Source organism: Nuphar pumila, chromosome 2, assembly GCF_984573655.1.
Source record: "Nuphar pumila chromosome 2, dmNupPumi1.hap1.1, whole genome shotgun sequence".
Lineage (NCBI taxonomy): Eukaryota > Viridiplantae > Streptophyta > Magnoliopsida > Nymphaeales > Nymphaeaceae > Nuphar > Nuphar pumila.
Window position 1 is genome coordinate 136,140,769 of NC_143250.1, and position 109,911 is coordinate 136,250,679.

General features: G+C 38.3%; 3 protein-coding genes across 3 annotated transcripts; 1 reads left to right on the forward strand and 2 right to left on the reverse strand.

The window, feature by feature from the left end:
- Window positions 1-6,244: 6,244 nt before the first annotated feature.
- Window positions 6,245-12,068, reverse strand: LOC149847226 (casparian strip membrane protein 1-like). Its single transcript, XM_089998347.1, has 3 exons — window positions 11,800-12,068; window positions 10,024-10,150; window positions 6,245-6,556 (listed from the first exon to the last, which is right to left on the reverse strand). Exons 1-3 carry the CDS (start codon window positions 12,066-12,068, stop codon window positions 6,335-6,337), a joined length of 618 nt encoding a protein of 205 aa, XP_089854473.1. The 3' UTR covers window positions 6,245-6,334.
- A 1,659-nt stretch (window positions 12,069-13,727) lies between these two features.
- On the forward strand, window positions 13,728-43,733 carry LOC149847227 (secoisolariciresinol dehydrogenase-like). Its single transcript, XM_089996875.1, has 2 exons — window positions 13,728-13,852; window positions 42,831-43,733. The coding sequence occupies exons 1-2, from the start codon at window positions 13,818-13,820 to the stop codon at window positions 43,621-43,623; spliced, it is 828 nt and encodes a 275-aa protein (XP_089853001.1). The 5' UTR covers window positions 13,728-13,817; the 3' UTR covers window positions 43,624-43,733.
- Window positions 43,734-57,159: 13,426 nt separating this feature from the next.
- LOC149847228 (mRNA-decapping enzyme-like protein) lies at window positions 57,160-103,163 on the reverse strand. The gene is made up of 8 exons (XM_089996877.1): window positions 102,895-103,163; window positions 102,766-102,806; window positions 102,239-102,288; window positions 70,693-70,837; window positions 63,682-63,735; window positions 61,114-61,237; window positions 58,670-59,122; window positions 57,160-57,443 (listed from the first exon to the last, which is right to left on the reverse strand). Exons 1-8 carry the CDS (start codon window positions 103,051-103,053, stop codon window positions 57,387-57,389), a joined length of 1,083 nt encoding a protein of 360 aa, XP_089853003.1. The 5' UTR covers window positions 103,054-103,163; the 3' UTR covers window positions 57,160-57,386.
- Window positions 103,164-109,911: the final 6,748 nt, after the last annotated feature.

The window sequence follows — 109,911 nt, forward strand, 5'->3', positions numbered from 1 at the left end:
CAAACGAATTCCAAATGCTGTCAAATTCAGTATGGAGAATCTACCTATTCTGATAAATAGCCTAGAATGCTAAAACTCACGAAATGACATGATTTAGATGCTAAAATTTAAAGAAAATCCTAAAAAGGGCGAATTTCGCCTACGGACCCGAACCAAATGCAACACTTAATGCAGTAATATGAGAATTCCACCATAGAAACATCTGAGATTTTGCAGACTGCTAAATAACATGAAAATAAACAATTTTGTCTTTTACAACTCTGGAATTTGAACTACGGTGAGTTCAGAAATAGGGATTTGTTTTTGACGGATGTAAAATCACTCTGTTCTGATATAAAATTGCATAAAAAATAGCATTCGACCATGGAAATTTCTGATATTTAACAGAGAAACTAATGACACACACAGGAACAACTTTCATGTTTATGATTTTGGCATTTGATCAACCAAAACAGAGATAAAAATATGACTTTTCATGCCTAAATCAACAGAGCAGATAAATATCATAAAACAGAAGACTGACAAGAAAAATACGAAACTGATAGTAAAACTGTTCTAAAAATCATAAGCTTTCATATGAAAACAGAGGACATCTCGAACATGACATTAATTTTTTACAGATTTGGATTTGGAGCAATAGCCAAAGAGAACCCATCGCCTTAAGTCAATCCAAAATTTCAGAGACCCAAATAAGGCTCTGACTCGTGTCCCGAACTCTTGGATTTTTGTCAGACATCAAAAAAACTCTTAAAACTCTGAGAAAATCATATTAAATACTAGACATCATCCCAAGTTCAGGACATATTTTGGATCGAAAATCGGATCTCATATGAAAGAGATCTCGATTTTACAAATCGAAAGTACATTTTCAAAATGTATCTCGGGTAACAGAACCCGACCTACCATTTCGAACATTTACTGCAGTAAATAAATTCAAATCATTCCAAATTTTTGGCAGATTTTTAGGGACACCTAGAAACGCGTACTGTGATTGTTTTGACATTTTTAAAGAAAAATAAATGCATATAATGACAAGTGGACTGACTGACAAAAACAGGAAATTACAGAAACGAAGCAGAATTGAAACAAAGGCTAAAAAAAATCTAATTAATTCCTAAAATATACTAAATCAACGAAATTAAATATGAACTAAATCTAATTAATGCATGAATGTTAAAATCATCAAGAAAGCATAATTTTACTTTTAATATATGTTGTTTTATGAGAATAGCTCGATCCATCATTCGGATGAGCTCTTTCTTCAAAATGAAAGGGCAAATCAAGACAAAGGCATTATTTCGATAAAACCAATTAGAATAGAGGTGCACCTTGTATTCTTTTGCAGCTTTGGAACTCCTAAAATGAACGGCTACCAACGGCTTCTTTCGTCCTTCGACCCGGGCTTCCGAAGGTTCACAAAAATCGATCCACGTGCCTAGATCGAGTTGGAATTGATGCGAGCAAGCTTGGTACTTCGATGCACCCTCTCAATTAAGCCCAAAGGAGGCGTGAATTCAGAACATCAAAATCGTGTAGTAGGCACTCAGAGTGAAAATGCTAAATCCAAAAGGAGCTCCCCTCGGCTGGGCGTGGGGCCTTGTATTTATAGAAATTTTTTAAAAATTTTGAAATCCAAAGAGGCTTAATCTGAGCCCTCCATGTGGCTCCATCTCAGGGCATGCCATTTTGATTTTTGAGAAAATAAAAATGAGAATTTTGTGGGTGAGACACCTCAGCAGGGGATTTTTTTGAAAATTTTCAAAATGTAGCTTGATTTTCTCTGCAGGAGTCTCCCAAATGGCGCCACCTCAGAGGGTGCTACCTGGGGTTTGAAATTCAAAGTTTGCTTTTTGCAGGGAGCCCTCATGTGGCGCCACCTCATGGTGGGCTACTTTTATTTTAAATAAAATAAAAATAAAAAATGAAGCCAAGTGGGACCTCTGAAATGACGCCACCTCAAAAGGTGTTTGAGATTTGAATTTAGAAGCAATAGGAGCATGCCATGTGGCTCCACATCAGAGTGGCTCTTGACACGTGTCAGAAGAACAGAGCAGTGGGCTCAGAAGGTGCCACCTCAGAGGAGTTTGAGTTCTACTTTTTCTGATGAAAGGAGATCTGAACATGTGGCAGTCCAGGATGGTTTCATACCTGACAAGTGTCAGCTTGCTAGAGGAGGTTATTCAGATGGCGCCACCTCAGAGAAGAAATTTGAAATGCAAATGAGGTTGGCTCTAAAGGAATGGAGGGTGGACATGTGGCGCCTCCTCTGGGAGATCCTGCAGTGACATGTGGCAAGAGGGAGGAAAAGGAGGGAAAGGGACACATGGCACCATCTCAAAAAATGAATTTAGGGAGGAGACTTTAGGATTTGCACCACCTCAGCCTAGAGTTTGAATATTTGAATTGTTGTTTTTTCTGAAGAAGGCCAGGAAACGACATCTGTCATTTGCTTTTTCTGAGAAGAGCAGAGAATGACATGTGTCATTTGCTTTTTCTGAGAAAAGCAGAGAATGACATGTATCCTCTACTTTTTCTGAAGGAAGCTAGAAATGTCATGTGTCACTTGCTTTTATGAGAAAGACAGAAGGTGACATGTGTCAGTCTGCTTTTCCTAAGGAAAGGAGAGAGTGACATGTGTCACTTGCACGAGGCATAATTCAAATGGTGCCACCTCAGGAGAGATAAGCTTTACTTTTTCTGAACAGGACAATACATGACACTTGGTGTCTCATGGTGACTTGGGAATGACACATGGCACAAGGGGAAGATGGTGGACATGTGGCGCCATCTTAAAGAGGCCTCACACTGACACTTGGCAAAGAGATGGAAAGATATATAAAATGACATGTGGCGCCACCCCTAGGTGAACCCCACACTGACACATGGCAGAGCAATGGAAGGAGAGAGAAAAAGGTCCAGTGGCGCCAATCCAGGGACAAGGCTCCTATATTTTTGGGTTTTTCAAAATTCAGGTTTTTCAAAAGAAAAGCCTATGTGACACCACCTCAATGTGGGTCCCACATTGAGGTGGTGTGAAATAAGGACAAGACAGTAAATCCTTTTTTTGGAATTTTCATAAAATCTAGACTAATTGGCAAAACAGAAATTTTGAAAAGAGTTGGCCCCTGTAGGGCGATTTTGTAAAAGGAAGATATTTGAAATTGTCAAAAAGGAAAAATCTGAGATAAGGTGGCTGAAATCCATATTGAAAACTATCCAGATCGTTTTCCTGAGAAAATATTTTGAAATTCAGAGTCCTGGGGGTAAAATGGGAAGAATTGATAATTTTGAAGATCCAGGGTTTTGAAATTGATTTTAAAAAGAGTTGAAATTCTAATATGGATTGAAAAATTTGAAATCGAGAGTTCTGGATCTCGAAATGACATGTTGTGCAGTGCAGTGATATGAAATGCTTATACAATGCCATGCAAAGACATGTTTCCTGAAATGCCCTTCTGAAGTAGGATTTTAAAATTTTGCAGTTTGAAGATGTTTCTGAACGTAAATATAGAAATTTTGAGGCTCAGAAATGAAATTTTAAACTTCCTACAAGGTTCAATCTCAGAAAATGACCATTTTGCCCTTCGACTGGTTGGTAGAGATGTGAGGAAGGTGAATGAAAATTTGGGGTGTTTACACATACCCCTAACACGAACCCGACCCCTTTAATAAACTGGTTAGGCGGGTCAACCCGTTTATTAAACGAGTTCGTTTTTTGCCAAACCCAAATCCGCCTAAGAGGCGGTCGTGTCAGGTTTTGCCACCCCTACTCTCCATCAGGCTTTGGGCCCCACAACTGACAGGCATGTCCCCCATGATGGAGGGTGATCAGGTGTTTAATGCACAATTATCTGTGCAATCATTCACATGCTAATGTGGACACACGGTGGGCAAGGCCTTCTAATGAATGAAAAGCATTGGTTGCCGTCAATGTAATTTTTCCCCAATGGGGCCTTCGCTTGTCTGGCAGGAGCAGTTAGTGCACGCCACTTTGGGAGGTTGCAAGTTAGAATCCCAATGGCATATGGTTGTATAACTGGTAAGGGTCCGCCTAACCCCAGTTTTCTCTGTAAAAAAAAAAAATTGTTTTCACAATTAAAGCGACAAGTCGTGTGAATGTAGCTTGTTATTAACGCCACTCAAGAAGGTTGGACGTGATGGATATCATTCATCTAAAAAATAAACGACACCCATCAAACAATTCAAAAGGCTCATTGTGAACCGTCCACTTTTAGGTGCAGTGCAGGTCTCTTCCATGTGCAAGAAGTATGTTGTCATCCATGATGTTTGAAACTGTGGCATTCACCACCATCTTTGCTGTAGGCGGTAACCTATGTTAGAAAAACACGGGCAGATAAGTGCACTTAATTTGTAAACGTGATACTGATTCAGCAAAATTTTGAAAACTATGAGACATATATATATATATATATATATATATATATATATATAATGATGCCTTATGAGGCACACACTTGTTTGTATAGATCTAGCCACCCAATGGTGAATTTAACCATAAATATGTGTTTAACATAGTTTATTGTATATGTTACAAGGTTTTATCATGTTTAATACTCCATAAGATTCAATTTTTAGAATGGTGAAAAATCAATGGCTTAAAATTCATGAAAATAAGGGTGGTTATGTTTAATACTCCATAAGATTCAATTTTTAGAATGGTGAAAAATCAATGGCTTACAATTCATGAAAATAAGGGTGGTTTAAAAATGCTATATAACATCCTATTTTAGCCAACTTTAACACATGAAAATAGTAAATAGAAAATGATGAATATTGTCCAGAGGTTAGATTTATGTAAATCAAGTATATATACGACGGTTTTGTACCATAATACCATACAGTGGTACACACTCTTGTTTGCATGGATCTAGCCACCAAATGATAAATAGAATGACACCAATGTATTTATCATGGTTTATTTACTATGTTAGAAGGTTTTGTCATATCTAATGCACAATAAGATTCTATTTTGAGAAGGTCAAAGTCAATAGCTCACAATTCATGAAAATATGTTTTTTTATAAAATGACATTACAGATGCATTCAACATGGCCTATTTGCTAGAAAGCGATACTTGGATTATGTTTTTAGATGAAAAATGTAAATCTTTCTAGCATAAATATTTATAAAAATTATAAACCATCAATTTTCAAACCTTATAAAAACCTACCCACATGTTGGAATTAGATGATTCAAGAGTGCTTTCCTATAAAATTAAGCAAGTAGAACACGTGTATGGTCAGATTTAAGAAAAACATGAAAAAATCCTTCATAGGCCCCGTAAGTTGGCAGTAGACATGGATTAGAGTAGGCAGCTAGCACTCTCTCTCTCTCTATATATATGCATTGATTTTTTGGTGTAATATGCATCATTGATTTTTTTTGTTCAGATAAAAATACATCCAAACATGAAAATGCTTAAACTAATACATGTTTTCTACTAAATAAAACATAGTGATTACATTTATGCATTTAGATTAAGTAAAAAGTACATGTAAATATAATTTTTTAAGGGGTCTGGGATGGTTTGTGAAATAATGGTCTGAAACCTACACATTACTCTCTCTCTCTCTCTTTATATATATATATATATATATATATATATATATATATATATATATATATATATATATATATATATATATATATATATATATATATATATATACAAAGAGAGAGAGAGAGAGAAAGAGAGAGAGAGAGAGACTATAACCATCAACATTACAAAAAAAGTTCAACCAACATTGAGCTCTCTAGAAACACAGAAAAGCCCCAGACATGCCTAGGAGCCCAGAAAACAAAAATAAAAAACAAAAGATACAGTAAACTGACAAGATTCAGCCTGGATCAGGGGTGGGCTCAAATTGCGCTGAAGATCTGGGAGGCTAATGCGCAGAATGACGTATACGTCTGCCAAAATACAGTTTACTAATTTATTGCAAACTGTCGAAACTTGCCGAAAAATAGCATTGTTGAGGTTCGAGAGAGAGACAAAGAGAGAGAGAGCTTTCAAAGTTGGTTTAGTTAGTTTGAGCCTAATATGACACCAGTTAGGAGGACTAACCATCACTGTGTGTTATTGAATAAACATAGGAGCAGAGTAAGCAACAATGACATCAAATATAGGAACACAAATTGCCATTATTTTTTTAGTGCTGTCATTCAACTTTGCATATCAATATATTTAACATGAGAATGTCTGTTTGTAAACCAGGCTTCAATAACAGAGATAAGAAGACTCTCCAATAGTGGACATGGACGCACAAACTTGTAGAAAAAGCACCAAAGACGTCTAACATGAATGGAGGACAAACTCAATGATTATTGAGAGCTACGTCTGACAACAGAACCAAGAAGATGAAGATGACCACAGCAATGAAGGCAGCAACAGTGGCGCCGCTAACGCGTTGGCAGAAGTCGTCAAACTGTTGACAGATGGCGAGCCAGTTAGCACTCGAGTTCCCATTGTGAGCCAAGTATACAATAGATGCAGAAGCAGAAGCAGAAGCAGCAGCAGTTGTTAGAGCAACCATTATCTGCACAGGAGTCCCATCTTCATCCTCTTTAACATAAGCTCACAATCTCAGTTTGTGTTCATTCATTGAGAACAGTTGTGGTCATACTTTATATAACCAATCGTTGGTTATATTCAATCTCCACCGCACATCTCACTTGCAAACCGCGAGATATGTGAGGGTGGGATCCAGGCACACCTGCATCAAGTGAGATACGCCGTGGTGATGGAATATAGCGGTATACAATACCACGGTAAATTTCATGCACTAACATAACAAATCTGATGTTGTCATTGGAACACCTCCGGTTAGGTGTGCCTTTACCCAGCCCATGGTAAGCACAAATCTCATGATACGACATATGATGGGGATATTAATCATCCTAATGTTGATCCCATCCATCTAACCAATGGCTAAGATTAATCCATATTCTCATTCAAATGTGGACTAATCCTAGTCGTCCAGATGCATCAGTTGGACGGCTAGGACCAACATAGATTCTCTGGCTATCATATATCAGAGGATAGGATCTTTTCGAGTATGAGCTTCATGTGAACTGGTAACAGCGGCGTGGTTTGCTACCTTTAAAAAAAGGGGTGTGCTTTTGAAAGGCCGATCATGTTGGAAGAGCTAGGATCAAGTGCCATCACATGGCACACGTTGAAGTGTGCCACTACACCTGATGCCCTCTAGCTTTGGCTGACAGTCTGTCAGTTGTGGGGGCGCAAAAGTAGATGGAGGGCAGCCAGGTGCAGATGCACATTCAAAGTGTGCAATGTGGAGTTTTTAAAATTTTAATCAATAAATTAAAAACTATTTTTTGATATTTTAACATCGAAAACACATTTTTACTGAAAACCATTGAACATATTAAAATAATGATCATCCTTTGTCATTATCTGAGCATGTCTGCTCGTGTCATTGGGGACACACACACACAAAATGGCGTGTCTATGTGCCATAGTTTGGAAAATAGTGGTGTACTTTGATAACTTCTTATCGTGTTAAATACGAAGCAGGTTATATGTTCCCCCACCGAACAGGGCCGGTAGCTCCATCTCATGTTCGGGGGTTCCCAAAGAGCACCACGTATTTAAGCCTCTGCATCTCGTATCCCCATGTTTGTCAGCATTAATTAGAATTAGAGTTTGATGCGATTGCAAAGACTTAAGTACCCTCTCCTTCATTGGTGCTAAAAAAAATATTGATTCTAGAAAAAGAGTGATTGTACAGACTTAAGTGCCCCAAAGATGATTATTTAAGACCCAGTCTCTGCACTGCAGGATTATCCGAGAAAGAAATCTCTCCTGGAGGAGGCCATGAACATCAACCCTCTCACTCTCTCTCTCTCTTCTCTTTCTGCTTCTGTGCACATCCAGCAGAAGATCCTACATTGCTCCATCAAGCACCGACTGATCTGCACATTGACTGTTGTGGAGCCTGATTTAGAGTTTTTACCCTTACAGGAGGAGGGTTTGGGGGCTCCTCCCAGTGTGGGTAGCATCATTCAACTGAATGAGTTGTAGATCCTGATTCAGAGTTTTTACCCTTACAGGAGAGGTGTCTGGGGGCTCCTCCTAGCGTAGGTAGCATCATTCAACTTGAAGAGTTGTGGAGTCTGATTCAGAGTTTTTACCTTTACAGAAGGGGGGTCTGAGGGCTCCTCCCAGCGTATGTAGCATCATTCAACTTGATGAGTTGTGGAGCTTGATTTAGAGTTTTTGCCCTTATAGGAGGAGGGTTTGGGGGCTCCTCCCAGCGTGGATAGCATCGTTCAACTTGATTCGTTGTGGAGACTGATTCAGAGTTTTTGCCCTTATAGAAGGGGGGTTTGGTGGCTCCTCCCAGCGGGGGTAACATCGTTCAACTTGATGAGTTGTGGAGCCTGATTTAGAGTTTTTGCCCTTACAGGAGGGGGGTCCGGGGGCTCCCCCCCGGCACGGGTTCCGGGTGTCGTGGTCAAAAAATGCATAGGGTGTCGTGGTGAGAAAGACATATGTTTGTTCTAAGCAAGGTTGGAAGAAATCAATGGAAAATCCAACAAGGAGCATGCCAGAATCAAGATGTGGATGTCAAGCGAGAATGGTGTTGTGCAACTCAAATAACACAGAATAATAGAGGTCTGGTTTTTAGTTAAAATAGGGAACTAAATGACAATAGAAATCGCTGAAAATTTATAGGAATAAACTAGACTCAATAACAAAGACACCATTTTTTACAGATTTGGAATATGACCTTCGGTTAGGGAGATATGGCCCTGACAAGTTTGTCCTAATTCGGGTAGCGATTTACAATGATTTGCTTACTGAATAACACTACAAATCGCTATAGTGATTTGTGGAAGACACTACAAATCGCTATAGTGAGATCCAACAACACTATAAATCGTTGTGGGGCTCGTTGGAAACCTAAAAACACTATAAATCGCTATAGTGATTTGTACAAGAACTACAAATCACTGTTGAAAAGCCGGATAACACTATAAATCGTTGTAGGGCTCGTTGGAGATCCAAAAATACTACAAATCGCTGTAGGAAAGCCCGATAATACTACAAATCGTTGTTGGGGATCTGCGCCGGGGGGGGGGGGGGAGCCCCCAGACCCTCCTCCTATAAGGGCAAAAACTCTAAATCAGGCTTCACAACTCATCAAGTTGAATGATGTTACCCACGCTGGGAAGAGCCCCCAAACCCCCTCCTGTAAAGGCAAAAACTATGAATAAGGCTCCACAACTCATCAAGTTGAACGATGCTACAGTCAATGTGCAGGTCAGTCGGTGTTTGATAGAGCAATATAGGATCGTCTGTTGGATGTGCACAGAAGTAGAGAGAAAAGGGAGAGAGAGTGAGAGGGTTGATGTTCATGGCCTTCTTCAGGGGAACTCTTTGTCTTCCTTGATTTCTTCTCTAGAGAGAAAGGGGAGAGAGAGTGAGAGGGTTGATGTTCATGGCCTTCTTCAGGGGAACTCTTTGTCTTCCTTGATTTCTTCTCTAGAGAGAAAGGGGGTTTTACAGTGTTTTACGGAGAAGGAAGAATAAGAAGATGATGATGAAAAGTTCAAACAGACATTTTTGATGGCTTAGGTTTGTTTCGTAGGATGACCATCGGATCGCCGGCTCACCATCAGATCGCCGGCTCACCATCGTTTCGTCGGATCACCATCGGCGAAACGATTAAGGTTCGTTTCGCTATGTAGACTTTGAAGAGTCAACATCATGACCGATTTTCTGGATGGAGGACCTGTTTGTCCTTTTTTGAATTGTTTATTTTTTTTGAATAAAGGGCATTTTTGTCATTTTCTCAAACCATCGTTTTATGAGAAGAATAGCAAGAAAGGGTACTTAAGTCTTTGCAACTACACCAGACTCCAATGCTAAGTGATGTCAACATACACAGGAATACGAGCCTCATGTGCTTGTATACGTGGTGCTCATTCAGACCCCCGAACACAGACGTGGGATTCAGTGAATCATCGGGGGAGAACATACACCACCCTCAAATATGAGGAGCATGAGCCTTGGGGCAGCTGCATGGGGACGAACCATACCGACAATTGAGAAGGGGAGGGACAAAACGATGTACCCACATACTATGCCGTTTGCAACCACAAAAAACCTGCCATATGATACAACCACCGAATGATACCGCTCGAGTCTCAACATGCACAATCAATTTTGAAATGACCAATTTGCTCTTATTATGGGTTTGGACTCACTGGGTCGGACATCTGACCCATCAGGGTGCACTTGAACCAGGGATGTTAAGGAATCGGGTTTTATCCGATATCTGACCAAATTCAATTCCATTTAGTTGTGTTTGGTAAGCCAAAGCCATATTTGATTACAATCGGATGTGGATATGGTTTTGATTTTTCTGCTATCCAATCTAACAAATATCCAAATTTGATGGATATTTGAATCCATTTACATGTAAAAAGTGGATCTGGTATGAGCTTTTCATCATCCAAATCCAAATTGGAATCAACATCTGATTAGTTGCATATGGTATTCGACACATCCGATCCAAATCCAAACCATTTACATCTCTAACTTGAACGGGCTAAATGTCGCATACTCTAGGTTCGGGCTCAGGTTATGCTGGGTCAAGAAAATGGTGACCGAAAATTGTCGCACATAACTTTAAAAATATTTAAAATATTTTTATTAAAAAAATCATACAAAATACTCGGGTCAGGTTGGATGTCTGATTAAAAATCATAGTTCAGAGTCCACCTGCATATTATTTGGGTCGACCCAATTTTTGGCTCGCGTCTTTACGCTCATACCTGATAAAATGGGTCCAGGTCGGGCCGAATAGCTGACACGGAACAGACTCATTGACAGCCTTAGTTAGATCAGGTCCAATCATCAGATTCCCTAACCTTAATCCAGCTCTAGATCCAACTGGCATGAGCTGGATCAAAATCACACGGTTCAGTTTTGTCTCCAGGTCAGATTCCCAAAAGTAATCCAGTTAATTTCAAACCTAACCTGATCCAGACTTGCATTTCCCTGAGAACAGTCAAATTGTTTCGGTACTAGAGATGCAAATGGGCTCTAAAGGATCAAACCGGATCCTGGTTCAAGTGGGGTTGGGATCTTTAATTGGGCTCATGCAGTAAGCTCATTAGACCCACCAGGTAGGCTCTTTCTCAGACACTGATTTCAAATTCAGGCATACGTCCGACCCATTGGCAGCCTCAATAGGTACCAACTTGGTCCCACCCCCTTGAATAGGTCTCAATTGGGTGGTCTTGGATTCAACTTTAGACCACTATAACTTGGTGTTTAATAATAATAATAATAATAATAATAACAACAACAACAACAATAATAATAAAGAAAATATGACATGGAACTTTACTCAACTTGAGACAAGTAGGAGTCCTATGATGGTTTGAATTAGCCAGAGTTGCAGCGAATCCAAACCTACTTGGCTCAACTTCAGTCATAGGAATCCTGTTCAAGGCTCGATTGACTTAGCCCAACTTAGCCAAAACTCGACTCACTTCAGATATAGGAGCCCGGTTCTGGACTTGCTTGACTTAGCCAAAACTTTACTCGACTTCATAAATAGGAATCCTCCGGACCCATTTGACTTAGCCAAACTTTAGACAAAGATGCCGAGTCCATGCAAATTTGACTCAACTTCAGACACACAGGCGCCCTTGTGCTGGACTTGTTTGGCTTAGCCAAGGTTGTGGCAAGCCCATGCAAATTAGACTCGACTTGAATTCACATGCAAGCTAAGGCAGAGAGGCTCACGTGAAAGTTGGAAAATCATCGTAACTCGCTTCAAATTGGAAGAACTGGGTGAAGAAAGGTAGGGTCTGGTCAGTGGTTCCCATGGTGATGGCTGCCGCAAGAGCGGCAGCAAGCGCAAACAAACGAACAATGAAGTCGACTGCAGCGATCCCCCGGCTCACTCCTCTTGCGATACCCCTTGCCCCGACCGCAGCTCCAAGTCTTCCTTTCTCTACTGCGCTGGTCTCGGTGACCTCTATTGAGCTGGATGGGCCTTCACCATTCTTCATCTTGACTATGTTGGTTGGGCTTGACACAGTCAAAATGATGCAGCTGGAGTTCTTAGGAGTAGTCTCAAAGAAGATAACCTGAGTTCAATTCCAGACCTCAATGACTACAGTCATTGTTTGGTCTTAAATAAAGCATATAGTCTGAGATTAAAGATAATAAACTAATGGAGTTGTTAATTCCATAATGAAATGTTAGGTCAAGTGCAAGGCTAAGGATTAGGCAAAAGGAGGAGTTGTTGTCAACTTCTCCACCTTTCTAAGTTGTAAGGTCCCCACCCCTACTTTCCACAATTTTGGCAACCATGTTATTACAAGACCAATAAAGCCATATTACGTTTTTTTCTTTAAATATTAACATGAAGAAACCACCGTTATGGTTTGGACCTAGGGATGGGAGTGGACTGGGGCGGGGGTGGGGGAGAAGGTCTCCACCCCGCTCTGTCTCCAAATCCGGACCTCCATCCCCGCACGGGTTTGAATTTTAACCCCCATCCCCGTTTTATGTCCTCCATCCCGGTCCAAATAGGGCGAGGCGGGGCGGGGCCCCGTTTTCCCCCATCCATTACCATAGAAGAATTGGGGACGGGGAGGGGCAGGGCAAGGCGAGGATCGGAGCGGGAGAAAGCGTAAGTTCATCCCCGCCTCCCGCCCCGCATGGGTTTTGACTTTAACCCTCATCTCGGCCTCCATCCCCCTTTCATATCCTTAATCCCTGTTCCAAATGGGGCGAGGAGGGGCAGGGCCCAGTTTCCCCGATCCACTGCCATCCCTATCCTTGTGGGCAAACATCAGTGGATATATGGTATTAATTAAATAAACCTTTATTAAATTTCATCTTCGGGTGCCAAACAGAGCGTAGGTTGCTGATTTCAACCTCATGGCAAAGAACCCCTCATGGGTGAATTAATTATTTTTAAACAATAAAAATGCCTTTCTTCCTTTTTCTTTTTCTACGATTAAAAAGTCAATCATGTTAATAAGGGTAAAATAAACTTAGTTTAGTCGTGGCCTAACTTGGCTAGAGCCTTTTTAACTCTTTTGTAAAAACTTTTTACATATTTGAAATCGATAAATGGAAAATTTTTATTTTAAATCGATAAATTTTTAGTTTTCAAATAATATTCTTTTTTCTCTTTTTTTTTTTGCATACTTTATAATGGTGATCTTTAATATGGTTTACGAATTACAAGTGGGGATTCTAGTTCATGCATATCTTTACTTAAAAAAAAAAAAGCCATTCAAATCTTTATTTCCAAAAACCAAAAGGCCGTTTAAATAGGGAAATGAAAACCTAATCCAAATGAAACAGTTGGTTGGATTTCCAGCCCATACATTTTTGAAACTTTAGCCTATGCATATCTTTATCTCAAACATGTTAATTATATTTCTTTTGTTATCTCTTATATTTTTTATTTTTAATAGTTATGTATTTTTATTTATTAGAAAAATAATTTAAAAATATATAATATAAGCCAAGTCCTCCCCCCCAAACGTTTTTTGCGAGTGTCGGCTATGATCTCCCCAAAAATAACTTTATTTGGGGGCCCCTCAAAATCCGCAAACGAAAAAGTCATTGGCTCACCGCAAGACACGTGAACAGTTTTGATTTCCTGTTTGATAAGGGTGTTGTCCCCAATTGTAATCAACTTTAACACCATTATAAAACCCCATTCATATCATGAGAGATGCAGAGAAATCAGCTGTTTGGCAATAGAAGGAGAGCATTTCTCTCTCAGGCGCTTGACAAAGATGAGCACCTCACCTCTTGCTATTGTTGCCCAAAGGTATGATGGTTCGTAGATTTTTTCTTCCAGTTACTCTTTTTTGTTTTCTTTTTAGTTAACAGAAATTTTCGGTTGGTTACTCGTGGCTCTTTATGTTGATGAAGTAACAATATGCGATTTGATAGTGATGTTCAGAAATCGTTTTTCTTTTTGAATCAGGGATTTCCAAAGTCATTTTGGTTGTTTGGCATAAGGAGACTAGGTGAATAAAAAATAGGTTCATGGAATTTGTCGGCACCAATTTAATGAATTCCCTTGCTCTATGTTACTTCAGAAAGACGAAACAAATTATCAATTCGTTTTCCACTGAAATTTTTTTATTCAAGTCAAAACTCCAGCCAATTGTTTTTCAAGTCTTTTTCTTCGTGCCTATTTCTTTTTCATTTTTTTATATTGAGTTGAAATGTAATAAGTTCCAAGTTTTTTTTTAGAATAAAAGTTGAGAATATATATCTAAAAGGTTTTTTAAGAAGGTTTGTTCATTAGGTATCAAGCCTTGAACGTTTTTTTTACTGTGAAAAGATAATTTTAAGCCATGAAATTTTAGTAAATTGTAGTCAGGGACGGAGCCACAAATCCAAGTTAGGCTGAACACACACACATATATATATATATATATATATATATATATATATATATATATATATATATATATATATATATAGAGAGAGAGAGAGAGAGAGAGAGAGAGAGAGAGAGAGCAACATTACCAAAATACATCCAACCGAATATTGGATGAGAGAGGAACATAAGAGTAAGACAGCCACCATCTAGATGGTCACTGTACACAGTTCAGAGTACAAGTAGATCCAAACCCCCGTCTCTACTATGTAATTTAAGAGTCAGATACACATCAAACATAACCCGCTGACGTAGCCTTCCAAAATTGAATTTGATGCCCCTGAAAAAGATATTGTTTCTTTCAGTCCATATCACCCACCATGCTGAAAACAACCATACCCGCCACAATAATCTCTCTTTTTTTTGTTTCGTAAACTCATGGGACCAAACAAGAGGTCCCGAATAACAGAACTCGAACGCGTTTGAACCGGCGGTGCACCCCAAGTTTGAAAGAATAGATCTAAAACTACCGAGCAAAACCAAAATAGGTGAGTCGTGTCCTCTACCGCCTTCTCGCAAAGAACACACATGCTTGGAAACTGAAGCCCCTGTTTCCTGACATTAATCTGGGTTTGAACACGATTCAGAGCCACTAACCACGCCAACGCATTTGCCCTTGGAGCGGGCCCCTTACCCCATATACAATCAATGGAAAACCAATCCATCCCGGATGACAACAAGAAATAGTAAACTTGCTTAATGGAGAACCTATCTCCACTCGCCATGGCCCAGTGAAGCCACGAGCGGCCATGGCCAGGCCTAAGACCCCTGTCACTGAAGGAGCGAAGTGTTTTCCGCCACTCCAACCAGAGGGACGAATGACACACTGAACTGGGCGTCAAAAGAAGGGAGTCAGGTAAACTACCATATTTCCCCCTAACAAACGTAGCCCAAGAAGATAGAGATGTGGAAGCGACCCAAGCCCACTTCAAGACTAAAATGATGTTCCTCTTTCTCAGAGTCAGAATCTCCAAGCCGCCTCGCTGCTTCGGGAGAACGATCTACTGCCAAGAAACAAGCGGGTACTTTTTGTGAGACGCATTCCCAGACCAAAGAAAGTGTGAAAGCAAACGGTTAATCGTTCGTTCTACTGTCGTCGGTATAATGGACATGCTCATACGAAAATCTGGTAATCTGGCCAAAACATGGCGAATGAGCGTCAATCGTCCTGCAAAAGATAAATATCGGGCCTTCCAAGACTGCAATCTCCCTTGCACCCGCTCTATAGTAAACGTCCAAGATGAAGTTCTCGACGGCTTCAGTGAGTGCAATGATAGACCCAAGAAATTAACAGGAAGGTCGGATATCGGGCAGTTGAAGATCCTTGCAGCAGCCGATTGGAGGAGAAGGTCAGCATTGAGTAAGACCAGAGCGCACTTACTCTTGTTCAGGCGAAGGCCAGACATTGCAGCGAATATTTTAATAATAAAACACAACTTAGACATTTGATTAACATTCGCATGACCAAATATTAAATTATCATCTGCATATTAAATTGTGTGACCAACAAAACCAGGAATGCCCAACGAATTCAAAAAGTCTGTTTGTTCTGCCCTTTTCATGAGAATAGGTAAACCCTCTGCCGCGATATTAAAAAGGATGGGGGCTAGGGGACAACCCTGTCGCACGCCTCTAGCTAACTTGAATTTTCCCCCTCTCATTCCGTTGATGCACACCGACGACACTGATTTTGTGACCAGCTCCTTAACCCATGCAATAAACCGGTTGCCGAACCCCATATTTGTTAGAGATTCAAACAAAAAATCCCATGCCAGACTATCATAAGCCTTGTGAAAATCCAATTTTAACAAGAAGTATGGTGCTCCAGTCTACTGTAAAGAGTGAAGAAGCTCAGTTGCACAAATAAATGACCCTTGCACACTTCGACATGGAATAAAAGCCCCCTGATTCGGAGAGACAAGTTGATCAATGACAACGCGCAACCGGTTAGCCAACACCTTAGATATAATGCGATACAGAGCGCCCATCACCGAAATCGGCTTGAAGTTGGATATGTCTAACACCCCTTGCCTTTTAGGAATCAAAGAAATGACTGCCACATGGTATGGTTTAGGTAGCCTGGCATTACGATAAAATTCATCAAACAACTGGAGCAGGTCAGCTTTAACAATTGACCAAAAAGCTTTGAAGAAGTCTACGTGAAAACCATCAAGGCCTGGGGCCTTCCATCCTGAGAGGCTGCTAATAGCATATGAAATCTCAGCTTCGGTGAATCTAGCCTGCAGAGGAACAACTTGGTTTGCCGCCAATCGCTTATAACCCATATCGCCGATGACCCCCCCAATGCCTACGTTAGTCGAATACAACCTTGAGAAATCAGAAGTAATAGCTGGCAGGCAATTATGCTGATCAAACTGGCATCCATCGATCTCGATCGAGAGGAACCGGTTCTTTCTGTACTTATTTGATGCATTCATATGAAAAAATAGTGTATTATCATAGCCATTTGCCAACCACGTAACTCTGGCCCTCAATTTCCATCTAAGCTCATCTCGCGCTCTCCATTCTGCAACGAGGGCAGAGAGGGCAACGATACGCTCCTGCAATTGAAGCACTTGACCCTCCGGCACACCAACAAGATCGACCTGACGTTGGGCCAAGGAGGAGAGCTCAGCTTCCCACTGACCGATGAACCTAAACTTGTTCAGGTTGTTAACGCTGAGTCATTTCTTAATACGATGCCGAAGACGAAGAAGCTTTGCATGGATGCGAATGGCCACCCAAGATCCTGAAACCGGTTGAGCCCACGATTGACCAACCAACTGCTGAAAGTCTGGCACACGAACCCACCATTCCTCAAAGGAGAACCTGCGACATGCTTTAAAGTCTGCGCCCTAAGAAACAATTAGTTGTCCATGATCGGACATGGTCCGCGACATCAGGCAAGCAGTGACATCCGGAACTGCGTGAAATAGATCTGGCGAGAGAAATACACGATCTAGTATCCGTAAGCAAGGGCGAGACCTCATATTTGACCACGAGAATTGCTCCCCCACATGAGGTATCGAGTACAGCTGGTTCCGCTGAACAAACTCCTAAAACCCCCTAATAGAGGAGTTGAGAAGAACAGGTAGACTAGAGTCCTGCATAGACAATAGGCAATTGAAATCTCCTCCCAAGCACTGAAGAGCTCCAAAGGTAACCAAAACTCGGTCCAAGTCAGCCCAGAAAGTTGGTCGCGAGGATGACACAACATGACCATACACAAAGGTGAAGACGACATCTTGTAGCGACGACAACAAGTTTGCACAAAGAGAGATGGAATAAAGACCAATATCCACTATTGTCGCCTTAAGAGAAGCTTTCCAAAGAACCAAGATGCCTCCAGCAAACCCAACGGCCGGTTTAAAAGCATATGCTGCACCTCTCGATAAGTAAGACGCCACTGATAACAAAATATTTTCCATTTTGGTTTCACAAATTGCGACGATGTCCGGACTTTCATATCTAATCCAGTTAGCTAAAAACAATCGCTTACGAGAGCAATTCATGCCCCTAATATTCCAAATACACATCTTCATGATAAGAAATCAGGGAGCACCCTAGTGCGCCTTTGCCTAACTGAGCGTCACACTGAGCTTGATCCATCTTCTTGAAAATGGGCTTGCGAACGGGCCAATGATTTCACTCTACGAAGGCTATTTGCAACCCTGTCCGCCGATTGTACTCGAGGAACAATCTGCTGCTGGATCGAAGAAAGCTGCTCGGGTGAAATCTGCACTCCTAATGCCCGCGCAGCCTCGGCGAAGGACATACCCCAAATGACGAACCTGTCCTCGACCCCCTGTGCCCCACAATCCGAACATAACAAATCTGGGCAAGGTTGTGGATGCACAGGTTGCGAGCAAGAGACCTCTGAGACCCCCTGAACAGGTGCTCCGAGATTCTCCACGGGACAACCCCCGTCTTGATCGGGTAGGCAGTCTGTCAATCACAGAAATTGAGTTTGTTGCGACATGCAAGGAGAAATCGAGACCACGCAGGTAAAACCAAAAAAACACATCGGGGCAGACCCCATGCAAACTAGGATGCTTTTATGGGGTAGGAATCTCGACAAGATACGACGGGTAGAATCAGTAGAATAAAAGATTCCACGATCATCAAAAAAAGAATAAGCCCCGGATCTATCATGGTGGATAGATGCATCACACCTCTCGGAAGCAAGATTGTGCTGGCGACTCAATAATCAAAGAGGCAAACCAGATGAACGTACGTTAGATGTACGAACAGAGCCCAAAAATTTCTCCATGCAAGTTGACCCACACTCCATCCTGAGAACAGTCGTACTTATTAACTCTTTAGGGCGAATGTGATAGCTAGCCGACTGATAAGGACGCTTCTCGATGGTTGCTTCGAGATACAAACGAAAGAACTGTGGTGAACGATCGGCCTTGCGGAACGAACATACGGCATCAGATATCTTCAACGGTACCCAGAGCGATCCAATCTTAACCGCCGAAAATGGAGAGGTGCCTGCCTCCAAAGCACACACTTGCGCCACATCACAGAAAAATACACCAGGTTTACAAGGAGCAGGAACCCATTGCCTGGCCTGTGGTGAAGTTTTCGGCATACGAGACTCATCGGCTAGACAAACAATACGTCAAATTCTCGAACTATCCGAGCCACACCTATGACAAAAAACTCTGGAACGAAAATTGCGATTGGAACACACATTACACCACCAGTCCCCCGGTTTTGCCCGACCCACATCGGCCCGTCGCCTAAGGTTACATCAAGATGGTTGCCACGTCGGCCTAACCAACTTCCACCCCTCTAATACATCCGTGTTAGAGCACCGCCGAAAAAAAGGAGCACTGAGCGACCCCTGAATCCCATTGTCTTCAAGAGCTTCTCTGCGAAGGGACTTAACAAACCCCCGAACGTCAGCTAAATCAAGCGTTCGTTGACGCACGCGCAGACCAGGAACCCAGCTAAGGATGTGAAGAATCCCTGAGACAACCTGAAAGGGACCCTAACGGGAGCCCTCCACTTACGGAGCGACACAACCAAGGCCCAAGCATTAATCCCATTTGCCAACTCTCGGAGAGCCTCTCTGTTGCGAGAAACTGAACGACTACACGAGATACTCCAAAAACGATCGTGCCCCCATGACTTGTCTCTTATCCTCAGCAAAGAGAGAGAGAGAGAGAGACTTACTGTCTCCTTCAACGAGACCTTTGCAGGGAAGGCCAATCTGAAGGCTGGAGACGTGATACTGCTCCTCCAAGACTGGAACGAGGAGTTCAGAAAGGCTGCTTGGGCTATCTTTGATCTCAGCGACAATCCGTTGAGGTTGGGGAGTGCAGACTATGCAGAACGCGAGAGGGGCTCTGCTGGCTGAGCTCTGTCACGGTGAGTAGGGGTTGTCGCAGATGTCTACCGTTGGGGGCCAACGTTGGAGATGGTGGTTTGGGAGTGGCCGACGACTAGAGATGGATGGTGGTCAATGATGGCTAAATATGAATGCTGACGTTGGTGGCCGCTAGGGGCCGACGTAGGTCGATGAGGCTATAGATGGACGCTGACGGCAGTGGCCGCCGATGGCTGCCTGATGGCCGAGAAAGAGAGATAGGGGTTTGGGAGTGTTGAGGGACAAGGAGAAACAACTGATGGGGTTGAGGGTTTGGGAGTATTGACAGAAGATCAAGAGCCGCAGATGGCTGCCGCTAGGGCCGACGTTGGTCGAAAGAGGCTATAGATGGGCGCTGACGGTGGTGGCCGCAGAAGGCTGCCTGATGGCCAACGATGGAAACAAGGGTTTGGGATGGACTGTTGAGAGAAGCCAAGACACCACAGATGGCAAACCTCATATGGCCGACGATGGCTCAACGGCTAGATTTTTCCGAGGGAGAGAGCGTTGGTGAGAGACGTCGGTCGGAGAGAGAGGCAGGTCACGGAGGATGCCGGTCGGAGAGAGGAGCAGGTCACGGAAAATGTCGGCGGAGGAGAGGCAGGAAACTTAGGAGCGATGTCCGGCCGTTAGATGGGCGAAGGTTTGAGAACGCAGAGGGCAGAGGCAAAGAGGAGGCTTCCAGAGCTATGGAGCTCAGATCAGAGATAGAGATAGAGAGAGAGTGCTGATGGGAGGGGAAGGTCGACGACAACAATGGGGTGCGACAGTGGCAGTTGTTGCGATTGTGGGAAAAAAGAGGGGGTTACAGTGGCCGACGGTGAGGCTCGGGTAGAGGCTCTTGCAATCAGGTAGGAGGTGGTTGTTGAAGGCCAAGGAGGGTTCAAGCGACTGGCATGACAGAAGGCATTAGAGAAATGGTCAGACCAAATGATGTCGCTCTCCTCGAGCTTGAGGGCAGAGGAGTCAGGGTCGGGTTGCTTCAATCCGAGAGAGAGAGAGAGAGAGAGAGAGAGAGAGAGAGAGAGAGAGTAGGGATGGAAGGGCACAACATCCGGGCAAGGGTGAGCACTACACACCCTTAACCAAACCCCCTTATTGGGGACTTTCAGGTCAGTATGTAGCTCCACCCCACTGATTGTGGGCCATTGATTTTGTATGCTTTTAAGAAAACTGCTTACATATCAAAATCGCATGATCTAAAACTCAATTTCTACTAAATTGACCTTTTAGATCACATCCATATGGTCTGATCTAAAAATCAATGAAAAGAAGGTGATTTCTGCTCAATAGTTTTATACATTCATTAGCACCAAATATTAACCCATTATAATAAAATTACCAGTAATTATATTGAAAATTTTGAAATAACACATTAGAAGATTGAAATAGGCAACTCAAGCAACTAGGGATGGCAATTAACTGGACTTTATCTGATATTCGACCTAATTTGATTCCTTTAATTTGTATTTGTTAAGTCAAAACCATATCCCATTGTAATTGGTGTTAGTCACACAAAGAATCAGGCTGATGAAATAGCAACCGATTCTCTATCTAGCAAAGTTATCCAGAAAGATAGACTTATCATACCTCAACAAGGAAGTGGGACAAAGCCAACCAATGAACAATATAGTTGCACTAGAAATCTGGAAGATCAAATTACTGTTTCCATCATTTCCTCAATGTAATGCTATTTTATAGGAGATAGCCTGGCTGGTTGATAACGTGTATCTCTATTTTCTATATATTTGTTTAATGGAACCTCTCTCATGTGTGTGTGAGAGAGAAAAGTCTCTGTCGGAGATGTAGGTGTTAAAAACACTGAACCACGTTAAATTCTGGTTGTCCGTTGTTTTTATGGTATCAAAGCTCATCCGATTAAAGCTGCGTCTTCAGCCATTTCCAGTGTATAGCATGGCGTTCAATGTTGAGAGCTCCAACATTATCAGTAACTCCACAGGTACAACATATTCTTCTTCTCTGTTGCAATATCCCAATAATCTTCAACAACTTCTTTCTGTGAAATTAACCACATAAAACTACATGATATGGGAGTCACAGTTTACTCCCATACTGATTTCCTTTGACTTAATGGGATTCATCGATGGATCCAAATCAACACCTCCTATGTTAAAGTAAGGAACCACTGAGATCAGTGAAACCTTGTCTAAAGAAACACACTCAAGTCATTGGGCTAAAATCCTCTGCCCATGTTTGGAATGCTTTAAAGTAGACCTATGCTGCTCATTCCAGATATCGAATCATGCAATTAAAATGTCAATTGCAAGATCTAAAAAAGAAGTAGAGCCAAAGCCATTGCTCATCAATTCGCTATTGCATCTAAACCGATTGATGAGGATGACCTAATACTTTATATCCTCAGAGGGTTACCAAACTAATATCATGATTTTTGCATCAATATTGAAACCCAGAAAGAACCCATTTCTTTACCTGAGTTGCACAGCCTCTTATGCAAGAGGTCAATCTAAAGGAACGTAATGATCCGGTTGATGAATCACTTATGCCGGTTGTGTAACGCTCCAAAATTTTTAACCTTAATTATAGTTCAAATATTAAGATTTTGAGACCAATTTTTTTTTATAAGTATAAGTAAATCAGATCTTATAATGCAGAAACGATTTTTAAAAACAGTTAAGACTTTGGGCGCAGTTACACTAAAGATAACAATCAAATCAAAATGTATGAAATATACACATTTCAAACCACATATAATATAAGACTGAAATATGAAGAGTTTTAATTTCATTTCAAATCAGAGTATGAAAACAATACTTCAGTCTCTACATGATCAAGTACTTAAAACGAAAAGACCATGAATACCAAGATTGCAAGGTAAGAGTGGACTATTGATGATGCAACTCGACTTGCAAGGTAAGAGTGGACTATTGAGGATGCAACTCGACCAGCCCTTTGCTCCAACTACCCATCATATTTTACCTGCATTACCTGTCCTCTATAAAACGGGGCCCGACTCGCTAAATTCTGGTAAAACAACCAAAACTCAAACTTAAAGAAAACATATCAAGCATTTAAAGGTAAATATATATTATTCATCCATCGTCAAGTGATAGACAAGGGAACAACGACCTATGACTCACGTAATAAAGCATTTAAAAGCATTTCATTACTTAATATTCTATTCAGCAATAACTCACGTAATAAAGCATAATCTATATGCATTCAAGTCATACAGGTTATCGCATAAATAAATAAATAAATAAATATATATATATCTAAGACATTCAGATCATTGCATCATTTTCATATGCATTCATAATTCTTATAAACAATAAGTCAAATCACATTTGACCATTCCAACATGAAACACATGCACATACCTTATAAGTAATTTAGTTAGATATTCATGATACACATCAATCATGATACATAGGTGTGCTATATTTACTCAGACAATCATAATGCAATCATTTGCAATGAAACTATGTAGGCGTGATGTATCATTCACCTAATAAGTCAAAACTAGTCATTTGTAGGCATGATGTGACATTCACTTATACGCTAACATAATCGTCATAATCATAACCTCACATTAATATCTAAAATCAATAAGAATCTGAGTTTAATATATAATTATGCTATAATAGAAAAGCCAAATCTATAGATTCATAACTAGCTATCTCAATCAACTCAGAAGATCATCACAATTCATCATAACATTTCATTTATTCATAATAAAGATTTACAAAATCCACTTGGTATGAGAAATGTACAACTTCACAAGGAGTTACTGCCCTAGACGGATGGTCTGCCTGGTCTTGGACAATGCACTTCCTTACAGGAATATACTGTCTTCATGGGCTACCCGCTCTTGGACAATGCACTTCCTCGTAGAGACTTACCGCTCTAGCCGGATTACCTGATCTGGTCATGCACACCCTCACAGAGAATCCTTTGAGAACAGTTCTTTAACGGGTACCACATCCAGTGAAAACTATTATGATACATGAATCAATACAATTGACCACTTTCAGGGTCGATAGCCATAAACACGGGTATAAGCATGTATACAATCAAAGCATCACATCATACATCACTTCAAATGGCATTAAAATTATAAAATCACATATTTAACTAATAAGGCTTCATGAACCAAAGTTCATTATTAAACTTAAACATTTATCGTATGCATTCATAATTTCATTTCACGTGGCATTTAAATCATATCATATATAAGCATATTGTCCTATGCATCATATCATCGCCATAAAGAACATTGCACTTTATAAATTGAACCTTGAAGCATTCGTAAACAAAATATGAGTTTTATGCATGAATACGTGAACACACACATTTCATAATATGAAGCAACTAAACCTCAACATACATAACTCCTACGTAGTGCGAGATTTGTACACACGATAAAAGTCATATGCATTTTTTACCACATGAATCTATATATCACTTTAGATATAATTGTGAAAGGGTTGGTCAAAATCTCATTGGCCATCCTACCGTACATCATACGTATATATTTCTCAAGCAAACATGACATACAAGTTCAAAATAATTTATAACATTCGCATGCATTCTTCTATACAAGAATAAATGAGTCCATCATATGGCAAGACAATATATATAACATTCACAGTATGCATCAAACACGACTTATACATATTCATAGTAGCTATATGTGCACCATGTATCAAATTTATACAAATGCACAAAGCAATATAGTATGCGCAAACCAAAGTATGATGACACACATTGCATATATATTATACATTTATAAGTGCACGGGTATTCAAACCCACACATAGGTGTACCTGCAACAAACACACTCTATATTCCACTAACTACAATCATGACAAGCATGATCTCCGAATTACAATCACAAGAGTCCTAAATATCCATAACTAAGTAAAGTGTGTGAGCATAACTTATATTCGCAATTCATTTAAATATTCAGTACAACGACACCATGCTTACACAATTAGTGCCTAAACATGCTCTCTACAAGTTCAGTTAAGGTATCTTACCTTAATCATGTGAAGAACAATGATTCGAAACTCAAAAAACTGAGTTTCGAAGTCCGCAAAGATCACTACCCAAGCAATACAATGAACCCTTCGTGTGCGATAGCAAATGCAAAAAACTCAAAAAATGCCAAGTATAACAAGATTAGCCAAAAATGACAAATTACCCTATAAATTATTACCAAGAGCCAAATAATACACAAATACACTCTAACAATTTACAAACTCCATCAAAATATATTGAAATATAATATATATATATATATATATAAATAGTGATTTATAGCCCAAAATAGTTCTATAAATGCAAATTATATCCTAATTGGCTTGAATGAACAAATGAATATGTAATAAATAAATAAATGAAATTCAAAAGCTAGAAACACATTTCTAATTTGGAGATAACAAAAAGAGTTCTTTATTTATTAATAATCCTTAAAAATTACGGGTTTTACATCCTACCCCCGTTAAAAGAAATTCCATCATCGAAATTTATACAATCATTTAAACATGTGGGAGTATTCATTAGGTCATTGACCCTTCTTACCCAAATCATCTGGTGAAGAAAAGATCACAAAATAAATATGAGTCTTAGGCATATTTTTAAATTAGCATCAACAACATTTCAAACATCACAAATCATATAAGTCTTTCACATTTAATATTGACACCTTTCATATATGTGCATCTACAAGATTTAGAAACGAATACCTTACTCGCGACGGTCGTCTTACTCGCATCTCGTGACCACTGTTACCAAACTGCTCTGATACCATTTGTAACGCCCCAAAAATTTTAACCTTAATTATAGTTCAAATATTAAAATTTTGAAACCATTTTTTTTTATAAGTATAAGTAAATCAGATCTTATAATGCAGAAACAATTTTTAAAAACGGTTAAGACTTTGGGCACAGTTACATTAAAGATAACAATCAAATCAAAATATATGGGATATACACATTTCAAACCACGTACAATATAAGACTGAAATATAAAGAGTTTTAATTTTATTTCAAATCAGAGTATGAAAACAATACTTCAGTCTCTACATGATCAAGTACTTAAAACGAAAAGATCATGAATACCAAGATTGCAAGGTAAGAGTGAACCCTTGATGATGCAGCTCGACCAGCCCTTTGCTCCAACTACTCTTCATACTTTACTTGCATTACCTATCCTCCATAAAACGGGGTCAGACTCGTTAAAGTCTGGTAAAGCAACCAAAACTCAAACTTAAAGAAAACATATCAAGCATTTAAAGGTAAATATATATTATTCATCCATCGTCAAGTGATAGACAAGGGAACGTCCTATGAGTAATTCATTTCAAAAATTCGAACATAAAACATTTCATCACTTAATATTCTACTCAACAATAACTCACGTAATAAAGCATAATCTATATGCATTCAAGTCATACAAGTCATCGCATAAATAAATAAATATATATATATATATACATATATATATAAGACATTCAGATCATTGCATCATTTTCATGTGCATTCATAATTCTTATAAACAATAAGTCAAATCACATTTGACCATTCCAACGTGAAACACATGCACATAACTTATAAGTAATTTAGTTAGATATTCATGATACACATCAATCATGATACATAAGTATGATATATTTACTCAGACAATCATAATGCAGTCATTTGCAATGAAACTATGTAGGCGTGATGTATCATTCACCTAATAAGTCAAAACTAATCATTTATAGGCATGATGTGTCATTCACCTATACGCTAACATAATCATTATAATCATAACCTCACATCAATATCTAAAATCAATAAAAATCTGATTATCATATCTGAGTTCAATATATAATCATGATATAATAGAAAAGCCAAATTTATAGATTCATAACGGGCTATCTCAATCAACTCAAAAGATCATCACAATTCATCATAACATTTCATTTATTCATAATAAAAATTTACAAAATCCATGCTGGATCACTTGGTCTGGGAAATATACAACCTCACAAGGAGTTGACGCCCTAGACAGATGGTCTGCCTGGTCTTCGACAATGCACTTCCTCACAGGAATATACCATCTTTACAGGCTACCCGCTCTTGGACAATACACTTTCTCACAGAGACTTGCCGCTTTAACTGGATTACCTGATCTAGTCATGCACACCCTCACAGAGAATCCTTTGGGAACAGTTCCTCAACAAGTACCATATAGAGTGAAAACTATTATGATACATGCATCAATACAATTGACCACTCTTAGGGTCGATAGCCATAAACACGAGCATAAGCATGTATACAATCAAAGCATCACATCATACATCACTTCATATGGCATTGAAATTATAAAATCACACATTTAACCAATAAGGCTTCATGAACCAAAGTTCACTATTGAACTTAAACATTTATTGCATGCATTCATAATTTCATTTCACATGGCATTTAAATCATATCATATATAAGCATATTATCTTACGCATTATATCATCGCCATAAAGAACATTGCACTTTATAAATTGAACATCGAAGCATGTGTAAACAAAATATGAGTTCTATGTATGCATACGTGAACACACACATTTCATAATATGAAGCAACTAAACCTCAACATACATAACTCCTACGTAGTGCGAGATTTGTACAAACGATAAAAGTCATATGCATTTTTTACCACATGAATCTATATATCACTTTAGATATAATTGTGAAAGGGTTGGTCAAAATCTCATTGGCCATCCTACCGTACATCATACGTATATATTTCTCAAGCAAACATGACATACAAGTTCAAAATAATTTATAACATTCGCATGCATTCTTCTATACAAGAATAAATGAGTCCATCATATGGCAAGACAATATATATAACATTCACAGTATGCATCAAACACGACTTATACATATTCATAGTAGCTATATGTGCACCATGTATCAAATTTATACAAATGCACAAAACAATATAATATGCGCAAACCAAAGTATGATGACACACATTGCATATATATTATACATTTATAAGTGCACGGGCATTCAAACCCACACATAGGTGTACCTGCAACAAACACACTCCATATTCTGCTAACTACAATCATGATGAGCATGATCTCCGAATTACAATCACAAGAGTCTTAGATATCCATAATTAAGTGAAGTGTGTGAGCATAACTTATATTTGCAATTCATTTAAATATGCAGTGCAACGGCACCATGCTTACATAATTAGTGCCTAAACATGCTCTCTACTAGTTCAGTTAAGGTATCTTACCTTAATAATGCAAATAATATTGAATCGAAACTCAAAAAAATTGAGGAGTTTCGAAGTCCGCAAAGATCACTACCCAAGCAATACAATGAATCCTTCGTGTGCGATCGCAAATGCCAAAAACTCAAAAAATATCAATTATAACAAGATTAGACAAAAAATAGCAAATTACTCTATAAATCATTATCAAGAGCCAAATAACACACAAATATACTTCAATAATTTACAAACTCCATCAAAAATATATTTAAATATTTATATATATATATATATAATGATTTATAGCCCAAAATAGTTCTATAAATGCAAATTATACCCTGATTGGCTTGAATGAACAAATGAATATGTAATAAATAAACAAATAAATGAAATTCAAAAGCTAGAAACATATTTCTAATTTGGAGATAAAAAATGAGTTCTTTATTTATTAATAATCCTTAAAAATTATGGGTTTTACAAGATGCCAACATGATGATCAAATCAAATTCTGGTCAAAATCAAAATCAAAATTATAGCAAAGGTCGAGGATGAACTAATTACCAAGGCAGAAATAGGAATTACCAAGGTAAAGAGAAACCAACATGTCAAATATGCGAGAAGGTAGGCCATATTGTTAAACATTTTTGGTCTTATACCAACCTGTTGAAAGAAAAAGGTCATGGTCCAAAGGTTTTTAACGTTGCTTCAGAAAGGACACAAGCTCAGAAGTATGAAGATGACAATTGGTACCCTGACTCGGGGGCCACGCATCATGTCACCAATGATCTAAATAATCTATCCATACATGTCGAATATCAAGGAAATAATGAATTGAAGGTTGGAGATGGATCATGTTTGCATATCTCTAACATTGGCTCCTCTAGAGTTAATAAAAAAATTGTCTTGAATGATGTTTTGCATGTTCCCACTATTACTCGCAATTTGTTGTCAGTTCAGAGATTTGCTAGAGATAATGGTGTGGTCTTTGAATTTCACCTGAATGTTTGTTATTTTAATGTTCAAGGAACGGGGATCACTCTTTGGGAAGGATCCAACATTGAAAGACTTTACAAACTTGATTTGATAAGGCAAAGAAAAGAAAGCTACAATGCTCAAAAAGACTTCGTGGATCATTGGCACAAGAGACTTGGCCATCCCGCTCTTACAATAGTTAAACATGTTCTTGATTCAATAAGTTTATCTTATGATCTTGTTTTCTCAGATTCCTTATGTGAAGCATGTCAAAAAGCAAAAAGTCATAGATTACCGTTTCAAAACTGACAACGTCAAGTTGAAGTTCCTCTTGAAATAGTTTATTCAGACGTTTGGGGACCAACCCCAATTATTAGTTCTAATGGTTTCAGATATTACATTATATATATGGATGCCTTTTCAAAGTATGTTTGGTTATATCTGTTCAAAAATAAATCAGACGTTCTTCAAGTCTTCCAGGCTTTTAAATCCTTTGCTGAAAATATTACAGGGCACAAATTAGACAAGAATTTCAAGCTTTAAAACCATATCTTGTGGAAAATGGGTTTGGGCATAGAATTTCATGTCCACACACTCCCGAACAAAGTGGGATGGCCGAGAGGCGTCATAGACACATTGTGGAAACAAGTTTGACTCTCATGGCTGAAGCAAATCTACCAAAAAAATTCTGGTCTTATGCTTTTTCTACTGTAGTATACTTGATAAATAAAATGCCTACCAAACAACTTGGCTTTGCTTCTTCAATAGAAAAGTTGTATAAAGAGGTACTTGATTATAACTTGTTAAAGGTTTTTGGATGTACCTTTACCCTTATTTGAGAGCCTATACAAAGCATAAATTGGACCTCAGATCTGAAAAATGTGTTTTTCTTGGCTATGCTCCTCAACATAGAGGATACTATTGCATGAGCTTAAAAGATGAAAAAGTTTTTAATTCTCGACATGTTAATTTTGATCAGACAAATTTTCCCTTTAAAACACAAATGAGAAAAGAGTTGTATTCAAAAGAGACTGGTCCCTACAAGGAGCTTGTGTTTGACAATCCCAACACCATCTTACATTTTCCCTGTCATGCTAATCCAAATAGTGATGTCAATACCCAAACCGAGTTCGTACCCAATAATGGTTCTCCAACCTATAACTATGATGAACTAGATTTGTCTTCCTTACCTAATCATGAAACCGAATTGGATCAAGAATTTGGACAAGATCCAGTTGAGAACCAGCCCAAACATTCCTCACATTCTCACCCTATGATTACTCGATCACAAGTAGGAGTGATAAAGCCAAATCCCAAATTCAATGACTTTCAGGTATACTTTTGTAGCAAACATCCTTTCCCAAAGGCTCTTGCATCCATTCTTCTTGAAGATGTAGAACCAATAAACTATAGAGAATCCCTTCAACATCAACAGCGGAAAGAAGCCATGAAGTCAGAATATCAAGCTCTTATTCAAAACCAAACATGGAAACTTGTTCATATTCAGTCAGCAAAACATGTTGTAGGTTGCAAATGGGTGTTCAAAATTAAGCGAAAGTCTGATGGAACATTAGAAAGATTCAAAGATCGCCTCGTCGCCAAAGGATATAGTCAAAGAGAAGGTATCGATTATACAGAGACCTTTAGCCTTGTTGTAAAACCGACAACCATCCATACAGTGCTATCCATTGCTCTAATGTAAAATTGAAAAATCCATCAGCTTGATGTTCAAAATGCATTTTTGCATGGGTATTTAACAAAGGAAGTCTATATACAGCAACCCTCTGGATTTGAAAATGCTGAGTTTCCAAATCATGTTTGCAAATTACAAAAGGCACTCTATGGGCTAAAACAGACAACGAGGGCCTGGTTTGCACGTCTCAGTTCCTTTCTTCTCAAGTTGGGTTTTAAAAGTGCCCGGACAGACACATCTCTTTTCTTTCTTCATCAGAATAACATAAAGATGTATGTGTTGATTTATGTTGATGACATTATAGTTACAGGAAATTCAAATTGCTTGTCTCCAGCTTCAGTTTAGAGTTTGCTATAAAGGACTTGGGAGAGCTTCATTAGTTTTTGAGCATTGAAGCTAGACGAAATAAAGAAGGGATTGTTCTTTCACAACAGAAATATATATTCGAGCTTCTCAAAAGGAGTAACATGGCAAGAGCCAAAACTATCTCTATTCACATGGCAGTTTCTCCTACTTTAACGGCAAATGCTGGCACAGGCTTTCATGATCCTACCCTTTACAGAAGCATTGTGGGAGCTCTACAGTACATCACCATAACTAGACCAGACATCTCCTTTGCAGCTAATAAGGTCTGCCAGTATATGCATCGGCCTACTGATATTCACTGGAGTGCAGTAAAACGGATATTAAGATACTTAAAGCATACTATAGATTATGGGTTTCTTCTTAAATCTGATTCTTCAATGGAAATTACAGAGTGATGCTGATTAGGCAGGGTGTCGTAATGACATGCGATCCACGGGAGGATATGCAGTGTTTGTTGGATCTAATCTCATCTCTTGGAGTTCGAAGAAACAAAAAGGTGTCTTAAGATCCAGTACAGAAGCCGAATATCGATCTATTGCAGATACCATTGCTGAAATCACATGGATCCAATTTCTTTTCCAAGAACTTGGCATAATGCAAAATAAAAAACCCATATTATAGTGTGATAATGTTGGAGCCTCATATTTATAGTCACATCCTGTTTATCATCAACAGTGCAAACATGTAGAGATTGATTTACATTTTGTTCGAGAAAAGATTGCCAAGAATGAAATGATTATTCAGTATATTTCAACAAACGATCAAGTTGTTGATGTTCTTACTAAACCATTATTGAAGCAGCGACATATCATCATGATGAGCAAGTTAAATTTGGTCAAGCTCAATCCTATTCAAAATAGGATGAGCTTGAAGAGGGGTGTTAGTTAGACAGAGAATCAAGCTGATGAAGTAGCAACCGATTCTCTATCTGGCAAAGTTATCCAGAAAGATAGACTTACCATACCTCAACAAGGAAGTAGGATAAAGCCAACCGATGAACAATACGGTTACACTGGAAATTAGGAAGATCAAATTACCGTTTCCATCATTTCCTAAATGTAATGCTATTTTATAGGAGATAGCCTGGCTGGTTGATAACGTGTATCTCCATTTTCTATATATTTGTTTAATGGAACCTCTCTCATGTGTGTGAGAGGGAGAAAAGTCTCTGTCGTGGATGTAAGTGTTAAAAACACTGAACCACGTTAAATTCTGGTTGTCCATTGTTTTTAATCGGATGCTGATATAGTTTTTATTTTTTGCCACCAAATCTGACAAATATCCTAATTTGGCAGATATCTGAATCCTTTTGCATGTAAAAAGTTGGATTCGGTATGTCCTTTTCACCATCCTAATATTCTAATCCATTTAGACCACATTTGCTTAGTTGGATATGGTATTGGTCACATCAGATCCTGAAATGTTTACATCCCTACTGGTAACACAATTAGGGGGCATTTACATGTCACGGAACCTATATATAAATATCACATAAATTTAAAATAAACTGAATATAATCTATATATATTATATTTAAAAAATATGTTATATACTGAAAATATAAAGTTATAAACACTACAACAAAGCAGTAGATTAGCGACGACCATATTCCGTCGCGAATCCGTCGCTAACCATGTTAGCGACGGATTAGCAACAACGAGGCGACAGTATGCTTACGTCGCGAATATTTCGACGCTAACTGGTGACGGAATAATTCTGTCGCCAGGTCCGTCGCTAATTGTGACGAAATAACGAGCGCTATATTTCGTCGCCAATCCGCCGGTACTAAACGGCGACCACGGCTTGGCGACAGATTTAATTCCGTCGTTATGCCATCGCTAGATTAATATAAATAGCGACGGATGGTTCCGTCGCTAAGCCGTCGCTAGATTAATATGAATAGCGACGGAATCATCCGTCGCAAACACGAAAAAAAAATCAAAAAAAAATTATTTAAAAATTAATTACCGAGAACTGTACAATTTCTATTTCCTGTACAATTTATATTTCCTGTAAATAAAAAACAAACCACACAAAAAAATTCATATAACAAGTATCTATAATAATTAATTGTTCCACCTTAAAATTAAAAAGTTTAATTATTTACAATTCAACAATTACAATTAGGAAAAATAAAAAAATAGAACTTCTTCAACACAGTCCTCTAATCATCGCCAAGATTTTGTGCGTCTTCTTGTTCATTGTCTTTATCTGTCCCTTCAGCTCCACTACCCTGATTATCGCTAGCAGCCTACACAAGAAAAGAACAGTCAGTATTGATAAACAAAATATAATGAAATAAATTACACACTATATGTGATTCTATCATGTGCTCATGTGTGATCTAAGGTAATAAAAAAACTCTATATGTGATTCTATCATGCTCATATGTGTGCTAAGGCAGTCAAAAAATTGAATATGTGATTATAGCATGTTCATATGTGTTCTAAGGCATCTAAAAAAACTCTATATGTGATTCTACCATGCTCAGATGTGCTTTAAGGCAGGCAAAAAACTATATATGTGATTCGATCATGCACGTATGTGTGCTAAGGCAGTAAAAAAATTGAATGTGTGAATATAGCATGCTCATATGTGCTCTAAGGCAGGCAAAGCCAAAAATTTTATATGTGATTCTATCATAAATGATATATAACATGTTCATATGTGTTCTAAGGCAGTTAAAAAACTCTATATGTTATTATAGCATGCTCATATGTGTGCTAAGACAGTCAAAAAACAGAATATGTGATTATAATATCTCATATGTGTTCTTAGGCAGTCAAAAAACTGAATATGTGATTATAGCATGCTCATATGTGTTCTAATGCAATCAAAAAAACTTTATATGTGATTCTATCATGCTCATATGTGCTCTAAGGCAAACAAAAAGTTAAATATATATATATATATATATGTGTGCTAAGGCAGTCAAAAAATTGAATATGTGATTATAGCATGTTCATATGTGTTCTAAGGCATATAAAAAAACTCTATATGTGATTCTACCATGCTCAGATGTGCTTTAAGGCAGGCAAAAAACTATATATGTGATTCGATCATGCTCGTATGTGTGCTAAGGCAGTAAAAAAATTGAATATGTGAATATAGCATGCTCATATGTGCTCTAAGGCAGGCAAAGCAACTTTATATGTGATTCTATCATGCTCATATGTGTGCTAAGGCAGTAAAAAAATTGAATATGTGATTATAGCATGTTCATATGTGTTCTAAGGCATCTAGAAAAACTCTATATGTGATTCTACCATGCTCAGATGTGCTTTAAGACAGTCAAAAAAACTATATATGTGATTATACCTGAGAGGGACCTGGAATCGAAGATCCCCTATCCTGAACAGCGGCCTTGATCTCATTTCGGAGAAAGGGGGCGATAGTGTATTGGAAGTAGTTATTCAGTGATTCATTAATGATCTCGCGTACATCATCACCGGAAAGAATAGTCGGCTGCTTGGAGCTTATGTCGGCGCAAGAAGTCGGTGAGCCGTAACTGGAAGAACCAATAACTGGTGAAGTGTTCATATTACTCCCAAACCCGAACACGCGACCTTTTTTGGTTTCACCTGCTGCAGTCACCCATGCTGTAGGATCAAATGATGGATGCTGAGTAGCGTCTTCGCCATATCGCTCTACCATCTGTTGCTCATATGCCTCCTACAAAATAATGTTTAAAGTATTCATTAATAATTAATGATAACATTATGATAACTTGCATATATATTGCAATGATTATTAATAGAATTAATACATACCGTTGTCGTTCTCGCCTTCTCTGATACGAAGACTCCCGTGGTCTTCCGTTTATGTGTTTCTACAAACACATCCTTATATGGTACACTGCCTCCTTTTTCTGCTTCCTGCGAAGTTAAATGACAAAAGATTTAGTACACAAGTTTGCAACAATACTTATAAAATTAATATTATATATTGATGAGTTACCATTTTCTTTAGGTGGCTCCCAAATGTCTTAGATCCACCTGTGTGTAGATGGGCTTCGGGCATCTTCGATCGATTTTGTGAAGCCTTCGCAGAGCGATTTTTAAATGCATCTCCCGCCCACTTATCGCACATTTCATCCCAGTAATCTCTCCTGATAGTAATAGGACCATGGCCCTTCCACAGTAATGGATCATCTACTACGCCAGATGCTTTTTTTGCTGCAGTCTTCATAGTGTGCAGCATGTCTGCAAATCGATTGGCAGCCACCTTCTGTCACACCTTCCTTGCATCATTTTCTTCCACCGTAGTTGCAAAGCGATTCAAAGCCTACAAATATTTTCAGAAAGTTAGTAGACATTGCTTAAATAAATTAAATATGAAACACATTAACTATGAGGAACAACTGTATACCATGAATGAGGACCACAATCTGTCTAACACCTCCTTTGGGTACTCTTTCCATTGAGCAACTGGTCCTGGTAGATGTTAAAGAAGTGAATTCCTAATCTCCCGTACTACTTCTTGTGGCTCAAACCTCGTGCTGCACATGAATTGTTACACAGTAAATATCAATATAAAATATTTAAAAGATATGCAATAATTGAAAACAAAATACTTACGGTCGATTATCGATATACACTATTCGAATCAGTCTTCTTATGCCAGCCTGAGAAGACCCTGTTTCCTGTGTTGGCTGTTGACTTGTGCGATCAACTGGTGTAGGTGGGTCGTGTACAGGCGCAACATCATCTGTAAAAAAATACATTAGAAATTCTCAGAATGTGCATTTGAACTAATCAAGCATCTAATTAGTTATATGATATACCTTTCACAGGAGCCCGTGAAGATGAAGGTTGAGCCTGGCTACTACTGGATGAGCGACCACTATAACCTCCACGAACCATATTCTAACAAATAACATATGTCATACAATACATTCAAATAATTCACATAAAGTATTACAATGCATTCAAGTCAATAACATCAAGCATTGCAATGAATTCAAATCATTGACATCAAGTATTGCACTAATTCAAATCATTCGTTAATTGCATAAATTATAATACATTCAGATAATTGAAATCATTCACATCAAGTATTACAATGCATTCGAATCATTCGTATCAAGTATTACAATACATTCAAATAAAATTTTTAATCATTCACACAAAGTATTGCAATACAACTCACATCAAGTATTACAATGCATTTAAATAGAGGTTTGTAGTATAAGATTTTGCTCACTAGCTTGAGAATTCTTCCTCGTCACTAGTTTGACTTTCTTATTCTTCTTCTTCTTCTTCTTCTTCTTCTTCTTCTTCTTCTTCATTGTTTGCCCATCCACTTGGTACATCATTTGGATCACATTCCTCTATGAATATTTCATCAGCCAATGGAGATATGACATGCATATCATGCGCAACATCGTGACCATAAGCGAAGTCACAGACATCATCTGATTGATAGTAATCACTGTCTTCAGCTAACTCATCTTCCTGTAACTGATCATACTCGGGGTATAGTTTGGATTTCACCTTGCAAACTGCCCACCATTCATTTCTATCTGACTTTTTTATACTCGGATATGAAGTATAATAAACTTGTTGAGCTTGCGAGGCTAATCTGAATGGTTCATATGTTCCAAACCTGGATTTATGATTCACCTCCACAATGCTTGAAGCTTTGTCGACTCTTGTTGCAGTTGGATCAAACCAATGACACTTGAATACCGTAACCCTGTTATTCATGCCTAAGTAAGTCAACTCCATTATTTCCTCTATAACACCGTAGTAATCATGTTCATTTTCACCGTAGCTGCTACCCTTGACACACACGCCACTATTTATCGTTGATTTGTTTATACCGTAGTCTTTTGTATGGAATCAATAACCATTTACGATATACCCGTTGTAGCATTGCACAACTTTGGTCGGACCATTTTCTAAATCACATATTCCTTGATCTTTAACATCACCATTGCGAACCTACGCACAAACATAAACAATGATTGTGATCACGATCAATTAAGTAACTTAGTGTTGTTTATAAGTACAAAATTTATGTTAGCTTCTTTACCAACTGTTTCAACCACTCCACAAACTTAGTTTCGCGTTCTTTTTGTACTTCTGCATCAGTGAGATGTGAAACTTCGTTTCGCAACTCCAGATCAAATCGTCTGCAAACCACAAATACTTATATTACCGAGTCATGTATCCACATATAGAACATAAAAGGATTTATAATTGAGTTGCATATACATATACTTACTCGATGTATGGGTCGATCGCTGAGCAATTAAAAAGAATATAGATGTGTGCTGCATCTTTCTCTCGATCTGTCAATAGCCTTAATCGGCAACTACCAAATGCATGCCCAAGTGGTTGAAATATCGACAGCTTGTCAGCTACAGTTACTTGTTCTCCATCATCGTTACGGGGCGGGCATGTGTAACGTGTTGGAATATGAGGTTCGAAGTACATAGATGAGAAATTTGAAATCTCTTCTAAAGTGTACGCCTCACAAATAGACCCTTCTACTCTTGCTTTATTACGAACCTTTTTTTTTTAGGTCGAACATGCATCTGACAAGAATATACATTTCAAATTTTAAATATCTGTCATTAAAGAGACAAATATAAAAAAACATATACCTTTCAAATGGGTACATCCATCGATATTGCACAGGTCCACCAACCCTTAGTTCATATGGCAGATGTATGATCAAATGTTCCATAACATCGAAAAATGCTGGCAGAAATATCTTTTCTAACAGACAAACAGTGGTGATGACAGAGTCCTCGAGATTCTTTACATCTGATACAATGACCTCCGATGCGCACAATGTTCTGAAAAATCCGCTCAACTCAGACAATACCCCCCATATAGGTTTGTCTAACATATCATGGAATGCTAGGGGTATCAATCGTTGCATAAAAATATGACAATCATGGCTCTTCAACCCATATAACTGTCCATCGTCAATCTTCACAGCCCGAGCAATGTTAGAGACATATCCATCTGGAAATCTCAGTTGTCTCAACCATTGACATACATTTTTATTTGATCAGGTCCGAGCACGTACTTCGCCTTTGGTTTTAGTACTTTGCCATTATACTCTTTGAGTTCCAATTCTGGTCTTTTACATATTAATTTTAAATCCATACGGGCCTTCGGATTATCCTTCGTTTTTCCTTTAATATTCATTACTGTATTGAACACATTATCAAACACATTTTTCTCTACATGCATCACATCCAAATTATGTCGTATCAATAGGGTCGGCCAATACGGTAGTTCCCAAAAAATAGATTTTTTCGTCCAATTGTGTTCCTTCCCAAATCCACGAAAGGGTGTAGGACTGCGGGCATCTGTTAATACATCTGGAAAGTATCGCAATCTTCTTAAAATCTCTATGCCAGACAATCTTGAGGATGGACCTTCCGTTTCAGTTGTGCCTGCTGTAAATGCATTCTTTTGACGTCGAAACGGATGATCGCGGGGTAGAAATCGACGATGGCAATCAAACCAGCAATGCTTCCTTCCATGCCTCAATCTAAAAGCTTTGGAATCCTCCATGCAGTACGGACAAGCCAACCTCCCATGTGTGCTCCAACCAGATAACATACCATATGCAGGGAAGTCACTGATTGTCCATAGAACAGCGGCCTTCATGTTAAAATTTTGTTTTTTGTGGGCATCATACGTGGTAACATCGTCATCCCACAGTACTTTTAATTCATCAATCAATGGCCTTAGATATACATCAAGATTTTGGCCAGGTGAGGTCGGACCAGGGATCAACAGAGACAAGAAAAGATTTGAACGTTTCATACACAAGCTTGGTGGAAGGTTGTATGGAGTTACAAATACTGGCCAGCATGAATATGGAGTTGATCTATCCCCAAATGGATTAAATCCATCTGTACATAGACCGAGTCTAACATTTCGCACTTCCATTGCGAAGTTTTGATGAGTACGATCAAAGTGCTTCCAAGCTTCAGCGTCAACAGGATGCGTGATCTTGTTTTCATCGTGTTGAACTTTATTTGCATGTCATCTCATGTGTTTAGCTGTCTTTGAAGACATATACAATCGCTGCAATCTAGGAGTGATAAGAAAGTAGCGGAGCGACTTGTATGAAACTTCCTTTGATCTCGTGCTACCATTGCCTCTTGTCTTTGGCTTGAACCGAGGATGCCCACATGACGGGCATGATATGTCATTTTCCTGCTCCTTGAAATACAACATGCAGTGATTTGGACAAGCATCAATCTTTTTGTAACCCATACCTAGAGCGTTGACCATAACTTTCGCACGATAGAAATTTTGTGGCAATTTCTCATCTTTAGGCAACATACTCTTCACAATCATGCACAAACGGTCAAAACATGATTGACTCAAATTATACTCGGACTTCAAATTCATTAGTTGAAGAACTGCAGACAAGATAGTGTGACTCTCACAACCGTTCCAAAGTGGCTCATCAGCATCTTTAAGTAAATCATAAAATCTACTAGCTGCATCGTTTGGTGATTCTTCATCTACGGCAGTTCTTACATCACTAGAACTCATAGCAGAACCCAGTTCTGTTCCTGCAGCATCAAATATCAAATTCGTATATGGATTATCGTGCACCACATTCACCCGTGCATCAAAATCGTTTCTAAATTCTTCTCCATGAAACGTCCAGTTTTGATAATCACTCACAAAACCCTTCCTGTATAGGTGATGTCTAACGCCATGAGGTTCTACAAATCGATTATTCTTACAAATCTTGCAGGGACACCTAATCCGACCTGTGGGATCTACCGTACTGACACTCGCCGTTGCAAATTCAATAAAACTATCGACACCATCCATATATTCATGCGATAACTCATTGTCCACTATCCTACGGTACATCCATTCACGGTTTGCAGTCATTCTGTCGTATGATGTTACGAATAGTATCCTAACGAATTAAGAAAAAAACAATCAAAATGCTACGATGAAGAAAATATCAAATTTATCATGCAATATACTATGTCAAACAATAACAAGAATTTTGATGCATGCATTGATAACTTAATATTTTCATGTGCAAACTATTAATGACACGATACAATCATTTGAAGCATGCTTTTATTATAAAATTTCACATGGAAGTCAAAATCAAATTGAAAGTAACTACATGCAAGCATGGATACAATTACATCAAACATTGCAATACATCATAATCATTCATATCAAATAAATGGCAAACATGTACCTGCAGCAAACACACTTCAATATCTCACTAACTACTACCATGCTTAGCATGGACTTCGTACTCCAAAAATAAGAACACTTCCATATTTCTACATTAAAATCATGCTCAACATGATCTCCGAACTCCAACAAAGCAGTCCTAGATATCAAAAACTAAGTGAGTGTGTGAACAATAAAGTGCTGCATTCAATAAATTAAATAACATGTGATACGTTTGCATCACTTACTCACCACGGGTATTTACCCGATTTGCATTGTTTTTGTCATTTACTTACCACAGGTGGCCGAGCATGAGTTGGTTCCGTTGAAAAATCTGCACAAAAACAAAACAAATTAAGTAACAAACTAACTAATCATGAAACAAGATGAAACACTAACTAAAAAAATTAAAACAAATTAAAACAACTCTAACTAATTGAAAGAAGATAAAAGAAAAATAGTATATATGTTAAGCCAAATCTAACTAGAAGATGCTAATTTAACAAACCAGCTATAACATGTTGAACCAGTCGACTAACATAAAGTCATAGACAATTTCTAATCTGAACTACTTAGAAAGCAATTTTGAATGTTCTTCTTCTTGGTGTTTTCAATTTGTTAGTTTCAAGAAGATCGGAATCAATTTTGAATGTTCTTCTTCTTGGTGTCACCCTGTCATTTTGTTCCTCAAATCTAAAAGATAGGCAATTGGAGGTACAACATGTAATTCTTGTTGATTACAAAAAGTTCAGACCAAAACACTTTGGTCCCACCATTTCTTAATCCGAAGTTGGATTTAGGAAATACTATCTATTCAACAAAATAATGCGGTATTGTGACATCTCGCACTTCCACCTCAAATATCTATGAAAAATAGTTAGTTGATTAGGTTAAAATGTGAGGCAAGAATCAAGATACTGAATGAGTGAGGTATTTATGCACATTGTTCATAAGGGCACGTTTGTTGGTGCGGGTGAAATACCCCCCAAGATAAAACTTTTCCTTTTCTGCTGTTGTCCATATGAAACATCAAACACATCGAAAATTCCCCCATGTTTTCTGCCACTTTTGGGGAGATGTTCTCCTAAAAAATTAGGGTAATAGACAGTTCTTTTGCTGAACTTTTCTTTTTATGCCCTAAATTAGGTCTGGATAATGATTGATCCAAGCTTGCTTTGTTCAAGCATGGATATTTTTCATTCGTGCAAGCTTGAGAGTGTGAAGTGGTTCATCGGGAGCTCAAGTGAGTCTGAACCAGCTCATTTGGATAAGTTTCCTCTAGTTATTCTAATAAAGGAGATGTCTTATCTAATCTTTTCTTTTTTCTTTTGCTCCCCTTTTGTGAACAGATTTTGCTAACGTACAGCGTGAAGAAGAAGAAGAAGAAGAAGAAGAAGATTACCTGCGCGTCGCCGAACGGTGGCGGGAGGTTAACGGGGAGCGGCAGCTGGCGAGCGCCGGCTAGCGAGCGGTGGACGGGGAGCGGCGGCTGGCGAGGTCGCCGGTGGCCGGCGCAGTCGACAGCAGAGAGGGGGAGACCTGGAGCGAAGCTCGGGGGCCACTGGGTCGCCGGAACTCAGAGTGGAGGCGAAGAGGTGGCTGCAGGGAGGATCGTCGGTCGTCGGCGGCTGAGGACGCCGGTTGCGAGTCGCCGGCGACCGAAGGGGAGACAACACCTCCCGGCAGCAGCCACAGGGATGAGGAAGAGGTCGGCGGCGGGTCGCCGGTGCTCGGGGTCCCTGGCGCAGCCGCTAGCCAAGCAGGGAGGTCGGCAGCGAGGATCGTCGGCGAGGCGGCGGCGGCCGGACGGTGGCGAGAGCCGACGGGCGGCGGGAGGGAGAGGGCGGCGGGCGAAAGCAATACAGCGAAACAGGAAAAAGAGAAAGAGGGATGGGATTAGGGATTTACGCGACATTTAGCGACGGCTTAGCGACGAAAACATTCCGTCGCTAAGCCGTCGCTAAATCAAAATACAAAAAATGCGACGGAATATATTCTGTCGCTACGCCGTCGCTAATTAGCGACGGATTAGCGACGACAGAGTTCCCTCTCTAAATCCATCGCTAAAATGGTGTTCTTGTAATAAAAAGTAGCGACAAAAAATTTAGTCGCTAATCCGTCGCTAAGTAGCGACGGCGTAGCGATAAAATTTGTTTCCTCGCTAATCCGTCGCGAATTAGCGACAGATTCTATCTCTAGCTAATCTGTCGCTAATTAGCAATGGATTTTTTCCGTCGCTAATTAACAATTTTTTTGTAGTGAAACTGAAAATATAATTATAAATTATAAATTGAATACAAACTTGTATGTTAGAAGGGTAAAATGAAGTGACCAGGTGTCAATGCATGTCGACACTGACACTACACGTGTTGACACAGACACGGACGACAAAATGGAGTCTCCGTGTGACAGGGTTCCCTTGGCCTAGCCAAAAACTAAAAAAAAAACAATATTAATTAACAAAAATCAAGTTGTCCTTGGCTTGATTGGTAGTAATAACATATATTGATCATGTGTTGGCAGATTGAAAGGAAAGGTAGCTATGATAACTGGTGCTGCAAGTGGGATTGGTCACAGCGCTGCCAAATTATTCCATCGCCATGGCGCAAAAGTCGCAATCCTGGATGTCCAAGATGAACTAGGCCAAAAAGTTGCCCGCGAATTAACTTCCGGTGATGATGATGCCTTCTACATGCATTGCAATATCACAAGTGAGGATGATATTCGTTCTGCTGTAGATTCTGCTGTTGCCAAGTATGGTAAGATTGATATCATGTTCAGTAATGCTGGTATAGTGGAGAAACCATTATACGGGATAGTCGGGTACGAGAAATCTACCTTTGAGAGAACCATGAACATCAATGTAACTGGAATGTTTTTGGCTGCCAAACATGCAGCAAGAGTGATGATTCCGGAAAGGAAAGGCAACATAATTTTGACAGCAAGTGTGGCCTCACTGTTTGGGGGTATTACTGATTATGCTTATACTACATCAAAACATGCAACTGTAGGATTGACAAGGAATTTGGCTGCAGAGCTGGGGCAGTTTGGGATAAGAGTGAATTGCGTCTCACCTTATTTCGTTGAAACTCCACTGGGCACAAGGGGCGCTGGTGTGAGTGGTCAGGAGTTTGTTAAGCTTACTAAACCATTCACTGCTTTATCGAACGTGAAATGCAAGGCAGAGGACGTTGCTGAAGCTGTACTTTATTTGGCTAGCGATGATTCTAAATTCACAAATGGGCATAACCTTGTCGTGGATGGAGGCTTCTCAGTGACTCATTCATCACTGAATATTTATAAAAGTGTTTCTTGAGCACGCATTGTAACAGGATCAGATTCAGTTGATCTTGGTGGCAGTGCTACTTATGTTTCTTTTATGCAACTGCAGAAAAGAAATCTTATTTTACTACAGCATTTTATAAAATAAGAGAATATGGGAAGTTTGTTTGAAAAAAATGTGAAAAGTACGGTCCTCCAATGGGGCAGAATTTTTACATAAGAATCTTTCAGTATGGTTTCTCTATTTATACATACATGGGAAAATTTTCATCTGTGATGTGTAAGAACTTTTTTCTCCAACAATTTTCAAACTTGCAGTTTTCACTGTCATATATCCATGCTTTGCATATGAAAAAACCTAGCAAGTTTTTTTTTTGTTAGTTCTACCACAAACATTATCTTAACATAACATGTTAGAAGAATATTCCCTTCTCTACTGTCACGTTCACATATATATTCCACACAATGAAACTGGACGCCCTGTCATCCAAATCACACTGATACCAAGTTATGTTTCTATTTATAACATATTTTTTCCTCAAATGGATGACTAATGGATATGACTAGCCGTCCTACTTATGTGCTAATTGCCAAAAGCCACCAACCTTTGAGCTACAACATTTCATTTTTTTCTTCTTTGTTATGAGGACAAGCTTACTGGTCGAGCTGGGATTATTAGCATGAGAGGGTAGTCTGTGATGTACGTGGATTAAAGTTGAAACTTTAACTCAATTCACTTGTGGAGTTGTGCCAGTACAAGGATGAGGGTCAATAACGGCGACGAAAGTAGTTGCTATTGCTTTCTTTGTCACCATTATAGACTTATAACGGCGACAAAAAGTGGCCATCTAGTTTTGGTGACAATTATAAGTCGCCTTTAAAGGATACATTCCAATTGTTCCCTTGCGACTTACAGTGTACAGTTGCGCTAGAGTCTGTTTTACTTTTGTTGAGTCTGATGTAAGCTGCCCGGTTCAGGTGAATCAATACCCCGAAGGGGCAGCCCGTATACTTGAACTGTAATAGCCTGCGGGCAAAATTGTGAATGAATTAAATGCGTTGAGCTTTCTTTTGTTCACCCTCGTTGTGATTGCTTCTTGTGATTGCAACTTCTCTCCCTCTATTCTCTCTTGCTCTCTTGCACTCTGATCATAAGCTTCCGCGACCGGCAAGCGAGCTGACGAGTAGGCTTGCGGCGGTAAGGAAGGACCGTCGCGCCGCGCTGGCCCATTGAAGGAAATAGGCCCGTGACAAGTGGTAGCAGAGCCCGTTCTCGTGCTGGGGAAGGGACTCCGAAGTCGGTGTCGACAGACACGCCGACAGGCTGCGATTTGTGAGCAAGACATCGTGGCGCCTTATCAACACTTGCGCAACACCAGAGGCAAGGCAGTTGCCGAAGCTGAGGAGATGGGTTCACCTCGGGGCCAAGAAGAGTTGGCTGCAACTGTTAACAAGTTGGTGGAAGATGTGACTTCGCATGATGAAGCGATTTCACGCGCATGTGAATCATTCAATGGATTGAATGATGTGGTGGCGAGCCTGCAAGAGCAGGTGAACTTACTAATGGGGCAGGTCACTTCGTTGACGACTACAGTGACCGATCTTGAGTTGAGGAACCGTACGTTGCAGCGGACGGTGACCCTGAATGGCGGAAATGGTGAGAGACCATCAAGGATTGATGTACCTAGACCCGCAAAATTCAATGGTTCTCGCGACAGCAAAGCCATTGAGAACTTCTTGTTCCAAGTAGAAGACTACTTGGATATCCAAAATGTGACCCTCGAAGATCTGAGGATCAAGGCTGCAGCGGCTTTACTTGATGGTGATACTATCGCTTGGTGGAGGCGGAAGCGCAATGACATGGAGAGGGGTCAATGTGTGATAGACACCTTTGACGACTTCAAAGTAGAGTTGCGCAACTACTTCATGCCAAGAAATGCGCAGAGACAGGCTTACCGGATGGTTCGTGAACTCAAACATACTAGTTCATTGCAAGACTATGTCAGAACGTTCCAGAAGCTTATGCTGGAGATACCTAACATGCCAGAAGACGACATGCTCAACTAGTTCATTGTGGGACTTCAACCATGGGCACAGTCTGAAGTGGAAAGGAGTAACCCCCGTATTTTGGAAGATGCATATGTGGCGGCTGAGCGCTTAGTTGACACTCAGCGCAAGCCTTTCACCCCATCAACCAAAGTTGGGAAGAAGCCTGACCACGGAGGCAAGAAGGATGAGCAGCGCAACGATAAAGGTGAGGCGTCGACACGCCATCAATCCGAAAAGAAACAGAACTACACAAAGCATAACAACAGCAACAAGGGTGCAGTTGTGACATGTTGGTTTTGTGGTGATAGACATATCGCCCGGCAGTGCCCAAAGCGCCTTGTAAAGGACGACGGGCAAGCCAATGCTGCACAGGAAGAATGCAGCGATACTGAAGGCAGTGACACTGAGACCATGCAACCGAGGATGGGCGCCATGCGATCGATTAACGCAGCTAGAAGTTGCGCAACTAAAAACATGCAGGTCAGTAAGGAACTCATATACGCTGAAGTTATTATGAATGGAAAGTCTACTTCAACAATGATAGACTCCGGGGCCACACACAACTTTGTCTCGCGGGAAGAGGCAGAGCGGTTGGGCTTGAAGCATGGGCCAAAGCAGAGGACCATTAAAACGGTAAACTCTGAGGCCAAGCCCATCCTTGGTGAAGCAAGGGATGTGGCTATTCAAGTGGGAAGTTGGGTCGGTAAAGCCAACTTCTCTGTGGTGCCCCTGAACGATTTCAAGATGATTTTGGGTATGGAGTTTCTGCGAAGCCAGAATGTCATGATGTTGCCAAAATTCAACACGCTGACGATAATGGAGTCAGACCTGTCCCATACAGTGCAGTGCCTTACGCAGAAAGGCAAGTCTTCAGTGTTGTCGGCAATGCAACTAAAGAAGGGTGTCAAGCATGGGGAGCAGACATTCTTAGTGGCAGTGCGCGCAGAGGAAGGGAAGGTCGAAGCAGCAGTGCCACCGACCCTAGCCCCACTGTTGGAGGAGTTTCGGGGGGTGATGCCCCCGGAATTGCCAAAGCGTCTTCCGCCAAGACGCGAGGTCGACCACAAGATTGAGTTGACCCCGGGAGCGAAGCCTCCTGCTATGGTTCCATACCGTATGGGGCCAGCTGAGCTGAAGGAACTGCGCACGCAGTTAGATGAGATGTTGGACGCAGGCATTGTTCGTCCATCAAAAGCCCCATTTGGTGCCCCGGTCCTTTTTCAGATGAAACATGATGGCTCTAAACGGTTATGTGTGGATTACCGGGCTTTGAACAAGGTCACGGTGAAGAACAAGTACCCATTGCCATTGATAGCAAACTTGTTCGATCAGCTAGGCAGTGCCCGTATCTTTTCCAAGCTAGATCTGCGATCGGGTTACTGGCAGGTGAGGATTGCCGAAGGGGATGAGCCGAAAACAACTTGCGTCACTCGCTATGGTGCTTACGAATTTCTAGTAATGCCATTCGGGTTGACAAATGCTCCAGCCACTTTCACGACTTTAATGAACCAGATCTTCTACCCTTACTTAGACAAGTTTGTGGTAGTCTACCTGGATGATATCGTGATCTACAGCAGCAACATGGAGGAACATGCCGGGCACTTGCGAACAGTGTTTCAGGTGCTGAAGGATAATGACCTCTGTGTCAAACGAGAGAAGTGTCTCTTCGGGCAGGAGGAGATCAGCTTCCTTGGCCACGTTGTGGGGCGTGGTGTGCTGCGTATGGATGGACAGAAGATAAGGGCCATTCAGGAATGGGTTCCGCCAAGCAAAGTGCCAGAATTGCGGTCATTCCTTGGTTTGGCAAACTATTATCGGCGTTTTATCGAAGGTTATTCCCTCATTGCTGCGCCCCTCACGGATTTGTTAAAGAAGAATCGGGTATGGCTTTGGACAAGAGCGTGCCAAGATGCCTTCGACGGCTTGAAGAAAGCCTTAGTGAGGGAGCCAGTGCTGCGACTGCCTGATCATTCGAGACCCTTCGAAGTCCACACTGATGCCTCAGACTTTGCCATTGGCGGAGTTATTATGCAAGACGGTCATCCGATCGCATATGAGAGTCGTAAGCTGAAGGATGCAGAGAGGCGGTACACAGTGCACGAACGTGAGATGACCGCCATTGTGTATTGCCTCAGGACCTGGCGGCACTACCTTTTGGGTGCCGAGTTCGTCGTCAAGACGGACAATGTGGCCACGAGCTATTTTCAGACGCAAAAGAAGTTGACGCCCAAGCAAGCTCGATGGCAGATGTTTTTGGCTGAGTTCGACTTTGCCTTAGAGTACAAGGTTGGAAAAACCAATGTTGTGGCGGATGCCCTGAGCCGTAGGGCTGAATTAGCTGCTGCGCGCGCAGAGCCTTCTGAAGTGCATTTGGAGGGTGCATTGTTGAGCCGCATCCGCGAGGGTACACAGTAGGATCCGACCGCACAACACCTTGTTTCTCTGGCGCAGGCAGGAAAGACTCGGCAATTTTGGCTACAGGATGGTCTCCTTGTAACAAAAGGGGGACGCATCTTTGTACCACGGTGGGGAAGCCTTCGCCGAGAGCTACTCAAGGAGTGCCATGATACACTATGGGCCGGCCATCCTGGTCAGGAGCGGACCTTAGCACTCCTTGAGCGCGGCTACTATTGGCCGCAGATGAGAGACGATGTTGAGGGGTATGTGCGGACATGCCTCATCTGCCAGCAAGATAAGGGGACAAACCAGAAGGCTGCCGGTCTCCTTGAGCCTCTACCAATTCCAGAACGTCCTTGGGAAAGCATCTCTATGGACTTTATTGTTAGTCTGCCAAAGGTAGAGGGCCTCAGTTCTATTTTAGTCATGGTGGATCGTTTCTCAAAGTATGCCACCTTCATCTCAGCTTCCAAGGAGTGCCCTGCAGAGAAGACTTCAGAGTTGTTCGTAAAGCATGTGGTGAAGCACTGGGGCATACCAAAGAGCATTGTGAGCGATCGCGATGCTCGCTTCACGGGCAAGTTCTGGCGTGAAGTATTTCGGTTACTTGGCTCTGATTTGCTGTTTTCAACAAGCTTCCATCCGCAGACAGATGGGCAGACAGAGCACATCAATGGGATATTGGAGCAGTACCTTAGGCACTTTGTTAGTGCCAATCAGAAAAATTGGGTGAAACTCCTTGATGTGGCACAGTTTTGTTATAATCTGCAGAAGAGCGAATCTTCAGGCCACAGCCCGTTTGAGATAGCCACGGGGCAGCAGCCACTGACCCCGCACACTCTTGCCGCACAAGAAAAGGGAAGGCCATCCTTCGCCTATCAGTTTGTTCGCGATTGGCACGAGCAGAATGAGTTGGCGAAGGCATTCTTACACAAAGCGGCGAAGAGAATGAAGAAGTGGGCGGACAAACACTGTCGGCCCGCAGGGTTCCAGGTTGGGGACCAAGTGTTGGTGAAGTTATATCCTGGTCGCACAGGCATCTTCCGCGGGCGGCACCGCGGACTACTCAGAAAGTATGAAGGACCCTTCACCATCACAAAGAAGGTGGGCAAGCTGGCATATAAGCTGGAGTTGCCCCCAGACTTCAAGGTGCACCCGGTGTTCCACGTGTGCAACCTCAAGCAGTTCCATCCAGATGATGGAGACCCGGAACGCAATGTGCCGCAACGCGCTCCCATCATGCAGAGGGCCCCGGCAGCACAACGGGCCGAGAAGCACCTCAGTCAGATCCTTCGCCACAAGGTCAACTACTTGGGGCAAGTGAAGAAATACTTGGTGCAGTGGGAGGAAACGGCAGAACCAACGTGGGAGCCTGCATTTCGAATGAACAGTCGCTACCCGACTGAAGTCAGGGCTTACCACGAAACAGATGGCGCCGAGGACGGCTCATGATTTGAAGGGGGGAGCATGTTCCCTTGCGACTTACAGTGTACAGTTGCGCTAGAGTCTGTTTTGCTTTTATTGAGTTTGATGTAAGCTGCCCGGTTCAGGTGAATCAATACCCCGAAGGGGCAGCCCGTATACTTGAACTGTAATAGCCTGCGGGCAAAATTGTGAATGAATTAAATGCGTTGAGCTTTCTTTTGTTCACCCTCGTTGTGATTGCTTCTTGTGATTGCAACTTCTCTCCCTCTATTCTCTCTTGCTCTCTTGCACTCTGATCATAAGCTTCCGCGACCGGCAAGCGAGCTGACGAGTAGGCTTGCAGCGGTAAGGAAGGACCGTCGCGCCGCGCTGGCCCATTGAAGGAAATAGGCCCGTGACACCAATAGTGGTGACTTGGTCTATAATAATGATTAGCCTATAACGGCGAGCAGACTTTAACAACAACATCTTAGTCGTTGTTATAGAAAATAACGGTGAGAATTAAATTGTGTTATAGCCTATAACAGTGACCTCGTAGTTGTTGTTATATGCTATGATGAGTTTAAGACCTATAATGGCGACCTCATAGTCGTTACATGCTATGATGGTTTAAGACCAATAATGGCAACACATTAATGTTGTCGGCCTTAAACTTGCAAAGATAAATTTTTATATTAGTAGACTACAATTTTTTTTGCACATAGGAATTGCATATGAAACAATAACAATGCAACAAAATTCAAACATTACATTCAACAAAATTCAAACAATAACAATGTAACAATTCAAACATTACATTTAACAAAATTTAACCAATAACAATGCAAATGAAATCACTCAAACAATAATAACTCAAACATTACATTTGATAAAATTCAAACAATAACAATGCAAATGGATTTACTCTAACAATAACAATTCAAACATTACATTCAACAAAATTTAAACAATAATAATGCCAATGGAATACTCTAATAATAACAATGCAAATGAAATTACTCACAATAATAATTCCAACATGATCCACTTGCTATACATTAATAAGAATTTAAGATATACCAACAAAGCACTTGATAGAGCCTTATCTTGTAGTCAAAGTTTAATAGGACTGTGATAAGAATTTAAGATATACCAACCATTCACATTACAAGTTAGATAGGACTGTGATTCACACTTAGGTCCTCTTACGAGACTTTGTAATTCTAGAGATGCATCTTCGTGATTCTATAAAATCCAACTTGTGAATTCACTTTCATATTGTATTATAGCTTGCTGAACATTGTCATGTGGATTATCTGTTTGTGTTCAATTATATACGGCTTACATTCAACACAGTTGTCTAGTATATACTAATGAGCTCTTGTACATTTCGAATATGAAATTGAAAGCTAGTTTTGGATCAACATGATGATATGCTCAACATTTCAAATGGTTTATTATCTCAATTGTTCAATGTTTTGATATATAACAGCTTGAGATTGAAAGCTAGTTTTGTTAACTCTGTATAACCTGGATATAGTTGCTCCGGGCATCACCCATTAAGTCTTGAAGAAGTCTGGGTTCACTGTTATCATTTGGAGTTGCAGCCAATGTTGTTATCATAATAATGTCGTCCAATAATTCATTGACTCAATTATAATCGTCTGTCATATCCGCACTCTCATCATAATTCAAATGTATGCACTACATCTACGTGGGTTTCAGCCACACTCGCATGGGGCTAAATATATTCCATGGTAGAACCACATGCAATTAAATGGTTTTGATGTGATCTACATGTCTATATTTTGTATTCTTGTACTCCTGACATGGGCATCTGATCCTACCAGCTCCATCAACATGAGCATATGTTGTTTTTAGGAATCGATCAATTTCGGATGTATAAGGTTCAAAACTTCTATCATGAACGTGTATCCATGATTGATCCATATTCATAGACGACGATCTTACTATATTCAACAAGAAATTCTTTCAAGAGTGACGGTAATTTGCGTGAGCACAAATGCACTTTTTTAAAAGAAAAAAATGTCTCTAATTAATAATTTAAGAAAAATGTAAAATTAAAAATAACATTTTATTACATGCAAAAAGAATAAAGTTTAAGGTTGATTGACATGAAAAAATACAAAAATACCTAAATGCTAATTGAAAGAAAAAAGTAAAAAAACCATAAAACCCATTTATTCCTCACATTGAGGAATGCATGAGTTTGTTTATGATTTGAGGAATGCATGATGCTACGTAGTCTCAAATAGAGTTGTTGAACAAGCTCATGCATTCCTCACATCATGAACAAACTCATGCATTCTTTGCATGATAATCATAACGCACAACATGACAAAATGCAACACAACATCCACATTATGATGTTCACACAATAGAGCACAAGACTCAATGGTTCATGCTTCTAAGGTACCTATAAAACACATTTCTTATCTCCACTCCTACCTCTCCCAAGCTCAGCCTAACTACATAGTTTATATATATACACATTTACACACACTTCTTTCTGCCTCATTAATTGAATACTTATTGTTAAGTATCACATTTACTTAACTTGCATAGCAAATCACATCTAAATTCATAGGCAAGCATGCAACAACCCTAGACATTTATAACTAAGTAGTGTATGCACATTTTTCAATTCAATCAATATAGGCCACCATAATAGCCTTAGATATCTACAACTAAGTGGTGTGTGCACATTTTTTTATTCAATCAATTAACCATGTTTAAAAATTTTGTATCTTTTTACCATAAATCTAACGACAACTTTGATGAAAGTAAACTTTAGAATCTTTTTAATTAATCATAAAAAGAGTAAGATGATAAAAATCAAAACATTTTTCAAAGTGTAACAAAGTGAACCTTAATAATTGATAAGAGAAGGTGAATTCCTTGACATAACCTGTTAAAGCCTTGTCGCATGCCAATATATAGACATTGTTTATTCAAATAATTTATCGATTGTCACAATGTAACTAGATTTTCATTTTTTTCAAATTAAAAAATGGTCTTTTTTTTTAAAAAGGTTGTTCTAGATGTATAGAGTCACACCTTCCTTGGCGAGAAATGCTAACTGCAGGAATAGATTGTATCCAATACTAATGTTTGAGCTTTCATTTGAGTTGATTGTGATGCTTTAATATGGTTGAACTCATGATGCCATAGACTGCTTAAATGACCAATAGATATGGTAAGAGTATTTCTCATAAATTGATTCAGTGAAGTGAAATAATGTTATATGGTGGGAGGGCCATTGCTTGATGCAGTAGTGTAGCTCTTAAGCTATCACGGAGACATTGATTTGAGTCCAAAGGGTGTCCATTTCTTGCAAAAAGCTGAAAATTAGCACCACTTCTAGTACACTCCTCTCCAACACCCTAGAGTAGAAAGCACACCGGATATAGCTCTAGATTATGTGATACATAAAAAAATTGTTATTTAAAAAAATGTTATGAAATGAATATGCACATGCACACAAACTAGATTTAATGGCACATTGGTTGTGAGTTTCTTGTTATATTTGCAAATGACCTTAGATGCTTATTCGGAGAATGTAGGTCTGGAGATAAACCAGTGTATGCGAAGGAAAACAAAAATCAAGGTAAAATGAACAGAAAATGCTATAAAACTAAACAATCGGTGAATAAGTCAATAAATTATCAGTGACATCTTGTAATATAAATATATGCTGAATATCAAAACTACCAAATGGTATGTAAATAATAACCTAGAAGATTTCTCTGTTAACCAACAAAAACTTAAAATATGATCTATACAGGTTTAGCCTTGAACCCTAAAAGCTAATCATCTTACATTAACACCCAATTGGTCTAATGGGTCAATTGTTTGGGTCATGGGCTTGCATTAAGACCTAGTCTCATAAAAAACCAAGCCATTTTTCAGCTGCCTCAAAGGGGTTTTGCATAGTGTGATGGCCTCAAAGAAGAAGAAGAAGAAAGAGAAAAGAAGGAAGAAGAGAGAGAGAGAGAGACCTTCCAGAGGAGGCCCAGTTCTACAGCGTCAGCCGAGCAGTGAGGAGGGATGTTGGGTCCGACAACATTGGTCGAGTAGGGAGGGGGGAGGCCAGGTTTGGGTCTGGCAGCATCACCTGAGCAAGGAGTAGGCATATGTTGGTGTTATCTGAGTAGGGAGGAGGGAGGCTGGAGAGAAAGAGAGCGAGCGAGAGAGAGAGAGAGAGAGAGCAAAAAAAATTACAAGGGCCCATTGAGCCTTAATTATAAACTCAATAACGATGACAGTTATGTCACCGTTGTAGACCCTAATCCTTGTATATATATTTAACGATCGCACATGTTGCCATTAATAACACATCAGTGATGGCGACATACGTGGTTGCTGCTATAGAGTAAAATCCTATGACGGTGATGTCATAATGTCATTGCTAGTGATCAATAATGGTGACATTTAATGGCCATTAAATATTATCGTTAAAAGTATTTTAATGGCAATATTTAACAGCCATATATGTCACCGTTAAATACAATCTATAGTAGCGATATTTATTAATCGTCGTTAGAGACATGTCTTTAATGGCAATATATAAAGTCGTTGTTATAGACATATCTATAACGGCGATATATAAAGTAGTTGTTATTGTGGCAATTCAACTCCAGCAATAGTGGTGACATTTTATGTTATATGATGAATACAATAGATCATTTCGAGTTTTATGACCTAACTCAAGGATTACAAGAGAAATAATCATAAGTGATAACTTTGAGACGAGCAAATTTTTTTTGTTGGTGTCAAGCTTCCTAAAGATTACTGCTAATGAATGTGCTTCGCCAAGTGCTTGAGATTGCTAAAGACTCCAGGGTCTCTTTCCCCTCTTCTCTCTTCGTCACATTTGCCACTAAATGTCGTTGAGCACCTCTCTTTGGTGTTCTATTTATAGGCCTCTCTTACCTCTATTTCAATTGATGTGTGATTGAGCTTTTTAGATAAACTTTTGACGGTGATTGGTGACAAGTGGTTACTCCTGACAAAAACAACTTCAACTCATGCCTAGCTAACAAAACAGTAGGTGGCTCATATGGGTTAGGCTTAAGTGACGAAGAATGTGTAGGCAGGTCCCTAGAAAGTGCTAAAGCGATCTTCCTACCCTCAAGCATGAATGAGTACATATCAGTTTGGCCTATTGTACTGCCAAGGCCTACCTAAGATGAGATAACTAGCATCCATATATAGCACATTAACTAAGCATTGACACGACTTTCACATCCACACACTTTTGTAACTACGACATATAATAGGGTCTAGGATGCTTACATGTTTCTAGGAGCTTAGAAATGGCTTTGACAGAGATTATGTTATCATATCCTGAATCTATTATGAACCTATAAACTTTCCCTCATATTGTTCTCAAACACCTATCCCCAGTATCCTGCTTAGGAGGTAGAATATGTGCCGAGTGATCAAGGCTTCACCTTGATCCACGTAAAGAGTGTCTTTCTCGACCTCCTCATCATAGCTGGGGTCACCCTCTATCTCCTAACTTGGTTTTTCATGAACCTTCTCTACAAAAAGAAGTTTGGACCGACATTCAGATGCCTTATGGCCCATACTACCATAAGTATAAAACTTGATGGTGTTTCTTGTTCCCACATAACGTGACTGAGAGATGGGGTTGATTGGTGGCTTGCTCTGACTAGTCCCATGGGTAGGCCGGCCAGAAGGGGCTGGCTTGCTAGGCTGTGAGGGAGGCGTACGAATAGAAGCCTTGGTCACAAGGGCCATCTTACTGATGGACCTTCTCTGCGGGGATTTCTCCCAATGCTTGGCACGTTGGTTAAACAAAATTTAACATGTCTTGAATCTGAACATTTAAACCACTAATGTATTTTAATTGTTCCTCATCTTCCATGAAATTGTTGCAAGCTTCAAGTTCATGAAACTCATCAATGTACAGGTCCACTGCTTGCAATTTTGATATTTTTGGTATAACTCATGATGGTAGTTGTGGGGGAAGGAAATGAGTGTTGGGCTTGTGCTCCATATGCACCCACTCCATAATAGGATCCTTTCCTTGATTGTCCCGAGTTTGTCAAACCTGGTGCCACCAACTGTCGCCCAACTAGACCAACTTGTTTGTGGTCTAGGACTTCTTTGAAGTCAATAACTTCACATGTTTATTTTGGGGAGATGACAACTAGACCAGCCTTAAGCCGACCGACCTAGACAGATGTACGGAGCCCTTGTGGACAAGCCGTATCACATGTTTATTTTGTGATATGGCTGTCACTCCTATGAAGTTTCTCTCCATTCTACCTGCTATTGGAGTTTCCTACCAAATTTATAAAAGAGAAGGGGTTAATGTTTGCTACCCTCGTCGACTAGGAATCTCCTACTAAAAAGTTATAGTATTTTTTGTTTTTTTGATGTCTTTTGCACATCTATCCCTTCAGATGTGATCTACTTGTTTGGGTTAGTAGAAATTAGTACTTGGATCACGTTATTCGAATGTCATGTAAGTTTCTGCGAGGGTTGAAAAAATCAACAGTTTATAAAATGTACCAAATTTTCAACCATCATAAAATTGTATTTTTATGTCAAAAAGATTCAAGAATCGTTTCCTACTATTTTGACCATGATGAACACATCCATGGGCTTAGATTTTGTCAAAACAACCACCTCCTATGAGTTTTAACTAGGGGCTCCTTATCCACGAGGATAGCAAATATATTCCCTTTTAGGAGAAGAGAAAAGTGCGAGTGGTGGAAGAGGATAAGAGATACATGAAATAGGTGGTAGTCATGGCGATGGTAGTCGAAGAAAAGAGCAGGTAGGGACTTCGTTGAAGACTGAATCAGACATGGGTGATGGTAGAAGAAAAACAGAGGTGTTAGTGATGGTGGTCAATGGTATGAGAAAGGGTAGTTGTGGGTATAAAGGTGGCGATGGGTGCAGATGAGAGAATTGAGAAGTGGAAAGCTGGTGTTTGAGAACGGGAAAGGGAAAAGAATGGGGTGTTGGTGGAGAGAGATAGAGAGGAGTCTTCAAATTAAACTGAGAAATATTCTTAGGTGCTTTTAATAATTTAAGACATATCAGTGCTTTCTTGTTTATTAGACGCTTTTTGAAAAGTACCCTTTAGATTATTAAAGCTACCGCAATTATCAGCTATTCAGAGTAAGATGCTTAACTATTCATTTATTACATTTAACAACCTTTCTGTTCATCTCTGTTTCAAAGACCCACCTGGCCTAAAAACACGTGATTGCGTTCATCCAAAAAAAAAAACCCTCAATAATTAAGGATTAAAAAGAATTACAACTCGCTTGAAACGCATCAAGAGGAAATAGGTCGTTAAACATTTTAACGGAAAAAGTTGCAGGCTTTTAGTAAAGGGTAAATAAATTTGGCAACTAACTGTAATTGGAGCTAGATTTAGTCTCTACCGAACTGGCTTATGACTGCACCCCTAAATCAAGCATCAGCCAAGCCAACATGACTCCCAAGATGGATTAATCGGAATCTCATGTGGTAAAGATCAAGACCACTTTCACACAGAGTTCATTTGTTTTTATTTTTTTTGGATAGTCTACACCGTTCATTTTTAGTTTGTCTTTATTTTTTGTTTTTCCATGAGTTGCTACCTGAAAGTGGGATTGATTACAGCAGTGGATATCTAAAAATACAAAAAAAAAATGAAGATATACCAACAACGCATAAGTTGCCTAAGAACTTGTACACACTCATATATTGTGGACCAAATCCAAAGAAAGCTTTTTTTTTACACAAATGGAAAATGAGCAAAAAGGGTAGACAGTTGTTTCATAGTTACAGTACCATTATGAGAACTATACATTTTTTCCATCTTAAACTACCACCAGCCAAAGGAATGATTCCCTATCCATATACCAAAGAAAGCAGAAATATTGTAAGATCCATTTACATCCATCATGAGTAATGAGCGTTCAGCAACTCTCGGTACACAAGATCAATGAACTGATTGTTCTGCAATACAGATGAAAATCAGGCATCCACAGAGCTTCAAGATCAGACATAACAAGGACTAAGTATATACTTGAATACATACTGCAGGACATAATGATCAGAGGGAGTTCACACTGAATCAAAAGAACCAACCTGTACAAGTCATGAATTGTTTGCAGGCATCATAAAGTTGAATCAAATAGGTATCTGGGAGCAATCTTATATGATTGTTATACAGGTGCAGTTTAAAGTGCCAGTTTTCTCATCCTCTAAAAATTTAGATATCTAAAGGAATTATCTTATATACTTAAATTAATCATGAGAGAGAGAGATGTTAGCCTTTGTAGGCATAACAAGATCACCAAAAGTTTACATCGTGAGAGTGTGAATCATGCAAGAGAGAGAGAGAGAGAGACGTTAGCCTTTGTAGGCATAACAAGATCACCAAAAGCTTACTTCGTGAGGGTGCGTAACAAGACCACCAATTCATCATAAATGTGCATGAGTGTTGTTTCAATATAATTTCAAGCCCTCAGTGATCTCAGAAAGGTGGCAACCTGAGCATGAGTCTCTATAACAACAGTAGAAAAGGATTACAATTTTAGCTTTTTGAGGAAAAGGTCAGTAACAGCTCAAATCGTTTGGGCTTCAAAAAATAGACGCAGTCTTTATCAGAGCCCAGATAGGCATCAGTGTATCATTAAATTAAAATTAAAACAATCAGAGACAGCAAACCCAATACTCAGCTGAGCTCATCTAATTCACCCTCCTATATGAAGTGCAACAACCAAGATCAGATTGCAGAACATGGTAATAAACTGCTTAATTAAGCATTTAATGGTGGTAAATCTGCATGCCTCTCACAACCAGACAAGTAGCTAGGCACTTCCTCCAAAACATGAAACTTTCCCAAGTTCAACAAAAGAATTAAAGAAATCCATAAAAGCTCAAATCCAACCTTTCTGATTTCTAGTTTAGCTTCCAATTATTTATTCTGTTTGTGGGACTGATAACTGATTGTGGAATCAAAAGTTTCTTTATTGTCATTTTTTTACTTTTCTGACCCAAGGCATCCACATTCTGAAAGAATACTTGTGTTTTTTCCTCCTTTTCTGTGGAATGTGTTTGCATATCACAATCCACAGAATGGAATTGCAGTTCTGCAGACGAAACATCACATATATGATTTCTTCACAAATCAACAGTCTGCACACCAACTACTGGATAAAAGCAGCAGAAAAAGATACCTGTGAAAGTCTCATAAGAGCATCACGAACTTTTTCCCTGGTAATAACTAGTCCATAACTTGGAGTAAGAGATGGAGGTGGTGTAGGTGGTGGAAAGGGCTGAAGTATAGGAGCGCCATAAGGGCGCTGCAGATTTATGGGTGGCTGGAGAGGAGGAGCAGTTGGCATAGATGATGAGATGGTTGGCATCACCAATGCAGAAGATGAAGAAGGCCCAAAAAAGGAGGGTTTCACAAGATTAGTGACCCGACTGCTGCTGGAAGCAGAAGCATCAAGGATAGGAACCAAAGGTGCGGATGATGAAGTTGGCGGAGGAGGAGATGGTACTATAGGAGTAGGTACAGGTGATGGAATGGCACCTGATGCATGAGAAGATGAAGCAAGTGCAGAAGGGGACTGGTGAGGCTGTAATGAAATTGTGGCATTGGAAGCAGTGCCCATGTTCATAGCTGTCTGCAACACAGATGAACAAATGATTCTTATAAGCTAAACCAGATCCAAAAATATATGCTAAAAACAAATGGAAAATATCCATCTTTCTCTTTCTACTAATAAAGCTAAGATAAGGCCAATTAAAGACAAAAAAAAGGTCATGCTCAACCAGAAAAATGAGACATGAACGGTGCAACTTGGACCACCTTAATCATGTTAAATCGAAGATGATCATACAATTGCTTAGAAAATGCCCATCCCAATGTCTGCATTGGTTGAAAGCAAACATAATGCAACAGCAACATGAAAATTACAGTTCAAAAATTTCAACATGAATGTCACTACAGGTGAGATTATAGATTAGAAGTCGCTAATGCAAGACTTATTTTGAAAAAAATAGTATGCATTGGAAAAGGTGCATATAAGCTTCTCTATGCTCAGATGTATTGTCATAACACGTCCTTAATTGGAAAAGGCTATTTATAAAGGACGAGTTGGCCATTCAATTTGCAAAATCATGATTTTATATATCTTAGTTTATGAAGTTATAGAATCCTAAACCTCGCAAATCATAAAGTCACACTGTTCTACCGTGTTGTGCAACTAATTCATAGTTTAAAACTGTATTCAACAACTTCAGATGTTTTTCCCAGAATTTAAAAAAAAATATCACAACCATATTTTACAAATATTTCCCATAAGAGCCAGAAGAAAATTGTTGAAGCATCTGTAAACATATAGTACAAAATTTCACAATTACCTAAATGCTAAGAAATTTAAAATACTTAAGATATCCAATGAGACTAGTGAAAAGAATTTATGACTTCAATAGTAAAAAGCCATGACCGGCAGACAAAAATGTAAAGTGCAGACTTTGCAAAATCATGATTTTATATATCTTAGTTTATGAAGTTATAGAATCCTAAACCTCGCAAATCATAAAGTCACACTGTTCTACCGTGTTGTGCAACTAATTCATAGTTTAAAACTGTATTCAACAACTTCAGATGTTTTTCCCAGAATTTAAAAAATAATATCACAACCATATTTTACAAATATTTCCCATAAGAGCCAGAAGAAAATTGTTGAAGCATCTGTAAACATATGGTACAAAATTTCACAATTACCTAAATGCTAAGAAATTTAAAATACTTAAGATATCCAATGAGACTAGTGAAAAGAATTTATGACTTCAATAGTAAAAAGCCATGACCGGAAGACAAAAATGTAAAGTGCAGACTTTTAAATCCCTTGATGAACCATCAGCTAGAGAGAATTTAATTTTATGTACCACTAAGTCCTAGCATCTTTTCAAGTTGGATACAATGTGAGATACTGGAAAACATCCTGGAGAGATAGAGAGAGACACTTTGCCTGCAAATGAAGTTGAATAGGCATTGAGGAACATGACAGCTAGCAAGGTGGAAAGAGAGAAGACAACCTGCTCTTAGGCACTCGCAACGATGCACTGGCAAAGAGCAACATTTTCCACTGCAATGAAGGGGTGAGTGGCTTTTTACTGCACTAAAAGGAGGTAGTTCGGAAGGGGTTTTCCTCTAACAAGAGAAAGGTTGAGGAAACGAAGATATGTATATCGTATACTCTTTCATTCTCTAAAAACAATTATTGAGTTGCTGCTATGACTTAAAATTTCAATGGCTTTGTTTTTTTTGCTATTTTTAAATTCATTAACATGCATCCAAAGTCCAAACAACTAGTGTACTAAAACTGTGTTTTGTAAACCAAACAAAATCACAACCTTTTTTAATGAATAACTCAAATACAGAGGCTAGAACTTATTCCAAATGAACATGACCTGTCAAATTGAGAATTGCAAACATGTGTACAACAAAACATGGATAACTGGTTCATCCTGCAGGAGCAATGGATCATTTGCCAAAGGCCATGAAAGATACAAAACATATGATTGAGAATCCCAACAAGCAAGAAAATAAGTACAGCTACAAATAAACTTCAAAAAATTTCCAGGTGCAGCAGATATAAATACGTACACTGAAATAGTCCACAAAAGTGTCATCTGGTACATCTGTAATAGCTGAGGCAGATGACGACAGTGGCTCCAATGGGCCTTCAATAACCGCTGAAGTTGGAACTGCTTCAAGTTCCTCAAACTCGCTGTTGCAATTAAGGCATGAACCATAGAAAACAAAATTAGGAGGCAAGTTCAGATAGCAGACTTTACAATTGCCAAAGTACAGTATCCTTATACAATAGAACTGTGTTTAGGAGATAAACATTTGAGCAGTCTTAGAGGGGGCTGGGTGTTGGTCCTGTTGGAGATAAACAAGGACACAAAATGGAGTTATTTGCACATATTTATTATCTAGGACTGAATTACAAAGCCACATTCTCAACGGGAACACAATACAAATCTCTCCTGTCCTTTGCCCAACAAGACAATGAATTTGACTGAAATCCCTCTTAAAACCCCCTAGCTCCACAAAACACCCCAAAGTGCACCTCCCAAACAGTGCCCAAAAGAAGAGTAGTTGACAGTTGACACAGAAAGAAGAGAGTGACCTAGCAACTGAACCTGATCAAGATCCTTCAATTTCTTTTCTTTTTTTGGATAAAAACAATCATTGCAAGATAAACAAGGACACAACGATTACCAAATTGCAATATACAGATATGAAATCAATGACGGAAAATGACTTTTAAGATCCAAACATATTTCATCGTGAAAAGTGACAACCAGAATGAGCCTTTCACAGCTATTGTAATCAAAAGTTTTCTCTCTCTCTCTCAAAGAGAAATTATTGTTATCGTTTCCAAGACCATTTATGAAATTTTATTAACTCAACCGCAAATGTGCATTCCCATGCCACATTTCCTGTGGCATGTAGAGATGGGGGTGCATATAAACTTCAACATACATGCCCATGTGCATCCACATGAATTCCAAAACAGACTACAGGCACAGTGACAAAAGTAATTTGTCAGCCTAAAATGAATTTCTCGGGAGAGTTTCAATTTTTAAAATTTTCTCAGTTTTTTTCAGGAAAATATCATAAAAACATAAAAAACTAAACATCATAATAAAAAAAAAATTCAAGTGGGAATTTCCTGAGAAATATATATTGTGAAAGGCTTTTCTAATAGAAACATGATAATTCCAACAGAGTAGTGATACAGTGATGCTGACAGAACCCAAAAGCCAAGCCTCCTTCATTTTCTGAGTTGTATAAAATTCAAGGGTAACAGTCAACCAAAAGGTTAAGGTGATTTTGAGGCAAAACTTTCACCAGAGTGCGCATGGCAGTAGTCAGCCATCAAGACTTATTTTTGCAAATTTGCAGTTGTCTCAAGAAACCATCACTCTCTTCAATCTACTACAACTTTATTGCAGTTATATGGTCTACAGAAATATCTTGATTTTATCACAATATTTAGAAAAACAAGGCACAGTTTGTCACTATGATCACAGGCTCGTAATCTCAAACAAGTTAATATTTTGTAAGATAAAGTTTAGGATGGGTCGAGCTAACTCCATTGGACCCAAATGTACGATTTCCTGTCACAATATTGCTAAACAAGCTAAAGCTACCACAGTAGTCAGCTGTTGTTCCCTTTATTCATTATATGATTGATTCAAGTCCAGATCCCACTCTCACATCTTTTTCTCCCCTCATAGTAAAAGAACATGTATCAAGCACATCAGATACTTCATATGGGTCAGGTATCCAACCCAATGACTAGGGCTGCACATGAGCCAGGTTTGAGCCAAACTTGGGCTGGCTCGGCTCAGCTTGTCAAATCAATTTGGGTGTTCAAGCTCGGCTCAAGCTCGAGCCGAGCATGAGCTCCCTTTGCCTGCAACTGGCTTGAGTCGAGCTCGAGCTGAACAACTTTCTTTTAAAAAACTTTTGAAAAGAATAAGAGATGGGTGGGATTCGAACTCACCACCACCCATGTAAAGGCCAAATGCCTTAACCATTAGAGTGACAATACTTTTGTTCTTTTAGTTAACATAATATATACATATATAAATACTGATGCCTCATATATCTACATATACCGAGCTTGATTGCTTGTTCAAACTCGGTCGTTTATATGAAGTGGGCTTCAGCTCTTGCTCAAGCTCGACTCATTTGTTTTCTCAGACGAATTTGAGCCGAGCTTAAATGGGCCAAGCCCACACTAGCTTGGCTCGTCAATCAAGTCTGCAAGTACCTCCCAAATGTGGTCCCATTTTTATCAAGGTTTTCTTTCCCTCCCAAAATCCTTCAATATGGATCTGGATTGGGTGGATACCAATCCGAATCTGACTTGTTGACACTTGACAGCCACACATTGAACAATGTATAACCATAATAGCACATTAAAAGTTTTTTGACATGACACAATAGCGCCAACACAAAATTGGAGGATTAGAAATGAATCAACAGAAATAACAGTTACATATACATCCAATTTATGAATAAACCAAGAGTAACAATCACCGCATCTGGACACGTTCAAGTGCTAAACTAGATTCAAACTAGACAGAGGAGAAACTTTATTCAATAGCATGCCCTAGAAACAGCTGAACTTTGTCAGTAAACACAACTAATCATTACCTTTTAGATGCAACCTTGGGTTTTGGAGGAACTTTTGAATAAGCATTCAGAATCCTGAGCACAAAAATTATATCTGAATAATTAATTTGCTTCAATCAAAAGGAAAACTGGACCAAAAAGGAAAAAGAAAAAGAGAAATACATCAGATTGTGTATTGTAAATCAGTCACGGCCTTAGAATAGGAAATACAGAGCAGGAGGCAGATTAATGTAAATCCAAACAAAACAAAGCCTTAGAGAAAAAAAGAAAAAGAAGGAATCTTAATTGTAAGTGAAAGAGGAAAGATAAGGAGTTTACTAACAGACACCAGCCAAGAATTGCATCAAGGAAATACACCGGAGGGATCAAACAAGTTTTTAACATGTCTTCAATAATTTAATAGGAAAGAGTTGGCCATGTATTGTATCAGGTGCAGTGCACAATTTACACAAGAGAGATTGAACCCGGCAATCAAATCCCAAATCAATGTACTTCATTCCTAAATTTTGAATCTCGTAGACCACTATCATTAAGATAGCAATTGAATAGTTGAATAGTCTTAAACATTCACAATCTTTCTAATTATGAAGAAAATCTCATAAGGCACCATTTATAATACGGTAACTTCATAGCAGAACAATCTCAAATGTGTAGCTATCAAGGCAAGTTATGCCATCAAGAGGCACAAGCAGAAAGGGACAAAGACAACCTAGACAAGAATTTTATGCTACAGATAGGAAAAGGAAAGCATATCAGAAATTCATGAAATCAACACACAATAACCCCACTCGCCAACACACCCTCCCCCTTTCAAAGAGAAAAAAGGCAAGATAATAACAATACAAAGGAAATGTTGAGATCAGACCACTCAACACCTAAGTAGTCAAAAGCGCTGACTAGGCGCCTAGTCGGGCTAGTCTCCAGAAAACCTAGGAATGAGGCCTTCTAGGGTACCGATTTTCCCAAGATGAAACTGCCCTTTTTTTTACAATGCTTTTACGAGAAAGGGAGGGTTAAAAACCCTAACCCCCCTTCTTTTTACCTCTCTCTCTCTGCAGCTGCTGCAGCTTGTTCTTCTTCTTCTTTCAAATTTTCCTGTAAAATTGTGTATTTTTAAATTTTCAGTGATTTGTGAAAGCATGTTTAGACTGTTTAGAAAAAGAAGGAATCTTAATTGTAAGTGAAAGAGGAAAGATAAGGAGTTTACTAACAGACACCAGCCAAGAATTGCATCAAGGAAATACACCGGAGGGATCGAACAAGTTTTTAACATGTCTTCAATAATTTAATAGGAAAGAGTTGGCCATGTATTGTATCAGGTGCAGTGCACAATTTACACAAGAGAGATTGAACCCGGCAATCAAATCCCCAATCAATGTACTTCATTCCTAAATTTTGAATCTCGTAGACCACTATCATTAAGATAGCAATTGAATAGTTGAATAGTCTTAAACATTCACAATCTTTCTAATTATGAAGAAAATCTCATAAGGCACCATTTATAATACGGTAACTTCATAGCAGAACAATCTCGAATGTGTAGCTATCAAGGCAAGTTATGCCATCAAGAGGCACAAGCAGAAAGGGACAAAGACAACCTAGACAAGAATTTTATGCTACAGATAGGAAAAGGAAAGCATATCAGAAATTCATGAAATCAACACACAATAACCCCACTCGCCAACACACCCTCCCCCTTTCAAAGAGAAAAAAGGCAAGATAATAACAATACAAAGGAAATGTTGAGATCAGACCACTCAACACCTAAGTAGTCAAAAGCGCTGACTATGCGCCTAGTCGGGCTAGTCTCCAGAAAACCTAGGAATGAGCCCTTCTAGGGTACCGATTTTCCCAAGATGAAACTGCCCTTTTTTTTGCAATGCTTTTACGAGAAAAGGAGGGTTAAAAACCCTAACCCCCCTTCTTTTTACCTCTCTCTCTCTGCAGCTGCTGCAGCTTGTTCTTCTTCTTCTTTCAAATTTTCCTGTAAAATTGTGTATTTTTAAATTTTCAGTGATTTGTGAAAGCATGTTTAGACTGTTTAGAAAAAGAAGGAATCTTAATTGTAAGTGAAAGAGGAAAGATAAGGAGTTTACTAACAGACACCAGCCAAGAATTGCATCAAGGAAATACACCGGAGGGATCGAACAAGTTTTTAACATGTCTTCAATAATTTAATAGGAAAGAGTTGGCCATGTATTGTATCAGGTGCAGTGCACAATTTACACAAGAGAGATTGAACCCGGCAATCAAATCCCCAATCAATGTACTTCATTCCTAAATTTTGAATCTCGTAGACCACTATCATTAAGATAGCAATTGAATAGTTGAATAGTCTTAAACATTCACAATCTTTCTAATTATGAAGAAAATCTCATAAGGCACCATTTATAATACGGTAACTTCATAGCAGAACAATCTCAAATGTGTAGCTATCAAGGCAAGTTATGCCATCAAGAGGCACAAGCAGAAAGGGACAAAGACAACCTAGACAAGAATTTTATGCTACAGATAGGAAAAGGAAAGCATATCAGAAATTCATGAAATCAACACACAATAACCCCACTCGCCAACACACCCTCCCCCTTTCAAAGAGAAAAAAGGCAAGATAATAACAATACAAAGGAAATGTTGAGATCAGACCACTCAACACCTAAGTAGTCAAAAGCGCTGACTAGGCGCCTAGTCGGGCTAGTCTCCAGAAAACCTAGGAATGAGCCCTTCTAGGGTACCGATTTTCCCAAGATGAAACTGTCCTTTTTTTACAATGCTTTTACGAGAAAGGGAGGGTTAAAAACCCTAACCCCCCTTCTTTTTACCTCTCTCTCTCTCTCTGCAGCTGCTTCTGCTGCTGCTGCTTGTTCTTCTTCTTCTTTCAAATTTTCCTGTAAAATTGTGTATTTTTAAATTTTCAGTGATTTATGAAAGCATGTTTAGTGTATATTATATATTTCTGTTAATTTTTATTAAGAACCTGAAAACATTTTTAGACTGTTTAGAGACTGTGTTTTTTGGTTATTTGTATCCATGTGTATGTTTAGACTGTTTTGTGACTGTGCTTTTTAACTGGGTGAGTAACTGAGTTTAGTATTACTCATTATGTAATACGTATATATATGTTATGAATAACTGAATATATATATATATATACAGTTATCTATATAAGTATATTTTGGTTATGTGTGTAAATTATGCAATCATGTACTTGTTTGATTCTTTTATTGTTGTCTGTGTGTGTGTCTATATATATGTATAATTATTAATTTCATATTATATACAAATACAATACATATATATTTGTCTCTTTGATTTTATTTTAATTTTTTATTTATATAAATTATATTCTTTGATTCTAATATATTTTTAGCAGTATTTATAAATTTTTATTTTTTATATTATTTAATTGGGGTACCAACAAATCCGATTAGTCCCGCGGCCCGCCTAATCCCTGACTAGACTTTTTAGGGGTCCACTGACTAGATACAGACTACCGCTTTTGACTACATAGCTCAACACACAGTTGGCAAACTCGTGACTCAGACTTGGATGTGTGGCCGTTGACCCATGGATTAGCAAGCTGATAAAGGCACCTTGGATGGGTTAGAACTATGTAACTTTTATCACATAATTCAATGGCTAATGAAATGCACCCAATTTTTTTTTTTTAAAAGTTATGCTTAAAAAGATAAGATAATACTCCACTGAATTGACCAAAATAATTTGAACTTAAAACACATGCATGAATTATTGAACCTTAGACTGATCTACCCTGCAAACGGAAATAATCCAGCTCCAAGAAGCAAGTCTCCTACTCAAGCATTAAATTCACATAAAACTCACCAAGTCAGGATCCCATCTCAGTTGGTCTGATGTTGACTTGCTGGTTCAACAAGTCAACCAACTCCAAGCTGATTCCCAGCAATTCCTGGCTTAAACAGGTCCAGGTGGACTAGTGCCTCAAACTGGGGTCCAGTCTGAGCAGACTTGGATGATTCCTGAGTTCACTTGCCAAGTTTGCCAACTATGACTCAACCTTGATTAGCCAGTACTTCATTTCGGAAGTCAGCTGAGCCACAAGTAATTGATTTTAAAGCAAATCATACACAGGAAAAATGTGTTTTGAGACAACCACTCCAACATACACAATTTATCAAGCTCCAGATGCTAATGTCCACCACTGCACAGGTAACTAAAATTTGCATTGAAAATCTGAATGACTCAGAAGTGACCAAAGCAAAAATTGATTACATGGGCATTTTCTAGACTTCACCGCCGTGATTAGACAAAGTAATTCTTAAAATTTGAGAATAAAACAGAGAATTAAGGGTATGTTTGGTTGCTCTTTATAAATGTGAAAGTAAATCTCATGAGATAAAAAACACGTGAAATGAATTCTCATGAGATTCTACTTCTCATGTTTGGTTGGTTTGAGGAAAGGAATATCATTTGTATGAGCTTCTTTTTTTTTTGTTTGGTAAGTTGACAGGGATTCATTTTCTCATGTCATACATAATTGGATCGTGGATTGGATACAAACCATGGATTGGATCAATGATGTTTTTATTTAATGATCATAGATTGGATCTAATGAATAATAGATTGGATCATTGAGTCTTTTGGATTTAATGGATCATGGACCATAGACCATGGATTGTATAAATAGATGTTTTGGATTTAGTGGATTATGGATTGGATTGTAATGGACCTGTACATGGATTTTTATTGGATTATAGTTTGGGTTTTTTATCATATTTTGATCCAGACAGGCTTAAGCTTGGATCCAATATAGTGGTTTTAAACAAATTATGAATTATGAGGGCTGGGGAAGGAAGAAGGGGAAGAAATAAAAAGAAGAAGAAAAAGGCGGGGCCCACTTCTTTTTTATTTTTGTGATCGGTTTCTCTGTTGATTACTTTATTTCTGCGTATATTTCCTTTGCTTGTCCTCCAAATAAAAGTTGGGCGGGCCCTACCTTTCATTGCCTTTGCTGCTGTGTTATCCAACCCATTTTTCATGAAAAAAAGATAGGGAAAAAATTAAAATATTAACAGAAAAATATACATTTTAGTTCTTTATGTATTTATTGTGCTGATAAAAAATTGTAACATTTTCATTTAAAATAAGTGTTCACGATACTTTCAAAAAGATAGCAACATTTTGCAGTCCTAACCAGTTTGGCAATAACTGGTTTGTGCAATTTTTCAAGATGCTGAATTGAGCACACTGTTCCTAATTCCAAACTCCGCATCCTAATCAAAAGAACTCAACAAAACTGCTATTCATTCTGTCATGGCCATACTTATAACTGCTTGTAAACAAAGTAATTTTGCAGTAGAACAACCTTCACCAGAATTTAAAAGAAAAAAGGAACCTTTTGGACCTTGTTGTAGGCAGCAATTTATATTGTACCATATGATGATGCCACCAACACCAAAAGATTGCTTGGTAAATTTTGATATCAGTCTAAAAAGCTTGAACTGGCAAAGATGGGATTCCAACTTATAGAAACCAAAGGATGTGCTGGGCAGGCATTTTGAGCAACTAGGTTGAGAAGTAGGAAGTAGGAAGCAGGAAGCAGGAGTATGATTCTACACAAAAAAGCTGCAACTACTTAAAGACAGCCTAGTAGCATGTTCTCAACATCCAAAAATGTAGTGTGAAATTAAACATCTGGCTAGATAATCACCAAAACTTCCACCCTACCATCAAAACCCTCTTAACATTTCAATTACACCTAGCGGCACAACTTACCAGACATATGGAGTTCTTCTACTTGTGAAAGATCACATAGCCTCCAACAATAGAACATCATTGCCTTCACTAGATAACAAGATTATCCAACATACTTTATATGAGAATATAATGGGAGTCGTTTCAGTATGTCAAAGATCCATATGCATTACTTCAAAAAAAAATTAACAAAGGGAAACCATTTACCTAAAGCATACTCACATAGTGGTCTTGGTGATATCTTGGCAAGGAAAACCTCAGGATATTATCAGTTTTTCTATAAATATCAGGAAAATCTTGGCATTTAACAAATAAGAAATAAAAGTAACACAAAAATAAGAAAAAAATAGGTTTTACCCATATTTCTTTTTTGCAAAAATGCAAAGAAAAGGTAGACAAGTTTTTAATGAATAAAAAGATATAGAAAACATATTTACGGTATGGGAAAAAGAAAAATGGAACATGTTTTCAAAATATAGTGATAACAGCGAATAATGTTGCAATATTTTCTAATTGAAAATATTTCAAAAATAACATGATATTTTCCCATTTCAATAATTTTCCCACTATAAAGATAATACCGAAATATATTGCATAATATTTCTCTGTAAAGTATTCAAAATAAATCAACTAAATGAGTGGCAAAGGAGTAAGGAAATTTGCATAGAAGCAGCAGGTAACAACAGTTGGTCCTATCAGGGAAAAGATGTATATTTCTTGAAGTAAATAAACAGCAACTCTAGAGATACTAATTAATAGCTCAATCTTCTGGATAGTACTGATTTTCTATTTAGATATTAATAGGCATAGATCATCCCAGCACCAACATCTGTTCATTAAAATCATAGTCACAGATATCAGCGATATTATCGCTGTGTTTTCAGCAAACGATATTATAGATAAAATATCACGATATTTTGAAAATATTGCCAATTTGATAATATTGTGATATTATCAATTATTGTTACTGTTTTTACTTATTTTCTACATCTTAAATCTGTTTTCTTCTTTATTTTGTATGTTTTTACTTATTTCTTTTATTATATGTGTATTTTATTATCTAAACATGATATTTTCTTACTTATTTTTTTATTTTTTTATTTTATATTTTTTATGCCTCGGAGATTTTTTCGAGATTTATCACCAAACCTATAATATTGCGAGATATAACCGATACCGATATTTGTGACTGCGAATAAAATTTATCCACAACTTAAGATGGAAGAGAAAAAGATGCACTAAACTAATGTAGAACACACTTAACATAATGTGATGGACAGATAGAAGTGTAAGCAAGTATACCTGTTGAAAAGGTTTGCAACCTCCTCACATTCGCGTGCATTATAAAACCATATACCATTAACTTCTTGGGAAGCATTTTTATACAACAAGTATGGCCCCTGGACTTCATACTCAAAATCTCCAAGAAGGTTCTCCACCAAATTATCTGCTCATAGAAACATCATTACTATAAATCAATCTGTGAAACCTAATTTCATGGACCAACAGAGAACATTGTAAACACAACCAATTTCATCAAATCAGAATTCTAACATTGATGAGTTCAAATTTGATGCCCTATAAGCAAGCAAATTAACTCAAAGCCATATATATTTATATATAATTTATTTATGTATGCATGTATGTACAAAGACATCGAGATGATAGGTATCACCACTTAGTTCCGATGAAGAAAAGAATAGCTTTCAACCATTAATGCTGGTAGGGGCATGGAAAACAAAAAAACACCTTATTTCATTTAGAATGATGAAATATAGATTAGTTTTGTACATAAAAAACACTCCAGTAGATATGTTCTTGAAGCCTCACTGATAGAGGTAGCAATAGCTCAGCACAGTCTTTAAATAGCTTCTTGGAGTAATAGAACCAGGGTTACTGGAAGCACCATAGCATATGGGGAAGTGCGCCTCCACGAAGCGTGTTTTGGAAGCACGAAATGTGGCGCTTCCGAAACGTGCGAGGAAGCACCAAAAAAATGGAAAGTGCATTTCCCAATTTAGGGGAAGCTCGCTTCCCCCTCACTTCTCCTTATTTTTTATTTTTTTGTATTTTTTTATTTTTCCTACTTTTTTCACTTTCCCCTCGCTTCCTAGGTCGCTTCCGAGATGATTATGTTAATATATATATATAATACCTGATAGAAGTATTTTTGTTATTATAAAACAACTATTTATTTAAATATCTTTTTTTTTCTTAAAACATTTTTGTGTTTGACATTGGGGGGTCCCACATAGGATTGTTGGGACCCCCAATAGATGACCGTTGGGGGCTCCCAACGACTCTATGGGGAGCCCCCAATGGCCCTCCTTCTTTTGTCTTTTAGCCTCTCTCTTTTTGCCTACTTTTTGTGTATAAATAGGGGTCTCTCCCCTTGTATTTGTTAAGGCTTGTGTTGCCTTTAAGGCTTGTTGACAACTCAAACATTACTTGTTTCTCAAAACATCCCAAAAGGTTTTTGGGCTGAAGCGGCTTTAGCATCTGTCTATCTGATAAATCGGCTACCTTCTAAAAACTTGAACAATATCTCGCCTTTTGAAAAATTACATACCAAAGAACCCGACTATAGTCGGTTGAGAATTTTCGGTTGTAAATTCTTTGTTCTTACTGACAAGAACGACAAGCTCTCACCAAAAGCCATTGCTTGCGCTTTTCTTGGATATTCCGAAACCCAAAAAGGGTTTTATTGTTATGATATTAAGAATGACAAGCTATATGTTTCCAGAAATGTGAGTTTTCTGAAAAATGTTAATGGTTTTGAAAAGAGTGAACCTTTTGAAGAAAACATGGATTACTCTTTTTTATTTGAAATGTTAGCACATGATGATAGTGATGACGATTTCATTCATAATGACATCAATGATAAAGAAGATGTCTCTTCCCATCCGCCTATCTCCCAGCATAGAAATGAAGGAGCATCGAGAGATCCTATAACATATACCCATAGAGATAGAAAAAGTTTTAGGAGTGCAATTGGAAAATTCAGTAAACCTAGTGGGTCCAATTCAACAAATGGTGAAAACCTACGAAGAACTGAGAGAAGTAAAAAGATGCCTTCTAGGTTTATTTCATATGATTCGTTTACTCTTAAACATAGAGTTTGCCTTAGCGTCATTCATTCTTATATAGAACCCAAAAAGTTCGAAGAAGCCAAAAAGAATGATGAATGGCTGAAAATAATGGAATGTGAGCTTTCAGCTCTCAACAGGACAAAGACTTGGGAGTTTCAAGATCTTCCTAAGGTTAAGAAAGCAATAGAGTGTAGATGAGTATTTAAGGTAAAAACTAAGAGCGATGGATCTCATGAGATATATACGGCTCGATTAGTTGCAAATGGATATAGTCAAGAACATGGTATTGACTATGAAGAAACTTTTGCCCCTGTGGCCCGAATGGTCACTGTCCGATGTCTCATTACCGTTGACTCAATCAACAAATGAAACATCTATCAAATGGATGTTAAAAATGCCTTCCTAAATGGTGATCTGAATGAAGAGGTATATATGGATGTTCCACCAGGAATGGAGACTCCCAAAGGGAAAGTGCTTCGCCTTCGAAAAACACTTTATGGTTTAAAACAAGCTCCCAAGGCTTGGTATGATAGATTTAACTCCGTAATGTTAGAAAATGGTTTTTATTTTTGTTTCACTGACACTGCCTTATTTGTTAGAAAAAACAATGCAGGGATTGTCATTCTGCTCTTATATGTGGATGATATGCTTATAACCGAAAGTGATTCTAAAGGGATTAAAAGCATAAAATCAATCTTAAAGGATAGGTTTGAAATGTTTGATTTGAAATTTCTAACTTATTTTTTGGGTATTGAAGTAGCATACTCTCATAGAGGGTATTTTTTATCTCAAACTAAGCTTGTCTCTGAGATTATTAACAGGTCAGGTATTACGGATGATAAGGTTTGTGAAACTCCTGCTATAGTAAGATCCAAAATGAAGATTGATGATGGTATTCCTCTCTCCAATTCCACCCCCTACAGACAGCTTGTGGGATATTTGATGTATCCGAGTATTACTAGACCAGATATCTCTCATGCAGTTCATACTGCAAGTCAGTTCCAACATGCACCAACATCAGTTCACATGAGTGTCATCTTGCGGATTGTAAGAAACATAAAGGGCACACTAAACAAGGGAGTATTCTTATCCTCTTCTTCTGAATTAAAATTAATTGCTTATATTGAATCTGATTGGGGAGGTGACCCAAATAACCGTCACTTCACCACTGGTTTTTGTGTGTTTTTAGGAGACTCGCTGATTTCATGGAGATGTAAGAAGCAACAAAAAGTGTCTTTATCCTCAACAGAAGCTGAATATCGTGCCATGGCGACTACTACCATGAAAATTGTATAGATTCATCAGCTACTAGAAAACATGGGGATCTCAATAGAAGATCCCACCAAGCTATGCTGTGATAACAAGAGTGCAATACACATTGCCAAAAATCATACTTTTTATGAGCGGACTAAACACATTGAGATGGATTGTCACTATGTTCGGGAAGTGTATCTGAAAGGATTTATAGATCTTCCATATGTAACTTTGGAATATCAGTTGGCAGATTTCTTCAGCAAAGCTTTGTGTGCTCCGCGGTTCAATTTCCTCCTTGGCAAGCTTTCGGTCATCTTGCCCTAAGTTTGAGGGGGGTGTTAAATTGTAATTCATAAGACAATGTATTTTCTATATATATTTTATATATATAAAAGAAGATACATATACATATATATATATATATATATATTTCATATATATGTACATCTATACAACTACTTGTATATATAAAATATATATTTCTTTTTTATATTAGTTGTAGGGGTATTTTAGTCATTTTTATATTTTACGCATATTCATGCTTTTGAATATGATTGTAATTCCTCCTTTTTATTTTTTCTTATTTTTGTAGTTTTTTTCATTTCTTTTTATATAATGTTTTTGTACACAGTCAGTGGCTGACTATGGAGAGTGTACACAGTCAGCCACTGAGTGCTGTACACTGTTTAAAAAGATAGACGTTAGGCTAATTCCCAACGTCTCTAATAAGAGCCGTTGGGAATAGCCCAACGTCTCTTTAAGTATGCTTATAAATAAGGGCTATGTGAGCCCATTGAGGGAGTATTAAAGTAAAGAGTTGTCTCCTTAAGCTTATAAATATTGTGCATTTATTGCACTTCTTTTGTGGTGTAAAGCTTATAAACACTGTGCATTTATTGCACTTCTTTTGTGGTCTTATAAACACTGTGCATTTAATTTCTTGAGTATTTGAAGTATGAAGTTATTTGAAAACTTGATTGTTTGCAAGGATTCTTCACAATCATCTCCTGTAACAACTATATCATCTAACATAAATAATGAGAATAGTAACATGAGATCCTCTTTTTATAAAAAGAGTATGATCAAAAGTGCACCTGGTAAATCTGAAGTCAATTATGGCTCTACTAAACCTTTTGAACCCAAGCACAAGGAGATTGTTTGAGTCTATAGATAGTTTCTCAAGTTTTGCATACCATCTTACCTTCTTTTTCTACAGGAGGCAGACATATACACTTCTTTTATATCCCTATGTAAAAAGGCATTTTTCTCATCTAATTGATGTAGTGGCCAAGATCTATAAGCAGCAAGAGAAATGAGTACCCCGAGAGTTTAGTTTAGCCATTGGAGCAAAGGTTTCCTGGTAATCAATTTCATATGTTTCGGTGTATCCTTTCACAACAGACTTGCTTTGTATCTATCCACTGACCCATCTGGTTTGAACTTTAAGGTGTATACCCACTTACATCCAACCACTATGATTTTTTTCAAGTGCCTCCATCTCTTTGACCATGGCATCTCTCTATTGTGGAGTTCTTAAAGCTTCCTCTACATTATTGGGAATAGGTATAGATTCGATGTTGGCAACAAAGTCGATGTAGGACTTGGACAAGGCATGATATGAGACAAAGTTAGACAGGATATAGTGTGCATGACCTTTTTCCTTTTTGAATAGCAATAGGTTGGTCAAGATCACTTGTTGGATGACATCATGGGTTTCACTCTCATGTGTATTCTCTGGACTCCTTGAATCCGATTCATCTATTGGATTGGACTCTAAGGAAGGCATAAAGATACTTCTCTCTCCTCTAGAATAAGTCTGAACAATCTCAGGTTGGTTTTCAACTCCTCTACCATTCTCTTGAGGGTTTTCGACAGGAGCCATAGGCAAGTAAGGTGGAGACAATTCATATTCAATACAAGGCTCCCCCCTCAATCTCATGTTTCTCAAAGTACATGAAGACTCTTCAAAGAAGGTAACATCCATAGACATTTTTTATTGGTGACAAGGTCATAGCGCTTATATCTCCTTTGAGTTTGGGGATACCCGATGAAGATACACCTTCTGGCCCTGGGGTGTAACGCCCCAAAATTTCAAACTTGCGAACCTTTCAAAAAACAGGCAAGAGACTAGAAAGATCTCTTACTTTTCAGACGGAAGATAATTCTTTGTTGAATTTAGAAAGGCAAGCCGACAACTTTAAGCATGTTAGCTAAAAGAACCAAAACTCTCAATCTATGTAACTTGCAAAACACTTGGAAAAACCACTTTCATTAAAAAAAGATCCCAACTAGTACAAACTTCGGATATCCAAAGGAAAGTCTGTGACAAAACCCAAAAACATCCAGGACGCGAGCTAAGAGCAAGAAAAAGGAATCTTGAAGTCATCGCGTCATCGCTCAGTGTACCTCATCACCACCTGTACCCATAGAATGGGTTAATTTTGCGAAAAACTAGTAGGAGCACAAGAGAGACTACAGGAAACTAAATTAAGAGCATTTAATTCAGCATGCTAAGCAGTTTAAAGCAGATCAGCAGTACAAGCTAAGTAAGCAGTGCAACTGTCAAACGCAACATGACGATCCATTTGATCGTAAGTTGTGAACTCTCACGCAACTAGCAAGTTTTATGACCCATCAACCAGTGTGAACAGACCTTATGTTTCAATATTACTTGCCTGCGGGTACGCACAGACAAAACGTAGAAACAACTGAGACTAGTTCGGGTGTCTCAATAACCCGAATAATTAGTTTAGTCCGCTCCTAAGGAGACGGCTTTAGCCGAAAGAAGATTCTCCAAAGGCAAGTACTTGGCAACGGATGCATCCAACTTTTGCAGAAGTCTATGGGATCTACCACCTAAGATAATGTCTGGTAGTCTCTTCCCCTAACTCCAATGACTGGGGAGACCGGATTTTTGCCCGTGGGGTGGTTGTTAACAACCTGTCCATTGGAGTTTTTGTACCGCTTTATCCTCTCCCTTGACAGACAACAAGAAACAAATGGTTGCGTTAGGTGTTGCTTAACTAACGACACATTCTAATGTTGTGGTCTTTCAACCACTCGATCATCTTGCCTGTGAAGGCGATCAATTATCATTTTATATGATTACAGTATTGTGCATTTAGCACTATTCGAGGTCGCACGACTGTCTCATCCAATCATTGTAGTACTAGTGTGTAGTGCACGACTACAAGTCCTCTAGGATGAAAGGGATATAGTTCATCAATAGAAGCCTCAACAAAAGTTTTTCACAAAGATGTAATGTTTCTTTAACTCTACTTTGCAGGGCTGCTCACTCAAAAAACTAGGATCCTTGCTAGGGATCCCTCTCCTAAGACGATGATATATCATTAAGCCCTCGACTCAACTCTAATCGCAAGAGAGAGAGAGAGCGATAAATGCTCCTTGCATCCTCCACGAGGATGCCTGATAGAACATGCAATGAGCGAAGATTTGAGCATCATCTGCAATGGCAAGGCATTAACGAAACATTTGCAAAAGCAAGAGCCTGGGCGCAAAGCGCGACGGCAAAGTAAAGACTGTAAGCAGCAGTGTAAACGCAAAGCCTGGGCGCAAAGCGTGCCGGCAAAGAAAAGACCGAAAGCAGGAATGCGTAAGCGAAGCCTAAGCGCAAAGTGCGGCAGCAAATGAAAGACATGACAGAAAGTAAAGGACAAGGATCACAAAACATCATCTTTGAGTTAAATGTGTACTCGTATAAATATATATTTGTATATATATTTATTTAATTGTCTTTTTTAGTTAATTGAACTCAATTCAATTGTCCAAGTCCTTCGTGCAATCTTCCCCTACCTTGAGGAGTTGCGAGCTTGCTGACGTCTGCGGGTGTAGGTGATTGACGGCTCGGGCTACAGAGCGCGAGCGGGATCCGTCGTACGAGCTGCAAAAGTGACATCCTTAGCAAGCTAACACCAAAAATAGGAGGCCAGGGGCACTGTCGTTGTCCTGACGTGAAGGAAGCAGAGGCAAGGGCATTGTGCCCCTGCGCACCTGTTATAAGCACAAGAAGCAAGGGCAAAGGCCGCGAGCCTCTGCTGACCTGCTGTCAGCAAACAATGGGGAGGCAGGGGTTGCACCCCTACCCTCAAAAAATGAGGGCAGGCAAGGTTATGCCCCTGCCTGACAAAGTAAAAGAGAGGCAGGGGCAAAGCCCCTGCCTGTCAACAACGAAAGGGGAGGTAGGAGGCTTCGCCCCTACCTGACGAACATGCAAAGAGGGAGCGAGAGGGTGCAGAGAGGGGACTCAGTCCCTCCCCTGCCAAAACCAAGGGAGGAAAGGGGTCTTGGCCCCTTCCTAGTGAAACAGGGAAGCAGGGAGGGGGTTGACCCCTTCCCTGCACAACAGAATATAAAGGACAAGCAGGGAGGGGCTCGATCCCTGCCTGACGAACATGCAAAGAGGGAGCGAGAGGGTGCAGAGAGAGGACTCAGACTCTCCCCTGCCCAAACCAAGGGAGGAAAGGGGTCTTGGCCCCTTCCCAGTGAAACAGGGAAGCAGGGAGGGGGTCGACCCCTTCCCTGCACAACAGAATATAAAGGACAAGCAAGGAGGGGCTTGACCCCTCCCCTAACATTAAAGGGACCGAGGGGGCTCGACCCCTCCTCCTGCGTACTACGAAGGCAGGGAGGGTTGAACCGTCCCCTGTGTATATTAAAGGCAGGGAGGGCTCGAGCCCTCCCCTGCGACAAACAAAGGCAGAGAGGGTCGAACCCTCCCCTGCGCATCGAGACAAGGAGGGGGTTCGACCCTCCCTGGTGAAAGAAAAGGCAGGCAGGGGGCCCAAAACCCCTGCCGGAACCTTTCTTACAGGCGGCAGGGGTTTTACCCCTGCCGACCTGTCGGCAAAGTGGCAGGGGCTTAAGCCCCTACTGGACGGTTATCCCCTGCCGTAACGGACCGACAAGCAGGGGTTTTTACCCCTGTCGGTCGACGGAAGGAAGAAGAAAAGGGAGAGAGAGAGACAGAAGGAAAAGGAGAAGAAGTCGGTACGTACCTAGAGGTCGGTGGCAGCGGTGTCAATCGGAACAAAAGGGAGGGAATGGCACTGGGGTCGCAGCCGCCCGCAGGGAGCCGTCAGTGTTCGAGGAAGGCCGAACGCGAGGGTGGCTCAGGCTTGCTCCAGCGAATCGAGGGAGACGAGGGAGAGCAAGAGGGGAAGGCGGTGAGGTTGCCAACGCGGGGTGAAAGGGGAGAGGAAGTCGGGGTACCGAGAGAGAGACAAGAGGGCGAGAGGGGGAGAGAACGAGAGAGTAGAAGAGGGGTTTCGTATTTGAACCCCCCCCCGCCCCCCTGCCTCATTGTCTTTAGAAGGCACGAGGGAGGCGGTGGCCTCGGGTCGGGTTCGAGTCCGGATCCGACCTGAATCCCCCCCTTTTGTTTTGTTTTTATTTTTAGGGGGGGGGGGGGGGGGGTAAATGGGGTGTAACTTATCCTATAAACATTTGGTATATGAACATAACATGTACATCCAAACACTCGAGGGGTGATAGGAAAGATTTTAACATGAGGATTGAGCATATGAATTGGGACTTTCTACCAAGAACATTAGAGAGCATACCATTGATAAGGTAGGCAGCAATAAGGGCATTCTCAGACCAATATGCCTTGGGGACATTCATCTCAAACAACAGTGCACGAGTGACTTCCAACAAGTGCCTGTTTTTTCTCTCAGCAACTCCATTTTGCTAAGAAGTATTAGGGCACGAAGTTTGAGGTTCAATACCATGATCTTTTAGATAACTCTAGAGATGATGAGAAACATATTCTTTCCCATTATCTGAGCTAAAAATCTTTATTGATGCATGATATTGAGTCTTAATCATTTTGTGGTAAACTTGAAAAATGGTACACTTCATCCTTGGATTATAGTAAATAAATAGTTATAGGTAACAAAGTATCGATAACCAAAGATGGACAAAACAGGGCTTGGGGCCCATACATCAGAGTGGCTAATCTCAAAAGGTGTAGAAGTCTGAGAGGCACTAAAAGGAAAGAAGGTCCTACATTGATTGCCCTTCTGACAAGTTTCACATTGTATAACATAACTAGTATTGACATCAACTATATCTGGGTACAAAACGAGAAAATTTTGATGAGGGCAAATGTCCTAACCATAAATACAACAACAAAATTGATTTTTCTCCATATGACCACTTGACATTACTAGACATCAACGCATTAGGAGCGTTCAAAGTATACAATCCTCTCCTTTCAAGTCCATGTCCAAAGATCTTCCTCGTCTTCAAGTCCTGAAATACAAATTAATTTGGGAAGGCATATAACAATTAAGATCTTTTGTAAGGGGTCTCACTTACAACAAGTTAATAGGAAATTTGGGAGTGAACCTTCCTGTAACGCCTCCAAAATCCCGGACTTGTAACTTTTTAGGAAAATTGTAAATCCTTGTAATCATTTCTTTATCAGAGTTTAAAATAGAACTTTAGCAAAAAATGGTGTTTTGAAATAACAAGTCAATGAACCTTGAGCGCATTACTTGCGAACCTTTCCTTTACACAACGGATCCTCAACTTTATTGTATTATAAAAGAAACGATGTAACCATTTTAGTTTAATTCGACATGCTCTGGTCTTTCAAACCAACTCAAGCATCTTAACTATGAAGGCGATCATCACTATTTATATGATTTTCATTTTTAACATTATGTAATTATATGTTACGAGGTCACCATGAACCTCTTATCCATTTATCGTAGTACCCACATGTCGTGCATGTCTGATGGTACCGTTACGATAAAAAGGGATATTGGTTTCTTAGAAGAAACCCCCAACTTTGGTTAGAAAGTCTCAACTCCCCCTACTCTTGGTCGGGGGTATCTGAGTCATTTGGATATCGAACAAAGTCCGTATGTACCTCTTTCTGCCATGCAGGTTCGAGGAAAAAGCTTGGTTGCGAATAAGCAACTGTCAAGTGTTCGTTTTTGCTTTTCAAAACCACGAATATTCAAATACTAGAATCTCACAAGAAATCGCTTTTTCTTTAAAACTTTGGCAAACATGCGCGAATTCTCGTCTTTAAAAAGAATAAGTGTAATACAAGGTAGAGAAGAGTACGCAAAACTGCGTACCTTACAAGGTTGTATATATGTATCTATAATATGTATATCACAAAGCGCAGGCCTGTGCACATTACAGTGCAACAGCAATGTATAGGGCAAGACTTGATGTGTGAAACCACACATCAAGTTAAATAAATTTCGTAAGCAATGCACAAGGTACGAAACCGTAGCTTGGCTAAATAAATGCGTAAGTAGTGCACGAGGTACGAAACCATATATCAGCTAAATAAATGTGTAACCAGTGCACGAGGTATGAAACCGTACCTCGGCTAAATAAATGCGTAAGCTGTGCACGACGTACGAAACTGTACCTCGGCTAAATAAATGCATAAGCTACTAGCCTATGCATATAATAATAGCACGATGACAAGGTAAATGACATAAAACAAGACTCGATGTACGAAACCACATATCGAGTTAAATAAATTGTGTAAGTAGTGCACGATATACAAAACCGCACATCAGCTAAATAAATGCGTAAGCAGTAGCCTGTGCACGTAACAGTGTGGCGGCAAAGTAAATGACATAAAGGTAAAAGGACAAGGATTCGCAAAACTGCATCCTTGAGTTAAAAGCGTGTATATATATATATACATGTTTTAGAATTGTCCTGCGATTGTCTTGTATACAGCTTTCTCCTACCTCGAAGATGGTCGAACTTGTTGACGATTCTCAGTGTAGGTCTTTAAAGGCTTATACCTTGGTGTGTGTGTCGCGTTTGTTGCGACGATGGAGTGTGCTAAAGTATTCGTCGTACTGCGAAAATAAGAAGAAAATTCCTCTTTTAAAATCATGCATTGGTGTCATGTTTGTGTCGTAGGAGCCGAGCCTGACCCTGGTTCGGGTTGCTTGGCTGAGCCGGGTCTCGAATCGAGGTGAGTCGAGCGAGGACCCAGGGTTAGCCAGGCTCGGCTGAGCCCGACTGGCCACAAGCGAGGAGGGGCCGAGTTGGGCTCGGTAAGGACCGAGCACAACTCGATCGAGTGGGTTGGGTAGGCCCCAGCCGCGCCGGGCTCGGTTTTGATCGAAAAAGAAAACAAAGGGGAAGGGGGTGGGCTCGACTGTCAGGCCGAGCCTGGCCCCATCCTAGGATGGGACTGAGCTTGGGCTCGGTCCTCTTGGGACTACAGACTAGGTTGGGCTCAGTCTGGTTGTCGAGCCTAGCCATGCCATTGAACGGAACTGAGCCTAGGCTCGATTCAGACTAAGCCCAATTCTAGGAGGCAGAGGGCCCTGTTGACCGCAAAAAAAGAAGAGGCAGGGGGCGGCACCGCTGCCTACTGACCGGAAAAAGAGGAGAAGGCAGGGGTGGCGCCCCTGCCTGCTGTCCGAAAAGGAGGAGGCAAAGGCATTGCCCCTGTCTGCTGGTCGAAATATAAGGGAAGGCAGGGGCAGTGCCCCTACCTTCTAGCCAAAAAAGGGGAGGAGGCAGGGGGTGGCGCCCCAGCCTTATGGCCGAAAGAAAAAAGGGAAGGCAGGGAGCGGCGCCCCTGCCTTCTGGCTGAAAAAGAAGAGGCAAGGGTGTCGCCCCTTCCTACTTGTCGGAAAAGAAGGTAAGAGGCAATGGGCGTTGCCCCCCGCCTACTGGCCGAAAAATAAGAGGCGACTGCAGGAGGGGCGACGCCCTCCTGTCGGCTAAACCAGCGAGAGAGTGAGAGAGAGAGAGAGAGTTGCGTACATCAGGGAGGCGGCGGCAGATCCGACAAAGGGAAGCTCGGCGAACGCAGGGGAACCCAGGGGAAGGCAGGAGGTAAACGAGAGGAGAGGGAGAGAGCGGGGGTATCGAGGATGTAGGAGATGTTGGGAGGGTGAAGGGGGTTGTGCAGGGGAGAGGGAAGAATCGGGGAGAGAGAAAGAGCAAGGGGGAAGGCTATCGCAGACGAGAGGAGGGGCTCCGACGAGGCGTGCCAGTGCGCCGACAAGAGTCGGGGGTCGGGGTCGCTCGGGTTTGCGTAGGGGGCTTTGTGTTTCCTATTTAAAGAAAACCCCCATGTGGAGGTGTTTTAAAAAGGCAAGGGGGGAAATGGATCTGGGTTGGATCCAAAACATTTTTTTTTAAATCACGAGTCTTACACTTCCCTTTCCCAAGAATAGGTGATGGGGAACCATCAGCTAATTTCAAATTCACACTATGGTTAAATGCATCATAGTTACCCGTCATGTGATGTGTAGCTCCCAAATCTATAATCCAAAGGTAGAGATAGAGTGGACTGAGGCGTCAATACCTTGCTCTGCATGATAAGACCTAGATGATAAGTTCTAATTCTTTAATTCTCTTCTTTAAAAGAGTCATCTCCTTATCTCTAGGGTATTCATTTTTCTTTAGTGCAGTATTACGTGGATAGTTCCCTCGATTAGGCCTTCCTACTAGGTCCCAACATTGATCTCTAGTAAGCCTAGTCTTCCCACAATAAGTACATTTCAGCTTATCTTTTTCACTACCAATATTAAGACCCCTACCTCTACCACGAGAGGATGTGCCACCTCTTCTTCTACCTCTCTCACCATTCCACCTTTAAGATAAATTTTCACTAAGAAGGGCAGACCGTTCAATTCCTTGTTCTTGAGAGGTAACCATTTTTTTCCTATCCTCTTCTATTTGAAGGACATATATGGAGCCTAGAGAGGGTAACTTATCATGCCCCACAATTATAGATTTAACATCTTCATAATTACTATCAAGCCCACACAACAACCCAAATACCTTTCTTTCTTCTAATTCTTCTTGCCTTTCCCTCACGCAATGAGCACACTTTATCTTAGCATACAGGCTTAGTTCTTCCCATAGTCTCCTTTGTTCATTGTAGTGTCACGAAATGGCATGGAACCCAAGACATTACAAATCGTAATCCAAATGCCAAATCGAAATACATTTGAATACTAACAAGATACAAACTAATACAAGTTTGGTGAATAAATGATTTTATTCATAATGAACAATAAAATACACAAAAACCTCACTACAAAATGCACTCAAGAATACTCAAAAAATATCTAGAACTCTAGCCGTTGGGAGCAAGTAGAACTAGCTTTGACTTGACTCTCATATATATTATATATAGTTACAATATATAATATATATTATTATATATATTATTACAATATATACATAATATATATATTAAACAATATATATATACTTATATTACATTAATCTTAACACCCCGCCCCTCAAACTTCCAGTGTCTCACTGTAAGTTTGAAATTACAAAAAAAGAAACCCATTACACAAAATGTCTTCGTAGACTTAATCAAGTTCTTCCATTCGGTGCCTCTTAAAGGGGTGCGCAATCATATGCTCCATTACATAAAGGAACTCCAATATCATCAACTTTTTATATTCTCAAAATGCCTCTAGAATCATTCATACTGCCAATATTTGGAGAACCGGTAAAAAGAGCAATCTAACAAGAAATAACTATACTTTATATATATATATATATATATATATATATATATTATGGAGAAAGGATGGCCAAGCATACAAACATAAGATACGTATAAAATATTTAATAAGTCAATTTAATATTTTTTAAAATCATTTAAAGTAAGAATTAATTTTGAACAGTCATTAACTACAAACATGATAGTCATTGACAAACTCGACCATAGTAGAATAATATTAAGAGAGATGCAAAAAATGATAAAGTTAATTTATGAAAATCATGCACATATATATCTATCACAAAAGACATATTAATGAATAACAATCATAGCTTTTCAATATTATTAAAACTATGAAGAAATAACTCAATAACAAATCATTTTAACACAGCGGAAGATATAAATAAGCATTGATTAATTAGAAGCAATATTTAAACCAACAACTAATGCATATATGAATGAACAATGCAATAATTTAGAACCAATGAAGAAGTCACATATGGACCAATAACAATAAACAATCTTTCAAGAACACATGCTTGAAAAAACATAACCTTATGCAAATTATGCAAAACAATTAATCATGGAATAACTCATGCAACTAAAGCACATACAATGCAAAATGCACGAAAATATTTCAAGAACCAATTCTCATAAAAGAAACAATGAGTTTAGAAAAAATTATGAAAAGATTTTAAAAATCTCATACATCATAATGAATAAATTTTGCAAATTAAAACACTAGTTTGACCACCACAAGCAATTACCTCCTAAGCCTCCAAACCTCAAACATCAAGTGCATCAACTACTAGAACAAGAGCATAATCATCATGCCACTAAAAGGCCAAAGACACACACAAAAGCGTGTATAAACATCTCTTGTCTACATATAATGACACTTAAAAACAAGTATAGCAGTGACTACAATAAGAGTATAATGCCCACGAAGAGTTAAAATCACACAGGAATGTGTGAATAAACATCTCTTTTATACATATAATTGTAATGAGATATTGCGGAAATATAAAAAGTGCATACAAGCACTTACAACAATGAATAAAAGAGACAATATCACAAGTTCACAAAGGGACAATACAAGCACAAGCCTTTAAGAAGGCAACAATATAAAAAGTCTCTTATTGAGAAGAGAGAAAGCTCTCAAGAATAAGAAATATACAAGGGGTTCACCCCTATTTATACAAGAGGGAGAGGAGCAAAGGGATGGCCAAAAGGTCTCAAAATGAGAGCTAAAAGGGGGCTCCCATAGAGTCGTTGGGAGCCCCCAACGGTCACATTTGTGACTGTTGGGGGCTCCAACGACTCTAAGGTTGGAGCCCCTTTTAACCCTCAAAAGAAATAAAAAAAGAAATAAAAAATAAGAAAATAAAATTACATTTTATCAAAAAACGAAAATAGTTGTTTTCTAAAACAACTATGTGAAATTACAAAAATACCCCTATCGGGTATTGATGTAATATACAGTATATATATATATATATATATATATATATATTAAATACATTTTAACACCCCCCCTCAAACTTTACGGGGAAATGACGAAAAGTTTGCCAAGAAGAAACATGAAGCGAGGAGTCAGAAGAGCTTTAGTGAAGAAGTCCGTCAACTGATATTCTGAAGTGACATATGGAAGAGCAATGCTTCCTCGTAAGAATTCGTCGCGAACATAGTGGCAATCCATTTCGATATGTTTTGTATGCTCATGAAAAGTATGATTGCTCGCAATATAGATGGCACTCTTGTTGTCGCAACATAGTTTTGAGGCTTCGGTAATATCAACTCCCATGTCTTTAAGCAGACTGCGAAGCCATACAAGCTCCATTGTCGTGGTTGTCATAGCCCGGTACTCAGCTTCAGTGGATGATAGTGAAACTTTCTGCTGCTTCTTGCATCGCCAGGCAATCAAAGAGTCCCCTAAAAAGACACAAAAACCAGTAGTTGAGACTCGATCATTGGGATTACCTCCCCAATCGGCATCAGTATAAGCAAGAAGATTCAAAGAAGAAGAGGAGGATAGAAATAGCCCTTTATTGATGGTATTCCGAATGTAGCGGATGATTCAAAGAACAACACTCATATGCACAGTTGTAGGAGCATGCTGAAATTGGCTAACTGAGTGGACCGCATGAGTGATATCTGGTTTGGTGATGGTTAAATAGGTAAGAGACCCAATGAGTTGTCTGTAAGGTGTGGGATCTTCCAGAAGAACCACATCCTCCAACCGTAATTTGGCATTAATAACCTCGGGAGTCTCTACTTTCTTATCATCAGAAATCCCAGACTTAGAACATATATATGCAGCAAGCTTCATCTGTGATAAAATATATCCTCTAGGAGAATATACAACTTCAATTCCAAGAAAATATCTGAGAAAACCTAAATCAGACATATCAAAATTATTTTTTAACATATTTTTAACAGCAATAATACTATTTTGATCATTCCCAGTGATAATCATATCATCAACATAAAGCAACAAAATTACGATACTAGAACTTGCATGTTTAACAAAAAGAGCAGTGTCAGTATAACAAGAGTGAAATCCTAACTTTATCATGATATCACTGAAACGATCATACCAAGCCTTAGAAGCTTGTTTAAGACCATACAATGCCTTCAAAAGCCGAAGTGTTTGACCTTGCTTAATATTAATTCCGGGTGGCGGATCCATGTAAACTTCTTCACTTAAACTTCCATTTAAAAAGGCATTTTTTACGTCAAGTTGATAAATAGGTCATTTTTTGGTTGATGCGACAGCTATTAAGGTCCTGACACTGGTCATTCGAGCTACGGGAGCGAATGTTTCTTCATAATCAATGCCATATTCTTGGGAATATCCCTTAGCAACTAATCTAGTTTTATATCGTTTTAAGGAGCCATCGCTTTTAGTTTTAACTTTGAAGACCCAGCGACAACAAATAGGTTTTTTGTGAGGGTAGATTAACTATTTCCCAAGTATTGGCCTTTTTTAAAGCATTTAGTTCAACTTGCATTGTTTCAACCCAATGTGGTATAGATTTAGCTTGATTATAGTGAGCCGGTTCAAAATAAGAATGTAGGGTTATTAAACATGTCCGATAGTTGAGGGTTAAGGAATCATAGGATACAAACCTATTTGGGGGTATTGATATTCTAGAAGAATGCCTAACTTGTGGTTCTTCAGTGGATTCAGAAATTTGAGAGTATTTTTCGAGGGAACTAATAGGATTTTCTTGATTTCTTCTTGAGTAAACATTTATATCACTATCATGAACATTTATATTTGGATCACTATCATTTGAGGGTGTTATGTCAAGAGGGGATACCTCACGTGCATCATCTATGTTTTCATGAAAATCTTCTTGTATGTCATCAATAAGATCATATAAGAATATATAATCAATTTCATTTGTTTCTTCTATTTTATCAAAACTGTTTTCTTCTTCTAGAAATGTTACATTTTTTGAAATATATAGTTTATCAATCTTAAAATCATAACATCTATACCTTTTTTTATTTTCACCATATCCTAGAAAAACACATTCAATTGCTTTTGGAGATAACTTATCCCTTTTATGTAATAAGACAAAACATTTGCAACCAAAAATACGAAGACGATTGAAATCGGGTGAAAAATTAAAAAGTTTTTCATAGGGAGAAGCATTTTTTAACTTAGAAGAGGGCATTCTATTGATTAGATAGGTTGAGGTTAGAACGGCTTCGGCCCAAAACTTCTTTGGAATATTCCTATAAACAAGTAATGTTCTAGCGGTTTCTATAATGTGCCTATGTTTCCTTTCCGCTAGGCCATTTTGTTGGGGAGTCCTAGGACATGACTTTTGATGGCAAATGCCATTTTGGGTCAAATAGTTTTGGAATTCGTGAGATAAGTATTCACCACCGGAATCGGTTCTTAAAATAGATATGTTATTTTGAAATTGATTTTGAACCTTTTTATGAAAATCTTTAAAGAAAGTAAATACTTCCGATTTATGACTAAGAAAATAAATCCAAACATACCGAGTAAAGTCATCAATAAACGTAAAATAATATGAATAGCCCCCTTTAGACATAACCGGAGAAGGCCCTCAAACATCCGAATACATCAATTCAAAAGGTCTTGATGAAAGAAAAGTTCTATTAGAAATGGAATAGACTTCATTTTTTCAAAAATGCAATTTTTGCAATTAATTTCTTTTTCCTTACAAAATTTGTTTCCAAAAGGAAAGAGATACATTTTGGAATAACTTGGATGACCAAGTCTTTTATGCCAAGTTTCCATGTTTTTTTCTTAGATATAAGAACAAAAATAATTTGTAGGGAGATCGAGATGGTCCATATAATAGAGGTCTCCCTTTCTATGGCCTTGCCCAATCCATTTCCCGGACCGGAGATCCTGCACAAAGCAACCATTAGATGAGAAAGATATTTCATATCCATGGTCGGCAATTTGAGAAACCGAAAATAGGTTTAAATTTAGTTTGGGAACAACTCTTACTTTTGGAACACAAAAATTTTGAGAATCTTTAAAAGAGCCAATACTTGAAATTTTTAAAAAGGTTTCATCGGCCGTAAAGACACAAGAGTCCTTTGAATTGGTGCAAACATCAATAAGTACATTTTCATGAGGGGTCATATAAAAAGAAGCTCCGGAATCAAGGATCCAAGAATACGTACCGGGTGATGATGTCGAGGCAATAGCCGCACCCGATGTGGAGGAAGAAACTTTTAGTATTTGTTGGAGAGCCATAGATATTTGTCCAAGAGTTTCTTTGATGTCATTGTTCATGCCTTCATCTTCTTTGGTGGTGGTTTCTTCAAGAGAGGCCACCTTAGGTTTGAAGGTTCCAATAAGCTTTAGACAAGCGGGTTTAATGTGACCCGGCTCATTGCAATAATGACAAACAATCATTTTTCTTCCTCCATTGTAGTTTCCTTGTTTCCCAAAATGAGGAGGCTTATAGGTTCTAACATTGTTACCCGGTTTTGATACGGCAAGGACTTCATCAACATGCTTACTCATGCCAAGCCTTGTCTCATCTTGAGTGATTTCGGCAATAGCATCCTCAATAGGAGGAAAAATAGATCTATGGAGAAGTGAGGATCTCACTTGCTCAAATTCGGGACGTAGCCCAAAAAGAAATTAAAACAATCGCTCTTGTTCCATTTGTTTTTGCCTTAAATCAATATCTTCCATAGAAACCCATTTTGGCTCCAAAAGAGCCAATTCATCCCATAGTGAGTTTAGGGCACTATAATAGTCTTGAATGCTAGAATCACATTGCTCGGTGGTTCTAATCTTTTCTTGCAAGAAGTATGCTCTCGCAAGATCCTTTTGGGTATACATACCCTTCATAAAGGACCAAGTCTCATTGGCTCTACGAAATTTAGCTATATTAGCACATACCTTAAGCTCAACATTGCTCATAAACCACGCAAGGATTTTTGCGTGATTGCTTTCCCAATCTTCCACTTTTTTTTTATGATTTTTAATGGCCTTGAGGCGAGCATCTCCTTCAAGAGCCTTTTCTTGACCTTCTTCGTCCTTTGTAAGCATAAGCTTAGGTTCCGAAACGGTACCCATGACAAAACCCCAAAGCTTCTTTCCTTTGAGATTATTTTTCATTGTCGATGCCCACATCATATAATTCTTTCCATTGAGCTTGAAAGATAGGTCAATCTTTGCCTCCATGATGTTGCCAAAAAGTGAGAAGATATCCACTAAATATGAGATACACGAACCACACCTTTCCTTCAAGAATCGAGTGGCTCTGATACCATGTAATGAGATATTGCGGAAATATAAAGAGTGCATACAAGCACTTACAACAATGAATAAAAGAGACAATATCACAAGTCCACAAAGGGACAATACAAGCACATGCCTTTAAGAAGGCAACAATATAAAAAGCCTCTTATTGAGAAGAGAGAAAGCTCTCAAGAATAAGAAATATACAAGGGGTTCACCCCTATTTATACAAGAGGGAGAGGAGCAAAGGGATGGCCAAAAGGCCTCAAAAGGAGAGCCAAAAGGGGGCGCCCATAGAGTCGTTGGGAGCCCCCAACGGTCACATTTGTGACCATTGGGAGCTCCAACGACTCTAAGGTTGGAGCCCCTTTTAACCCTCAAAAGAAATAAAAAAAGAAATAAAAAAATAAGAAAATAAAATTACATTTTATCAAAAAACGAAAATATTTGTTTTCTAAAACAACTATGTGAAATTACAAAAATACCCCTATCAGGTATTGATGTAATATATATATATATATATATATTAGATACATTTTAACAATAATGACACTCAAAAATCAAGTGTATCAACGACTAGATCAAGAGTATAATGCCAACAATGGACTAAAATCACACACGAAGGTGTGAATAAGCATCTCTTATCTATATATATAATGACACTCAAAAATCAAGTGTATCAATGAATGGATCAAGAGTATAATACCAACAGTGGATTAAAATCACACATGAAGGTGTGGATAAACATATTTTTTCCACATATAATGACACTTAGATAAAAAGCATAAAAAGGAGAAGACACTCGAGGTAAGAAAGCTTGTAATGAAAAACAAACTAATGTTATCAATAAGAATAAAGATTTTAACAATCTTTCGAAACTCCATGGTTTCATAACTACCATCACAAGATATCAAGCATCAAATGACCATATAAGCAAAAGAATGTTAAACGACATTCATAGAAACCGAGGTCAATCACCTATCAATTAGACACATACCTATACCGACAAGATGACATGAGGTGCATACACAACTCACCCTAACGACTAACTCGGATTTTCAACAATGAGTTAAGAGACCAATCATCTATCATCAAGACTCAAGCTAAATGACAACATGTCACTCATAAACTTGAGTATCTAGATTGATAGGATGATATGAGGTGCACTCGTAATTCACCTCAACGACTAACCCTGACCCAATAACAACAAGGCCAAAAACAAATGATGCATTATATAAAATTCAGTGATGAACAATCTAAATGCCATAAAAAGGCAATACATACGAAAATCAATTTTCAAATAGGTGAATTCATAAAAGGAACCAATTGAAAAAGGCAAAGTTTCAAATTTAAAAATTTAATAAAAAAGATGAAATCTTAGAATGAATGTAGTACAATCATATGCCCAACAATATACCCCATGACAATTTCTACAATCTTTAATAAGCAAACAAGAATCATGCTTAATATAAGCAATTCTTTAAAAATGAATTCATAAATCTACCAATCAAGGAATAAGTGCACTAAGGCACATCACATACAAAGGATCCAATAACTCACAAAGAGAAGACAAGAACAATATATATTATCTAAAAAAGAAGCCTTTTAGATTTAAATCATAAGTCTACTATGAGACAACAACGATATCTAGCATTAAGGAAATAACACATAGAGAGATTCTTGAGGAACTATTTATAAACCCAAAAGCATACATAATTATCATTAATCATGAATACTCAAAGCAATAAGATAATCTAATAATTCATAGCCACATAGGCTACACAAAAGCTATGAATTTAATACTGCATACTAAATATTACTCACAATGCATCAAATATAAACCTTCTAAGGGGCACAAACACAAGAAGCTACTAGGGGGCAAAATATAATCCATTAGGAGAAAACAAGTTAATATTATGACATACAAAATGCATTCAAGTATATGTGAACAAAGCATCCAAAGCAAGAGTCATTTGTAATACGAATGACAAAGAGAAATGAACACAAGTCATATATAAAAATAACTAAGATCATTCTCAAGCATAATCAATCGAGGATGTTTTTCAAAGAATTAATTTAGCACAATGAGAGAAACATCTTAAAGTCAATCATTGAAGCCACATAAAAATATGGGACATGAGCACGTCGATATGAGAGCAAACAAAATATTCATGGTATTACCAAAGAATTAAAATTATGATGACTCAAGATATACATTATACAAGAATCTAAATTTCTTAAGGAACACATTTTTAATATAAAATTCACATAATATACCTAATAATCATGTTTTGACACATGCTTAAGGGCACAAATGATCATTACGATAAACAAAATACATACAACAAAAAATTAGTAATTTGCAAACAACATGGAAAACATATAAGCATAGTATTTAAGATTTTAAAGAAAACCTCATACTCTCATAAAATATAATTTTCATGATGACATTTTTCAAAAAATATACATATTCATAATCAAAACATATATTTCACGTAAACATGCTTACACAAAACATATATCAAATGTCAATAATTTTTCACAAGTTCTAATTTTAATTAACTTGAAAATATATTCATTTTTAACATATTAATAAATATCTACTACATTTTAAACACGTTATTTTTAATATATACCATGAATATATAAAGTAGAGAATCCAAATAAAATACATACCAAAATAAGAGAGTGTCAAGTCCAAGCCGTTAATCAATTCAAATCTTTCTTTCGAAGCACAAACACGAACAAGATACTAAGACCAAGATACCTTGCACTGATACCATGTCATGAAATAGCATGGAACCCAAGACATTCCAAATCATAATACAAATGCCAAATTGAAATACATTTGAATACTAACAAGATACAAACTAATACAAGTTTTGTGAATAAATGATTTCATTCATAATGAACAATAAAATACATAAAAAATAAACACATAAAAACCTCACTACAAAATGTACTCAAGAACATTCAAAAAATATCTAGAACTACCCATCACTCTCTCACCTTACAAAGGCACACACCCACCCATATTTATAGAGAAAAGTAGAGGAGAGAAGAAGAGAAGTGGAATAGAGAGGGGAAGTCCTCTCTCATTAAAGAATGAGAGAGAGCGCCCAACGGCTAGAATTTTAGCCGTTGAGAGCAAGTCAAACTAGCTTTGAATTGACTCCCATATATATTATATATATTTACAATATATAATATGTATTATTATATATATTATTACAATATATACATAATATATATTAAACAATATATATATATACTTATATTACATTAATCTTAACATGCAGTACTCACTCAAGGAGTGGCCCTTTTGTTTGCAGTTTTGAATTCTTTCAATGATATCACACTTCTTGGCAACATTTGATTTTCTAGAGTATGGATCTGATACAGCATCCCATATCTCTTTTACAAGATCAAAGCTCATGAAGATTTCGCCAAGTGATGGGTCCATCGATTGTAACAACCATGCCATTACAAGGTAATTTTCATTCTCCCAATCTCCATAGTTGGGGTCCCAACCATTTGGCTTCTTGGTTTCACGATTTATGTAACCAAGCTTCTTCCTTGCTCCTATGGCAATTATGACAGACCAGGACCATGCTTCATAATTTCTTCCATCAAATTTAACATTTGCGATTTGGATACTTAAGTGTTCATTTAGAGTTGATGATCCTCCACTCAAGGTCTCACCACACTTGAAGCTTCTTTAGGATCATCATTTCTTGGGTTACTATCAGCCATTACACCTTAAAGAATCTCTTATACAAGAGACACTTCACACCACACCCGAAGTGGGGGATCCACACAATACTAATATACCCCGACTTTCCTATCTTTGATACTGCCACCAGCACCTATCACCCACATAGTTACCTCTTACACTAAGAAAACACGAAATTTCATCTCGACCTTACAGTCACCACTTCAGAGAAAAACATAGAACTCCTTCCCCCATGACCATATGCTCAAAAATGTGTCGCAAACCTGTTCTAACCTCTCCTAGCATGCATTTCCAACCAATCTCAGCCTTAATCCCTGCCATATTGCTGCATAAACACCCTAACACTGCAAAACTTCAATCAAAGCTCGACGACATAAAAATTGTTTGGAAAAATCTCCAACACCAATATACTTCACCAAAAATCCTGAAAAATTCATTTATATTCTTCAAAAAACAAGATCTGGTGAAACCCTACATACCCAACACTTAACATCCTCATACTAGGCCACACCTGAAATCACTTGATGGCAGACATGGAGGAAGGAATAATGAGTAGGGTTGTTCCCCATTCACATTGGCTCCTCCACTCACCCCACATGACTGACTACAATACCTTAGCAGGTCAGTGGACTCATCCATACTATGTTTGGAGAGGTGCTACTCTGGAAAAGGTTGGTTTGGGAACTGATTTCAAATTGTTTGGCAAGTGGATTGTTGAGAAATATCATGGTTCAAATCAATGTTGTAAGTGTAATGAAATGGTGGTCTTCCACAAAAGCACAAAAGCTCACAAAGGGTGTCTGTTGGTTACACTACAAGCATAACCCATAAAAGGGTTTAATGGAAGAACACACTAAAAATAATAATATTTTTTTTTCTCACAAGAAATGCTTAAGAAGCATTGAATACACAAAAGAGAGGGGATCACCCCTAATTATACAAGATGGGAGAAAGATTAAGGAGAGCTCATTTAGAGCTCTCCTTAAGAGTAGTTGGACCTAGTTCTCCAACGGCTCTAATTATAGCTTCCAACGACTATAATCTAGTCAAGTCCTAGTTGGGACTTGACTAGTTTATAACATCTAGTTCAAATTGAACTAGATAAAAACAAAAAAATTAAAAAGAAAGAAAATTAATAAAAATAAAATATATATAATAATAATATAATATAAATTTATTATTATTATATATATGTTACATTTTACATTTTAACACTCTCCCTTAAACTTACGGCACAATGAGCAAAAGTTTGTTTAAGAAAAAGTGAAATCTGGGAGCTGGGACAGGTTTGGTGAAAAAGTCTGTTAATTGATACTCTGATGTAACATATGGCAGATCAATGGTTTCATGTAGATATTTCTCTCTGACATGATGACAGTCCATCTCAATATGTTTGGTGCGTTCATGAAATGTTCGGTTACTTGCAATATAGATCTTGTTACAGCACATACGTGAAGCTTGTGTTGCTTCAACTCCCATGTCGACAAGCAGACGTCTGAGCCAAACTACTTTCATAGTCGTGGTTGTCATGACTCATTATTCAGCTTTAGTGGATGAGATGGAAACCTTCTGCTACTTTTTTCACCTCCACGAAATTAAGGATTTACCTAAGAAAACACAAAAACCAGTGGTTGAGTGTCTATTATTGGGATCACCTCCTCAGTCAGCATCAGTATATACTATTAAATCTAATGAAGATGAAACGAACAAGAAAAGGCCTCGTAAAAGAAAGGACTTAATGTATCTAATAATACGCAAAACTGCTCCTATGTAAACAGAGGTAGGAGCATGCTGAAACCGGCTTACTGCGTGTACATCGTGTGCTATGTCTGGTCTAGTAATGGAAAGATAGAAAAGTAATCTGATAAGTTGTCTATAAGGAGTGAGATAATCAAGAAGTTCTTCATCATCAATTTTTATTTTAACGTTGACAACTTCTGAAGTGCCCACTTTCTTCTCATCTGTAATTTCAGACCTGGAAACAATATCAAAGGCAAATTTAGATTGAGATATCAAATACCTACGAGGGGAATAAACAACTTCAATTCTTAAAAAATATATTGATAAACCTAAATCAGTCATTTCAAAATGAGTTTTAAGAAGAGTTTTGATGTTTACAACTCTTTGTTTGTCGCCTCTGGTGATGATCATATCATCCACATAGAGAACGAGGACAATAATGCCTGCATTAGAATTCTTAATAAACAAAGCAATGTCAGTCAAACAAGATTGAAAGTGAATATCAAGCATAACATAACTAAATCTGTTATACTAGGCTTTTGGTGCATGTTTAAAACCATAAAGAGCTTTTTCTAAACGAAGAGCTTTACCCTTAAGGATACTAATATCAGGTGGAGCTTCAATATATGCTTCTTAAATTAGATTTTCATTAAGAAAAGCATTTTTAACGTCTATATGAAATATGGGTCATTTTTTAATGGATGCCAAAGTTATTAAAGTTCTGACAGTGGTTATACGAGCAACAAGGGCAAAGGTTTCTTCATAATCGATGGTGTAATCTTGAGCATACCCTTTAGCCACTAAACGGGCTTTATACCTTTCAAGAGTTCTATCACTCTTGGTTTTGACTTTGTAAACCCATCATCAGCCTATGTGTTTCTTACCTGAAGGAACATCTTAAATAGTCCAAGTGTTATCCTTTTATAATGCGTTCAATTCTGTTTTCATGGCTTCTACCCATTCTACATGGTTTTTGGCTTTTGACTTCAAAATCTACGTATGATTGTATTAATGCAATAGATGCCCTATATGTGGGTGAAAAGGATTCGTATGACACAAATTTTTCATGAGGTCTCAAAATTTTGAATGACCTTCTGTTAGATACTTCGGAATATTTTTCTAATGCATATAGAAGATTTGTCTTTCTTCATCTTGAATATTGTAGACTAACGTCTCTATGGGTTTGCTCTTCATTATCGACATTATGTTCAACATCAATAGGACTTTGATCATTGTCAAAGTCACATTCAAGATCTCATTAATTAGATTTTGAAGTCAAATTTATTAAAAAGGCATATTCAGTGACTTCCTTGGGTTTTTCAAATTCAAAAAAACTTTTTTTCCTTAAGAAAAATACATTTCTTGATATATATAATTTTCCATTTTGAAAATCAAAACACCTATAGCTTTTTTTATTATCGGTATATCCTAAGAAGGCACAAGGAATCGCACGGAGAGAAAGTTTGTCATTCTTGTTAGTGAAAACAAAACACTTGCATCCAATGACTCTTAATCTAGAATAATCAGGAGGTAAGTTGACTAGTTTCACAATTGGAGTTATATTTTTCAAAGAAGAAGATGACATTCAATTAATGAGATAGGTAGCATTTAGGGCAGCTTCTGCCCAAAAAAACTTTTGCAACTTGATTTACAATTAGTAAAGTCCTAGTGGTTTCCATAATGTGTCGATGTTAAAGTTCGACTAGGTCATTTTGTTGTGGTGTATGTAGACACGATCTTTGATGTGTGATGCCATATAAATTAAGATAGTCTTTGAATTCTATGGACATAAATTTTCCACCTGAATCAGTGCGAAAAATATAAATATTATTTTAAAATTTATTTTTACCCATTTTATGAAATGTTTGAAAGTGTGCAAAGACCTCAAATTTATGTTTAAAGAAATAAATTCAAGTATGCCTAGAAAAGTCATCAACAAAAATTACATAATATGCATATCCATCTTTTGAAATGGCTGGTGCAGAACCCCAAACATACGAAAGTATTAACTCAAGAGGTTTAAAAGAAACAAAAGTTCTATTATGAAACAGTAATCTTTTCATTTTTCCAAGAATACAGACTTTACAAGTAAAACTTTCAGAATTACAAAATTTTCCTAAACTTGAAAAATGTTGGATTTTGGACATATAAGGATGGCCAAGTCTTTTGTGCCATAAATCCAACTCTATTTTCTGAACATTATAACAAAAATCATTCTTGGGCAATTTCAAAAAGTCCATATAATAGAGTCTTTTTCTATAGCCTTCCCCAATCAACTTTCCTTACTGGCGATCATGTACCCAACAACCATGAGAACAGAATGAGATATTACACCCATAATCAAATATTTGAGAAACAAATAAAAGATTTAGATTCAGTTTAGGAATATATCTAACTTCTGGGATAAAGAATTTTTTGAACTTATGAAGTTTTTCAAAATTTCCTACGCCTTTTATTTCAAGAGATATACCATCAGCTGTGAAAACTTTTGACACACTTGAGTTATTTTTACGACATTCGGATAAGCTATTGATATTTGGGGTAATATGAAATGAAGCACCAGAGTCAAGAAGCCAAGGAAAGTTACCTGGATCCGAAAAGGATCAAAAGTTGCTCCAGTTGAGGCTTTAGTTGAGAAGAATGCCCTCTTGAGAAGAGGTTAAAGGATCTCCATTAATTGAACCATAGATACAGGTGCATCTTGATCTTTTGATTCTGATTCAACAGATGCAACTCTTTTTTCTTCTTTTCTTTTTAACTTTGGACATTGAGGCCTATAGTGCCCCACCTCATGACAATGGTGGAAAACGACTTTTCTTTTGTCAAAGTCACCATTCTCTCTACCAAAATGTGGTGGCCTATAAGTGTGCACATAGTTTCTCGGTCTAGACACAGCTAGAACGGAATCATCTTCAGATTTTGGAGTATTTTTTCTAAGTCTATTTTCCTCCATAGTCAGTTCTTCTATAGTATCAACGATAGAAGGAACCTTTCCACGATGTAAAAGGGCCGATTTGGTTGACTCAAATTTCGGACTTAAACCATTACAAACTGATAAAAATGTTATATATCGAGTTGCTTTTGGCGAAACTCGATATCTTCGACACAATATCATTTAGGCTCAAGAAGAGACAATTTTTTCCAAAGTTCAGATAACTCATTGTAGTATTCTTTAATAGTTTTGTCTTTTTGAGTCATCGTCCGAACTTTGTCTTGCAAATTGCACACATGTACAATATCTTTAAAGGAATACATATTTTTAAGGTATTCCCAAGCTTTATCGGCATGCTCAAACTTGACAAGAATTGAGCATTTCTTAATGTCTACGCTATTAATTAGCCATGACATAATTTTTGTGTGCCCTATCCTCCACTCTTTCCATTTTTTCTCGTAAGTAGCCACGGCCTTATTCTTCTCTCCTTCTGTGAGAGGAACTTCTTTGTAATCCTCAATCTTTGTGAGAACTAGTTTAGGTTCCGAATCGAAACCATCCACTATACCCCACAACCCTTTTCCCCAAATGTAGTGCTTCATGATTGAAGCCCACATTAAATAATTGGTGTCATTTAATTTCATGGGCATGGTGATCTTATCATTATCATCCATCTTTTACAAGGATGAGAAGAAAAAAAAAAAAGGTAGGTGGGAGAAGAAAAAAAAAAAAGGTAGGTGGGAGAAGAAAAAGAGAGATAAGAGAGGAGGAGAACACACACAAACACAAATTTTTCATAGCCAATCTTCCTCCACGTGCTTTCCTTCTTCAAAGAGTATCACTTGAACCACGAACAAGAAAACAAATCACTCATTGCAAAGAAGGCATGAAAAACAAAGTGAAAGTTCTCCAAGATCAAAAAAACTTCAAGGCTCTGATACTATGTAATGAAATGGTGGTCTTCCAAAAAAGCACGAAAAGCTCACAAAGGGTGTCTATTGGATACACTACAAGCATAACCCATAAAAGGGTATAAATGAAAGAACACACTAAAAATAATAATATTTTTTTCTCGCAAGAAATGCTTAAGAAGCATTGAATACACAAAAGAGAGGGGATCACCGCTATTTATACAAGATGGGAGAAAGATTAAGGAGAGCTCATTTAGAGCTCTCCTTAAGAGTTGTTGGACCTAGTCCAACGACTCTAATTATAGCCATTGGAACGACTATAATCTTGTCAAGTCCTAGTTGGGACTTGACTAGTTTATAACATCTAGTTCAAATTGAACTAGATAAAAACAGAAAAAATAAAAAGAAAGAAAATTAATAAAAATATAATATATATAATAATAATATAATATAAAATTATTATTATTATATATATGTTTTATTTTACATTTTAATAGTAAGTATCGTACCGTATCATACAATACGAATACGTATCGTTACTATGTGAAATACACTTAATTTTTTTTTTTTTTTTTTTTTTGGGGGGGGGGGGGGGTTAAAGACCTCGTGAGGGCCGACTCCCTCATTTGTGTAGAGGCCATTAAAGGGGTATCCACACACTCTAGGAGTCATGAGAGCGATTTTGGGGTCTATCCATACGCAAGGGAGAAGGCTTTTGCGGTTTGATCTAGTAAGAGTGCATTTCCACCATTTTTTCACTCAAGTGATTAAGGTAAAAAAACTATATTATGAATAAAATTACAAAACTACCTTCCAAAAAAATCTGCCTCAGGGGCACTGCCCCACTGCAACCCCCCGCCAACTTACTGCAAAAATTAAGGATTTATATCAAGGTAGAAATCAGGCTCCACACTCCAACAAAAATGGCATCAGATGATCTGGCATGGCAATGGAGAACTCAAGTAATGAGTCAAAACCGATTGAAAATTGAGTGCAAATATTGCCATAATATTTTTATTTATGTAATATGAAAGTATGAGTCTTGGAGCATGTTCATAATTGCAAGATATTTAATATTTTATATTGTTCATGTGAGATAATTGATGTTTGAGCTAATAGAGACAAATGCTTCATATGTAATTTTATAGTTGTATTTTGTGCAATTCATCATTGTTTCGTGTGCTATAAATTTTTTTAGAAGTTTTGCTAATTTTCTAATTTTTCAAGATTTTTATGGAATTTTTTAAAAAACTTTATTAAAAATTATGATTTTTTACGATATGATACAATATGTATCTTATTTTGGGCCCAACCAATACGGGTAACAATACGATACTTAACCTTGGTTCAAATAACTCATATCAGGTTATTGCTTCATTGTCAAAGGCAATGCCTAAGCAACCTAGGTGCAACCCCACCGCCTGTGCGACTAGGTTTAGGCGGTGGGGCGCTACTTTACCACCTAGGCGACAAGCCTAGTTTTTGTCCATTTTTTTTTGACAACGATGGATCCTATAAAAAGGGTAAAGAGGGTCTTTTCACCCTCTCTCCCGTTGTCACCCTTTTGCTTTCCCTCTCTCTCTCTGCCTTTCGATTTTTTGCAAGAAGAATAATAAGAGGTATGTGCTCCTCTCTCTCTCTCTCTTTCTTTCTTTCTTTTGCTACAATAAGAGGAAGAGGTATGCACTCATCTCTCTTTTTCTCAATCTCTCTTTGTCTCTCTCTCATTCTTTTCGTCTTTTGCAACAAGAAGAAGAAGACCTAGCTCACGGCTCACCTACAAGTATCATATGCCTCTCTCTCTCTCTCTCCTTCTTCTTCTCCCCTGTTCTTCCTCCCCTCCACTCCATTCTTTCCCCCTTCTTCTTTCCCCCTCTTCTTCCTCTCCTTTCTTCTTTCTCCCCCTCTTCATTTTTTTCTTCTCCTTCCTCTGCATCTTCTTCCCCCACTGATTCTTCCTGTTCTCCCCCGTTCTTCCCCCCTTCTGCTCACATGTTCTTCTTCTTCTTCTCCCCTGTTTTTCCTTCCGCTCACCTCCTCCCTTTTCTTCTTCCTCCACCTCTTATATATGTTTGATTTTTATTTGTATGTTTTTATTTTTCTTAATTTTTTTAGTTGAATTTTTTTTTGTGAAAGCATGCATAGTTAATTTTGTTTATTAATTTTTTCTATAAAAGCTCAAAAGCATGTTCATTTTGTTGATATATGCATAGTTATTACTTTCTGAATTTTTAGCATTTGTTTAGAGATGCTAACATGCTGGTAGTATACTTGTTTGTTACGACACAAACACATGCAAAATGCACAATTATGCTACATTTTACAAAATGCTCAAAATATAAAGTTATAGACTATCAATTAAAAACTACAAGTCTAAACACTAAAGCATGTTAAAGGTGCATAAATAACTAGCAAATAATGATCAACAAATATATAGTTAACAGTAGATAGTTTTCATGTCAAGCATAGACTACGAATTGGCTGCATCATATGATTGATAAAATGTGTCCCCGTGCCTAGGAGTACCCATGATACATAGATATTTTTCTATGAAAAAAATTCATGTGACTTTTAAATAAAGGAGAAATTTCTCTAATTTTTTCCACAGAATTTTCTCACGTCACACAAACAAGAGAGAGGTTTTTACATGACAATTTTCATATGAAAAATGTTCTCTTTTCCAATAAAAAACTTTGACACTTACAGATGTGGCCTTAGAACACCCCCACAATTTTCCAGAGAATCGTTACAAGTGGTTCCTCTTTCCCCAGTCTTCAAGAACGCATCCGTGATTTTACATAAACAAGTGGAAAAGCAAATTAACATATACAATATCGCCTTTTAATACCTGACTAGTCATCACAATCACCTTATCACACACACATGATACTATCACAAAGGCACAAGTATAACGCTTACAGATCAGCACAAGGAGACGAGTGGGAAATACTCAGAAAACAAACCTGTATTCCGCCGGTTCATAACAATAAACTGGAATCGCGGTTGAGTATTTCTACAAGGTTTATCACAATTTATCAAGTTAGACAATTCTAGAAGCTCAATAAAATAGCGAAAACAAAACCCCAACTGATCTCCAAGTAAAGAAACGATAGCAAACTCCAATTATGAATGGGTAAAAGTCGCACCAGCATTAATCAAATTAATTGGCCGCTTAATCATAGATTGAAACGAAATACTGACTACAACATACACGAATCTTCAATTTATCATCATTTTTATTCTTTTTTTATCGGAAAGTCAAGGATTCGAACCAAAGATCCTAGCTTTCATATTTGCTGATTGACATCCAGAAAACTAATATGTATGCGACGGCTAAAAAAACAAAAATCGAAAGAAAAAAAACATCAAGCAACTGAAACTATGATCCTGAACACCAACATAAACAAATGCAGAAAAAGTCACAGAAATCAGACAACACAATCTCAAGTACCCAAATCCCATAGAGCAAATCGTAGGATGTAGAGAATACCTCTTCACAACGAAGAGCGATCCTTCGACATCCTTCCGACTCTGCAACACCAAAACGACTCAAATTGAGAAACCACGAGTACGCAAAAGCCAAAAGAGGGAGAGAGGGGCGGGGAGAGAGAGAGAGGACCCATCGGCTATTCTCTATGTTGAACTCGTAGAAGGTGACATGGGCGGCGGTGGTGAGAATCTCCTCGACGAACGGATCAATCCTCCGAAGAACCGTCAAATTGAGGACTTTGGTGCTCTCTTGATCCAGATTGGGCATCAATTTCCCGTTCTGAGACATCTTCTTCGCCACGCTCTTTCAAAACCCTAGAATCCCCCAACCCCTTCTCATCCAATACATGTATTACACCAAGGAAAGCTACCACCAGCCAAAGCCTTTTCTTCCTCTGCTATTTGAGAGAGAGAGAGAGAGAGTTGATCGGGGCAGGGGCGTAACCCAAGGTATTTATCGGGATTTTCTCGACAAAGAAAAATCTACAAGATAAATTAGAAAAAAACTTTTGTAAACAATTGGGAAATATCGGTATATTTATAATTTAAAAATATAATAAAACATTAAAAATACGAAAAGCTACAAGTATCGAGTTAATAATGTAATAATATTATGATAAAAATATGATACACTCAAATAGTCAATATTTTGAAAATATCATGTCGTGCTGCCTATAACGTATCAGATGAAATAGAACGATATTGCAAGGGATATGATCAAATTCTAGGTAACAATCCATTTGATGAAAAATAATTTGATTGAATTCAATTAAAAAAACAAAGCCTTCTTATTCAACCACCTTGTAATCTTCAACCAATTTTGTACTTCAATATAATTATCTTAAATAAGGGCTTTAGTTTATCTCTAATACTCAACAGCTTGATCGATCAAAAAACTCTCCAAATTCAAAATCTTCATGTCTAATGGCCTTTTCTTCCCTATCCTAATAGGTAGGTCAATTCCTTTCCTTATAATCATACTTGAGGATTTTCTTCCTCATACAGCTCAACAGACAAATTCCTCTCTTTTTTTGCGTGAATGTTGTCAGAATAATCAGCTGTCATTTCAATGCAATTTTAAATATTTTTAAAAGGGTTAAAATAATTGTTTAATTATTTTTTTATATTTTATTGTTTAATAATACGTCATGTTATGATAAAAAGTAGTCGATTTGCAATCAATTCTATTCGATTCAGGGTTTTTTTAGGAAAATGATTCATCTAGTGAATCGATTTTAACATAGTTTTGTGCTACATCTTTTTTTAGCTAAATGAGGTGTCAAAGATCTTATCTCATTTTTTCTTGAATTAGCCAAATCAAATAAGTTGAAGAGGTTAAGTTAATTATATAAATTTCAAACTCCAATTGGATTGTGAAAATCTTTCAATTTTTAGTGTGAGGTTTTCAAAAAATGGCCGCTACTTTGTGATTATGCGCCAAAGTTGGTTGTGGTATATATTTTGTTAAACCTATTGTGCATATTATTTAGTAAAAAAAAACACCATTGGCCTATAAAAAAACAAATTTTCTCTTGTTTTTTTCAATATTTTCGTTGGCATAACTTTACACGTCATTGTTTACTTAATTGAAAATTCTTTTTGAATCTTATCATTGTGACATGTAAGCAGATTTTCAAGAGCTTTAAAGATCAAGGGTCACATAATGCATCATATTTCATTATTCAAAAAATTATGATTTTACGTTAATCTGAAATATGCTATTTAACAAGTAAACCATCTTAAACACATTTGTGGGTTGCATTGAGTGGATGGAAGCTTGCACCTATGATTTTCCAATTAGATCATACATGCATTCACGGGTCACAAAATATGTGTTGCAGCGCAATGTGATTATTGGATTTCTCACCTTATTGTGATTGCGAATCACATCAAGTTTAGTGAAACATGAGAAATTAAAACTTGTGATTGTAATTCTCCCTTGAGAACACTTCTCCCTTGAATCCTGCAAAAATTTCTCACACAACTGATCATTTGACCAATAATTATAGCTTTTAGATTTTTGCATATATATATATATATGGAGAAACTACCAAGATTTTCATAGTTTTTTTTTGCAAATCTAATCCTACAAATGCATTCCGTAGGGCCCATTTTCTTGGAATCGACTATTGATTTATCGAAATGAGATTGATTTTGTATGCTTAAATATTTACAAAAATTCTGAGTCATTGATTTTAAAGTCTTAAAAGATTTTTGGAATGATTTAAGAGTTTGTTTCTATAAAACCAAGCATCTAGATCGCATCCGGTAAAACTCCGCCAACGCTCCTTGGGGCTGATTCACGGCTGTGACTGCTCATCCCACCTGCGACCAAAGCAAATGTCTGTGTTGCAATTTGAAGATGGATTGGATCCCTAACCCAGCCCAAGTTGTTGAGCTTAACCAAAAAGGCTGGGCCTCAATGGGCTGGATCCCAGCACACGACCCAATTTGATGAAGCTGCACTCGGATCTGTGTAGCGAGCCCAATATAGCTGCTTGGGAATGAATCAAAGCCGACTAGGGCAGAGGCTTGGTTTGGGTGCTTCTAACTTTGATCAGATCCAGATATACTTTGTTGTATTCAAAAATTTAGAAAAAAAGGCAAAACCGGATTTACTCCATTAAGTTAGAAACGGGTCGCACCATGGGTCCTGAGTCCCATTGGATCTAAGAGGGCATTTGAAGTGAGACGTGTACATGGATCAGTATTTGTCTTGATCCAACACGAGTTCAACCTGTTCAAAGCACCGACAACAACAGCAAGAATGAGAGTTTGGACCCACCATGGCATGGCTATCATGTTGACTAGACCAGTTGCTCTTGTTTTGTCTAAAATTTGGCCCAATTTGACCCACTTGTCAGACCATGGGCTGACTACAAATGGTTTAAGGGCTTGGTGACATCGGTCTTCTCTATAATCGCAAATCTCATTATTGGGAGTTTTTTGACAACTTAAAATCTCGTGATATGCATTTTCCAAAAAAAAAAAAACTGCAGTTTTCAAAAATCTGTCTAAGTCTAAATCTGCAACTTTACGGTAAAAGGATATTTTCATTCTTTGCACAAGCAAATTTTCTCCATATATGAGAACTTTTCTCTTAAATAATTTAGGAAATCCGGCACAACTTCAAAGAGCACCTCTCGTTCGATGTAATGGTTGGAAATGAGACTAATCTCAAGTGTTTAGAGATCTATCCCAATATGTGTTTGCAGCTCGAAGGAGCTAAGTTAATTGTGAACATATATGTCTTACTTATCCATTGTATGAATGTGGTTCTTAGAAAGTATTTGTTTCGGACCTTGAAAAAAGTAGCCCGAGACTTTTTCACTATAAAAATGTCATTATGAAGGGGTGAAGCAAACTTTAAACTCACTTTTAACCGACCTTCAACAACAAAGGAAGTGCAAGATTCGGGTTATGATCTAAAAGCATAGAACCATACCCCACCCATTCATTTAATTGGATATGAAACTCTTAAGCAAACTTGGCTATCCAATCCAAACATGTACTATCTAAATCCTTATCAACGACAACTAGGGATGGAAAATGAGACAAGTTGCTCGCAGTTTGGCCTGTGCTTAGCTCATAATGACCTTGTTTCAACTCACAAGATCGCTAAACAAGTCAAACACCAATAAGTGTTCAGCTTGGCTAAGCTTGTAAAGGTTCATTATTTACTAAAAAAACTATAGATATAATTTCATGTCACATAATGTCACAGGCTTATTTTTTCAATAAGCCAGTGTGGCGCGATGATCCTTTCTTACTACCGCAAGCCTTTTTATCACTCTGTCACAGGCATAGAATGCTCCGCAAATCCGCGATGCGCCAAACTGCCTAAGCTAATCAGCCTAACGGCCAAAGATCGCGTACCAATATCTTTTCATGTGCTGAATCATTTTCATTGGCCCTACGCACCACCCCGTGCACAGCTGCCTAGCGAAAGTTGATCAAGCATATTTCCAAATACGCATTTCATGTAGTCCATGCCGCTTAGTACATAGTCATCCCATACCAGCCATCACTTCTGAAAGAGGCACAAATGTTGATTAGCCTTGCGTGCCATGAAGTGTATTGCAACTTCATGTGCACAACATAGCAAAATATCGCCACTAAAGGAACAAGACTTTGCGGCCTCCAGTATGAAGACCAATTGATGATTGAACATCATAGCAAAGAGCACCACCCAAATTCATTCGTTGGTGCCTAGACATTCACTCGCCTAGCCTCGAGTCACCATACTTGGTAGAAATCACCTAATGTGATCATTGAAGGAATTAGCCCTAACCCATGCGCACCTTCGTGCATCCAACCATTATGTGTGAGACGATCTTGCAAGCAGAGAGGTCTTTAACCAAATCTTCAAAGGAAACATCCTCTGATCTGCTGGTACTGCTTAACCGAACAATGTTCCACGTATGTGCTACCACATAGCGATGCACTAATGACGATATTGATGCCTATCGCATGTTGTGCTACCACCGTATGTCACCGATCAAGCAAACACATACCGCACGTTCCTACACTCAATGAGTTTTTCACTCAGTAGAGCTCCGCACTGCACATGCCCTATTCTGAAAGATCAACCTGGGACATTCTTTCCTACCCAAAGCCATTGTCATCCTCGACAATGCTGGTGCAGGTAAGAACACAGTCTTCACTGATATGCCAGTTTTCCTTTGTACTTATCTTTGGTTTACTATTTTTATTCAGCCTACTCAACTTGTTCTGGATTACATCCACCATCGTCGCAACCTTTAACACGTCAAGTATCATTCCTTAACGCATCTTCAATCATTTAGATAGTGGTCTTCTACATTTTCAACATCGAGCATTCTCTGCTCGTGAGACCCCAATGCAGTCTCAAACACAAATGGGTCATCATCGCCCGCACAACAAACTTGTCATTTTCATGCTCATGGCGGGGGTGCCTTCTAACCCCATCAAGGGAAAGTCTATGCCTTTCGTGGTTCTCATAGAGAAAGATGACCACATAACGATGCGCTAACGATGATACTGATGCCTATCGTATGTCGTGTTACCACCACACGCCACCGATCAAGCGAACACATACTGCACGTTCCTACACTCGATGCATTTTTCACTGAGTAGAGCTCTGCACTGCACATGCCTTATTTTGAAAAATCGGCCCAGGACACATAATGTGGTAAGTGTTTGGCTTGTAAGCAACAAGTTTAGAGTTCAAATCCTATTTGATGTCAACTTAAAAACAACATATATAAATTGAATCAGCTTAAGCTTGCTCAGTAGGTCTATAGTTCAAATCCTACACTTCCAGGGTTGGAATAATGTATAACATGAGCCAGCTACACTGACCATTTTAGCCCGAGCTCATCGTGAGTTTGTGCTTAGCTCAAGCTATCACAAAAATAAGTTGAGCATGTGCTAGCTTAGAAGAATGTGTTCTTTTGTAAATGAACCAGCTCAAGCTCGTCGTGAGTTTGCTTCCAACCCAACATGTACTTAAATCTGACTTGTGAACTGTAGTCTGGACAGAACCTGGACCTAATCCATGTTTAGACCTACTCAGATCATGATATATTTCTAATGAAAAATGATCTACATTCAAAAAATGATGCATTTCCCAAAATGTCATACAATTTTTAAAATCCATCCCATGTTCAAATTCATAATTTTTTTGATGTAGCAAAAGTAAAAAAGTCATTCACAAGCGAACTTCCTCTAAATATGCAAACTTTTTCCAAAATATCCTATGTAAATTTTGTCTCAAATATGTGAGTTTTCTCCTAAATATGCAATTTTTCTCTCACAAATTTACAAATGTTTTGTTTGTGTCTCTTATGCAATTTTATTAAAAAAAGATTCACAAATTTTGTGAACATCGCAACCATGAGTTATAAAGGTCCAAAAAATGTATGCACATTTTTAACTAAATACTCTCACAATTGTGAATGTCCTGACCTTTGCACGCAAATGTCCTCATGCATTTGCCAATTATGCAATTTTAGTAAAGATAATTACATATTTTGGAGACATTTGCAACTAATGATTGTGAATGTCGTATTGTATTTAAGAATGTTAGGACATGTGAGACAAAGGGCCCCATGCTTAGTATTTGCATAAGTGACGCTAAAGATAAAAAACTCTTTAGTGGTGTTTCAAAAGTACCGTTAAAGTTTTTAAAACGAAATTTGAATTTTTAAGAGAAAATTTGCATATTTAAGAAGAAATTCATATATTTGAGAGAAAATTTGTATATATTCATATTTGGAAGAGAATTAGCATATTTAAAAGGAAATTCACATATTTGGACTCTTGAGAGGAAGTTTGCATATCTTAAAAAAAATTCACCTGTGCAAAGGGTAAAAGAGTCTTTTTATAACAAAAAATTTGTGAAATGGATATCATGCAAATTTTGAAAATTCTAGAACATTTAAAAAAACATATCATTTTTGGTGTACAATATGATCATTTTTGGTCATTATAAAGTGTCACTATTAATTTATTGAAAAGAAGACTTAATCTCATCTATTTTTGGTCAATCTAGACCATAACTTGCATTCAATTACATGGATAGGATCTACATAAGCTTGAAATCTATTTTCAAGCTCAGCTTGCAAGTAGGACTATCGATGGGTTGAGTATCCGATTCACCAAGGTGAATCCAAACTGCCCAAATAATTAGTTGGCAGGTTTGTGTTTGGGTTCAAGTTGACAATGAAACCCCGAGCTTGGACCCATGTAATTTAAGGAGCTTACTTTCACTAAATATATAGAGGTACATGTAAAATACTCGGGTCAAGATGGGTCCAATCAGATATCTAACAAAAATCATAACTGAACCTGACCTGCAAATTACTTTGGTGGACCGGGATATTCCATACTCAAGAATTCAGTCTTGGATCGGGTCGTGTGCCCAATACAAGCCCGACCGACTGACAGCCCTGCTTGCAAGCTCATGGATCAAGTTCAAAGAAGCTATTAACTAGCTAAGCTCGAGTTGCTTAATTTAATAACCACCCCAAGATTTGGATCATAGCTGCAGTAAACAGCATCATTGATCTAATGATTATCGCATTGCAAGATCCAAATGCTTATGGGTGTGCCAGTTCACGTTATGGATGTGAACGGGTCAGATTTGGTTCAGATGTAGCGTTTATCG

Bases quoted from the DNA above. Each gene is read 5' to 3' on its own strand.
- LOC149847226 (XM_089998347.1), bottom strand. From the start codon at position 12,068: ATGAAGAATGGTGAAGGCCCATCCAGCTCAATAGAGGTCACCGAGACC. The intron at 10,151-11,799 runs GTGAGCCTCTCT...ATCATATGGCAG, and splicing joins GATGATTTTCCAACTTTCAC to GTTTTTTGTGGTTGCAAACG. The intron at 6,557-10,023 runs GTATGTTCTCCC...ACTCCTGTGCAG, and splicing joins TCCTCATATTTGAGGGTGGT to ATAATGGTTGCTCTAACAAC.
- LOC149847227 (XM_089996875.1), top strand. From the start codon at position 13,818: ATGAGCACCTCACCTCTTGCTATTGTTGCCCAAAG. The intron at 13,853-42,830 runs GTATGATGGTTC...ATGTGTTGGCAG, and splicing joins CTTGCTATTGTTGCCCAAAG to ATTGAAAGGAAAGGTAGCTA.
- LOC149847228 (XM_089996877.1), bottom strand. From the start codon at position 103,053: ATGTCTCAGAACGGGAAATTGATGCCCAATCTGGATCAAGAGAGCACC. The intron at 102,289-102,765 runs GTATTCTCTACA...TAAACCTTGTAG, and splicing joins TCGCTCTTCGTTGTGAAGAG to AAATACTCAACCGCGATTCC. The intron at 57,444-58,669 runs GTATCTTTTTCT...TCTGTATTGCAG, and splicing joins CTCTTATGAGACTTTCACAG to AACAATCAGTTCATTGATCT.